This window comes from Ascidiella aspersa, chromosome 1 (genome assembly GCF_963924565.1).
Source record: "Ascidiella aspersa chromosome 1, kaAscAspe10.2, whole genome shotgun sequence".
In the NCBI taxonomy this organism is placed as follows: domain Eukaryota; kingdom Metazoa; phylum Chordata; class Ascidiacea; order Phlebobranchia; family Ascidiidae; genus Ascidiella; species Ascidiella aspersa.
In genome coordinates, this window is record NC_139447.1 from 17,398,866 (window position 1) to 17,543,044 (window position 144,179).

At 34.5% G+C, this 144,179-nt stretch overlaps 2 protein-coding genes and 1 long non-coding RNA gene across 9 annotated transcripts in view; 1 reads left to right on the forward strand and 2 right to left on the reverse strand.

Moving 5' to 3' along the window:
- Window positions 1-18,320: 18,320 nt before the first annotated feature.
- Window positions 18,321-64,491, forward strand: LOC146168119 (forkhead-associated domain-containing protein 1-like). The gene is made up of 28 exons (XM_083380382.1): window positions 18,321-18,549; window positions 18,611-18,814; window positions 19,705-19,828; window positions 20,043-20,156; window positions 22,680-22,777; window positions 26,637-26,940; window positions 27,032-27,162; window positions 27,223-27,300; window positions 27,359-27,571; window positions 27,632-27,759; window positions 28,523-28,640; window positions 32,489-32,687; window positions 33,158-33,338; window positions 33,726-33,861; window positions 33,920-34,009; window positions 40,106-40,225; window positions 40,464-40,581; window positions 43,096-43,214; window positions 43,593-43,708; window positions 43,787-43,903; window positions 46,419-46,551; window positions 46,620-46,758; window positions 46,817-46,941; window positions 47,018-47,122; window positions 47,861-48,081; window positions 56,933-57,098; window positions 57,293-57,442; window positions 63,708-64,491. Exons 1-28 carry the CDS (start codon window positions 18,451-18,453, stop codon window positions 63,846-63,848), a joined length of 3,987 nt encoding a protein of 1,328 aa, XP_083236508.1. The 5' UTR covers window positions 18,321-18,450; the 3' UTR covers window positions 63,849-64,491.
- Window positions 64,492-78,857: 14,366 nt separating this feature from the next.
- On the reverse strand, window positions 78,858-82,819 carry LOC146168120 (uncharacterized). Its single transcript, XR_014500103.1, has 2 exons — window positions 82,723-82,819; window positions 78,858-79,651 (listed from the first exon to the last, which is right to left on the reverse strand). It is a non-coding gene; the product is annotated as an uncharacterized LOC146168120 (long non-coding RNA).
- Window positions 82,820-101,717: 18,898 nt separating this feature from the next.
- LOC146168121 (serine/threonine-protein kinase MRCK alpha-like) overlaps window positions 101,718-144,179 on the reverse strand; it is a 52,295-nt gene continuing 9,833 nt past the window's right edge. The window contains exons 4-36 of one of the 7 annotated variants that reach the window (XM_083388859.1): window positions 137,112-137,260; window positions 136,916-137,009; window positions 133,360-133,560; window positions 129,562-129,626; window positions 126,124-126,399; window positions 125,453-125,619; window positions 124,245-124,397; window positions 123,464-123,644; window positions 122,883-123,018; window positions 122,551-122,656; window positions 122,345-122,421; window positions 122,127-122,284; window positions 121,834-122,064; window positions 118,276-118,527; window positions 117,205-117,293; window positions 116,853-117,013; window positions 116,695-116,784; window positions 114,883-115,021; window positions 114,754-114,818; window positions 112,139-112,204; window positions 110,230-110,538; window positions 110,020-110,155; window positions 109,714-109,951; window positions 109,455-109,624; window positions 107,615-107,722; window positions 107,462-107,542; window positions 106,223-106,408; window positions 106,041-106,161; window positions 105,838-105,955; window positions 105,622-105,741; window positions 103,572-103,675; window positions 103,381-103,517; window positions 101,718-103,323 (exon numbers count right to left, since the gene is read on the reverse strand). In XM_083388859.1, coding sequence (XP_083244985.1) covers window positions 103,229-103,323; window positions 103,381-103,517; window positions 103,572-103,675; window positions 105,622-105,741; window positions 105,838-105,955; window positions 106,041-106,161; window positions 106,223-106,408; window positions 107,462-107,542; window positions 107,615-107,722; window positions 109,455-109,624; window positions 109,714-109,951; window positions 110,020-110,155; window positions 110,230-110,538; window positions 112,139-112,204; window positions 114,754-114,818; window positions 114,883-115,021; window positions 116,695-116,784; window positions 116,853-117,013; window positions 117,205-117,293; window positions 118,276-118,527; window positions 121,834-122,064; window positions 122,127-122,284; window positions 122,345-122,421; window positions 122,551-122,656; window positions 122,883-123,018; window positions 123,464-123,644; window positions 124,245-124,397; window positions 125,453-125,619; window positions 126,124-126,399; window positions 129,562-129,626; window positions 133,360-133,560; window positions 136,916-137,009; window positions 137,112-137,260 — 4,779 coding nt within the window. In that variant the 3' untranslated portion in view covers window positions 101,718-103,228. Of the gene's footprint in view, window positions 103,324-103,380; window positions 103,518-103,571; window positions 103,676-105,621; window positions 105,742-105,837; window positions 105,956-106,040; window positions 106,162-106,222; window positions 106,409-107,461; window positions 107,543-107,614; window positions 107,723-109,454; window positions 109,625-109,713; window positions 109,952-110,019; window positions 110,156-110,229; window positions 110,539-112,138; window positions 112,205-114,753; window positions 114,819-114,882; window positions 115,022-116,694; window positions 116,785-116,852; window positions 117,014-117,204; window positions 117,294-118,275; window positions 118,528-121,833; window positions 122,065-122,126; window positions 122,285-122,344; window positions 122,431-122,526; window positions 122,657-122,882; window positions 123,019-123,463; window positions 123,645-124,244; window positions 124,398-125,452; window positions 125,620-126,123; window positions 126,400-129,561; window positions 129,627-133,359; window positions 133,561-136,915; window positions 137,010-137,111; window positions 137,261-144,179 lie in introns of all 7 variants that reach the window. The other 6 variants (XM_083388858.1, XM_083388857.1, XM_083388855.1 and 3 more) reach the window with 6 other exon arrangements.

Consider the following 144,179-nt stretch of genomic DNA (forward strand, 5'->3'; position numbering starts at 1 on the left):
ATTGGATTTGCTCTAATCGCTCAGTTTTCATGTCTTTTACGAATGCGTTTAGTATCCAACGTGAAAAACACTGCTATATTAAGAGCGCACAAAAACATTTAAAAGCTATGGCCGTGCGAAAAGTCAGATTTAATTCAAATTACTGCGAAACTATAAAATGTAACGGAACAATATTTTTACCGAGCATCTCGGTGTGTATATCTTTCACACAAACTGAAACACACCTTTAAGTATAGCTTACTGGCCTACCATATGTCCTCGTTCAGGAGGATTTGTCCTCTTTTTACAAGAAAAATAAATGGTCCTCCGAGGACGCTCACTGATGTCCAAAGGTCCTCTATTTTTCGCATTTGGAGTTAGTTGCTTATACTTTTAACAAGACTACTTCTAGGCGAGACGTTGTATTGCTTTCCAAAATATACTGTAGCCATGAAACATGCTGAATTTCTAGCTTAAAACAGGTTTTCCAACAAATTGCCCTATCAGCCCTACCTTCTTGATTGTTATTGCAAACATTGCGCCAGAAAAATGGCAACAGAACCTCACATTTAAAAAGGCCAATTAAAAAAGCAAAGGTGTAAGTTTTGTAGGCATATGGCCTACTTTTAGTGTTACTGTATGGTCTAGGCTACGTTCTTATTTCTCACAGAAGCTTGTCTAGTTAGTCTAAAGCAGCGGTTCTTAACCAGGGGACGCGCCCCCCTAGGGGGCTGGGGCGCTAGCTTTAAATTAATATTTAATTTTTTTGCAATGATTATAACGGTTTCGTTGGGTTGGGCACCACTCCTATAGCTGTACAAATCCTGTTTTTGCCTACTTTAACATTAAAACGGCAAAAAAATTCGCGCTCCGCCCTAATCTTTTGTTTTCTACTTGCGTTACATTTTTTTAGCACGCTGTCTTTCAGTGCCATTGCATGTTTTCATATCATTGAACGTATAACGGCCCTATTTAATTACAATTTTGCTAAATAAAATTCATCCATCGTATAATTGGATAACAGGCTAGCAACAGGGGTCTTAAACTTTTTTGCGCTAATCGATAATGATTTTTTACGCCAGAAGTATCCTTGTTTCAGACAAGGACGACAGGACGTGTTAATTTCGAAGCTGAATGCAATACTTGTGGATATGTTACGTTTTTCGCAAACGTAACAATACTACTTCGTTTTACTTGCAGGCAAGAAAATGTTCTCTTTTTGAGTGTTGAAAATATGGTAGCCCCAAGGTATACGTATACTCAAGGACAGACCTGGGCAACATACGGCCCGCGGGCCGGATCAGGCCCGCCAAGGAGTTTAATCCGGCCCGCGGCATATTTGCCTTGAAATACGAAAACAAGGGCGAGTTTCTACATGCTTGGTTGTATCGTAAACACTTTTCCAGGGACGTCTCTAGTCACGACTCCGCCAAATTCGAATTTTAGCCTGTTTTAAATACTAAAACGGAAATTGTTTTCGCGCTTCGCGCGAATCTCTTTTGTCTTGGTCGTATCTAGCCTAATATTTATATATTTTTTGTCTTAAAATGTGAATACAGTACCGACTGTTTTCTAAACTCTGAAATATACCGATTCACATTTTAAAACTAAAGTTAGTTAATTCAATGTTCTGTGTTTCGCCCGATTTATATCTTCTTTGCAATATGGCTGCTGTACCGCAAGTAACACATCGGTAACTTAAAAAAAGCAAAGTTCTTTTCTACGAAACTTTTACGTATTTTAATCTTAACTTTTGGGTCAACGCGCCCCACAACTTGATAAGTGCTAATATATCAAACAATGTACTTTTTTTTTTATCTGTGCTCAGTGCGTCACGTGACGTCCCCCTCTACATTTAAATTAAATTTTGAAATTTAAAATAAGTTTAGTCGCAATTTTTTCGCGCTTCGCGCGACGTCTTCTGGCTTTCTCTAAATTCCTTAAATTGTACATTTTCGCACAACTCTAAACTTAATAACAAGTTCGTTAGCCTATTTGTTTTATACAGCCAGAGTAGTGACGTCATATTTGCGTGTATTTTAGATCCTATATTTGATATAGGATCATATATATTTCTATATATTTCTACTTTTTAAAAGGCATTTTGTTTTATTTGTAAGCCTATACAAAAATGCGTTTTATGTTTTTTTTAATATCCTATCGCGGACTGTCCTTACGCCTTGACGTCCGTCGTTTTTCCTACGAAATTTGCATAATTTAAGACCAACCTTTTTTCCTTCTCTCTCGTGCACCTTGGGCGACATTGTATTCGCAGACCACTGAGTAAACAGTGGTGAATGTTGATTTAATCGATGTTTGATAGGAATTAGATACCACGGAGACAGCAAATATAGTTTCCCAATTATTATACCGGTACACCACGCTAAACCACTACAAATATGTGGCTTAAACCACGTAATTTATTTACTGCGTTGTGTGGTGGTAATATTTGCCAATTTACCTATGCAAACACAAAACAATTGACGCCCCAACTCCTACATAATTTAAATATATTTTTATGAAGAGTAATATTTCAATATACTTTCGGCCCGGGTTTTTAATATTATGGGTTAAACTGCAGAATGCGTAAAAATCAGCTAACAAAAGGGTAATAAAAGAACTGTTATTTGTAAGTAGCCTAAATCTTGTTTCATAGTATATCCATTTAGGCTTGCTATTTTTTAGAAACGGTAATCCGGGACGCATTTTGAAAACTGCAAATAAACTTAATGTAGACCTAATACAAAAACAATTAATGCAACTAATTAACTTAACGGTGTTGCGGTTGTTTTATATTTTATCAGGGGGTATTTTTCAGGGCTCTATTTTTAAGGGTGGTTTGTCTAAGTAATTTAAATTGTAACCGAAAGTCATTTCTGTATTGTGAAAAAAATAAGTCGGGAAGTAGGATGCGGCCCTCGTGATTAAAGTAGGATGCCGCCCTCGTGAAAGTAGCAACAATATTAGGCCGCACATGTTGGCAAAGGCGCTGTGTCCATAACAAGTTGTATTCCCCGGAACAAATCATTCTCAAGCATAGGTTAAGCAAAATGCAAGATTCCATCAAGCTGGCCTCTTAATAACTTTTACATATTATGTTGTACTCTGCGTCATTTGCTTGAGCTGCATGTTATTGCCAATGATTTAAAAAGGTGATTTACCATGTTACTAAAAAGTAATGTTACGGATAGCGTAATATCCTGACTTGAGTAATAAATAGTGTGTAAAGTGGTAAACATTTTAATTTTTTCTACATAAAACATTTTAATTTCTCTAATCGTTAATTGTTATACAGCATACATGTTGGTCGTCCCTTGACTATTTTTTGGCGTATTGTGGCTGAAATGGGTTAATTAAATGCTTCCCCACAAATAGAGTCACATTCTTTAGCCTGTGTGGAAGCAGCATTTAATCGAATGGCATGTTATAAATTATTGCGTTTATCTGCATGACTGTGAAACATCTTAATTGTTCGTCTTCGCAAACTAAAATTTTACATTTTGTTGAAACAAAATTGCAAACAATGTGTGCTTATTTGAAATGAAACGACTAAATACCCAACAGCTAAGCACGTCAAACATGTTTTACGTAACAAAAACCAGTGACATATATCAATAGGGAGCCACTTACTAACGTAAAACCTTAAGTTGTATATAAGTAATTGTTCGCATTGCGTGATATTCAGCAACTACGTCATCCTGGTACCATACTGCGTCCAACCCAAGTAAAATCTTGTTTGAAACTGAAAATTGGTTACTATTAAAACCGTCGCATTAAATGCGAAATTTTGCGAACTCGACCTAAATTTTGCGCGGTTACAGACATCAAAAAGTTTTGTCTTAAGTGGATAACATTAAAACTTATTTCTATTAAGGTAATCAGTATGTTATGACTTCAATTTGATTTGTAATGCTGAAAACCCGCGATATTTATCGATCCAGAACTACTAACAAACGTTAAACGTGAAGTTGTAACAGCAATTTGTTTAGACTTGCATAATATTTAAGCAAATAATACCGACAGAAAACTGCGTCATACGTGAAAAAAAATCCTTAAAAATAAAAGTTGCCGTAGGGTGACCGGTTTGCGACGGCGCTCGCTTACCTTCCACACAAATATATCTCCCAGCAATCGCAGGATAATGTCCATTTACATTTTTTACTCACCACACACAAAAAAGAAACTAGCCGCAGCAACGTCACCCCCCAGAAAAATTTCTTAACACCCGCCGGAAAAATAATTAATTTATGTTAAAAAAATTGCTTGACAGCCTTACCAACCAAAAATGAAAAGTAAAAGTATTAGTTTTGAGAAAGAATTGCTAATTGGCTAACTCAAGAGTTTTTACATTTTTTATTTTTGTAAATCTCAAATTGAAAAATCCGGGACAAATTGCTAACCGGGCGGGACACCGGGACAAGGCCTTAAAACCGGGACTGTCCCGGACAAACCGGGACGTATGGCAAGCCTGCCCATACTGAAACACATAATCATTTTTTTTTACTAAACACACAAATTTTTTTTACGTAACGTTTTTACCAGAAAAATGGCGCTACCTCTGCGTTTTCATCCACTCGTCGTTTTGCTTGACCTACGACTTTTACCTGAACGAATTAAAGTTCGTTTTATTTTCAACGTGGGCTGAAATTTGGCTTTATCTTGTTAAACTGAATTATTGCATCATAAGAAGTTCTGGTGGTATTGCATTCTTTAAATAAATCACGTTTAAGATCGCAGATCAAATTTAGTTGATCGCAGAACTTGGTTAAAGCTGAATAATTTAGTAAATTGGTCAGTGGACAGGGGGAATCCTGGCTGGGAGTAGGGTACAATGTCATGTCCACAAAAAATATTTTTGATAGCATTTATCAGGTAGCCTACTGTAGATACAACATTTTGGCGCTTTGCGCAAACATCTGTACATTTTACTAGACTTTTTTTAGTAAATTTGTTTAGTCTAAAAGCCATAATCCCAGTTAAATTTTTTTTTAATTAAAGAAAAAACGGTATTTTCAGCAATATGCGAATCTCATGTATGAGCATAATGCGTCAGGTATCGTTTTAAATTTAATTGATGCAATTTTGACTAAATAAGTGCTATTCTTTCGCGCTTCGTGTGATTACAGGCTGAACTCTATATACATCTTGCGCACGAATTAACTGTATGACGTCATCTCTGAACTGAAACTAGCTTATTACACAGTACACCCTTTGTATCGCAAAAACAGTGTATACCCAGAGTCTTGTAATATCAAACCCCATTATTTATTTTCCTTTTGTAATTGCTCTACAAGACTACAACAAGGTTACCAAACTTATTTCGTTAAGAGCCGGGAGATTGGTAAGATTGATGACCGCGGGCCGGAATACTACAGCAATTGGAGATATCGGACAGAATTTAAAATTTGGTTTCGAACTTAATTGAATTCATTACTATTAAGCAAAAAACACCCTAAAACTATTTTCCAAAATATTAAATGAGCTTTATGAAATCGCCGTTTAGTTTGAATTTTCTTAAATATTTGTCGTGGATTCGCGCCCGATAAACTCTTCTCTGAATAAACTATTAAAGCTTTTGAAACGAAACACACAATATAAACTATAAAGCAACAATATCTATAGCGGAAATATTTATAATACCATAGTATTATGACCAAAGACAAATTTACAGTCATATGCCTAACTACGGCGTAAAAGACACAAACTGGTCGGAATAAGACCCGAACCCTTAGGAATAATTCCGAAACAAATGTAAATGGCCCAAAATAAAAATGTAAACAGTAGGGAATGTGTTAAGGTCGATTGCGCCGCCGTTTTATCATCGGACGTTCTGGCAACGGCGTTTAGGCACTTGTTTGGGTAGGCTAGGTATAATGGTTGCGTTTTTCTTTTAAGTTTAAAAATATTGGTAGGTTTAGTTATGAAGTCAGGAGTTGGTTTGTGGTTATATGTTGTTTACATCTTGTTGTCACCGTTAAGGCTTATTATTTGGGCAGAAAATTTATTTTCGGGACATATCTTGTTATTCCTCGTATTATATGGGCCGAAAATTTATTTTCGAGACATATCTTGTTTTTGCCGTTATTATATGGGCCGAAAATTTATTTTCGGGACATATCTTGTTTTTGCCGTTATGACGCCTGCTGCGCTATTGTCCCGCGCGTGAGACTTTCATTGTGACTTGTCCAAAACTGGGCGCGTGCGACTTGTATTTTAAAAAGAGGCCTCTCTTTAGTAAAATTGCTTAATGCTCTTAAGAAACAACATATTTTACCGCCGCAAATTTAAATGCGAAATCTGGTATCAACTCCAATCCAACATATCAACCGCAGGCCTACACAACTTAAAATTGTGTGTTGATATGTTGGATTGGAGTAACATACGAAACAGGTGCAAATAACAAATATTCTCCAAATACGATTTTTTCAAAATATCTCCAAATCGTATTGTCGCGGTAATACACAAAGAGGTAAGGCCGTGAATAAACTTTTAACCACCGTGCAATTAACGCAGGGAAGCATTGCGAGTAGGGATGTGCAAAGCAGAATATCGGCGACACATTTATAATGCTTGCTTTGAATGCGGCGTCAGCGTTTTTTCGGGCGGCCAATTGCTTCGCGAAAAGCTTCGCCTATATTCAAGTGTCAATAAGGTGTCATTGGGTGAGCGAGCGTCTAGCGCTGGTAACGCTGGTAACGCTAATAATTTAATAGCGATGTATTAAATTTTCAGTAGCCTCTGTCGCGTGGTGCTGGGTTAATGTCAGCCCCTAAATTAACTATACTATGGTCGGACATACCGGGAACTATGTCTACATTTGTAATGTTTTCGACGAGTGTTCCGCCAATTAAAAATAAATAAGCACGATGATGCCTCTGATAGTTTTTGAAGCCTTGAGAACTTTTTAACGGTTGTAAATTTGCGGCGAAAAAAGTTTGTAATATGTCATGTATTGCAAAAGACTTTCTCTTGCTATTCGGTTGCGATAATTTTTACTTCCGTTTTGGTCTAGGACAGTGGTCGGCAAACACCGGTCCGTGGACACGCAATGCGAGCACGTCCGCGAGGAGTTCGTTACCGGTCCGTAGCAAGTTTCCAGATTAGTAGCAAGTTTTCCAGATTTAAACTTTGATTTAAACCCAAACCGTACGTAAAATCCTAAAAAAGGCTAGGAAAAGTAAAAAACGATTGAAAGTATTTTTTTATCCGGATCACATTAACTTTCGTTTAAATATACTCCATGGTTAATTGGTATATGAAAAATCACAATTAGTTTCAGGACCTCGTTAATTTCAAGCACTCGTGTTTCAAGCACTCGTAGCGTTTTTTGATTGTAAAATCTAACTCCTCGTATGTACAATATATCGAAAAAGGGCCAAAATAGCATGTTTTTTTTTATCCTTAACCGTGTTTACCCTAAAGAGCATTTGTTTTATTTAAGGCCGGTCCGCGACAAAATTTTAGTTTTAAACCGGTCCGCAGTGTAAAAAAGGTTGCCGAACCCTGGTCTAGGACATTGTCCAGAACTAGATTAAAGTCCCCTCCCATGATCATCGGGGATCGGAAAAGCTGTTAAGTACGGCGAATGAATTGGCGAAGAAATCTGGATTGTCCTTATTTGGCGCGTAAACATTAACAATTACTATTGGGGTTGCATTTATTGTAATTTTAACCATTAGGTGTCGACCTTCTTGGTCTACCTGTGTGCCTGAGACGGTTTTGGATATTTTTTAGTGAAATATGGCCACCCATCTACTGCTTGAGGTGCCGTGTGCCCCAAACTCTTCCCCTCCCCATTTCATAGCCCACAACTTTTTGTGCTTGGCACTACTGTGGGTTTTCTGCAATGGGCAACGTGACATTTTTTACGACGTAAAAAATTCAAAATCGTTTTTCTGATCTTTGCAATGTTCAAACCTCAAACGTTGTGTGAAACAATGACATAATAATAATATTTAAACGCGTTGAACACCAATATCAATGTCCCATTATACTCCATGCCACAATCACATCTAAACGCTTTATTGGGACCCATCAGACAGGGATGCTTTTTCCCGCAACTGCAGTTACATTGCTTCGTTGCTACGGCATATTTTTTGGAACAACTCAAGAAAATGAAAGTTTTCGACATAGCTGAAACCAAAGCTTCAGCTTGGCAGCCAGGGCATGTCAGCGAGATTCTGGTCGCACATCGGCTGATAGATTTACTATTAGGATTGTCGTCCGGGCTTCGTTGCAGCCTTTTCCTTGACCAGTTGTTGGTAAACTTCGGTTCGCTTGACTTGTTAGGGTGGGATTTAGAAAACCGGCGAGTTTTATCAGCATCGGTTAGAACGTAAGGATTGTTATCAGTCGCGTTGACGCGAGCGCTAGATTTGGGTGCAATTGTGTTATTATCAGAACCAGAACTACCCTCAACATTGCTCATTTAAAAAGTTGGTAATAAACCTAAACCTTTAAAACAATATACTAAACAAGGTGGTCTATTTTAACATTTTACCGATTGGTTTATAAACCGAGAAGTTTCATTCGCCAACAGCATAAAAAGTTAACAGCAATTTAAAAAACTCCACGCATTTTGCCTCTTGGATAATGAGAAAATATTGCGTAACTAAGACGTAATCAAGATTTTTTTTTCATATGCAGCGAACCATATCATACGACCAAACCAAAATGCATTGGTTAAATAGGGAAAATGATCACGTGGCTATGGAGTTGACACTCATTTGTTAAAATCTCTTTCGATACAGGGAGGATGAACAGCGTTTTGCATGAAGATTAACATATAATTAATGTATGATAAACTAATTCTAACCGATGCAGCACCAAAGCCATCCCTGGCTAAAAGTTTTAACATGTAGACCATTTCGATCTCTTCGTAATAACTGATAATTTATTTTCATGGAAATCAGTGTTTTGGTAGAGTTTTTTGCGCATGAATGATCAGTAACCATGAGAACTTGTTGGCGGCTGTTAAAAACATTATAAATCGGTTTAGACTTTAGAGACTTAGCCAAGAATTGTCATAAAGCGTGTAAAACACAGGTAAAGCCTACAAAGTTAGCTGTCGTCGGTTTATCCAAAAAGTAACGTTTTTACCAGGGTCGTAACTACGTCAGGTGAGCCCATCGTGCAAATGTAACGAAATTAAAGCTTCTATATTTTCTGCGCATAGTTTTAATAAAATAAAAACATGTTTTTGTTATAACCAATGTTTTAGCAAAATTCTGAATATTATTCTAGCGACTTCAACCCAACAAGAAATAAGTGACCTAGCAATCAACCGGTATGGCAAAAACTATTAATTTGTTAATTAATGTAAATACTTGACGCTGGTCTAGAATCCTACCAAACCTCACATTATTATTTAGGTTAGGGTGCACGTTAGTATTTGGTTTTGGATAGGTCAAGTATTATTGTTAAATAATAAATATAATAATAATTGACCCTGCCACACCCAAACGCCAACCCCCACCTTAAGTACTCAAACCTTGTGCGTTATTTATTCATTGCTTGGATGCTGTGGTAGGATTCTAGACCAGCACCAAATATTTTACTTATTCAAGACATTTGGCTTTTGCACTAATAAACTTCTGTATTACTCTTTTTAAACCTCAAATATGTACTTTTACAGCAATTACAGTGGCAGTTAGAATATGGAGTTCTAAAAGGAAATTTTTTCATTATTTTGAGTTTTTAAAATATCTCTGTAGCTACTGTTATAGTTATCATGGATGCTGTTAAAAAGTGCTAGATTTGTCTAACAAAAATATGTTTTTATTTGGTTTAAATTAACAAAAAATTAATTCAAGAGACATGGCGCATTGAGCACACCAAAAAATACACACTTTACTCATTATAATAGCATTAATCAATCTGGGGCCATTCCGTGTCAATTCACACAGTCAAGAAATTCAACCTCTCCGATTTTCCTTAAATTTTACACACCTTTTCACTATCCTATATAATGAACACCTGCAAAATTTGAGCGTAATTTGTCGAGAAACATGAGAGTTATGAAGCATTTAGTTTGGGGGGGGGTCTGCCGAGGGGGTGCAATTTTTCTAATTTGGACCATGTTTGACGCCCTATTACTGCTAAACTAAATAAGATAACAACCCAATTTTTTTACAGATGATATTTATTCTACTAAATATTAAAAAAACAAACATAGTTTACATTGTCACTATAAAAGGTCAAAGGTCATAGGAATACAAAGTTGGCCTTTCCCAGCACTCGGCTAAAATTTTCCCTAATTTTGAAACCTCGCCAAGACCTCATTTTTGATTGGATTTAGCTAAAAATGGGTTGGAATGTTGTTTATAGGATTTTCTCTAAACTGTGAAAATTTCAGTACAAAATATTAAAGGGGTTTGGAGATATTGATTGTGAAACATGGGTTAAAATGAAAAAACGCCAAAAGTGGGGTCCTTTTAATATCCCGGTTACCCATGACCCCAGTGAAACTTTGCACTGAAATTTTGTCCACATATTTACTAAGATATGACAAGTCTACCATACAAAATATATTTATGGTTCTCAATGTTTTCTTATAGAAATTCTGTGTCAAATTTGGACAAAAACGCAAAAAATTACAAACGAAAAAAGATTAAAATGTCTTTGTAATTGTGTTTTTCACAATTGTTACCTCACAAAAACAAGAGTTATACTTGATAACTGTAATGTACAACTTAATAACTGGAATATTTCTTTATTTTTTTGTCATATTACTGTATAATTTCATGCATTTCTCACAATGCATGCTGCCGCATTTGTTGTGCTATGTAAAACTTTATTTTATGAATTGGCAATGAATTTACACTACCAAACTATAACTCACTTCTATATCATTCAAAATTGTGCAACAATAAACAACTTGATTGTGATATAGATGCTTACATAATTACATTGCCAAAACGGGAGGGGCAAGAGTTAAATTAAGCCAATAGGGGTCGGCACAAAAAGTTTGAAAACCCCAAAATAGATGTTGTCAATTTTTTAAATACAATATATTGTTTAATGTTATAAACAGTTAGATGAAAACGTCAGAGTTATACCTTTTATAATAAGGTTCAAGCAACATGCTCATATTAATAGAACGCAATTAACTGAGCATCTAAAAGCCTGGACGACTTTATTAAATCATTGTGTGACCCCTTTCTTGATTTGAAGACTCATTGCTTCATTAGTTAATCACAATCAAGTTACTTGAAACAAATTATACGTATATTAGCTGATGATGAAGTTGTAATATTACTTGATATTGCTGAGAATTACTCATTTATTGTTCAAGTTGCCGTGTAGGGTTCGATGCGATCACTCAAGCAACACTTCACCCTTTTGTAATATATATACTACAAAAAATATGGAGCTTTAACGTTAAAAAGCTTGCTTGCAATATCAGATTATTTGGAACATTTAACAAGCACAGTGCATGCATTTATAGACCAAATAATTCCAATTATTATCTAATCACTTGGTTCTCAAAAAAAAAGATTTTTTTTTTTTTTTTAATTATCAATCTTTGTTAATCATTCAATAAATTTTGGAACTGAAACTGAGTGGCATTTCGTTGCTACATTTCATGGTAAAAGTCCATTTGATGGAATTGGTGAAACCACTAAAAGTTTTTTTTGTATGTGCAAGTCTTCAAGCAGCAACCAACAACCAGATTTTACCAATTAGAATCAAATCTGCAAGCCACATATTGGCCTACATTTGCATCATTTTTCGGCAGTTATGATTGACTTTGTTTCACAGCCACAAGGGCAAATGAAATATCATCTGATAGTCGACGTATTTTCAAAGACTGACATGATTGTGGAATGAAGCTATGATGTGATCTTGTGCCTGTTATTGTTTTACACCATGCATATCACTTTTCCAATTCAAATATAGTGGTGAGGTCTTTAATTTCAGTTAAGGAAAGCCAAATATATTAAATCCCAGAACTAAGATCTTGTACCCATTGGAAAAGATCTTGTGTTGTGAGAATTTGGTTGTTGGTTGCTGCTTGAAGACTTGCACATACAAAATAATCTTTTAGTGATTCCACCAATCCCATCACATTTAGTGATGTCCAAATGGAACCCCTACACGGCATCTTGGACAACTCAGCGAAATCAAGTAATATTAATTCATAATGAGCTAAATTCTGTTTGTTTGGTTTCAAGTATATATATTTTTTATGATTAACTAATGAAGCAATGGGTCTTCAAAGAAAGAAAGGGGTCACACACTGATTTAATAAAGTCATCCAGGCTTTTAGATGCTCAGTTAATTGCGTTCTATTAATATGAGCCTATTGCTTAAACTTATTATAAAAAATAAAAAATTGGTGTGTTTGTTTAACTGTTTATAACATTTAACAATATATTGTATTTAAAATAAAAACTTAACCAGTGCCTCTATTTTAGGGTTCTCAAACTTTTGATCCGCATCCCCATTGGCCTAATTTAGCGAAACTCCTGCCAAATGTAATTATGGCAGCATCTATGTCACAATCAAGTTATTATTTCACAATTTTGAATGATATAAAATTGAGTTAAAGCTTGAGCTGCTAGGTTTAAATTCATTGCCATTTTAGAAAATAAGATTTTACATAGCACAACAAATAAGAAAATAAGGTTTTACATAGCACAAAAAATGAGAAAATAAGGTTTTACATAGCACAACAAATGGGGCAGTGTGCATCGGGAGAAGTGCATGACTTTTTTGTGAATTATACAGTAATCTGGCCAAAAAATAGAAAAATACTCAAGTTATCAAGTTGTACATTACAGTCACAAGTACACTTGTGTTTTGTGAGGTAATAATTGTATTAAAGGGACCCCACTTTTTGGATTTTTTTTTATTTCAACCCATGTTTCACAATCAATATCTCCCAACCCCTTTAATATTTTGTACTGAAATTTTCGTAGTTCAAAGAGAATCCTATAAACAACATTTTAACTCATTTTTAGCCAAATCCAATCAAAAATGGGGTCTTGGCGAGGTTTTAAAATTAGGGAAAATTTTAGCTGAGTGCTCGGCAAGGCCAACTTTGGATGTCTATGACCTTTGACCTTTCAGAGTGACAATGTAAACTATGTTCATTTTTTAATATTTAGTAGAAGTACTATAACCTGTAAAAAATTGGGTTTAATCTTATTTAGTTTAGCAGTAATAGGGCGTCAAACATGGTCCAAAATAGAAAAATTGCGCCCCCTCGGCAGACCCCCCAAACTAAAAGCTTCATAACTCTTGCATTTCTCAACAAATTACGCTCAAATTTTGCAGGTGTTTATTATATAAGATAGTGAAAAAGTGTGTAAAATTTAAGGAAAATCGGAGAGGTTGAATTTCTTGACTGTGTAAATTGACACGGAATGGCCCACTGACTACCTAACAAATTGTTAGAGCCATTGACATATCAGCTGTATAGCACAAACCACATAAAAAAGTTGTGCAAACGGGCATACAGGGCATTTATCTTGGAATATTTGGAAGAGATATAATGGATGTATAATTAGAATACTTTAATGAGGTTTGATAAATTTTATCATTTATTTAGTTAGTTTAAGTTGGCCAAAAATTTTAATTTGAATGGGCCACTCTTAAAGACAATGTATTTGGCGTTGTATCATAAGTAACACCTCTCTTCACACTTTTTACAGTGTGGTCAATGTGCCCAAAATAATAAAAGTTAGCTGCCCACCCTCAGGCTCTCTTAAAAGTGAAAGATGTGTTAAGGGAATATATTTAAATGTATTTTTTTACCTTTAACATATTTACATTATCATGGATAAATAATCACAAGTATTATGATCCTTATAACTCTAACAAGTCTGCTAAAGTCTAATTACCCAGATTTTACTAAGATATTTAAATATTTGTTTTCATTTCTGTATAATCATATATCCACAACGTCTTAGTAAATAAATATTTTCTAGAATTGTTTTAGACTACTGTTAAATTTGCATATAGGTATTTTTCACCTAAATGAGAATCAGCTGCTAAGTTATATTAATTATCAAGAAATAGGACAGAACCATAGAATGTGCAAAAATGTTTTTTGTGTAGAATCTAAGCACCAAAGGTAAAAATTAGTAAATTGATTTTTCTATTAAATGTATTAAAGAAAACTAATTTTCAGGATTGATGTGACACAAGAGATTTGGCATATAAGCTGCTCAAAGATTCAAACTTACATCTTTAAACATTCTGTCGTCGTCCCTGTACCAACTGAACTGCACAGGCTCAAAAGATTCTTTACTTAAAATCCCGTTAAATTATTTGTTGCACTTCAATTAGCATTCAGTGGGCAGTGGTCCTGCAGTTGTTTCTCTATTTTCTCTCTGCTTAGCTTGTGTAGCTTGGTTAGTAAAATGACTTTCTTGGTATGCCCAAAGTCTTAAACGAAGTGTGCTTGTTAGTTAACTGGTTTTACTCAGCCTTCCTATGCTCCTAGGATATTATGATATGGAAAGGCTTTATTCATCTTCAAAAATATAACTTCTGAGGGCTAGATATTGCACACATGTGTGTTTAAGTGTTTACGGGTATATTAGCTTTATATTTTATGGAAACTAATTACTTTAATAGTGTGTAATTCTAGGGATAAAAATATGGGGTTCCTATAGTTTTTCATCATTCCAATTTGTTTCAGCACATTGGACTAGAAAAAAAAATAAAATATATATATATATGTCCTGAACCATATTAAAACATGCAAAAATATAGATTTACAGTAAAGAGATTTAAGGGTTCACATGGGTTTGTCAATCCTATTTTTAATCAAGTTATAAATAACTTACTATTTAAAACCTTAATATAAGCCGATTAGTTTTTTGATAAATGCAGAAGATAAAATTTTACACTTGTTTCTGGCTGTAAGCTGTTGCAAAACCTAATTTTCTCAATTGACTAAAACACAATGATTTGTCAAATGAAGTGTTTTTTAACCGTGTTGGTTGGTAAGTAAATTACTAATAGCATATGTTGCAATTAGACTTTTTTTTTGTTTATTTGCATATAGTTGTTATTTTAATTTTTTCCTGTATGTTATACTTTTAGCGATGAAGCAATTAATTTATGTAGTAACCTGAACTATACTAAAGGAATTGGTTTTCTTTAAGTTTAGAACAAAAAGTGTTAAGATTGTATATTGTAAAGCAGTAACTTAAAATGTATAAATTGCTATAGTGCATAAAGACGTATATATCTAGTGGATGGTCGGAAACAGTGACACCATCTTATAAAGCAGTACGTCTCCAACTTTTTTCTGAAAAGATTTAGTTAGTTTTTCAAAATTTGATTTGTATGAAAAAGAGGCATTCAGGAAATGTGAGACATGTACAGATAAGCAATACCATTATGGTATTTAAAAATTTGCAAAATAAAACCATAACTTAGTATTCTGGAAATTTAATAATAAAACAAAATAATTAAATTTTCCTTTCCATAGTTCTCAGCAAAATTTAATATTTCAAATTGCAACAAAAAGATCTTATGTTTCAGTTGGCCTATAAGGATGTCTGTAAAAGAAAGGTATGGCCTAAAAAAATTTGAAAAGGTGTGGCCTAAAAAAAACAGTAAGATAATAACCCATAATGACATTAGAAGGGCAAGATCACAGACACATTTGTTGACTGATATATGTATACCATCGAGATGCACCTGTTTTGATGAGTATTTTTAATTATTGATCGATGAGAAAGTGTGATATGTAACCATTTGCCATTTAGTCTTTGTTATGTACTACAACTACCACATTTGAGCTACCTGTAAACCAAATTACAACTGGCAACAAAACAACAGTATGGCACATAGAATTATTGTGCCAGAGATGTCATTACCTTAAATGAACTTAAAATATAATTGTTTAGCAACATATAGAAAATTAAATCCACAAGCCATTTTTCCAAGCTTATATGTTTAAATCCTCTAGAGATTTTTTATAAATACAACTATATACTTGTTGTTTTAAGTTTAGTAAATAAAGTTGACTGAATCAGGTTAATAAAGCTAAGCATTGGTACAATAAACAACATAACTCTTCAATTTAAACTAGTAAATAACATATTTAAATGCTTTAATTAGGCACACAGCTTTAAGGGACTTGAGATAAATTGTATAGAGTCTTAATTGGTTGAAGAGGTACTTTCTTCCAGCTCTTGTTAAAAGTATTGCCTTATCCTTATTTAAAGAGTATCACAGGCTTGATAATTCTATTTTTAAGTAAATTTTTTTGGTTGTATTGAAGTGAAAACTATGAAAGTTTGCTAATACAATTTAAATATATTTTGTTTCCAAGGGGCTGAATTAAATCTTTTTTTATTTCAGCATTCAAATGTTGTCATTGTTCTAAATAAGTCAGTTTAAAATGACCAGATCCTACTTAAATTATTTTCGACAAATAGCATGTCAAGTTCCTTCCCAATTCATAGCCATACATGTCAAAGGAATTAAAAATAATGTGTTAAATAATTCAAAGGTTACCTTACATGCATTGTATAAAAACAGTTAAGTTCACATTAAGTTTTTCTCTGAATGACAGAAGCTCATTAATTTGCGAAACTGACACAGGTCTTGTCATTAATATGAGGCTCTAACACTGGACTTTAAATCATATGATATTTAAACCTTTTGCAATAAATATGTAATAACATAGCATAACCTACTTAGAGGTAGTATTGCATTGTTTGGTATTTAGACCTAATCTTAACCTTGCATTATTTATTTTAAACTAAAAGAAACACAACAAAAACTAAAAGTTGCTTGCAGACCACCTGGAAAATGCCTTTTTACCACTAGTGGTATGTAAAAATTTCACTATGGATATTTTCAAGTGCACATACAACTGGCCGTAGTCAATACTATATTTGTATGTACAAACAGTGTAGCACTATGCATCAATATTGGTAGAAAGACTTTTATCAGGGTTAAACTTTTAAAGGGATTCCATAATTATTTTCCAACTCCAGTTTTGTGGAAATATTTGTCCATTATAGGCCACTTGTTTATGTTATTTTTTTAGCATGTTTTTTATGATTCTGGTTTTATTTGATTCTACCAAACTTAGACGGATGAGTTACTAAAGCCTAAAATAAGGTCACAAGGTTTAAGAAGATTTAACTGCTTTTCATTGAATTCCATGTCTAATATATCTTACATATGTTGTTGCTACCAGACATAGTATACTAAAATAAGTTATTTTGGTATATATTTGTTTGTCCAACGTTTCTGTTAATTATTCAGAAAGCCTTCATCAGGAAATGACACACATTGTCAACAAGACTCAAAATAAAACGCAAAAAAGGGCATAAAATGCGAAAAACAATGTTCCATAATAAAAAGCTATAAGACTTATTTTAAACATTGTTTTGCACATTTATCTCCTTTTTTTCTTTTTGTGATGTTTTACTTTGCGTCTTGTTGAATAGTTAGGCGAAATGTTGGACAAACAAATATATACCAGAAGAAGTTATTTTTATATGTGTCTTGTAAATTTAAAACTGAAAATATAGGTTCTTTAAATATTTATATGTCTACTGAAATATCCCAGGAGAATTTAGAGCTGTATAAACTATTTTTGGATAGAAACTCTACACACAAATAAATACAGCATGGTCATATGTACACAAACCAAGACAAGCAAAGAAATATAGATATACACAGGTTAAAACCACATAGGACCACTATAAGCGTGTCATTCAGTTCAAATTTATAAAAGTTTAAATCCAACAGTTCATAGTTTTTATAAGATAAGCCTGGATATATTTCTGTGGCATAAATTACAAAAATAATCTGATTTGTTTTTTAACATTTCTGTTTGCAGAAGTAAAAACAGTATGAAAGAGCGTCCCCTTTTTTAGCCAATCACCAAAATAATAATTTTTTGGCTTAGTGCGAATTCTATTTTGCTTTGTGGTATGTTTTATTCAAAAAAAGATGTTTTTTAATCTTATTTAGCCATTTTCCGTTAGCCATAGCATCGTGAGCATGTTGTACTCAATAATATTAAAGTTATTCAAACTTAATATAAACAAATGATATTTTTGATTAACATGCAAATTCTACTATTTTTTGTAAACTTTGATAGGATAAACATGCTATTTAATATGCTTTCTGCATTTCCATACAGCTGTGAAGTAAATAACCCTCATGACGGATTTCATATTATAAATTGATACACAACAAGCTACTGTTTTTAAGCCTACTAACTTTTACAATTTTTAACAAATATTTTGTTTGTCAGAGTTTGGGACGGTGGTGGGCTGGATGCGGTTTCTCATACTAATGGCAGTTTGGTGTCAAATAGCAGAATTAAAAAATATTCTTCACAAATTACCCTTGAATATGTTTTCCACGTTTAATAAGTTTAGTTACTGTTATACCCAGTGCTTGATAATATGTGTATTAATCATATTTTTATCAATAATAATAAAACACTTAAATGCAGTCATTTATGTTTAGGGTAAATAACTTAATATGCATGACCACCTGATTTTAAGAAGCTGCAATGCTGAACATATTCTTACATTTCCATTAACATCTCTTGGTCGATTTGGATGTGACATCATAATTGATGTAAAGTTTGTGCGTTTTACCAGATATTTTAACTGTAAAAATCATTTAAACCTTGTTACAGGATATTTCTGCAGACAAGAAACATGCAATTATTGAATTTTGTTCGAAAGACAATTGCTATATTCTACATGATCTTAATACTGCCCATGGTTCTTATGTGAATGATTGTAGAATTCAAAATGCATCTGTTAAGTTGTCCCATGGGGACATCATAAAATTTGGACACAATGGTAGTAAATACGAAATTTGTATTGAAAACTTTAAAGTAAGTCTTTGTAGGATTATATAAAAGCCAGTGTGTAGGATTATTTCATTTGTAAATTACTGCAGCATTTGACTACCATCTACATCATATGTGTATATAATTTCAGGCGAAAATACTGCCTGTATTGTAATTTTATCATGCAACCCACTGTCACACAATGTCAATGGAATTAAATCCCACTGCAACTTAAGAGTAGGTGACAGTCACTCATCCTAAGAGATATCTCAAAAAAATACTTTATAATTATAATACTTTTATAGATTTACACAACAAAAACATCTGACCATGTTCTTATTTATATTTCATTTTTAGTCAATTTTGTATTTTGCTTATTATATATGTCCATTTTTCAAAAAAATGGTTTATCCACTTTAATTGGCAGTGCTTAAGAACCCCTACATTGGCTTAAAAAAGAAATCAAGATAGTCGCCTTCAAGTTAAATAGCCAGTTTGACATTTGCACATGGATGGATCCAGGGGGTACCAGACACTGTGTTAGGCTAATCTAATGCACAAAAGAGGCAATACATACTATGGCATGTTGCACAGATCTCCCTTATGTATTGCCTAATGTCAAAAGATTCTACCAGTCTGGTTACATCATAGCTAATCATCATAAACAAAATTATTTTAAACAGTAGTTCTTGAGCAAACTTATGCAAACAGGCAATCTAGGTGACTGGGGGGTACAGGGGCCTGCCTTTACTACACTTATGATATGGCATAAGTATCATTTTCGCCCGCTTCAGCAATATCATTACTTATTTGGCATGTGCATGCAAAACGGTTGCTGGCCTCTGTTTTACACAATACAATTATGAGGATTTAGAAACCTTTTTTTATATTAAAAAATCAAATAACAATGTTACTTATGTAAAATTTGTATTTAGAAAACTGTTGAAAATAGTTCTCAACAAAGATGGCATTCTCCTGTTCAAATTGTCCTTTCAACTCCACGGCAACAAAACTGCAGTGATTCATCTACTTTGCCTCATATTCCAACTTTATCTTCATGTAAATAAAACAATAAATAGTGCTGCAATAGAAAAAAAATATGAAAAGATATAATTGTAAATCTTGTCTGACTGCTTCAAGTTATAAAAAAATTAAAATAACTTACATGACATCAACTTTTTATGGAAATATGAAATGCGTTTATTGAAGATTTTATATAATGGTATATTGATTTAGCTTACATCATGTTGTGAATATTGGTATTTTTGATTAGCATCTTTTAATGGAGGAAGTCTACAGAAGAAAAGTTGTGTGCAACCACACCCTCCCTTACGAACACGACCGCTAAGTGCTTCTAACACCACTTTTCAGGATATGCCTAAAGAAGGTTGGATAATATGTGTTGTAAATTAATAAAACAAATGAGTTTTGCTTGAATACCTGAAATTTTTTTAGCATGGATTAAATGGATTTATATTTGTATGGTAGAGAAGGCAATTTATGACATACAAATGATTATTGAGTTAAATGATCTCTAACTAGTGGGCCTTAATTAACTGAATGTTTTTAAATTGACAAGGTACCAGCCGCTAAAAAAATGCAGAGTGAAATTTGAATTTATTACCTGTATATCGCAGCAAACTGATGTCAACTGGCAAATTGTAGGCACAATCAGATAGAGAATGCTTACCGACAATGAAAGTAAAAAAAATATTTGTAAAATCACACATAATGCAAATGCGGACAAGTAAGCGCTTTTGTTACACAGTACTTTGGTCAAATAATACATAATTTCATACCTATGCAGCTTTGCTATATAGGTGTTTTACTGGTAAGTTACACCAGCCATGGGTCCACTTAGTTCTTGCTGCAAACTAACTAATCACAAGTTATTCAAATATATTAGATAGCCCCATAATAATTAGCATTTAAATTTACAGTAGGAATATTTGAAACTATGTAACATGGATATGGCAGTGCTTTTGGCTTTTAATTTGGCCAGGAACCTCAAAAACAAAGAGAGGGTTATGATAAAACCTTCTATTTGTTAAATGTTCTAACTAAGAACACTGAAAGCCATCGCAGATCCACCAAATATGTCAATCAATGATGCAAGCAAGACAGGCTAGAAAAACAACTGGCCTGCAGTGATGTACGAACTCACAACCTCCCGGCATACCAGAATCGGCGCTCCACCAACTGAACTACACATGCTCAAAGAGAGAAACAACCATAGGACGATCCTTGCTAGATTCTGTTAGAACAAGCGACGTCATATTGGAGGGGATCTACAGTACCATATCATTCAATAAAGATACATACACATATGTGTTAAACAACTGTGATCTACCTTTCTGAAGCTGCTTTTTGATCAACGATAACAGCTTATATATCATTAGTACACCAAAAGCCATCGCAGACTTACCGAATTTGCTGATCAATGATACTAGCAAGGCAGGCTAGAAAACCAACTAACCTGCAGTTTTTCTAACTTATAATTCCTCAACACTGCATTTTAACTGAAACACTCGTATACACAATGCATATAATCTGTGATCAAGCCCTTTTAGGTTCTTACTGACCAACCATAACGGCACACATTATATATATATATATATATAATAGTACACATGATGCCTTTTGGAAGGTTTACAAAAATCTGTCGGCCCAATCATGATTTTCCTTCAAGCAAGACCTAACTACAAAATCAACTAGTCAAGAAATGACCATAGCACTGTTGCCTGCTGCATAATGTTTTGTATGTTCAAACATATATGTGCCTTTGGTCAGTTCGATCACAGATTAACACCATGTGTATATCAATGTTTCAGGTGCTAAATACAGTCTGTTGATCTCTTTAAATGAGGTTGAATGTACGAACAAAATACAGCAGGCAACAGTTATATGGTTGTTTACTTTACATGTTTGATAGCATCACCAGTGACAGTAACTGGTTGTCCGAAAAGTTTAATATTCTAAAAATCTAAAATTTATTGAAATGCAAAAAACATATAATGCAAAAAGTGGGGTTGCCATACTGTAGTTCTTAAGCCAAATGCAGCTCTTACGTTGCGGTTAACAAGTAGGAAATGTGGCTCTTGGTCTCTGACTTTTGACCACTCGTGGCCTAATTATTGAGTGTCAATCAAATGTAATAGTGTGAGCAGCTTACATGTAATGCCAGAATTCGGAGATTTCGTAATTTCCTTTAAGGCATTTAGTCCAAATGTTACTTCCATCATTATTGTGCTAAGTATGCTATAGGGTTACTCAAGTTCTACTTTAAGCCAATATGTTAAACATTTGTAATGTTTGGACTAAGATATAAATGTATATAGGCAAATAGTTGTTTTGTCACCTAAGGGTATATTATGATTAATCCGCTCCAATCAAATAGGAGGTAAACAATTAACTAAAAATAAACTAGAATTCGATATTCTGGATGCTTATTCTAGATTTGAAACTTGTTATTGTAGAATACCTTGGGATTCTACTTTGTACATATCTAGCTGTTAATTATTATCCATGGTTTGTGTTTAATATACATAATTGGTGTAAAAATGGTTTCACTGTACTGTAAATGTTTGATGATTAGCTTTTTGTTATCTTAAAAATGTAACTTCTCAATTAGAAGTTGCATCTTAGTTTTTTATGCGACGTAAGAAAACATTGTAAAATTAGTAATTATATGTTTTGATATATATTTGTTTTTGATATACCCTAGTTAATTCCAGAATGACCTATCTACAATTAAATTTAGATTATAGGTCATCATGTATACATTAAGCAAATTATTATTGAGGTTTAAAAAAGTTTTCATTAAATGTTTTTTGTTTGTTTAAGCTCAGTTTCATCAATAAATGTATTATAAAAATTTATTTAATGCAGTTTTTAAAAACACTGTTTTTAGCATGGACAAAATCTCCAACAGCAGATCAACTGCAAGAAAAAGATCAGAAACTTTTAAGAATGGGTGATGAACTTAACAGATTGGCAATTTTTGAGCAGGTAATTGTTTTTTTAATGATCTAAATTTATTGTTATGTTTATTGTCAGCTTAGTGAAAACAGCTTAATATAATGATAACTACATGTTAAGTTTGTAATGCCTAAGTTTAATTTTTCTCATGAGAATATTTTGTATTTTATTGGGATACCGATAACCAGTATTGCGATTCGAATTGATACCTAATGCTGTCATGACTATGCTCAAACAAGCGAAATAGATGAAAATTAAACTTTCGAATGCAATTTTTTTCCAGGTTATTAGCCAAAATTTGTCCGGTGTTTGAGGTTTTATTTGTCTTCAGGTTAATAACCTAGACTGCTATTTTTCGATAAATTGCTTTTAAATTTGCTATCTTTTTGGCACGGATACCAGCCTAATATTGGACAAGTACTGTTACTAACACTTAGCATCGGCTCGATCCAAAATCATCAGACATCTCACTACTTAGCAGCAACTGGCAAACAAAATTACGATCCTTTTATCACACAACAAGGCTTATTATTACTCAAAAATTAATTAAACAAATCAAAATGAAACATTCAAACTGGTTGAGTATATCTGTAATAATAAAAGAGAGAGTTTGTAATCTGTGTGCGTGTGGAAACATGTTCGCCCGGTCTGTCGCTGGCAGAGCAACGTCGTCCTCAACTAACAAAAGGACCGGCGAATCCCCGTCTTGTGCTCGCTTCTCCACGGGCGCGCGGCATATCAGAAACCTCTACCAAAACCTTTTTGACGTGCTTAGAAGTTGGGTATTTAGTCCTTCCAGCGGTTTTAATATTAACTAATTTTCAGTTTTAAGTAAGATTTTACTTACGTTGGAGAAGTATGGTACAGGATTAAGTAAAAAGCACATCACATGTTATAATTCATGTTAACAAACATGTGCAACGTTCTAAGTAAAGACTTAAGTTTAACAATGCCAAATTTAGGCAGAGTTCACAAAATTTCGCATTTGTTGCAGTTTGAACAGTAAGGATTTTATATTTTCAATGGGTTACCGGTTTGTCTGACATTGGACGCAGCTTAATTTGGCGTTTAGTGCAGAGGTTTTTTAAGAAATTTTAATTTTTATACATGATGCGGATTTTTCTTTAGTTGTCTGCCATTTGATACCAGGATTACGTGTTTGCTTGAGAATCACACAAGTCTAACAAACACTGTATACTACACATACTTTGAATAAACATCAGGAAACCTACAAGTTTATACTTTTATGTTTAATAGGTTTTCACAGTTTGTTTAACCACGTAAAAGATAGTCCAAGATGCAAAACATTTTGTTGATTGCAGCATTTGCCTTAAAATCCTTTCATTAGGCATCAAGACACCTACACAGACAACCTATAGCAACCCTAACGGAGTATAAAGTACGCGAAATTTGGACTGAGTTTGCAAAATGTCGTGTTTATTGCAGCGGTTTAAACACAGTGCAAATTTGATTTTCGAACTGGATTTTCTTTTGTTGGACTCAGTATAGTACCTACCGGAATAACACAAAGCATTTGTTTGAATTTCGTTTAGGTAGAGTTCAAAATATCGCATTTAAAGTTGCTATTTTAATAGTAACCAATTTTTAGTTTCAAATGAGATTTTATTTACATTGGACGCAGTATGGTACTGGGATTACTTGCTTAAATATCATGCAGTGCGAATAATGGCTGCTACAACTTAAGGTTTTACGATTGTGAATGGTTCCCTATCGATATATGTCAGAGATGTTTCACAGTCATGCAGGTAATTGCGATAACTTATACGCAATCCGATTAAATCGATATACATATCACAAAATTTCGTTCCATTAGAGCCAGTTGGGTTAGCGCCTATTAACTAAACCATCCAGAGAATGATGTGGAGCCAGAAATACGTATTTGTTAGGGCTTTCCATCACTTTAACTTAATTGTAATGGTGTTGCCATGCATTTGTCTACTTTAATTGTGAGAAAGCATTTACTCAACCCATTTTATACACAGTATGGAACGTTACTTTCGGTTGCATGGTAAATTACACAGTCATTTATACTTACACAGGAATGGTATACATAATATGCCATTTTGATCAACGATCGATCAACAGCGTGATGGCTTCATACAAGTTTAACCACAAAAAATCGGGCCACTCCTCAAATTCACATAATATATCGCGCTTATTGCAAAAGACTGCATATTTTTGTTAAGTAAATACCCTATTTAACCCGGACAACGTTGGGTATTTTGTGTAGTTCAGTGGTTCTCCAAATGTTGTTAAAAAAATACACAACGCCCCCTAGCAATTTTTTTAATTGCTCAAGGTCCCCTTAAATATATACACAAATAAACACAAAATAACACGTTGTTTTTAAGGGTATCAATGGTATTGGTGATACCATATTTAGTATTGTAATCCTAACGAAATCACAGTAATTGAGTGACGTAATCACAAACAGTATTTAAACTGGAACTGTACAGCCAACAGTGGCAGCGCACCAAGAAAAACAAAATTTAACCTTAAAAATTGAACTAAAAATATATTTTTTGACTAAATTTTGACCTATAAGAAATGCCTTGGTTTAAAGAACATATTGTTGTTTGAATTAATGTATTAGTATCTTGGCGTCGTTAAACATGCGTTTTAGATGTTTTATTGAAAATTGGTGGTTTACAAATCAAAACTCTTAAAAGCTTAGTTCATATTTTCGGCATGTCTAAAAGACGAACAACTATAGAAAGTCCAAAGAACAAACCAACACGTTGATTATTTTACAAAATTGTTGTGTAAACAGTTGAAATAGAACATGAAAATAATTGCAGAAAATAACAAAAACCTAGTTATCAAAATAGGAAAAGGGATAAGTTTTAAAAAGATGTCTAGTTTTTTTTAACGATTTATGTGCATTTTTATCCGATATTGACTTAAAATAATTTTGACCAATTTTGCCCCTACGTGAAAATTTTCACTTTTTGTAACAAGTCAAAAAATAATCACCCTACTTCTTAGCAAAACGCAACACTATGACGTCATAATGTACAATTCAACTCAAAGCATGCAATCACATGAATAAACAACTAATCGTAGCGAGCACAAATATGTTAGAATTATGTTAGCGTACTGTCACTTTACGTGTTTAGGTCTAGCCTGAGTTTGACATTTCTTCTTTTCTCCCACAATTAGGCCTATGTACGGCATAGTTATTAGTATTGTGTTTGTTAAGCTTAGTTTGGGAAAGTAAGTTGCCTAGAAATTTTATTGCCCAAAAAATTTTCTTCTTCAGGAGCGTCATGTTGATTTTTTGTTAGGTGCTTCTCGATCCCAGAAAATTGTCCCGCGGACCCCAAAAAGACCGCGGACCCCAGTTTGAGAAACACTGATCTAGTTGTTCATAAAACTATACATTATGTCTATTGTGCTAAATCTGTTAATTTCGACCAGTGTTCCATGGAACATTGGTCAAACTTACTTTGATAGCAAACACTTGCAGATCTTTCACAAAACACTAGTATCTGCAGCACACCAACTGAAAATAACTGCAGAAAATAACACTTATTTTGCCTCTGACACTTACAAAAAATGAAGCACTGTACATAGGATTGCTTAATAGATATATTAAATACTCCAGGTTCAAATCCTAAAAGTTGGCCATTCTATTTTAACAACCTTATCTGATAGCATTGGTAAAGATTGAATAACAACAAGCCATTTCTGATGAGGCAAATACATTATTAAATTACCTAACAAAACAGCATTTTCAAGCAACTTTTGAAATTCAAGGTTACAAGTATATTATACAAAAGCTTACAACATTCTTTTAACCCACATTATTCAACTATAAACGTAAGAAGAACCTTTGTCTTGACTAATAAAACGTTTTATGTTTGCCCAGGAATCAAACCGCAAGGATGGTACAATTTCCAAGTTAAGAAAGGAAATCGATGAACTGCAACAAATGTTACTAAAAAGTAAAAATGATGGCCCTAGTGATATGTGCCAAAAGTTGGCATTGGTTGATAATGAGTTAAGCACAAGAAGATCTGAAGTTGACTCACTACAGCGGCAAATTAAGTTGATGAATGAAAAAGTATGCTCCACACCCACATTAACCTCACAGATTGCTCAACGAGATTCACAAATACAGAAACTGAGACAAGATCTTGATAAATTTAAACTTGAATATGGCATGTCCCAAGGTGATTTTAGTTTATAGTGGTAATAAACAAGAAATATTTAAATAATTTGCTTTATAAGGCCTAGTTCATAACAAATAATTTGCTTTGTAAGGCCTAGTCCAATCACTACAGCGTGAAGTACAAACAAAGGAAACCATTTTAAGTCAAAAAAACTCTGAAGTGGAGGATTTACGAAAGAAACATAGGCAAAAAGATGTAAAGCTATCATCAATATCTGCAAAGGTTTTTATATTTATTTTACATTGATAATATCATAATAAGAACAAAACTATGATTTTGTAGTTTATGCAACTTACAGAAGACAAAACAAAAGACGAATCAATCTGTTGTCTAAAAAAGCAAGTCAAGGAACTCAAGCTTGTATGTATTCTTTCGTATACAGTATTTTTTATTTGTTTAATCATATATTATATTGTAGAAATTGCAAACACTCGAAAGCAGAAGTGCTGACCAAGCATCATTGTTGCAAACATATAAAGAAGAAATCTCAAAAATACAGTCGAAAAATCAAATAGCAAAGCAGGAGTCTGAAAATTTCAAAAAAGAATTTGAATCTTTAAAACTTAAACACCATGAAATACAAAGAACTGAAAGGATTCAAAAAATTGACTTGGAACAAGCAAAGTCCACAGTTTAGTTCATTGTTTTATACTTATTTGGACATGCATATAAGAATTGTTTTTTTTTTTAGTTTCAGCGGTTTCGTATGAGAGTTATAAGAACTGTTTACTCAAACCCAGGAGTAATCCAAGCTGAGGATGAAGATACTGTTGAAGATGGAAAGCTTATTGGTGACATAAAAATGATCATTCAAGAAAAGTATGTTTAATATAAATCACACTGCCTACAAATTGAATATTAGCAAAATCAATTATGGCAACTTGATTCCATAAATATATTTAAAGTGATATAGTTATATATTTTAAATTTATAGGTTTCAAATTTAAAACATCTAATCTTATATCGTAAAATGTTACTTATTTATTTTACATTAGGTATTACTTTTAAAGATGTAGGCATTCCTAACCCCTAAAAATGAACAGAGCATGCAATGTTTAACAAGTACAACACATTTACACATATCACAAGAAACTATATTTTTAATGAAATTTTAATTTGCAAATTTTTTTTTTTTTTAGTTGTCTTGGCTGTAAATATGTGGGGTAGTGCAGTGAAAGTCCTAAAAAAAATTTTTAAGCCGACCCTGATTTATATTTTCTATACATTTTATTATGTTTAGCCATGCAAAATTTTGGCATAGGTTTGACACTGGGTAACCCCAGTGCTTTTTGTACAGATAGTAATGCATTATAACATACTTCATTCAAGATTATAAAAAGCATTAGTACCTTCATCACTGATCCATTTAACATTAACCATATATCCCTGACCTACAAATGTGTTTACAACAAAGACAAACATAGTTTTAAAAGTCTGCAAAAACTGTTTTAAAGGTTTTTATTTTACATTTTTTAACTGTTGAGTATCTCTCCTTGATATTTTAATGTTAATGACATAATTACTGTTAAATAAAATAGATGAATTACCTTACAAACTCATTCTAAATATGTTTCCTTTCCAGTTTAGATTTCAAGAAAAGTATAAAACTTCTTCACCAGCAGATTGAAGAAAGCAATGCATCATTTACAGAAATTGAAACTGCTCATGATTCCTGTAAAACTGCTCTAATCGACATTCTGGTATGATTTTTTATATGCTTTACCTTCTATGTAGGGAGAGTGTTGTATTGACCAATACCCTTCTGATTTTGTCATAAATATTTATTTTTGTATTTTGTAACTTTACAATAGTTTGTGTACTCTCTCCACTGTTCTCCAACATCTATATTCCCTTTAACTATTTTTCAATGCATTATTATTGTCCTGAAAATTAGGTTTTGTATATTTAAGTGAATGGCTTTTCGTTTTATTCAAATTAGGATAAATTCAATTTTTTGTATTTATGTCTCTTTCTTACTTTTAACCTACTAATAGAAATGTTTCACTTTGAAAACTTTTTTTAATATTATTGAATAATTTGAGCAGGGGCGTATCCAGAAATTCAAAAGGGGGGGGGGGTTACGAATTTTCAACTTAGGGAATTCCCCGTTGTTTTTTCGTCTGACGTTAATGACGTCATAAAATACTGACGGATAGGACGTCATAAAATAGCGATGGTAATAACGTCATAAACAAGAAAAAAAAATCATCCGAAACAGCCAATTAACGTCCAGCAAAAGCGAACATTTAGACGTAAAGCGAACACATGCGTTATCGATAATCCTGCCAGGCGCCAACTGCGAAACCGCTTAGTGTGCCATCATTAACTTCAGGCGAAAAACTAAACCAAGACCGTGAAATATGTGTGATTGATTTTGGTAGATCCATTTACGGGACTAGGCTATATTACAAGCACGTCTTTCGCCATCTGCAATACTAAACGGAGATCGTTTTTCCCGGGTGTTTTTTCGATAAGCGCGACATATAAAACTATTTCGAAAAAAACGGTCTAACTTTAATAGTTAGTTAATTTAATTCAGCGTTTGATAACCGTTTTAAGTTTGGGCGCACCTGGCGAGCGAAGCGAACACAATTTTTTTTTGGTATAACGGCGTTTCTTTTAAATTTCTTGCAAGTTTTTATTACATTGCCGACAATGAAAAATGGTAAAAAATATATGTCAAATATTTTTGAATACGTTTTCGGTTTGTCCGCGACGCAATTGGCAGCTTTCCACGGCGCAACGGTAAAGAAGCGCTGATCTAGTTGAAATTCGCGCGAAAAATTTTCGCACTTGCGTAGTTAAAATAGTCAAAAAGTATTTGAAATGAACTCGTGTATAGTTTGTCAAAGAGGCGACGGGCCCGATACAGTAGGTTGCCGACCCCAGTCTTACACCAACATCTGATATTAACGCAGACAACAAACAGCGAGAAACATCAGCACCGTCTAAGTCGACGTTTTCAGAGAGAAAAAAGCGGAAACCGCTTGATTTAAATTATTAATTGTCGAACACACACTTGCTGATTAGCCAACCTGAACGAATAACGAAAGGCGAAAGAGAAAAACTATCTAGCGTTTACGGTCGACCAAAGACGAAAAACGGCGTTTTGCGTTTGATTTTGGTTTCGCATTAGCTCAAGACCCGTGACCCAATTACATTTAAAAACACGCAGCTTCGGACGGTGAGTAATATCTAACTGATCTATTTTTTATAATCATTGGCTGTAACACAAGGTAAAATTCACGGCAATGTTACAATGCAATATGCAAAAGTAATGAAGGGCCCACAGCATCAATGATTGTTTCATTGTTGTTGAACCACCCAAATTCAAGTAGTCTTGTAAATTATTGTGCTTTTTATATGTGTAATTAATTTACATAGTTATCACAACTACATTAGTCCTTTACCAGGTGTAAACTGGTAATTACTCTAACATGGGCAACACTGGGTTAGAATAAACTGGAAAATACTCAACGCCAGGTATTTCATCTAGGCCTATAAATAAGTCTACTTTGTTGGTGAGTCAACTGCCCTAGTTTGTCAATATTTGTTTAAACAGAAAATATGGATAAAGCATGCAGCTAGCAAAGAGTTAACAAAGAATTACTTTAGATAGATAAACAGAGCAAGGTGAAATTCAAGAAAGCACAAAACCAGGATTTGTCATTTTAGAATCCGGCTCCATTGCCCATACCTTGCCCAAAACAACTTCACTCTAATGTTAAATCATGTGTGCCTGGCATGCTGCAATGGACTCTTTGTTTTCCATATTTTTCTGTATTGCCACCAATAACCCCCATTGAGTTTTGTGTTACCCAACCAACAAAGAGACAGCATACTTTAAATTCTAATAAATAAGCCATACATTTATATTGCAAAAGTAAACAATAAAGCAGTCTAAAAAGAAATAAATGAAAAACAACCATAAAAAAATTTAAATTATACTAATGGCTGTCAAATTGTATTGACAAGCTTTCAAACAATGGTGCCTCGTCAGGTCAAAGTAAGAATAAAAGTAATTAAAATCAGGAAATAAAAGTAGCACAAATTGAAAGACGTAAAATGTGTACAGCCTAGTAATTACACAGGAAAATGTCTACAATACGTAAATAGACACAGATACATGCACAGAGGCACAAAGCATATGAAGGTAGGCTAGATGAATGGCTGCATCCTAATTGGTGTATAACACAAAATTATGCCATGGCCCAGGTTCACCAGAGTAATTACCAGTTTAATGCTACGCCACCTTAACCTTGGACTTACATTTCCGCTAGAATTAAATTAATTAACCGCTGTCAAGCACAATAATCGCAAAATCTACCTTAATTTTATGCGGTTAAGCAACTCAAACAAATCCATCAAGCTTTGGGCTTTAAATCTCTATTGCATATTATTTTTGTATTTAAGCTGTGTAAATTTGCTTACGCCTTGTGGTATAGCCAAGGGTAATCCAAAGCGAGGTCTGACATCATTTTAGTGGCCCGGGAAATGTTGTTCAATTAACTTATTCCAAAAATTGTTTTATTTTCTTCTTATCAGACAGGTTAAATCAAGAATAAGTGATCTAAGAACAGCAATCAGGTTTAAATTAATGGGGTATGGTTTAAAAATGTTCAGGTTAAACTATTAAATTTTTTTTAATCTTTTTAAAGCACTAAAGCAGCCTACTCTGTGTGGCCTGCAACAATACACAAATTTTATAGCCTGCAAAGATGGCCACCTTGGACTCTCTAGTATAGCCTATGATTTAAAAAGTAATTGCAACAGTTTACCATTTAACCAAAAAGTTTTACGGATGTCGTAACATCGAGGGCTTAGTATTGCAAAAATATTGTTTAAAATGGCTTAACGTTTCTGTTTGTCTTAAACATTGCAATACTGGGCCCTTTATCCTTTGTAAATAGAAATTCCCTATCATGTAGCATGAGTTTTTGCACTTTGCTGCCCTACTGCCATGATATAAATTGCAATTATCCTGATCTGTGGAATAAAAAAAAAAAAAAAAAATTTACGTTTTTTGCATACATAAAACTAGAACTCTTATAAAGTTGTGCTAAGTATGTGGGTAAATCTTTTTCAAACAGTTTGCAATTATCTACATAAAAATTATCTACAAATCAGAGCTATTATTTATAAAAATAGCTTCCTTAGTTGTTTGACGCTGTTTTCGTCAAGCTTAAAAAAAAATTATGAAGTTAAGACTTTTGTGCATACTGTTTTAGTAAAGGAGTGTAAAATACAAAACTAACATATAACAAAAAACAATGTAGTTGTTGTGTTTTTAAATAAATGCTTTGCTATAGAATTTGGTTAAGCACGGCACACACTACCAACGGAATTTTACATAAATTTGCATTTTTCTATTTGTCTTGAATAAATCATTCTTATTTAACTATTTGGAGTTAGCATGGCAGCTTGATATGGCTCGCGCACATTCCCGTCAGAATAACTCACTGATTGGCGGACACATCTAGACAATGTATATAAGATACTTGTAGTTTGAACTCTAAACTATACCTAACTAATAGTGTTTTTCTATCAGACTCGCCTGAAGAATAATGGACACCATACACGGCTTCTTAAGCATGAACATACAATTTTATTGTCAAATAATATTCACAAAAATGTTAAGTGGGTATGTGACTATTTTTCCCAATTTCTCATGGATGAATGCAATTGGTTAAGTTTGATTGAAGACTCATTAAAAAAAGCTGGATTTGATATTTTACTTTCTTCTAAAAGTAAGTGTATGATAACCAGAAACATCATTTTATGAAATAATTCGTATTTCCTTGTGGGGACTTGGTTTAAGTTTTTTTTTAACAACTGTATGTGGTTCTAGTTGTGAAATCTGATATCTCTACATAAACAATCAAACAAAAGAAAATTCCAGGTTGCCCTCCCCAACAGAAATGTCTTTGTCATTAAACATATTCCATCATCTTAGAAAGCTTTATTAGTTTATCAGTTGGATGTTAACTGGTACTGATTTGCTTTTTGTTATGCAGTTAGTTAATAATTTGCATTATATAAATCTAGTAAAGCATGAGCCGATTAGAAAAAAGATATCTAGTAAAACAAGGTGAGAATATTTTTGTTTATAGAAAATTCATAGAACTTACTATCGTACAAGTTTAATTTGTTATAGCATGCTAGGATTTCTAAGACTATTCATTCCATTTGAATTTTTGAAAGTAAATTTGACATTTAGATCCTGCTGAGTATGTTGAAAACTTGTACAACCGTCTCCAATCTGAGGAAAATTCACATAAGCAAACTTTAGCAAGCATTGATGATATGGAGAAAAGGCATTCAGATGAAATGCAAAAAAAAATTGAATTAATACATAAAGAAAATGAAGAAAAACTAGCTTCAGAAGTTGAAAAATTAAGGTTTTAATTGTTTTTTGATTATCAACAGAAGATATCTAACAAATTGTATCTAACTGATCTAACTAATTGTATCTAACTGATCAATTAAATGCCCTGTAAAAAATTACCCAAAATCTTATGGGTTTAACTTTATTTCCTTGTAAAGTGGTAATGTTTTATTTTTGGCACAATTCGCTAGATAATATTTTTAATTTTTTGTTGACACAATTAAAAATTATCCTTTTCTAGTTGTTCAAAACATTTATAGTATAGTTATGTTATCAAGTATTAATAGCTAATTTTTACAGTGCTTCAGGGGAATCTAATTAACTTTGTATTTCCAACAATTTTTAGTAGTTTAAATTTTGTGGTAATCTACATTTATATAAGTTATACATTTCTTAAAAGACTTGAAGAGCAAATGAAGTTGGAGAAGAATATGGAAATTGTTCGGGACAAAGAAGAACAGAAACGACTAGATGCATTGCTTTTGGAAAGAGAAAAATTAGCATCTGCAAACCTTAGTGGTGAGCAGTTGCAAAAGGTATAAGCAATTGATTGTTCTCTTGTTTTATTTATTTATGTACCAATGCACTTTATAGGCTCTCACAGATAAAATTGCTGAAGAAGAAGAACAAATATCTAAAATTGAAGATTTATTCCTCCAAATCGAAACTCTGAAAAAATCAGAGGTATATTTTTCATTTAAATATAAAAGAACAAAAGTGATTTTTAAATGCAAACTTTCTTTCAAACAGTGAATTTCTTAAGCTATGCTTAGCATTGATTGGTTTACTCCTATTTTGCTTTGTTATTTATATTCAAGCATTTAATTATTATAGATTCATAGATACTGCATTACTTGAGTAAAGCAATTTCAGTAAAATATTATTTAAAACTACATAATTTCCATGAGTTTTATAGATTAAAATAGGAAATTCACCAATTTTACATATAAATGTGTAAAAAAAAAAAAAAAAATTTGGCACTGGCACTCGCCAGTCGGGCGAGCGGCTATCAATCAGCACTTGCCCGGACGAAATAACACTCGCCAAATTTGTTGTCACGTCGTCTGCAAATTTCCGTCCGAGCGCGGTCGTCTTGGGTTATCGTTAACCTGTCTTGTGGTTTTTATACGTAAACATTAGTTTTTATGTCTGGTCGTTTATTTCCATGCATGGATGGATAAAAAAACAAAAAAACAAATTAATGACCCATAAAGCAGTTTACGCTTAAAACAATGTTTTTTTTTACAACCTATAGTGAAAAAATAACACTGACAATTTAGTAGCCACGGCCTGGCTGTTTTCCATTTTTCTGAAATGCTTGCGCTTTCTTTTTTTCGTATTCTGTTTTTTCTGTGCTTGAAGGACCACCTAACACTATAGTTACTTGTTAAAAACAGATATAATAATGACAAAATAATTGTAAATTTACAACTAAACCATTCATTCGAAAAGTTAACAACCATATGCACCAGAGATTCAGTGCTGCGCGATGTGGGTCGTTTGAATTTCCAAGGGCGTCCGCAATGGTGCGATTCGTATCTTAACATAATTGCGACATAAAGTTATTTTTCAACCTTTGGCTTAGTTGACCGCTATGAACTTTAAGAGATCGCAACAACATGCTTATGTAGACTAATTGCTAATTCTCAGCTGTAGTTTCACACAAGTAGGTGATATTTTCAAATATCGTAGTGTTCACTGGACTATTTCTGCCCCTCAAAACCTCCAAAAAACACTGCTTACAAATATTATTAGAAGATATTTGCATTTAAACTTATTGTTATCAAAAACTGCAGCTATTGCTCTTAATTTCGTAATACAAACAATTAAATAAATACAAAAAAGTAGAATTATTATCCTGGGTACATCGCAAGTCCAATAAACTTTTCCAAAGCATCAACGACTGGGTTAAACATTTAAAAATTAACAATGTTTAAGTTAAACAATAAACCTTATAACTATTTGCCACTGCAGCAATGACATCTTTGATTGTTTGCCGGTAAACGACTTTTTTAAAACGGGACAAAGAGTCTTTATTACGAGCTTCAAACGTGACTTCGATTAACCTTATTTTGTGTAGTGTTGAATGTTTTGCGTCTTAGTGTTTAGGGAAATAACTGGCGCTAAGTTATATTTCGCTTAGTAGTTGTGCTTAACACAAGTTGTCCTACAGGACCCACACCAACTAATTAAATTTCTCGCTGAAGCCACTCGCAAGTCGGGCGAGTGGGTGTCAATCAGCACTCGTCAGGAGCAATTTGTACTCGCATTGGCGAGCGGGTGAGTGGTTAAGCCCAACCCTGTGTTGGCTGTCATCACTATTATATATTAGGTGGTACCATTTCTGTGTAAATTTACTAGCCATGTGGTATAGACCAGTGCTCCGCAACCGGTGTGCCGCCAGACCATACCAGGTGTGCTGCGACGTTCCTGGAGGTGTGTTACTTGCGTTTTTAAGGACACTCTTCAATAATTATAATCAGTCGAATAAGTCCTAAATTCATGGGAATACGGCCTAAATGGACAAAATAACGCCTGAACTGTAGTGAGAGTGTTAGAAAACCGGAGGCCATTGGTCTGGCATCGGATGATTTGGTGTCGACGTTTCGACTTCTTTGGTTTGAATATGCATTGGCTTGTTTGCCCCTGTTTGGTGTTATTGGTTGGTTATGGGTTGGGTTAGAAATTAAGGTATGGTTGGAGATAGGTGAAGTTAGTGATGGAATTAGGGGTGGGGTTTAAGGTCAGGTAAAATATTGTATAGGCCTTATTCTAGCTATTTAGGTCTTATTCCTACGGGTTTAGGACTTTCTGATTTAGACATTTTTACGACAATTTGATATTATTTTGGTCCTATTGCGAACTGTGTTTTATCTCGAAGTAGCGTTGTTTTACTTTCTTTTTGTGGCTGGAGTCCCTTATAGGCCGTCTTAAGATATTTAGGACAGGGATCGGGAACCTATGGCTCTTGATCTCAACTAAAACTGATACGGCCACGGCGACTTTCCTTACCTTATATTACCTTTTTTTACACATAGTAACAAATTTTTGGGGCTCCGCGCAAATTCTATTTGTTGTTAGAGACTGTTATCCCGTTTGAAGGTATCTCTTAATACCCAAAAGCCCTTATTTTTTCAATGAAACTTTGTAATCAAAGTTGTACAAACTTAGCTAATTCCATTTTGTTGCATCATGTTCTGTCCTTTAAATGAGAACAAAATAAACGGCCCTGCTCAGTTTACTATTTTTTGCTAGATGTTAAAAAATATTATATGGCTCTCATGGAAGTACAACCAAGAATATTTGGCTTTAATGGGTCCCTTGGCTAAAAAGGTTCCCGACCCCTGTTTTAGAAAGACCGTAAAATAGCAAAATCAAAACATAAAAAAATGTAATCCATCAAATTTCCAGCGCGTCAAATCATTAATCGCTCCTTTATCTATGGGCTGCCTAGTATGTTTGCCTTTTTGTGTATTGTTGATCTTCATATATTTCGTAGGTGTGCCACCAAATTTTTTTTAGCTCTGTTGGTGTGCCGTAAGTGAAAAAAGGTTGCGGAGCACTGGTATAGACCATGATACAAAAGAATGTGGCAATTAACATGTAACCAAAAGGTACACTGAAAACTGAGTGCAATCGCGGACCCCCTGTGGTCCGTCGACCCCTGATTGAGAACCACTGATCTATAAGGAATATTTTTTTATTAGGTCGTTTGGCTTTATGTCAGCCCCATTAGAGGGTTGAATAGTGGTAACTCTGAGTGTCATATTGATGGTGATCTTTTTAAACTCTTTAGATGGAAAAAATATTTCATGAAAACATGCTTGGCATTCCCTTGCCTACCAAGTTATCAAATTTATCTTTAATTTTTCCATGTTTTAGTTGAAGGTGATACCTTCCCCTAAAAATATCTTATAAAACTGTGTTCCCATTTAATGACAGATTTAGCTGGGCTTATGAGATAGTTGAACATGCTTTTGACATTTTAGCAGTTTGTTGGCAAATTTATTATAAAAGTATGATTAATTGCAGCCTTGAACTTTCTGAAAAGCTAATCTAAGCAAGGGTTGTTGTAAACAATTATTTACAGTTCAACAGTTGCTGCACCAAATTATGGGGATGTAAGCCTTAATTCTTGTAACTGTGTTCTAGTTTTCAAAGGCAAAATTTGAAAACAATATTCTAGATATATCATGAATGAGCTGTGTAAATATTTCAATACATCTGGTGCTATTTTCTGACAATGAACATTAGATCAACATGACTAAATATGTTTAACTTATCATAACTACATTTTTATTATAAACACAAAACTGAATGTTAATACAATATTGGAAGACAAAAACTAGAATAGGCAAATAACTGATATCATTTCTAGTTTGTCATTGCTGTATAATCAATATCACCTGAATGTATAATAGAACATACCGAAAACTGAGAATTTATGGAAGTTACAGCGAAATTAAACTTGAGGTCTTGCAGCTAGTTGTTTTTACAATCTATTGCCCCTACTTTTTCACTTTTTTTTAGTTCAGCTGCTAGAATAACCTGAAAGTGCATTCAAAGAGCTGAGTATTTAAATTACTTCACATAATCCAACTTTGGAGAAATTATGTACTTTACTTGTTTTTATGATCAAACGTTTAGACTTAAAGTAAATGTTGGACTTTTTAGCGTTGTTAACAAAATTGGGCCTAAACAAACTAGTAAACAACAAGGAAAGATGTTTGTTACTCCTAAATTGAGAAAATCATGCTTATTTGCGCTAATTTTTGCATATTTCTATTTATAGTATTGCTGACGTCATTTGTAGTGCAAAAATGTTAGACATACCATTTGACCATTTTGTTTTTAAACACAAACACAAAATCAGTGTAAAATCAAATATGTTATGTATTTAAAAAATTGAAAACAGTAAAACATGTTACAAAAACTTAGGCCAATCAACAAAATTTTGACGTGATTCGCGAAGCTATTTCATCTGTAAGTTTTAATACAATGGACTTTGGGTGCCAAATCTGCATATCTAAGCAAGCTTTGCACATTTTTTAGCTATATATACAAGGTAGATTGACAGGTAAATTAAGCTTAGGGTCGATACTATCTGTTTCTTTAGCAGCCTTTGTATTTAAACAGCCCATTTTTCATTCCATTAGTTTTGTCATTTTTATACTTATTGTTAAATGTTTCTATTATCTAAAGAAAAGATTTTTTTACTAAACAAATTTAGCTTTCTGCAATAAGCAACCCCAGTTAAACATTAAACCTGCAAATATCTTGCTAAAAACATTTATTCAGTTGTTTTTTTTTTTGAACAATTTCAGCGCTGAGATTCAATGAAACACATCACATGAGTCATCAATAGCACATTTTAACTTAAATTGAGGCATTTGTAAACGGAGGTATTATCTTGTAATTTTTAACTTGCTCCTGGTTATGAATTTAAGACAACTATTTTTTTCATAAAACCTCATAGCTCTGAACTGATGTTTCTCAATCATTTTCAGCACTGCAATAAAGAATACAGTAATCTTTTCACTTGAATCTGACCCACCAGGCAGTAATGAATCTGTATCTTTCAGTAAAACAGAACCATATGCTAATGTTCTTTGCTGACAGTGTTAAAATTTAGGTGGTATATAACATTTCCACTAAAAAAATTTAGCGTCAAATTTCAAATGTGATTTAAAATAAAAAAAAATAAAATACCAAGTTAATATATTTCTGAATCTATACATTTATCATGTATTTATCCAGCTATACAAGGAATAAATTGTATTTTGTTGTATTCTTTAAACACGGCAACACTTTCATTGCACAACAAACATACTGTTTTTTTTTGCCGAATTGGGTAAAAAAGTATTTGGGCATGTTTCTTAGCAAAATCCATGGCAAAATAGTTATTGTAAATTAATATATATTTTAACCCAAAACAAATAATCTAAAAACACAAAGAAAACAAAGAACTAAAGAATAACTAGTAACCACTATTATTTGATGTATTAAGCAAGTAGTGGGGGATTGGGGCAGACTGTGGCCGCGGGCCACATTATCATGTAAGAACGGAAAACTGTCTGCGGGTCGCTCAAAATCACAACTACAACAGCAGAAATTTAAGAAAAATATAATAGTGTAAGGTAATATCAAATATGCGAAAATTTAGTCTGTCAGCCAAGTTGGTTTTATTTTGTTGTTCGTAAATATAAAATTTAACCCTCGTTTGTCACCGAGATTGAAACAATATAAACTAATTTGCATCACCTGTCACTACCCACCATAGGCAATATCCCCATCATTATCATACAGTTTAGCAGTATACATCTGGCTTCAGAATGTTAAAATAACCCGACTTTGGCCAAAATAATAAACGGCAGTCCGACCCCTGAGTCCGAGTCTGGCTAAATGCGCCATTTCGCTGAGTCCGACTCTGACACTACAGCCAGCATTTCATCCTATTACGTAACTAAAATAAGGTGGATATTAAGCAATCCACTCATAGAGGACCCACCCTTAAGAAGTGGTTGGAAAATATTTCACCATTTGCTATTATACTTTTACAATTTACAGTTGGCGGCCTGTCAGTTTCAAAATTTGGCACTGCACATGCGCATGTCAGACTCAGGACTAAGGTAGTTTACTTGTTCTTACTCGATTCCCCATTCAGACTTTGACTCGGCAGCCCTGTAATCTTTGCTAAATAATATCATGTTTTTTTTTTTTTTTTTTTTTTTTTACTGATATATATGTATAAAAATCTATTCGTTATTATTTATGTTTTAGATATTGTTGCAAGACAAGGTTAAACAATTGACAGATCAGCATCAGGTTGATTTACTTGTTATGAGTAACAAATTGAAGGATTTAAATACAAGCACATCTGAAAATATCAAACAATACAAGGTAAAATTGATTAATCTATTTCTATTTTTATACACTTACATCCACTGCCCCACACTACTTTATTCCAGATAACTGTGCTGGTTATAAATGTAATTTACACCTGTGTTATACTGTTATAAAATGTTGCCATTACCAAACTCAATCAGGTTTTACATTTTTTTATTAACATATTTTTACTACCTTGTTTTGGAATTTTTGAGGTGGTAAATAAATTAAAATGGTGAATATTATTTTAAAGGAAGAAATTCGTCAACATTCTATTACAATAATTACCCTGGAAAACCAATTACAAAATAAGTGTAGTACATACGAAAATCTTCAGTTTAAGTATAAGAAATTACTACAGAAATCTCAAGGTAAGTTGCCTACTTAGTTGTGTTAATCTTTTTTAAAAAACATCAATGTAAACCTTTTGACTAGAAAATATTTTTAAATAACTGCACTGATTTATCATATTGAGCCATGCAACTCACATGGGCATATACTGTGATCTAGACTTGAAGTACTACAGATCAACTATTATGGCATACTCATATTAATAAACCTGATGCCTTCATAAATGCTTTTACCAAAATTCAGTTGGCCTAATCAGAATTGTATTGCAAGCAAGGCAAGGCTAGAACAAATAGCTTGGATTGAGGTTCAAACTAAAGATTTTGGCCAAACTATAACTGCCACATTTCAGAATGAGCTACTAGGCTGATTTATCATATTTATACATTTCATTTTGGGAAATTTATTAAAACTGGTTTATGTGATAATTATAAATATTGTAGATGTCTTGGTTGTAAATTATTAAACATATCTTGTTTTTGCTCGAATAATATGGACCGAAAATTTATTTTTCAGACATATCTTGTTTTTGCTCAAATTATGTTGGCTAAAAATTTATTTTTGGGACATATCTTGTTTTTGCCGTTATTGTATGGGCCAAAAATTTATTTTCAGGACATATAAAAAATATTGTTAAGTCATCGCTTTAGCTCTCTGTAACTATTGGCTTCCATCTAGCATTTGGAAACTTTAATACAGAATCTGTTCAGTATGAATTGCTTTGTTCAGCTGGCGAAGCGACGAAGCGGCTGCTATCCTGCTGAATTTTATTGTCCCGCAGTGCGACTTTCTGTAAAATAAAAAATGCTTACTTGTGACCGGATTGCAACGGTTTCTATTTTACCTCATCGCCCGGCATCTTGCTTAAGAGGGAGCAGTGAGAGCGACGTTACTCTGACCACATGCCAAGGACCGATCAGCGAACATATGACGTTGAGAGGCGGACAAACTTTGTCATTAGTTATAAGAGATTTTACCGCCACAAATTTGTCTGCCAAATCTGGTGGTAATGTAGAACTCTCTGTTAGCAACGGTTTCGCATGTTGTTCCTACTAAACATATCAACTAAATGTTAGTAAACCTAAGGCCCTTTGAAACCCTTATTATTGCTTTACATAATGATCATTAGAGTCACAATTCAGTGGTAAATGTTAATACTTGGTATGGCTTTTTAACGAAAATCAATAAAGGATGGAAGAAATATATAGAATACACAGTGTATACGCATTAAAGTCTATTTATCAAATTAATTTTCCTAACATTCCACAATTGCCTCGTCGTAATTAAATTTAATGTCGCAGTAATAAATCAAGAGGCGAGATTTTGGCTAGATACGTTGCTGCTGCTGCTGTTGTTGTTGCTATTAAACAATATACTTTTGCCTAAAAAAATCCCAGACTTCTGTTCGTCGCCCATTTCGCTTGTGCCCCTCCAGAGTGATTTGGCAATTTCCGGCTCCGACCCCCTTTCCATGTGCATTGATGTCTTTCATGATTTTATTGTTTCATTTTGTGAGGTGTGGGTTGCTAGTAGTACTCTTTTTTTCATTTTTGATTGGGTATTATCCGGCAGGTCCTGGGAGATATATTTTTAAGGAAGGTACAATTTTTTTTTTTTTTTTTTTTTAAGGCTTTATACCCCTATTGAGCGGTAGCGTTATCTCGTAAACAGGACTCGTTTCTCAAATTTGAAGTAGTGTATTGTGTTTGTATTCCAATAAGTGCTGAAAATAATATTATTTAAGTATTTATATTGTTACTATTCTGTAGTTATGCTTAGTTTTTACCTAAAGACCATTACATAATTTGAATCCACTATCTAACCCCTTCGCATCAAGAAAGTCATGGTACAAAGGCTGGAAATTTTCAGCCCATATCTGTTTTTGCGAGCATAAATGGGTCAAGCAAAAGCTTTGGGGTATGTTTTTGTCTGTTAAAGGAGCTTTTTAGGGGGCAGGTTGGTAAGACTGAAACAAATGTTTTTTGCATAGTCTTTACAAAAACACATAACAGAAAATGTATTCCTTGGCTAACTACCCCATTCCATCTGTAATGTCATAGGTGAAGGCAGGAAATTTTCGGCCCATATCTGTTGTTGCTTGCAAAAACAAGTCAAGGAAAGTACACTATAATATATGCCCTAAAACCAACACACTTAAGGTGTAATATATAATATTACAAGAATTAACTTGGTAAATTACCCTATTCATGATTACCAATTTATTTGACAAACTACTCTGAAAAAGTCCCCCCCCTCCTGACGAAACATACAAGCGCAAGCCTGTCTAGTTGGATCTGTTTTACAAAACATTTTGCAAATAAAAGTAAAAGTCGGTATTTTTACATGTGAAACCCTTTTCTTTTGCATTGTTGTATTACAGATAAAGGATTACGTTTATATTGCAATATATTCTTAAGATTATTTTGTTTTTGAGCATTGCATATGATTATTTCAAAGACACATGATTTTATTTATTGTACACGATTTTATAAATTAAATCCCTAAGACCAATTGTGTTTAAATATTTTGCATTTTAGAACAAGTGGCTTTTACTCAAAATGACATGCCACAGCAATCTTCTGTAAACATTGCGGAGTTGGAAAACACAATTTCAGTACTTAAATCACAATTAGTTCATGCAACACATCAAATACATGTAAGTTAATATAAGAAAGATTTTAACTGTCTATGTGTGTTTTCACTACCATGAATGAAAATGTCCTAAATGTATCTTTTTCTTCTGCACCATACACTATTTATCATTAACATTTTTTTGTTTACAAAAGACAATATTATATCATAAAATAACTAATTTAAGTGTTGAAAGTTAACATTTTCTTTCTTCTTTGATTCTGGTAATGTATAATTTGTTTTAATTACAAATGGAACTGATATATGACTTTATTAAAATAGCACCCAGGGCTAAAATATTTTTATTTTTGTTTAATTGTTTTATTGCTCTTTGCTTTCATTGTTTTCCACAATGCATGTTATATATTTATTTTATTAGTAATTATGAGCATTTTTTTAATAGATGTACCAAGATTCTATAACAGGGTTACAAAGAGACCTATCTGGCTCACAAGCAAGAATTTCTGATATGACAGGAGAACTGAGTGAATCGCAAAAACAAGAACTTGAACATAACAGGTGTACACTTTTAGTTAAATCAACAAATATTTATTTAAAAAAAATAAAAACATGTTTTGTTATATTTTTGGTTTGTAGAAATGTTATAAAACAACAGGAAATTGAATTGTCAACATCAAAGCAACAATTATTAAAAATGATTGCAGTTGTTGACTCTCAAAAGGAGGAAATCCAACAGTTAAAACAAGCAGTAAGGTTGGTAGAGCAGAGTTTTTTTTTTTTAAACTTGCAATGTCCTGATAAAATGCACCTTTTTTCAAATGCAAAAACTGAGTGTTTTATTTCGTCTTATGAAAAGCAAACACAAAATAAAATAATGCAATTGAAGAAAAGTGATACAAGTAATAAAGAATATGGTACAAATATTGTTTTTTCCACTTTGAATAAAAAGAGTAAACTAAGGTTTGAGCTGCCTGGTGATACTCTTAACCAATGTTTGCCAAACTTTTTGTTGCAGCCACAATATAAGCTTTCCAGGACTATTGATGGTCCACTATGAAAACAGGGGAGGATTCAGTATTTTGGTTTGAGATGGGGGTGTGCAAATTTTTAGAATGGCATCACAAGCAGGGCTGCCGAGTCGGTTAAAAATAAACCGAGTCCGACTCGGATCAAAAAATTAATCCGAGTCCGACTCAGATGAAATGTACGATTCCGTTGAATCCCGAGTCCGGCCCTGACTCAACAGCCTTTATTTCACCAATTTACGTAACTAAAAAGAAGTGAATATTCAGCAATCCTCTTATAAGGGGTCGTGTAATTCTTTCACTCACAATACATGCTGCTATCACACTACACACTAAAAATGGCTAAAAGGTCCACACTTTGGCAGAGGCCCTCGGTTAGTCTTACTTGAATCACATTTTTGGTTTTATGAGAAATAACTAGTTAATGGTATAGACTTATAAGTAAGCTTTAGCTTTCTGTGTTAGTTTGTGTTCCATTTTTTGTAGCAGGTAGAATTTCCACCAACGTAAAGGAGAATTCAGACATTTATAGCACCTTAGTTTGCTGTAATATGCAATGCAAAAAAAAAATTTAGTGAAATTCAACATACAGGATTTTTTTAGTTAAACTATGACTCCTATGGCAATGAACAGCCATCCAACCTTTAGTTAGTTGATATTGGCAACTAAAGTTGGCAGCATTAAAACTCAAATGTCTTGCTGGTTTAACACTTCAATATTTTAAGTTGCTTTTGCATCCTTTCTCTTGCATTTGTGTCTGAAATAAATTTTTTTTGAGTTTTAGGATTTTTTATGACTGTTCTAATGTTGGGTACACTATGCAGTATGCACGGATCTGTAATGTAGCTTGATAATGAATTGCAAAGCAAAAAAGGTCATACGAGCTTGTATCATCTTAAGTTAATGTGACTGAGTAATTCAAGCATGACTTATAAAATTGACTGAAGCCCCGAATTTAATGCTGGCACCTTATCAACACCGCTGTACCTGTTCAAAATGTGAAGGTGTTAAACACTGCGCTAACTATAGAAACTACGACTGATAAGAATTGCGTCCCCCCTTTTATAAGTGATGCTTGAATTACTTCTCAGTCACATTAGCTGAAGATGATACAAGCCCGTATCGAAATGTGTTAATAATCAAGATGATGTCGATCTGCTCTAGAGTTTGTGTACTAAACTACTATTCACTTTTTCATTTTTAGCAGATAGGGCACATGTTATTGAAAATAAGGGTAGCATTTAAATTAAAAGCTGCATTAGTAGAATAAATGCACCATATCCAATCAGGGCGACGCTGCTATGCATTTGCTAAGCCTGTATGTGTCATCCAAGTGTTTAAAACATGTTTCAACTGTCCAGATTGGTGACTATAAACTTTTCAAGTAAGATAAAGTTGGCCAAATGATCACAAATTTTGACACATTTTTTGCAACTTTGTCACTTTTCTTCTAAAAATGTGGAACTGTTAAATGTTGAAAATTGGATCCGATTTCATTCTTAAGCAGTTTTAAACAAATTTGCATACAAATTCTAATACATTTTCATGCTTCCTTTGGTTTTACAATAAAATACTTGTTCAATCTAAACTAGACCTAATGTTTTCAAACTTAAAAGCTTATATGCTTAACCATTGTTAATCTTTTTTCTTTAAATTTTCTTTCCATGCTAATATAAGTCACCATTTGCTTAGCTTTTTTTCCGAAACTTTTTTATTGATAATTTTGCTCACTGAACTTAATTTTGGGCAGTCATTTGTTTGAAGTTTTTATACCATACAAATAGGTACAGACGTTTTTTCCTTACATGCTTTGAATATTGTTATGTATTATAACGTAATTTTAATATTAATAAAATAAATTTGAAGATGATACAAGTTCGTATCGAAACGTCTTAATCAAGATGCTGTCGATCTACTCGACCTTTTTGGCTTTGAAATTTATTATTAAGCTACTTTACAGATCCATGCATAGTGTACCCAACTACCTACCTAAAATAAATTTGCCTTCAAACAAAACATTAATTTGTAATGACTTACACATTTTTTTCGATTAATACAAAAATAATCTATTATTTCTAAAGTTAAATGCCCCAAAGTTTAAACCAATAAGATGTAAACTGTCAGTTCGATAGCAGCTGTTATCCAATAATCAATTTTAAAGTAATATGAGTTTGAAGTATACAATAAAATAATTTTCAAACCAGTGAATGTGTTTAAATTGTAACACATTTACATTTTCTTAGAGAATCAAGTAGAGCATTACACCAATATCAAGAACATTCCAAACAAAGTGAAACATCAGATGAAGAATTATTACCACCAAGCTCTGAAAATCAAAGCACATCTATTTCCCAATCTCCAGGGAAAACCGATAATGTATTAGTATTTGTTACCTAAAAACCTGTAGATCTTTTGCAAGTTTTTTAAAAACTTTTGCGTTGCAGAGTAAAATTGCAACAGAGTTGACCAGTATTGGGGCATTGTGTCGCGGAAATCGTCATGAAGACATAATTTGCAGACAAAGAGAAGCTTTAGCCGAACTAAGAGCAAGAATAAAAGCATTAGAACAGATTCGTCCTCCATGTAAGTAAATTATATATAACAAATTGTAAGTGAATGTTGTTAAGTGCGTATATTCTAGTGCCTAGTCAAGAACAAGCATTGCAACAAGTAATATTGCTGAAAAAAGAATTAGCTGAAATTCGTGCTAAACAGGCCTTGGATGATGACCACCTTGCTCGTGCACATCTCAAAATGAATAAAAATGTAACTACTTGTAATCCAAATATATTTTAAGTATCTAAATATAAATATATATATATATATATATATATGTTTTAAGGAAATTGAAAGTGACCAACAAGTTCGATCTGCAGTCACACAAGCTTCAATTGAAAGAACTGCTCGTGAAAACTTAGAACAATGCATTACCAAAAGTGAAAAATCTGTAGGTTTAATAAATAGTCCAGTTATTAATGGAAATAAACTTTTTTGCTTTATTATTAAAAAAATTAAAATACTAAATAAGGGTAAAACAATTAAACCCTTTGGCCATATACAGCAATCATCATTTAACATTCTTGAAGTATTACAAGTAAAGAAAGATAAAATAGAAAAGACATTTCTTGCACTCATTTTTCTTGAAACTACACAAATTGCTTTGATTTTAGAGCAGTGGTTCTCAACCTTTTTTTTACCGCGTACCACCTCGAGGTTCTATGATCTTGTTGTGTACCAACAAATTATCGAAAATCTCAACTTTACTTAAAATGTATATAGGATTATTAACAGGGGCGGATTAGCTAATTAGTTAGCCCGGAAATTATCTTGAAAAAGTTTCCCTTTTTCAACTTTTTGCATAGATGTTCTGGAAAAGATAATAATTCCTTTCATTGATGAAGCATAAAATATTTAACTATACAATCATAACGATGAATGTATAATTTACTACAATAGAAAAAAAATCCTAAACTTTTTCGGAAAACTGTAATTTTGTTTAAAAACATACTGCGTACCACCCAAAATGATTCGCGTACCACTAGTGGTACGCGTACCACAGGTTGAGAACCACTGTTTTAGAGTATCCATATTAGAACATCGACAGGCCTTACATTTAAGCAAACAAAAAACTTTAAGTCAGTGTTTTTTTTAAGTTAAAACTAATTGTTTTTATTTTTATTTTCAGTATTTGGACATTGTAAATTCAATTGCTGGTTTGTTGAGTATAAACTCACTGAATGGAATGCGATCAATACAACACATGCCACAAGATGAGTGTGAAAAACTGGTTAACGATAGACGGATGGATTTTGATTTGCTTTCATCCCGTCTCAAGTCAATTTTGCAACGCCTTGATAGAAAGGAGCAGTTACTACAGGGTTATGAAAAGGACCTCCATAAGTTAAGGTATAGTATAATTTTAACGTTGTTGGTTTAAAAATCAAAGCAGTTGATTTCCCCAAAAAAAATTGTGATCAAATTTACTTCTTTTTTATTATCAGACAATGGTAAAATGTGTCTCAGTATCACAATTATCCTCTTAATGCTGTTGCACTCCACAGCAATAATTCTCAAATTATGTGCCTTGAGAAATTCCTAAGGGTGCTTTGAAAAATTTTCTTGTTGAGTAAAATAAAACATTTCTTAGGCATGTAAGTAAGCATTTGTAGCTTGTTGGCACACTATCACTTGGAAACATATTATTATGGTATATTTCTTTTATCATGCCTTACATTAAGGGTGTATGTCAAGTTTTGGTATTATTGTTTTGTAAAAAGTGTGCCACAAACTTTTTAATACTTTCTAAGTTTGCCACAAGGTGAAAAAAATGAAGAAATACTGCTCTGCAGCTCAAATCTTTTTAGCTTTGTTAAGACCCAACAGATATCTTTGGCAACATGGTGTTTTCTGCAACTTAGAAATATTAAAACAACATAATAATATAGAACAATGTATATTTTTATTTGATTGCGTTTTTTGTATAATTGTCAGAGGGTAGTTTGTCAATGGGTTTCTTTACAAAGAGTATTGTGCTACCTGTTGGAATCGAGTTATTTAACAAAGTATATTTTTATTACTTAATGTTGGCTCTTGAGTTTTTTTTTAGATTAGGACAGTACATCTTTTTTGTACCTCTATTATATAATGTTGCATTCTATTCACCAAAAAATGAACAGGATTGTTGTATTACTAAATTTAAACTACTTACAATAATGATGTTATTTTGTGCATTGCACAAGATAAATTAACTGCTTCAGTGTGATTCAAATCTAACATAAAGAAACAGTGCTTTAGGGCTACATATTTTGTATTTCATGTTTCATTTATTTTTTCTTTAAGCAAAAACAAATATAATGTGATAATATACCATTCCATGATACTTCAGAGAAGGAAAGTGAGTTTGCTAGGGGGGTATATTCAATTGGGATATCTTTATTATGGTGCTACCTGCCAATAAATATTCCTTATTCCATTTTTTGAACCTCCCCTAATAATAAAAACCTACCGATTCAAATTTTTTGTCAGCCGGTTCTATCACAAAAGTCTTATTTTTCAGCCGGTTCTGTTACAAAAAGTTATATTTTTCGGCAGTCGTCTCATTCATTATGATGCAACAATTCGATTTTCAGACAAACAATCACACAAAAAAAGTAGTAGAATTATAATATAAACACAATGTATAACTGTTACGTGCCAACTCGACCATTGTACGTTTTAAAAAGAAACACATGAGCTACTTGGATCTCAAAAATCGGCGTATCGGATAAGATGCAAAATTCATTGACAGTAACCAGTAATGCTAACCAAACTTGGAGTAATACCAATAATCGTAGTACCTTCTAAACCAGGGGCGGGCAAGTTCTCCAATCGGCGGGCCTGATATGGGGAAATGAAGTACCTAGTGGACCAGATTACGTAATCGATATATTATTTGTACTGTCAAAGCCTACATGTTTTTTTCGCATAATGGCGGCTAATGTTGTACTCTTTCAACACGACAACACTTTAATTGAACAGCAAACTTGCCGACTTGAGTGAAAAAGTACGGGCATTCAATCCTTGTTAAATTTACAACTTTATGTTTCTTGGAAAATTCCAAGGGAAAATATTGATTGTTAATTCTAAATCTAATTTGGGAACAAAAAATAAGACCTAAAAAGCAACAATACCTAAAGCTAAAAAATTAGTATTAGTATTAATACCAACGACATATAATAAAGCCAAATACGCAGTAATATCCACAACAGATTAAGAACCTAATCGTCTGAATAAGACATAAATCTGTCGAAATAAGTCCAAAATTATTCGGAATGAGGCCTAAAACGGCCAAAATAAGCGCTGCAACTGTAGGGAGAGGGTATTGGACGATCGGGGGCCTTGGGCCATTAGGTATTAGTCCTATTTAGGTCTCATTCCGAACTGTGTGTTATTTAGACGTTGATGTTGTTCTTATTTCGATCTTATGGCTGAAGTGCTCTTATTTTAACCCTAAACAAAGAACTAAAAAATAACTAACAATCACTATTATTTGACGTAGTAAGCAAGTAGTGGGGGATTGCGGCAGACTGTTGCCGCGGGCCACATTATCTTGTAAGACGGGAAACTGTCTGCGGGCCGCTCAAAAACCCATCGCGGGCCTAATGTTGCCCGTCCCTGTTCTAAATCGAATCCGTCGGATTAAGACATAAATGGTCAGCATCAGGCCTAAACAACACTTTACCTAACCCCAAACCCCATTACTAAGTACATTACGAACTCACCTAAGAATTTTCACTCTAACCCTTTTTCTAACCACACCCATTACCCATTAATAACCGGGCCAAAAATCCAGTGCTAAAACAGCAACGCTCTAGCGGCGCCGGTCAATCTAGGGCAGGGGGGGACGATTATTTTATTACCGCGGGTCGCATGAGAAACATATTATGTTATAGCGGACCAGTTCTAAAATACGATCTCAAATTTACGAAATAGGACGTCAGACTATGACGTTATAAAACAGGTAAGCTAAAGGACATGTTATTACGTTTGAAGTTGGGCGCAAATGTAGAACAACTGTAGTCGACTTGAAGGCAACATGACAAACGTACTGTACAATGCCTTTTTTTGCTTTCGACGCTTTAAGTTGCCGATGTGTTTGCTATGCAAATAGAAATATTGCAAAAACGGTATATATCAGTAAAAACAAAAAATTACATTAACCCAATTTGGCTGATAAAATGTAAATCGGTATATTTCAAAGGTTGGAATAACTAACTTTTGTAATAATTTTGGATAATATATTTTTAAGACGGAATACATAATTATGTAGGTAAAGTTTGACAAAATTTAATTTGAAAGAGTACCGAGGGGGGCTTTCTCAGTACAGAGGGCGACCGTCTGAAAAAACGCCCAAAACGCGAAGACAATTTCCTTTTTATTCTTTAACACAGGCTAAAAATTGAGTATGGTGGGTCATAGATCCGTCCTGGAGCTGTTTATATATGTTACAACCAAACATGTGTAGAATTGCACTGGGGGCCGAATTGAATGGCTTGGTCCAGGTTTGAACTAGGGCGTCCCTGATATTTTGTCCAGGTTTGAACTAGGGCGTCCCTGATTGTCCCAAACCCTCTATCCACAGTTTTAGGCGTTATTTAGGCAGTATTCCAAAGAATTTAGGACGTATTTTGTTTTAAGCTGTCGTTTGTTCCAAATAGTGTGATTTCATATTTAGGCCTTATTGTGCGTTCCCATGCCAACCGGTTCGCTGTTCTTATACAATATCGTGAGACGGTTCTATAGAACTGGTGCGAACCGGCTGAATCCCACATTGCCTATAAAAGTTTTGAGTATGCTGTGCAATTTCCGTAACTGCTACATCCTCGATCACACAACAGCACAAAAATAGCTTCATTTTGTATTGCATAACATTTATTAAAGTCATAACACAATTGTAGGATTTTTAAATTTGGCATCATTAATTAAATCTAAAATTTAAATTCTTTACTCTTTTATTTAAACCAACTTTTCGTTCTTTACTCTTTATTTAAACCAAACTATTTATAGTAATTTTATAGAATAGGTGTGTCTCTTGTCTTGTAAATAATATTTATATGGGTTTTCATCTTTATGTTCCAAAATATAAACTAAGCACGACTACAAAACTGATTTGCGTTTCACTGGTCGTCAGCAAAACACCAATAAATGCTAGGGCGACTACTATAAACTAATACAGTCTTTTATAGAATAGTTCATTCTTTAAATCCAATCTTCATATGTCCAAATTTTCTCGAAAAAAATATTTTTATATCTAGATTTTTGGTTTCAATGCAAAGATTCACCTTTTAGGTCAAAACATAATACCCCTACCCACTATTGCGTAGAATACATTGTTTGAACTGCGTTTAATGCAATTGCAGTAACCAGGCTTCGAGATTATATGTTTTTCATTATTTTCTTTAAATCGGTTGTGTGCAACTTGTGGCCTCCAGAGGGAAAATATATGGTCATCTGCAGGCTTTAATTTCGACCTGCGAATGCCTGTCGGGTGATACATACTTGGGTAAAATTTTTATTCTAAATAGGGTTCACGACTCTACATATCTATCAAGACTATTGAACACCTAGGTAATGGACTTTGGGTTGTCAGAAATTAACTCTGTTTGATGAGAATGCGTTTCGTCCGTGTTCTAATTCTGATACACATATTGGGCCCATCTGTATAAAAGGTTACACAATCCTGCTTAACTTATAACTATAATACTGTCTGACACAACAGTCTTTTTTCTGCTTAGCTCGTTTAGCATACAATACTTGCAATTGCAACCATGGGAATTAGGTAATGAAAACCTTAAAAGCACCGGTATACTACAAAAACGTTGCGATAGCTTCGCTCGCCAAGTGTGCGACTACAATTTCAGAGGTTTACATGTACGCCCTGAGGTATGAAGTGTTAAGAAAAACGTGTACCGGCTATTTTCCAATCTCTTCTAACATCCCGATTTACTTTTTTTCAAGTTAGTTAATGCCGTCTTTTGTGTTTCCATTATACCGTCTTTGCAATGTTCATTGTATCTCCTATAATAAACTGGACGAAATACCCGGCGTAGCCCAGGTTGAATAGAGCACCAGTTTTATAGAAAGAGACTAATTTTTTTTAATTTTATTTTCAAAGAAAATTTTTTTTAAATTTGACGCAGTTTGGTGCCGGGATTATTCATTTTTCATACTCATGGTCTATCAACGAGGCAAATAATTTTTTAGCAAATTTAAATAGACATGTTCCAGGGTTTTTTTAAGGTTTGGTTTGGGTGACCGCTAAGTAGTTTTAAGAGACCGCAAGTGTTTCATTTAAATACCAAAAAGTTGCAAGTCCAAAATTTGGGAAACCGCTGGAGAAATAACGTAATATGCTATAGTGATAAAGAGTCCACATCATAATGACTTGTCTTATTTTAACCATGCAAAATTTAGATAAATTTCGCAAACTATCCCGTTTATTGCGGTTTGTAATTGGTTTATTTTGGCGGATGAACGCCAATAGTCCTTTATCAGGTAGAATAAAAGTGGTAAATACTGCGTTTATTGCGGCGGTTTTAACCGAAAGCAATTTTTTAAACCGGATTCTATTTTTAAACCGGATTCTATTTACGTTTAATGTAGTTTAGTAGCACACAACATTGCTTTGTGGTTACATAGTTTTTTGCATTGTACAAAAAACTGCGTACAAAGAGTAATTTAATCTTACAAGACGAAGATTTGAATTTGATTTTTTACAGTCATGCAGATAAGAGAGAAAATAATTTAAACTATAGGCCAGTCGATTTCCACACAGGCCTTATAGCAGAGGTTCTCAAACTTTTTTCAGCGCGGACCCCTTAAAAATTTGTTTGCTTCGCACGGCCAGTGTAGGCAAGAATATTTAAGAGATTACTCCATACATTTACGTCACAATATAAATAGACTTCTGAAATCTACTGTTTCCTGTCCAAAAATTTGAAAAATGAAATCAAGCCTAAATACATTGAGCGCGAAAACGTTTTCTTTTTGATTAAACTCTATTCTTTAAAATAATTATTACTTTTTAACTAGGCTATACGCTAACATTTGGATTAGGCCTTCGTTGACCCCCTAAAACTAGTTCACGTACCCCCAAGTGGTTTATGGACCCCAGTTTAGGAATTTCTGTGATGATAGGTGATAGTCTTATTGTGGTAAGTATTGATTAAACCCGTTTCAGACACTATCGGCGGCATACAGTCAAGGGGGACGACCAGCGCCTTTGCTGTTTTACAATAGGCCACACGTAAACGCAAAAAATACATGTTGTAACTTTTATTATTATTGAACCTGTAGCGCCATGTAGTGCAACTTTAAGAGCGATTTACGTTGGAAGCCGTTTGCATTACTTTAACAGCCTTGTTATATCCCGGCACTTTTTTTGTTGTTTATGGTTTTATATAAGTGCATAAGATTTCCAGAAAAAGCCCAGCAGCTGTGAAAATGTTAAAAAAATACTAAACCTGTTTCTAAATAGCGTAAATAATAACGCTTTCCGGTTCTCAAACGTAACACTAAACAACAAATTTTTAGGTTTTTTTTTTGTTTATTTGTTTTTATGTCTTTATTTTTCTGTTCTAATCCCGAAAATGACTTCAGTTTGTGCTTAGTGTTAGCCGTTTTTGAGTAATTCACAAATTTCGATTTTGTAAAATAACCACTTTTTTCCTGCGATGCAATATGCATTAGACTAACTACGACGTTTATTAGTATAAAAAAAGTTGAAATTTCAGTTTATTTTAACATACTCTAACTGACAAGCACAACTACACATGCATCAAACACAAAACAAAATTTTGAATAGCATTTTCTTTTTCTTTTTTATCCCCAATCAAAGTTCGCTCTTTTTAAAATTAAAAAAATCACAAATGTGTTACAAATAGTGGTGAAAAACCTGAAATTAGTTGACATGTACAAACGTAAAACACATTCAAATCATAAAGTAGTCTCCCATCATGGCTACATCCCATCTTCCCTGGTATCGTTTCTCAATTACTTGAATATCTTGATGGAAACGTTATCCATGCTCCTGGCTCACATCTCCCAAGTTATCGCGAAAAAATCCAAGTGTGAATGCCAAAAATGTAATTTTAGGGACGTACAACAACCAAGATTTCTATATGTTTCCATCAAATTTAACACTACCTCTGCGTAGTCATCCCTTCCATGGTTTCCAAGAAAGCCATCTGTCATTCAAAAAGCTTGTCAAGCACTTTTTACAGAATCACATATCGATTCCTCCAGTTCTTTTGTTGCTAACATTTTCTTATTGGGGTCCAACTAATATTCCACCTTTACCCTTGGCTTCAGAAACATTGAAAGAACATAGTGAAATGCAATACTTTTAGCAGGCAATGCTTTTAAAAACTGCTTTGCAACACCTAGTTTGATATACGAAGGTGGCAGCAAAATTTTACTTCTTTGAACAAAGGGGTATGTTTAGAACATTGTGTGAGCCTGGGGTAAGTTCTTCACGTGCTGGCCAATCTTTCCTGACATAATGTTGTAAATCACCTCTGCTGTCCCACAAATATTTTAAACAAGAGTGTTTGGTATAGCCACCTTGCAAACCCAATAAAAAACCTATCATTTTGAGATCCCCACACACATCCTAATTGTCATCCTTGTTCAGCAAAATTTTCACACTTTGATAGTTTTCTTTCGTTTAAACAGATTGTGCTATTGGTATTGATGGAAACGTATTTCCGTTGTTAACGAAAACAGCTTTCAAGCTCCTTTTTGAACTGTCAGTAACCAAGCGCCCAACTTTACAGTTAGGATCAAGCAAATTTCATGCTTTGTAGCGAGAAGTAAGAAGCTTTGCCTTTGCTTTTGTAAGACCTAAATCTCTTAACTAAATCATCGATTTCATTTTTCTTAGAAAAATGTGGAATTCTGCTGTCCATTTTAGTATCTTTAAAACTAGCACTATCCTCTTCTACTCGTGTGATCGAGGAGCATAATTCTTTTTTCGGTGGACTAGGAATAAGTAGATCTATAGCATGAATGACAGGCGCAATTAATAAAAAAAATAATGGGATTTTACTTTAGCGTGGAGAGTTCGTGGGGAGGTGTAAGAAAGCTGCTGAATCTGTAGACGAGAGTCGACGGCTGCCTAAGTCTCTTACAAGTTCTTAATCCGACTCCAAAGGAGCAGGCCGCTAGAATACCTGTCCTTAACTTCTTGTACTCTAAGCAAAGACAATCCACTCAGTAGATAATTGCTCTTTGAGTATATTCACAAATCTCAGAAACACAACGATAAACAGAGCGGTGATTCAAGCCGCTAATCAGTAAGACGTTTTCAGTACGAAGAGTATAGTAGAATGAATGTGAAACGCGGAAAAAGCAATTCGCTAGGCGCTGTGGTCACACGTCAGTGGACAACGGTCACGTGTTTAGTGACGTAAAAGTAGGCTAACTGCTACAGGGATAAGAAATATTTTTTCTGTATTTTGACATGTTCACCAGGCAAAAAAACGTTATGGTGATTAGTAGGCTCCCTCCAAATACGGGGTATGACCGGCATGCTATTGTGACTGCCCTGAACCATCCTAATGTTGATCTACAACCTCCACAACAAAAATGTGGGGCCTAAGATTTATCTTGGTCACCCATTTTCATGCCAAAATATGCCTCATATTCGGTAACAAATTTAGTTTCAGGAATAATTTTGCGCTTAATATCTGTAGACTTATATAATAACCACAGACATAACAAAAAGAGTCCGGAGAGTGTTGACAACCCCGCTTTGTTCTCATCATTCAACTGTACAACTATATACGTTGTTATCAATATTTTATAGAATTTTTTGAATAAAACCTAGGTATGAAGATAACGTAAGATAAACTAAATGTCACCCTCCCGAAATGCTTCTATGATAACTGTTACGTTTTTAATAAAACATTTCACACTAAACATCATATTTTACGTTGTAAACTGTCTCCAGTGTGTTATCTTCAAGATACAAATTCGCGCCAAAATAGTTGGTAATATTTCTATTTTTACAATTTCAAATAAAAAAAATGGGGACAAGGCTAGAACAAATACCTTTAAAGAAAACGCATTGGTTTAGAATACCTGGTCTTTAAAAAGTTAGAAGAACTTTTAACTTTTTTTTCGCAAAATAATAAAATTTGTTTAAATTTGCAAAAAAAATATTTTTTTACAGGATGTGGTTTAGGTAATTCGATTAATTTAAATTCACTTTATTCTGCAGAGAAGCAGAGAAATTTGCTTCTACAAAATCGACCAAGGTTGAAACGCTAGTGAATGAGCTTACTGAAAAGGCTCAGGAAATTGATCATCTACGAGAAGCACTTAATCGCGTTCGTGAAACATTAGAAATTGAAAAACGTCTTAATAAAGCTATTAAACAAAAAAAGGCATGTTAGCAGTTGTTTTATATATGAACAATACGATACTTATAAATGTTATACAACTCTGATTAATAATCAACGATGTATAACCTAGTTTAACTTTAATAATTTAATCACAAATGGTTAGAATAACCATTGTACGTATCTATTTAGCTGTATGCACCCATAAACTGAAGTGCTAAAATTGTGTTTTTTTAAAGACTTTTCATTTGGAAAACTTGGATAGAAGACAACCACTGGGCGATGGACATACCTGTTACCCAGCTAGCTTTGAAAAAACAAAAAAGCAATCAGAAAAACGGAATGAAAAAATGCGAAGAAAGCAATATGAGATTGATGTTCTTAAGCAGGTTCTTTTTTTTTACTTTAAAGTTTAAATTTAACGCCTATATTGGCCAATCAACTAACGCTTGTCCACAATGTTTTATTTATTTCTATAATTTTTAATAATCCAATGTGCAACACTTTCCTGGAGTACTGGTTTTTAAAAATACCTCTATGCTTCCTTAGTTTCATAAATTCTGTTGAGTCATTACTCATTAGAGATGTGCTAACCGAATATTTCGGTGCCCTGTTGTGAAAATTGACAAAAAATGTTTTTTTTTTACAAAATTGTGATCATACAAGTTTTCTATATTTTTTGTTCACGTCATAAACGGCTGTTAGTTCTACTAAACTTATATAGTTTTACTGCGAAGAAAGGAACGTTAGTATTGCAATTGTCGCGAATATTCGATGTCTTCAATCAATTCTTATCGAAGTGTATCAAGGTGATTAAACTTCAGATGTACGTGATTAAACTTCTTTCCATGACACCGTATAATCCGACGTGCAACGAAATGCTCAAGAATGAGTTGTCTTGCGGCAACCCATACATTCATGTTTATCAATGCATTGTAACCCACAGGGAAGTCACTCAAGAGGATTCACGCTGTTTGAATAAGTTTAGATGTCAGTCTGTGGCCCAATAATATATTATGCAAATTGTAAACTGATGCGGAGACGAAACCTAAACACCTGATTGGCCGAAAGCAACGATTGAAATCCACATTTTTCTTGTCGACGAAAGAGTGAACAAGCCAAGACAAATGCAACATATTTTTGACAGTACATTTAGGCTACAATATAGTTAGGACAGTGTGACTTATCTTTATTTCTCTTTTAAAGAACAACAACTCTCATACAATGAAAAGGGCCGTTCTGGTTGGATGTAGTTAGCGTCTTACCTTTAGTGCCAACCTGACACATAAATATGTTGTTAGGAAATCCTCTGGACATTGCGTTTTTTTTAACATACAGCTATACTTTTAGGGGCGCGTTTACTTCTTCAATTACTTCAACTAGTTGACAAACGACGAACCTATTCCCTCAAAAGCCTTACATCAGGGGTTCTTAAACTAGGGTACATGGACCCCTTGGGGGTCCTTGAACTAATTTTAGGGGATCTATGAAGGCCAAATTGAAATATTAGTGAATATTTAAAAAGTAATCAATTTTTAAAGAAGGGTTTAATTAAAAATAATACGTTTAAAATTCAATGTATTTAGACTCCATTTTACTTAACAGCACATTCTAAAATTCTATTTGTATTGCCTACCGTGGTCCACGCAAAGCACAAAAATAATTTTAGGGGTCCGCGGTAAAAAAAGTTTAGGAACCCCTGCCTTACACTGTCTCTCACAGACTTGTACTCTATGGGAAGAAACTGTAAAAACATATGCTGCGGCCCAGATCATACGTAGATTCTATTTTGCGATCGCTTTTTTGTTGGCCATAGTGAACAAAAAGTTTTCAAAACGAATTAAAAATATAGATGTATAAACTTTAGCCAATTTACATTTTCGGTCCAGTAGCGCCTGTAGAATATATAGAAAGAATCCTGGCTTTGATCATCAGTAAGGCAGTAGATAAACTAGATTTGACTGCAGGTCCTGTAGAGTTACGGCTAACAACGTTACAAAGCAACGTCGAAGCTCATTGGTTACGAAACAAAAGATAATGACCGCCGAGGAAAGCATAGTGTCAAAATACACGTTGACTATGTCAAAATATTTCATAGTTTGCTGCATCAGAGTAATCCAACCACAAGATTTGTGTATCTCTAGCAGCAGGTTATAAGCACTTGCAGTATGGTGGTTTTAGCTTATACGCTGCACTTATAAGCTTAAAGTTTTATCTCGCTTATCACATAAAAGTTAGCAAAAAAAATCGTTAAATCACTGTTCCGGAAAATGGCGACAGTGCCAGTAAATTGAACTAGCTCGTGTACCTCAGTTTTAGCACCCCTGCACTAAAGTTTCTATCGTCGGCTCAATTTGCTAACGATTGCGTAATGGTTTCGCAGAGTTGTAGTATTTGGTATCAGATTATAAAAGAATCCGATACTGCTGAGGCGGATTGTGAATGAATTTTTTACTCAATTTATATGTTGCAAACGTCCCTCTTTCCCTTTTTTTAAAGGTATGTTCTGAATTACATATGGGTCAATCCAAGGATTGTTTTATAAATAGAATAGTGTCACAAATTAAGTTTGCGCTGTTGCTACCAGCCTTATAGTATGCTAAAAAGAGGTTTCCTGGCATTTTTTTAAGGCATCCTATACAGGATGCCTTCATCAGGGAATGCAACATTACACCACGCTCAACACCACGCTAAGTAAAACGACGAGAAAAAGAGATAAAACGAATGCGATAACCAACGAAAATAAAAGCGATTAACCCAGTTGCTGTCAATACCTGACGCCCGTTTTCCTTGAGACCACACTCTCTTGTCTTAGTAGCGACGGTGATGTCCATTGAGACGTAGGGATTGGCGAACCCGTCGAAGTTATTCCTCCAAGACCTTTGGGTTAGAGGTCAGTCGTCTGGCCTGGTAAAACAGTACCGTCACTATTCCCTATTTCTGATATATTGGATGGTGATTTGTGGTACACACGAGAATGCAGGTTACCGTCACCCTCAGGGGCGGATTGAGGCGGCGGCTGAGGGGGCTGCAGCCCCAGGCCCATCAAAAAAATACGTTATCTTTGTAAAATAACTGTAAAGCTATAATCTAATGATATTACCACTGGTACCAGTTGACTTTATTTTTTAAAGCAACCTTTTCCCGGTCGCGGGCCAAACCAAACTCAGTAAGTTCTCGGCGGGCCGTAATAAAACAATTTTATAAAACGTGTGGCTTTCAAGTATTTTAAACAAAGTTAGTTAAAATGGGGGTGACTTTGTGTCCAGCTTGTAAAACAGGTCGCGGACCGGATGATTTTCATGGTAGGGCAAGATCCGGCCCGCGGGCCGTAGGTTGCCCACCCCTGGTTTAAAGTAAAATTTCCATCATGTTTATTTTGAGGCTTTTATAAGACGACTAGCTTTTGACGTCAGTGCGTGCTTGTTACTTTACAAAATGAAGCTACTATTCGAAGACCACGCTAAAACAAATCACAACAAGCTACGTTGACTTACGTTTAAAGACACTGCATTAGCTCAGCCAGATTGTCACAATATCTAAAATTCGTGAATGTTTCGAATAATAATTGCGGAGCTGTGTGAGCAAAAGTTATAGCTAGCATTGATAGCCTCTACGTTCAAAGAAGAATACAAAAAAACATGTAAGAATGTGATGTAGTATTAAAGTTGGACTGATTTTAGATACCACGTCTAAACCATTAAAGAAAGTGTTGAAACCTTGTTTAAGTATTACCCAGATAAACTGGAAGAATCACTACCTGAAGAGATCTGCTGAAATAACACCATTTTAACTTCAAAAGCAGCAAAGACGCTAAAACGTTTAGATTTAATAATGAAAATGAGGTATCTTTTGTATTAAGAAAGTATCTGTGTCTGATGATTACTAATTGTTCAGGCAAAAGCCTATTTTTATTCCCTAAAAGAGTAAAGAATCCAATGCGTTAGTCTATGGACCAAAATAGGTTGCATTCCTTAGCTCTACTTGTGTATAAAAAACGAGATTTTGGAGAAAAAATATACAGCGATGACGTTATAAACAGCTCGAAAAACACGTTAATCAGTTTGATAAGTGAATAAAGCAATGTTATTTTGTGGTAATTGTGGTAGTGGCATAGCCAGCCGAAATTTTTTTTCGGGGGCGCCAAAAAGTTAACTTTTTTGTTTAGCCTTTACCAGTGTATCAACTGCCGTAAACCGTTTCGAGCGGCAACTGAGTGAGTGTTAACGCAATACTCAAAAAACATTTAAAGAGTAAAAACTGACTAAAAGTAGTAAAACTACTTTAATGTATAGCAAACGTAATAATAACTACATCGTTTATGACGTAACATTGCATGACAATTAAAGGTGTGGCATGTCAGTGATCGACTATTGTGGTACTGCTCATAAATCCTACAACACAAATTATTAGGAGTAAAATATTTATAAATTTTTGGGGGGACATAGCCCCTGTGTCCCCTATCTACGCTTATGAATTGTAGTTGGAACAATAAACAAAATGAAAATAGACCAATAGGCCTCTGACTACCATACAGCCCCAGGTCCATGGAAACTTTAATCCGGTCCTGGTCACCCGTTCGCATCACCAGGACATCTAAAAAACGAAGGCTTTTATCTACTTGCTTCTACTGTACTATACTCAGCTGCTAACTGTTTAAATGCGTAAGGAACGCCCCAACCCACTGTATTCCGACAATGACGAACGTAACGAAGGCTTTCATCTACTTGCTTCTACTGTACTATACTCTGCTGCTAACTGTTCAAATGCGTAAGGAACGCCCCAACCCACTGTATTCCGACAAATGACGAACGTGTTGACGGCGCGTCGCCAAAATATGGATGGTAAGATAAAAGTCACAAATGACCGCTCGTCGACAGACTACATAAACATACTGGCAACCACCAGCGATATAGATGTGCCCATTGCTGTGCTATCTGTGAAACACACTTCAAAATTGAAGTAGTTTTGTTCAAGGCAAGTTCATAAACCAGTAGCAATGTCGTCCGGCGACCAATCGTCGCAGTTTCTGTTAGCGTTGATAAAAACAGCCCGCAGCCGAAGCAGTTACATGGCACAGCCATGGCCCCAAGAAACCTCCTAGATTGGGACTTCGGTCAAAATTAATATTAGTTTGTCCTGCCTGTTGGATTTGCCTATGCCTAATTGGCGAATTGATTTGAGCGAATGTCTTCTAAAATTTCCTTCTACATCCGGTTTGTTTACGTTTTGATGCTGTCTTTTCACTTAGATTAGTGTTTTTTTGCCGTTGCGCCGTGGAAGGATGCCAGGTGCGTCGCTGACAAACGAAAGACGTATCCAAAAAAATTGTATGTATATTTTCTAACATTTTTTATTGTTTAGTTTCGGCAATGTGTTAACAAATTGCAAGAAATTTAATAGAAACGCTCGTATACCAAAAAAATCGCGCTTCCCTCGCCAAGTGTGCACCCTGACTTAAAAAGCTTAGCAAACACTTAACTAGATTCAATAATAAAGTTATCGCGCTTCCTCAAAGTGTGTTTATTACACTTTTCATTAGTAGTATGGATGACGACGTGTGGACTCGAATTTCAAACCAAACAAAAGCATTTTTTCGCGCTATGCGCCAACACTTTACTGCCACGATTTTAAGTGCAAAAAATATCCGAGGCCCGCCCGATTCACAGTTGTTCTAACACAGTCTTTCTTAACCTGGGGTAAATTAAATTTATAAAAAAAATTCTCGTTTTAGGGGGTGAATTGGCTACCAATCAAAATATCCACAACAGTTTACGGGATAGGAAAATTGTGTCAGCTGTAGGTATTGGTAGCCTACTTCCCTAGTTCAGATTAACTGCTAATTCAAACCTAGCAAACAGCATGTTGATTCTTTATGGCTTGTGTCGGTAACGTCATGCATCGCTAATTAATACTTTTTTAGTTCATTGGCAACATCGTTGTTACGTCATTTGTTGTTTGAGTTCGTCAGCTTTTTCAGCAGTCACGGCATAGATTAAGGTAACGTGTCTGCAAGCAGACAGTATGTTTTACGTAATTTTTGTGCAGTTCAGCCTAGAAAGTTTAGCGATAGCGGATTTCAAGTGCTTTATTAATTTTGTAGCGATAACTGTAAGGTTTAGTACACCTTTTGAAATTTCAGTGTTGGTTATGCATGTGAACAAAAAATAATAGCATGTGATGGTAAAAATAATTCATTGACTGATTTATATATTCTGTAAAAGTAACCAAAATTTAGTCTAAAAATAGCTTTCCAGTCTTAAAAGACAAAAACTAGACTAAACTGGAATGATTAAACTCTTTGCCGAAAAGCAGGGGCAGTCGTCGTATCGAATATACTTGATCTGATATTCATCATTTTTAAAAGGGTAAAAAATATAAAAAAAAAGGTTAACAAACCCTGTTCTAACATAACATATTAACACAATTCTTAGTTAAAATTTTGTGCGGCCCGCAGAGACCTTTCTGAGTTTGGTTTTGGCCCGCGACTACAAAAAGGTTGTCGACCCCTGGTGTAGGGCAAACTAGTTTGACGTAACATTTAGGTTCACACAGAAAAGAATTACAGGGAAACAGTAATATGTAGACGTTTCATGAAAATGGCATTTATTAAGTAACAAACCAGCATATGGCTTGTTTTTTTGTTTTTTTAAGAGTGTTCAAGGAAAAGAAAGTGACTTGTGCAAAGCAACTGCCCAACTCATTGGTGGTCATTCTAAGAAAGATGAAGTGCTAGGAATTTATAACATGCGACAACACGATATCGAACAGCAAAGTGATGTTCCTGATTTTTGAACTGTTACCTGTAACTATCAGCATCAACGAGATTGCGGGAACCATTTCCGTTAAAATGTTGTAATTTAACATTTTTGGCTTAATAACGAAGCGTTTTTACACAGAATTTATAAGCAATGGAAATTTGATGAGGCGCCCAGCCTGCAAGGTCTTTGCAATGGCCATTCTATCGTAACTAACTCCCGACATGTAGCCTATATTTTTTGCCTGTTACGCGAACGCTTTACTTGGTTTTTGTGCAGCCACACAGCTTTTTAGTAAATGGCCCTAACATCTTGTTAAGTAAAAAATATCTCAATTAATGTTATTATATTGAGCAATGTGCAATTTTATGTGCACTCATTGCGTCACGTCTCCTAAATAAAAAAAAAGATGACCAGACCCAAACAAACATCCTGGTTCCGCCCTGTATCATGTAAATTGCAGTAATTATTGTGTAAAATACTTTTTTGTTTGGTGCTTTCTAAGTAATTATATCCTATCAATATGGTCATAGTATTTCAAGGCTTGCACAATATATTCGCTAAATGTTCTTTAGTCGTCTGTGTATTTGCTTCCAAATAAAAAACGTGCATGTTAGACAAATCCGCAGTCAAATATATCTCGCTAGGGAAGGCTATTAGCAAACTGCGCAACAACGCGTTTCTGTGGCGTTCAGCCAACTGTTGCGTATTGATACAGCGACTCGATATAAGTATGGGGATTATATCTTATCCGGGCAACGCTGATATTTAGCCTAGGTGGGCCTAAATTTTAGCCCGACCCATTTTCTCACTTTATTTGTCAATATACGGTATAGACTTAAACGGCTTTAAGCGTCTTGGTATAACAGCTCACTTAGCCTACACAAAGAGATTATAACCTATTTGGCCTACACGAGGATCCAAGAGCAAAAAAAAAACATCAAAAAAATAACTATTAAAAGCATAGAATACGGTACTGCAATTACGCCGAGAATGGGATATCAGTTCTTACAAGAGCTGTTAAATTCAAATTTGAGGTCTGACAGTCCAAGTGAAAACTTAAAGTTGAAGCAATAAAAACAAGATCAACCTTAAGGGATGGAGCTAAAGATCACAAGTCAATGATTGACTTTAATCATTGTTTTTTAAATAAGTTTGTAGTGTTTACCAACTATAAGTAGGCCAGTGGTTTCCAACCTGTGGGTCGCGACCCCGAGTGGGGTCGCCTAAAAGTTTTGTGGGTATTTTTGTGTATCGCCATATACCTTATCATAGTCCTGCTGTTTTAGTACGATTGATGTATCTCGTTTTCTTTAAAATGACATCACACTAATAAACGTGACTGAGTGCATTTTCTACATGAAAGTGCTGTTTTAAGCTCAGAGCTGATAAATCAGCTAACGTGACATTTCACAAAATTAGATTTATTTGATGTAGCGCAGCGAATGTCGCGCGTTCGCAAATTGCTTTATTGCGACTTTCGATGAATTACTAAAAAGCTCGTTTTTTAAAAAGTCATTTATTTTGAAAAAAAAATTCTGTTTATTAAACTTAAGCAAAGTGATTTGCATAAGGACTAGGTTTTATATTCTTAACAAACATAAATAAAAAGCAGCAAAACGCATTTTGTTTAAATTAAAATACTCAAAGGTTTCAGTAAATGTTTACTTTTGGACTTCAAAGCAATCAACCTACCCGATTCTGTCTAATTTTGTTATTGAACTACAAAACTTCCTAAAGGCTCTGAGAATTATGTACTGGGTATAATTTACGCATACTCGCTTGTGTTATTTTGTTCCAGCACTATTTGACATATTTTATTCGAATATGAAAACAAATGGGGTCGCAATGTAAATTCTGATTTCATTTTATTTAAATTGGGGTCGCTTATTAAAAAGGTTGGATACCAATGCAGAAGGCTATTACTTAATTTCTATGTAAACAATGTATCAGGTGATTGTATATGACAGGGGTGGGCAAATGTATTTAGTAGAACAGCCATTTGCAGAAAATACAAGTAGCCTACCAGAGAGCCTCAAAAAAATAAAAATTAAGAAAACAGAGGTTTATTTGATTGACTAGTATACGCATGTCGCATATACATAGTTTTCTTGCCACTCTAGATTAAAACCTCTGTTTTTATTTTCACATTTTCGTTTTTGCTAGCATTAGATGTCATCGTTTTCATTTTGCAGTGAAATTAACTGAGCTTACTGTCTTAGCAATGAAATTGCGTTGACCAGCTGTTAACTAACTCTTCGGAATTCGGATCAGGGTTGCCAGATTAAAATTTTGAAAAATTGCCAAACCGTGAATGAAAACAGGCCAGAAAACTCAAAACATTAATCAAATAAATTCAAAACACATAAAAGGCTATAAGTTGATTTGTAATAAATGACCTTCAAGGTTCAAACTTGTGTGGTATTGCAACATGACAAACATAACATGTTAACAACATACCAAACAAAATGAAATTTTTTATCATTGAAAAAGCTTAGTTATCGTACGATCTTTAGGCTAAAAATGTAATATTTTTTATCAAGTTTTCTATTAAAAATACTTCGGTTTGATGAGCTCACCCTAAAGCGCGGTGTTTGCCAATTTTTTGGGCTTCCTGCTAGAAGTAATAAAGTGGAACTTTGCTAACTTAATCCACTTCACTAAACTGTTTGAGCGACCGATACTTTACGTAAATTTTCTTTGTATTGCTCGCAATTTTTCCAAATGTGTAAATTGTAAAATATCGGGGCTTTTATTTTGTTTATTTGCGGGACTTTCTACGTATCAAAACAAAAGAGCCCCAAAATATCTTGCTTAGAACCAATGTCAATCTTAATAAATCTAAATGAAAACCAACCGAATCGAACGGGTTGGCGACCCATGGGTTGCGAAACACCTGCGGTAACAATTTATTATTTTAAAATCAGTTTAGGTATAGGGCCTACAGATTTTAAAACGAAAGTTTTCAAACTATTAAAGCGACCCTGATTCGGATGCTATGTCTAGTGTTACGGCATAAACGAAATGCTGGCCTTTATAAAGAAAAGAAAAATAGAGAAACGTCCATAAACGGTAGGCCTACTCTTGGTAGCCCAGGGGTTCTTAAACTTTTTTTACCGCAGACCCCTAAAATTTTTTTTTGCTTTGCATGGACCCCGGTAGGCAAGAAATGCTCCAAAATAATGTCATAATATGACGTCAATATACAAATAGACTTCATAACTCTGTTTATTTCGGTCCGAAAAATGTGAAAGTTAAATGGAGTCTAACTATACATTCAGTGCAAAACCGATTAATTTTTAATTAAACTGTTTTCTTTGAAAAATTAATTACTTCTTAAGTATAGGCTACATTAGTTCTTTAATTAGGCCTTCATTGGCCCCCTAAAACTAGTTCACGGACCCCTAAGGGGTCCATGGACCCTAGCGAGCCGCAGTTTGCCCACCCCTGGTATATGACCACACTTAGTATTATGTATTGATTCGGATAAGCACGAGCAATAACGAAAGTAACTGAGTAAACCACCTTGTGTTATGTCTAGTCCAGGGTTTCTTAACCGTGGCTCTCGTTTTTCCCTGGGGGAAAACGGAGCGGTGATTGGGGGGCCACGAGCATACTCGCCTAATTGCCAAAAATTGTTACGTCACATACAACTAACATTTGTGTTTTTTTTTTAGTTCAGTGTTTCTTAAAGTGGTAAATGGTTCACCCCAGGGTGAATAAAACTTTTGCTGGCATGAATAAGGGTGAACGAAAGTTCAGGAGCATCCTATAGTCACTATAGTAAACAACTTTCTGAAGTAAATCGACTACTGCTGTTGTTTTTTGGTGTTCTACTGCTGTTGTTTTTTGGTGTAACTGTTGTTTTTTGGTGTTTTTTTTAGCTTATTGTAATAGTTAAGTTGGTTTGCACTGAGTGTGTAAGTTATGCCTACCAAAAGTCCTCTTTTAGGAGGATTTGTCCCCTTTTCTTAAGAAAACTGATTGGTCCTCCGAGGACGCTCAAAAATGTCTAAATGTCCTCTTTTTTCGCCTTTCGAGTTAGTTGCTTATACTTTTCACAAAACCTTTAGGCGAGAGGTTCTATTTAATTCCAAAAAATACTTAAGCCATGAAAGATGCTGAATTGCTAGAGTAAAAAAGGTTTCTAGGGGGGGATCCAAGCAATTCGTAGGGGGGGAGGCGAGCTCTAAGTTAATATTTACTTTTTTTGCTATGATTCTAATGGTATCTCTTTCGTTTTGGTTTTACACCACTCCTACAGCGCTGAACAAACTCTGTTTTTGCCAACATTAACATTAAAACTGCCAAAAAAAGTTGGGAATCTTCTGTTATCACTTTGTTGAGCACAAAGTCTCTTTGAGTGCCATTCTATGTTTTCATATCATCGAAGGTATAACGGCCCTATTTAATTATAATTTTTCTAACTTATAAATAAACGATAAAAGTAATCCACCGTTTGAACTATTTTTTATCCATATTTTATATAATTGAATAACAGGCTATAGCAACAGGGGGACGAATTGTTTTGCGAAAAGCCTCCTGATTTTACAGTTTAGCGCCAATTCAACCAATTAAATCCAAATTTTTTAGCACTTCGCGCGACCGACAACAAACTTCACTATTTTCAATTAAGTTGTCTCAGTGATATTTAATTAAAAATTCCGAATTGCTTTTCGTAGGGGTGCAAGTCATAGGAAAATTACAAAGGGTGCAGCTGCTGAAAAAAGTTGTGGATATGGCACGTATTTCTCAAACGTAACAATTCTATTTTCGTTTTACTTGCAGGCAAAAAATGTCCTCTTTTTGGGTGCTAAAAATATGGTAGCCCTAGTATAAGTACAACAATTTGGTGACTTTGTTTTGTGCTTTTGTTGCTTTATATTTCTTAACTCAAGAAATTGTAGATTTGCAATGGTAAAACTTAGCTTGAGCTGATCTTAACAAAAATCGAAACAATCTAAGTCATTTTGAGCTGTTATCTATAGACGAGATAGTTTTGTAGAATGTGGTTGATAATGAGTGCTCATTTAATTGTCTTTGGTGCCGCGGTGTATCAATCTCACGACTACTAGATAGATAAGTGCATTTAAATTGAATTGTTCATTGTCGACTGCTTCTAACATACGAGCACTCCAATTGGTTCCTTGAGTAACAGACAAGACTTTATTCGATACTGATCTTCATAATAACGAATTGAATATCCCCTGTCTGCTTCAGTCACAAAAGCACTCGAGTTTGTTGTCTGAGTAAAAGGCATTCTGTATTGATTGAGCACGCTATTTATAGACGAGAATCAGTTAGCAAAATTTCTGTGAACAAAAGAAGGATTTACGCCATTTACGTCATTAATTCTTACAATACTTAACAAAATACCACGTGACAAAAAGGGCGTTAACTCAACCTTCTTCACACTTATTTCTGACGCTAAACATACAATTTTTACGTCAAAACGCGATCGCGAAACAGCCTCTGACTTCAGTTAAATGACAACAAATCAATATCACGCGACCGGGGAAAACTAATCTATGTTTACACCGCGGCGCGGACCGGCGTTTTGAAAACATATGCTAAAACGGATATACGTTATTTTAGAAAATGCTCTGACGCATAAAATTGGTGTCAAAATGTACAGTTTGCACATTTGCTGCAAAGATAACGCAAACACTGAAAGGCGATTGCAAGGAATTTAGGCTATGGTGATACAGCGATAAACAAAAATTCTCTGTGGTAAAAACAACACGGTGATACACCGATAAACAAAAATTCTCTGTGGTAAAAACAACAATGTGACGAAGTACTGCTACAGTTTTATCATATCATGAGACAAGGGTGAATGATATCTGGAGATAGATGGTAGGGGTGAACGAAACGAAAAAAGTTTAAGAAGCACTGTTCTAGTTCACTCAGTTTTTCTTTGTAACGTTTAAGCAGCATTAATTAGTTTGTATGCAAGTTAGAATGATAACAAAACAAATTCAAACCAGTTGAACATTTTTTTCACAAAACGTCAAATAACGATATTACCAGATATTACCATTTTGGTTCGGATGGATAAATTTGTTGTTGTTTCATTGATTAAATTTTGTGATAAAATTAATTGTGTTAAGTTAAGTGGTCAAAGCAAGTTTCACAGAACGACGGATAGTTGAATTGCACATACTTTCAGAGAAGTTTACCATGGAAAGTACGTTTTTACATAAAGCTTAAACAAGGTTTTGTGTTATCAAATTGGCAAATGGTGCGAGAGTTACGTCTTATTTGGCTTCACAGAAGTAAGTCGTGACGACAGTAGTCGTAATTACTTGGCGCGAAATTCAAGCCAGCTTGAGTGTACAAACTGCACTGATATGCATTATTACGTAATATTCCAGTAAACCTCTGACGCACAACCGATTTTTCGGCTCAGGCTACTCCTTTGGTAGCAATCTATTGCTGCTTGTTCGTTTTTATACACCTAAAATAAATAAAAAACAAGAATTACTTAAGTTTGGTTTGCCGATGGAGTTTGGTTTGCTGAAGTATGTTTTTGACTGTATAGTGTATAGTGCTTCAGTTTACCTGGCACACAGAATATAAGTGCAGGAAAGTTAAGCTTATGTGTGCTGGTCAACGCTAATACAAGGCAGAGTGGACAAAAGAAGGTGATGAGATGTACCAAACATCACTAATGAAAACTGTATTTGGCGCTGGCCTAAAATCCTACCACAGCGTTGTGATAATTATTAAAGCAATGTACAATATTTTGGTGAGGGTGGGCCAAGTATTACTATTTAAACCTACCCAAACCCGCATCCTTTGTGGATTCTAGACCAGCCGCTCTGTCACAAATTAGTATCTAACGAGTGTGTGTAATATTCTTTCCTTATGCGGTAAACTTGTGGTTTTGTTTACGACTAGCCGTTCCTGTTACGTCATAATGCCCCAAAAGTGGAGTGATGTTTACTCCGTTAAAGCAGGTCATTCTGCATTAAACGATTTCGGCCGTCCGCGAAACGAACAGATTAAGCGGCGAACGGATTGAAAACCACTCCTTTTGACCGATTAAGAAACGAGAGAACTTAATTCATTCCAGCACCAAAACGAGAGAGAATGAATTAACGAAACAGATTCGAATCCGGCTAAAACGTGCATATAAACGGGCTTAGTGATTGTGCGTGACAGTTTACCTCAGTTTGATGTTACTGATTATTTGAAAGTTCCTACACGTTGGACTAAATAGGTGAAACGTCTTGAAAATTTATTTGTGGTAAAATAAATCACAAGTAACAAGAAAAAGCGAGCTTGTTTGCTACACTATGCAGAAGGAGAAGTATTTGAAACGCCCGCCAAGCCATTTAATCCGGCCCGCGGCTTATTTTTGCAAAAACGTTTCTACACGTTTGGTTGTACGGTATCTTAAACGCTCTTTCCAGGCCCTTTTCCGTAAAACTCTTGTGGAAATTATTTCCGCGCTTCGCGCGAATTCCTTCTGTCTTTGTCGTAAGCGCCACGCGATTTTTTGGCGTCTTTAGAGACAAAAAGCGTCTGCATTATGTTGCTCTCAAAAATTATGAACTAATATATAATTTTTGAGAGCTTTAAATTATGAACTAAATACCAGCCGTTTTCCAAAATTAATGCCGTTCTCTAAAAAAATATCGTTTTCTGAAACATACCGATTTACATGTTGTCAACCTAATTTAGTTAATGAACCCGATTTATACCGTCTTTGCAATATGGCCGTTGTACCGCTAGTAACACTTCGGTAACTTGAAGCCTTAAAAAGTTTTTTTGTGAGAAATTTTTACGTATTTCAATCTTAACGTTTGGGTCAATGCGCCCCACAACTTGATACATGCCAATATATCAACAAGATATGGAGTCCATATTTTTTATCTGTGCTCAATGTGTCACGTCCCCCCCTAAATTTAAATTAAAGTTGGCATTTAACACAAATATAGTCGCAATTATTTCGCGCTTTGTGCGACGTCTTCTTTAAATTAGACTTAAACTGTAAAATTTTAAGTTCGTTAACTCAAACGTAATAACAAGTTCGTTTTTGACCTGGCCCGCCACAGCATTTTAAGTTTTTCATGCGGCCCGCGGTTTAAATTAATTGCCCACCCCTGGGTTAAATGCTTCCCCATAAATGAAGTCACATTCTTTAGCCTGTGTGGAAGCAGCATTTAATCGGCCTGTGTGGAAGCAGCATTTAATTTTTTGGTTTATATTTTTTTGCACATGGATACATATTGTGATTCTTCATCACTGACTCATTTCCAGAGGTGTTTTCTGTATTTCTTACATGATTCTTTTTGTTCATTAGACACCATTGGGGAAAATGATTAAACTTTCCACCCTTATATCTTTTTTTTTCCAAATGCTGGACAAAACGTCCATGATCATGGGGATATTTTTCTGCACAAAATTAGCACTTTTTGTATCTTGAGTCTTCTGGCTTGGTTGTTTTTCTCTCTTTTTTTTATTCTTGACTCTTCATTTTTTTGTTTTTGCACTTGCTGATTATTTGACTTTTGATTTCTTTGTCTCGATCTGTGAAATCGCAATCAACAGACAGTTGTCGAAAACGTCAATAAAATTGATTCATGTTTCCATCATCTTTGTTTCACGGAACTTGAATATCTCATAGTCTACGTGTTTCTTTGGTATAAAGCAGAGGTTCTCAACCGCCGGTCCGCATCAACTTTCTTGCTGGTCCGCTAAATATATTACAATTTTACATCTTAGTTGCAAAATGCCAGACGTTAAAAGCTTGTCCATCAAATGTAGAACTTCGCCATTTCCGTAATTTGCTGCATTGTGACGCAACATAGAGTTATGGTATGGTCTACTTTGGACTTTATTGTTCGTTACAATAGGGCAAGTGTTGTAGTAGGCTACAACTCGTTTAAGTCTTTAAAAAAAAAAATATGTATGATATCAAAAAGACAGCAGCAAATTGCTTATTAAATTGACGTTTCCATTCTTTGCTTTTAAGTTGCATATACTTTTGTCGTAATTACATTTTGGGTTGATTTTAATTTTTGAAGGTCCATCGGTCCGCAAAACTTGTTTTGAAATTTTACCGGTCCGTATGCTAAAAAGGTTGAGAACCACTGGTATAAATCACTTGTTAAGAGCTTGCAGAGCTTCGTCATACTATCAGTGTTACCATTGTCAGGTAAAGTTTCGAAAATTTCAAATACTTCTCCTTCTGCATAGTGTAGCAAACAAGCTCGCTTTTTCTTGTTACTTGTGATTTATTTTACCACAAATAAATTTTCAAGACGTTTCACCTATTTAGTCCAACGTGTAGGAACTTTCAAATAATCAGTAACATCAAACTGAGGTAAACTGTCACGCACAATCACTGTCGTCACGACTTACTTCTGTGAAGCCAAATAAGACGTAACTCTCGCACCATTTGCCAATTTGATAACACAAAACCTTGTTTAAGCTTTGTGTAAAAACGTACTTTCCATGGTAAACTTCTCTGAAAGTATGTGCAATTCAACTATCCGTCGTTCTGTGAAACTTGCTTTGACCACTTAACTTAACACAATTAATTTTATCACAAAATTTAATCAATGAAACAACAACAAATCTATCCATCCGAACCAAAATGGTAATATCTGGTAATATCGTTATTTGACGTTTTGTGAAAAAAATGTTCAACTGGTTTGAATTTGTTTTGTTATCATTCGAACTTGCATACAAACTAATTAATGCTGCTTAAACGTTACAAAGAAAAACTGAGTGAACTAGAACAGTGCTTCTCAAACTTTTTTCGTTTCGTTCACCCCTACCATCTATCTCCAGATATCATTCACCCTTGTCTCATGATATGATAAAACTGTAGCAGTACTTCGTCACATTGTTGTTTTTACCACAGAGAATATTTGTTTATCGCTGTATCACCGTGTTGTTTTTACCACAGAGAATTTTTGTTTATCGCTGTATCACCATAGCCTAAATTCCTTGCAATCGCCTTTCCGTGTTTGCGTTATCTTTGCAGCAAATGTGCAAACTGTACATTTTGACACCAATTTTATGCGTCAGAGCATTTTCTAAAATAACGTATATCCGTTTTAGCATATGTTTTCAAAACGCCGGTCCGCGCCGCGGTGTAAACATAGATTAGTTTTCCCCGGTCGCGTGATATTGATTTGTTGTCATTTAACTGAAGTCAGAGGCTGTTTCGCAATCGCGTTTTGACGTAAAAATTGTATGTTTAGCGTCAGAAATAAGTGTGAAGAAGGTTGAGTTAACGCCCTTTTTGTCACGTGGTATTTTGTTAAGTATTGTAAGAATTAATGACGTAAATGACGTAAATCCTTCTTTTGTTCACAGAAATTTTGCTAACTGATTCTCGTCTATAAATAGCGTGCTCAATCAATACAGAATGCCTTTTACTCAGACAACAAACTCGAGTGCTTTTGTGACTGAAGCAGACAGGGGATATTCAATTCGTTATTATGAAGATCAGTATCGAATAAAGTCTTGTCTGTTACTCAAGGAACCAATTGGAGTGCTCGTATGTTAGAAGCAGTCGACAATGAACAATTCAATTTAAATGCACTATTTATCTAGTAGTCGTGAGATTGATACACCGAGGCACAAAAGACAATTAAATGAGTACTCATTATCAACCACATTCTACAAAACTATCTCGTCTATAGATAACAGCTCAAAATGACTTAGATTGTTTCGATTTTTGTTAAGATCAGCTCAAGCTAAGTTTTACCATTGCAAATCTACATTTTTTTGAGTTAAGAAATATAAAGCAACAAAAGCACAAAACAAAGTCACCAAATTGTTGTACTTATACTAGGGCTACCATATTTTTAGCACCCAAAAAGAGGACATTTTTTGCCTGCAAGTAAAACGAAAATAGAATTGTTACGTTTGAGAAATACGTGCCATATCCACAACTTTTTTCAGCAGCTGCACCCTTTGTAATTTTCCTATGACTTGCACCCCTACGAAAAGCAATTCGGAATTTTTAATTAAATATCACTGAGACAACTTAATTGAAAATAGTGAAGTTTGTTGTCGGTCGCGCGAAGTGCTAAAAAATTTGGATTTAATTGGTTGAATTGGCGCTAAACTGTAAAATCAGGAGGCTTTTCGCAAAACAATTCGTCCCCCTGTTGCTATAGCCTGTTATTCAATTATATAAAATATGGATAAAAAATAGTTCAAACGGTGGATTACTTTTATCGTTTATTTATAAGTTAGAAAAATTATAATTAAATAGGGCCGTTATACCTTCGATGATATGAAAACATAGAATGGCACTCAAAGAGACTTTGTGCTCAACAAAGTGATAACAGAAGATTCACAACTTTTTTTGGCAGTTTTAATGTTAATGTTGGCAAAAACAGAGTTTGTTCAGCGCTGTAGGAGTGGTGTAAAACCAAAACGAAAAAGATACCATTAGAATCATAGCAAAAAAAGTAAATATTAACTTAGAGCTCGCCTCCCCCCTACGAATTGCTTGGATCCCCCCCTAGAAACCTTTTTTAAACTAGCAATTCAGCATCTTTCATGGCTTAAGTATTTTTTGGAAATAAATAGAACCTCTCGCCTAAAAGTTTTGTGAAAAGTATAAGCAACTATAACTCGAAAGGCGAAAAAAGAGGACATTTAGACATTTTTGAGCGTCCTCGGAGGACCAATCAGTTTTCTAAAGAAAAGGGGACAAATCCTCCTAAAAGAGGACTTTTGGTAGGCATAACTTACACACTCAGTGCAAACCAACTTAACTATTACAATAAGCTAAAAAAAATACCAAAAAACAACAGTTACACCAAAAAACAACAGCAGTAGAACTCCAAAAAACAACAGCAGTAGTCGATTTACTTCAGAAAGTTGTTTACTAGTGACTATAGGATGCTCCTGAACTTTCGTTCACCCTTATTCACCCCAGCAAAAGTTTTATTCACCCTGGGGTGAACCATTCACCACTTTAAGAAACACTGAACTAAAAAAACACAAATGTTAGTTGTATGTGACGTAACAATTTTTGGCAATTAGGCGAGCTTATGCTCGTGGCCCCCCAATCACCGCTCCGTTTTCCCCCAGGGAAAAACGAGAGCCACGGTTAAGAAACCCTGGACTAGACATAACACAAGGTGGTTTACTCAGTTACTTTCGTTATTGCTCGTGCTTATCCGAATCAATACATAATACTAAGTGTGGTCATATACCAGGGGTGGGCAAACTGCGGCTCGCGAGCCGCATGCGGCTCTTCGGCATGTTTTTTGTGGTTCTTCTAGTCGAATCGTAAAATTCCAAAAAGAATGCACTGTCTTCCACAGGGGTTCTTAAACTAGGGTCCATGGACCCCTTAGGGGTCCGTGAACTAGTTTTAGGGGGCCAATGAAGGCCTAATTAAAGAACTAATGTAGCCAATACTTAAGAAGTAATTAATTTTTCAAAGAAAACAGTTTAATTAAAAATTAATCGGTTTTGCACTGAATGTATAGTTAGACTCCATTTAACTTTCACATTTTTCGGACCGAAATAAACAGAGTTATGAAGTCTATTTGTATATTGACGTCATATTATGACATTATTTTGGAGCATTTCTTGCCTACCGGGGTCCATGCAAAGCAAAAAAAAATTTTAGGGGTCTGCGGTAAAAAAAGTTTAAGAACCCCTGGGCTACCAAGAGTAGGCCTACCGTTTATGAACGTTTCTCTATTTTTCTTTTCTTTATAAAGGCCAGCATTTCGTTTATGCCGTAACACTAGACATAGCATCCGAATCAGGGTCGCTTTAATAGTTTGAAAACTTTCGTTTTAAAATCTGTAGGCCCTTTACCTAAACTGATTTTAAAATAATAAATTGTTACCGCAGGTGTTTCGCAACCCATGGGTCGCCAACCCATTCGATTCGGTTGGTTTTCGTTTAGATTTATTAAGATTGACATTGGTTCTAAGCAAGATATTTTGGGGCTCTTTTGTTTTGATACGTAGAAAGTCCCGCAAATAAACAAAATAAAAGCCCCGATATTTTACAATTTACACATTTGGAAAAATTGCGAGCAATACAAAGAAAATTTACGTAAAGTATCGGTCGCTCAAACAGTTTAGTGAAGTGGATTAAGTTAGCAAAGTTCCACTTTATTACTTCTAGCAGGAAGCCCAAAAAATTGGCAAACACCGCGCTTTAGGGTGAGCTCATCAAACCGAAGTATTTTTAATAGAAAACTTGATAAAAAATATTACATTTTTAGCCTAAAGATCGTACGATAACTAAGCTTTTTCAATGATAAAAAATTTCATTTTGTTTGGTATGTTGTTAACATGTTATGTTTGTCATGTTGCAATACCACACAAGTTTGAACCTTGAAGGTCATTTATTACAAATCAACTTATAGCCTTTTATGTGTTTTGAATTTATTTGATTAATGTTTTGAGTTTTCTGGCCTGTTTTCATTCACGGTTTGGCAATTTTTCAAAATTTTAATCTGGCAACCCTGATCCGAATTCCGAAGAGTTAGTTAACAGCTGGTCAACGCAATTTCATTGCTAAGACAGTAAGCTCAGTTAATTTCACTGCAAAATGAAAACGATGACATCTAATGCTAGCAAAAACGAAAATGTGAAAATAAAAACAGAGGTTTTAATCTAGAGTGGCAAGAAAACTATGTATATGCGACATGCGTATACTAGTCAATCAAATAAACCTCTGTTTTCTTAATTTTTATTTTTTTGAGGCTCTCTGGTAGGCTACTTGTATTTTCTGCAAATGGCTGTTCTACTAAATACATTTGCCCACCCCTGTCATATACAATCACCTGATACATTGTTTACATAGAAATTAAGTAATAGCCTTCTGCATTGGTATCCAACCTTTTTAATAAGCGACCCCAATTTAAATAAAATGAAATCAGAATTTACATTGCGACCCCATTTGTTTTCATATTCGAATAAAATATGTCAAATAGTGCTGGAACAAAATAACACAAGCGAGTATGCGTAAATTATACCCAGTACATAATTCTCAGAGCCTTTAGGAAGTTTTGTAGTTCAATAACAAAATTAGACAGAATCGGGTAGGTTGATTGCTTTGAAGTCCAAAAGTAAACATTTACTGAAACCTTTGAGTATTTTAATTTAAACAAAATGCGTTTTGCTGCTTTTTATTTATGTTTGTTAAGAATATAAAACCTAGTCCTTATGCAAATCACTTTGCTTAAGTTTAATAAACAGAATTTTTTTTTGAAATAAATGACTTTTTAAAAAACGAGCTTTTTAGTAATTCATCGAAAGTCGCAATAAAGCAATTTGCGAACGCGCGACATTCGCTGCGCTACATCAAATAAATCTAATTTTGTGAAATGTCACGTTAGCTGATTTATCAGCTCTGAGCTTAAAACAGCACTTTCATGTAGAAAATGCACTCAGTCACGTTTATTAGTGTGATGTCATTTTAAAGAAAACGAGATACATCAATCGTACTAAAACAGCAGGACTATGATAAGGTATATGGCGATACACAAAAATACCCACAAAACTTTTAGGCGACCCCACTCGGGGTCGCGACCCACAGGTTGGAAACCACTGGCCTACTTATAGTTTGTAAACACTACAAACTTATTTAAAAAACAATGATTAAAGTCAATCATTGACTTGTGATCTTTAGCTCCATCCCTTAAGGTTGATCTTGTTTTTATTGCTTCAACTTTAAGTTTTCACTTGGCCTGTCAGACCTCAAATTTGAATTTAACAGCTCTTGTAAGAACTGATATCCCATTCTCGGCGTAATTGCAGTACCGTATTCTATGCTTTTAATAGTTATTTTTTTGATGTTTTTTTTTGCTCTTGGATCCTCGTGTAGGCCAAATAGGTTATAATCTCTTTGTGTAGGCTAAGTGAGCTGTTATACCAAGACGCTTAAAGCCGTTTAAGTCTATACCGTATATTGACAAATAAAGTGAGAAAATGGGTCGGGCTAAAATTTAGGCCCACCTAGGCTAAATATCAGCGTTGCCCGGATAAGATATAATCCCCATACTTATATCGAGTCGCTGTATCAATACGCAACAGTTGGCTGAACGCCACAGAAACGCGTTGTTGCGCAGTTTGCTAATAGCCTTCCCTAGCGAGATATATTTGACTGCGGATTTGTCTAACATGCACGTTTTTTATTTGGAAGCAAATACACAGACGACTAAAGAACATTTAGCGAATATATTGTGCAAGCCTTGAAATACTATGACCATATTGATAGGATATAATTACTTAGAAAGCACCAAACAAAAAAGTATTTTACACAATAATTACTGCAATTTACATGATACAGGGCGGAACCAGGATGTTTGTTTGGGTCTGGTCATCTTTTTTTTTTATTTAGGAGACGTGACGCAATGAGTGCACATAAAATTGCACATTGCTCAATATAATAACATTAATTGAGATATTTTTTACTTAACAAGATGTTAGGGCCATTTACTAAAAAGCTGTGTGGCTGCACAAAAACCAAGTAAAGCGTTCGCGTAACAGGCAAAAAATATAGGCTACATGTCGGGAGTTAGTTACGATAGAATGGCCATTGCAAAGACCTTGCAGGCTGGGCGCCTCATCAAATTTCCATTGCTTATAAATTCTGTGTAAAAACGCTTCGTTATTAAGCCAAAAATGTTAAATTACAACATTTTAACGGAAATGGTTCCCGCAATCTCGTTGATGCTGATAGTTACAGGTAACAGTTCAAAAATCAGGAACATCACTTTGCTGTTCGATATCGTGTTGTCGCATGTTATAAATTCCTAGCACTTCATCTCTGTTAGAATGACCACCAATGAGTTGGGCAGTTGCTTTGCACAAGTCACTTTCTTTTCCTTGAACACTCTTAAAAAAACAAAAAAACAAGCCATATGCTGGTTTGTTACTTAATAAATGCCATTTTCATGAAACGTCTACATATTACTGTTTCCCTGTAATTCTTTTCTGTGTGAACCTAAATGTTACGTCAAACTAGTTTGCCCTACACCAGGGGTCGACAACTTTTTTGTAGTCGCGGGCCAAAACCAAACTCAGAAAGGTCTCTGCGGGCCGCACAAAATTTTAACTAAGAATTGTGTTAATATGTTATGTTAGAACAGGGTTTGTTAACCTTTTTTTTTTATATTTTTTACCCTTTAAAAAATAATGAATATCAGATCAAGTATATTCGATACGAAGACTGCCCCTGCTTTTCGGCAAAGAGTTTAATCATTCCAGTTTAGTCTAGTTTTTGTCTTTTAAGACTGGAAAGCTATTTTTAGACTAAATTTTGGTTACTTTTACAGAATATATAAATCAGTCAATGAATTATTTTTACCATCACATGCTATTATTTTTTGTTCACATGCATAACCAACACTGAAATTTCAAAAGGTGTACTAAACCTTACAGTTATCGCTAGAAAATTAATAAAGCACTTGAAATCCGCTATCGCTAAACTTTCTAGGCTGAACTGCACAAAAATTACTTAAAACATGCTGTCTGCTTGCAGACACGTTACCTTAATCTATGCCGTGACTGCTGAAAAAGCAGACGAACTCAAACAACAAATGACGTAACAACGATGTTGCCAATGAACTAAAAAAGTATCAATTAGCGATGCATGACGTTACCGACACAAGCCATAAAGAATCAACATGCTGTTTGCTAGGTTTAAATTAGAAGTTAATCTGAACTAGGGAAGTAGGCTACCAATACCTACAGCTGACACAATTTTCCTATCCCGTAAACTGTTGTGGATATTTTGATTGGTAGCCAATTCACCCCCTAAAACGGGCATTTTTTTTATAAATTTAATTTACCCCAGGTTAAGAAAGACTGTGTTAGAACAACTGTGAATCGGGCGGGCCTCGGATATTTTTTGCACTTAAAATCGTGGCAGTAAAGTGTTGGCGCATAGCGCGAAAAAATGCTTTTGTTTGGTTTAAAATTCGAGTCCACACGTCGTCATCCATACTACTAATGAAAAGTGTAATAAACACACTTTGAGGAAGCGCGATAACTTTATTATTGAATCTAGTTAAGTGTTTGCTAAGCTTTTTAAGTCAGGGTGCACACTTGGCGAGGGAAGCGCGATTTTTTTTGGTATACGAGCGTTTCTATTAAATTTCTTGCAATTTGTTAACACATTGCCGAAACTAAACAATAAAAAATGTTAGAAAATATACATACAATTTTTTTGGATACGTCTTTCGTTTGTCAGCGACGCACCTGGCATCCTTCCACGGCGCAACGGCAAAAAAACACTAATCTAAGTGAAAAGACAGCATCAAACCGTAAACAAACCGGATGTAGAAGGAAATTTTAGAAGACGTTCGCTCAAATCAATTCGCCAATTAGGCATAGGCAAATCCAACAGGCAGGACAAACTAATATTAATTTTGACCGAAGTCCCAATCTAGGAGGTTTCTTTGGGCCATGGCTGTGCCATGTAACTGCTTCGGCTACGGGCTGTTTTTATCAACGCTAACAGAAACTGCGACGATTGGTCGCCGGACGACATTGCTACTGGTTTATGAACTTGCCTTGAACAAAACTAATTCAATTTTGAAGTGTGTTTCACAGATAGCACAGCAATGGGCACATCTATATCGCTGGTGGTTGCCAGTATGTTTATGTAGTCTGTCGACGAGCGGTCATTTGTGACTTTTATCTTACCATCCATATTTTGGCGACGCGCCGTCAACACGTTCGTCATTTGTCGGAATACAGTGGGTTGGGGCGTTCCTTACGCATTTGAACAGTTAGCAGCAGAGTATAGTACAGTAGAAGCAAGTAGATGAAAGCCTTCGTTACGTTCGTCATTGTCGGAATACAGTGGGTTGGGGCGTTCCTTACGCATTTAAACAGTTAGCAGCTGAGCATAGTACAGTAGAAGCAAGTAGATAAAAGCCTTGGTTTTTTAGATGTCCAGGTGATGCGAACGGGTGACCAGGACCGGATTAAGGTTTCCATGGACCTGGCGCTGTATGGTAGTCAGAGGCCTATTGGTCTATTTTCATTTTGTTTATTGTTCCAACTACAATTCATAAGCGTAGACAGGGGGGGGGACACAGGGGCTATGTCCCCCAAAAAATTTATAAATATTTTACTCCTAATAATTTGTGTTGTAGAATTTATGAGCAATAGTCGATCACTGACATGCCACACCTTTAATTGTCATGCAATGTTACGTCATAAACGATGTAGTTATTATTACGTTTGCTATACATTAAAGTAGTTTTACTACTTTTAGTCAGTTTTTGTTCTTTAAATGTTTTTTGAGTATTGCGTTAACACTCACTCAGTTGCCGCTCGAAACGGTTTACGGCAGTTGATACACTGGTAAAACGTTGCACAATTTAAACTCTTTGCCTTCAACCGTCAACGAAGCAACTAGATACCTCCCTTCGGGGTCTATTTCTACCTCCTTAATCGACATCGAGGTATTTTTTGTCAATAGAATGGCCACTCCTTTACTGCGAGTAGAGCCATGTGCCCATAATATTTTAGATCCCCACTCCATTTCCCATAATTTTTCGTCCCTTACTGAGGAGTGTGTTTCCTGCAAAAGGACAATATTAAAGTTTTTTTCTCTAAGAAAGTTAAATATTGGCTTTCGTTTGCGCGGATTTTGAATACCTCCCACATTAAACGATGCAATGTTGAAGCTCATTATTCAACAACAAAAAATAGACACCAAAATAGTTACCATAATACATCTAATTGTTCATCTGTACTCCTAGTTCGATATCCCATTCATATTGGAACCCGCAACTGCAGTTATATGGCCGGCTCGGTTCAATAACCTCGGCGGACTTTTTCCCGCAACTGCAGTGTATCATTTTATATTTGCATAGATGATTTACGCATTCCTTGGACATGGTAATGTTTGGAAGGGCATTTACAGTGTTACACACACAAGTTATTGCGTACCTTTTGCATTGGATGCACTCGAACATATCGCCGTCCATTCGGAACTCCGGTTGTATTTCCTCACAGCAGGGCATAGGTCTCATTTTGGCCTGGCACTTGGGGCAGTTGGCCACTGTTTCCTCCAAGCGCAGAGGCGTTGATGAGCTGGTAATCTGGCCTGGCGCAATTGCTGATTGGGTTGCTTTACTGTGAAGCTGTGGGTAATCACCTTCCGCTTCGCGCAATCAGCTTGTTTGTGGCCAGTTTCGCCACAATACTTGCAAGTAATCTTTTGTCCGTGGTAGGTTACATAAAATTCAACTTTCAATAGCTTCATTCGGGAGTGGGATTGGTACCCAACCAATTCCCACATTAATCACATCGGACTCGTAAAGACGAACATTACGAATGTATGACACATTCAGTAGTCTTCTATGAAGGTCAAGTACATTTTCCCTGGTCGTACACTTCAGGTCTAATAGCGTCCCTTTCATTTCAGCAATTCCTATAATTTTTTTCAGAGGAAAATCAACCTCTTTCGTTAAATTCCATAAGTCTTCTCTTTGAAGCTGCATAGCTCCTCTAAAGCTTAAACAGTTAGGCCTTTTCAGTGCACTCACTGCACTTTCGCCTGCCGCTTGTGCATAACTAGCTTTTTCGCTCATTTTGCTCCGTGCTCTAGGAGCGCCAATCTCGAATCGACATAAATACTCGAAACGCGCACACAACAACAAACAATTCAAAAGGGTTTCAGATTGATCCGCCACAACACCAAACAACATATGAACAGGGTCAGGGCGTAAATCAATAAGAAGTTTCGCCGAGATCCAGGTAGTTACTTCTTCCCAGAAAGTTACTACTTTGGTACAAAAATAAAACACGTGCGCTACAGTTTCTAATGCATCGCAGCAGAAAACACATTTATCTGAGTCTTTAATTCCAAATGAGCACAGGGCGTCATTGGTGACGATGGCCCTAAGGTTTAATTTTATCTGAAAACTTTTAAGTTTGTTTTCCACGGTACAGTCGTAGTTAATTTGGTAAAGTTTGTCCCAAGGGATTCGGTTTGGTAAAACTTGCAAGATCTGTTCCCACTTGATTTGCTGTTTGACTGGGGGGGGACAAGCCAGCATCTTTAATATGTGAATAAATTTCTTTAACTGTATCAAGTTTTAAGAGAAATTTGGTACAAGTCTGCAACTTGTTGTCAATCAATCGACATAAATACTCTACCTGTAATTGGCTATTAAAACAGTAGTAGCGACACTAGCGGAAGTCACGTGATTTCACGCTTGACCAGGGAGAGTCACTTTCAGAAATAATGGCTGGCGGAGATACGGAAACTTGTAATTTTGGAGGAAAAACAGAGCTTGTAGGACATATGGTTTAAATTGATTACTTATAATTTGTGAATATACCCTTATAGGCACCTAATAAATGCTTTATGTTATAGTATGCATTAAGATATTTTTTTAATTTCGTTTTTTGGGTCAGTTGAGATGACCGCTCAATCAGCCACCTTATCTCATACTTAATGTAAGAAATAAACATTTATTGAAAAAACTTGACACACGCTTAAAGTGAATGTGGTAAAAGTTACTTCAAAGTATTGCCAAACGGTGTTTAAATGTGCTAATTCTTATTGGACTAGGCCAGGGTTTCCCAAACTTTTTTGGACCACGGACCACTGTTTGTAAGTCTGTTTTTTCGCGGACCGCAATACAAAGCAAAAAATAAATAAAACCAAATTTTATATATTTACAAAACTGACAACATCAATGGGACGGATGGAATTTCTTCCCTCTACTTATAAACGCAATAAGTAAGATTTACGATACTGGATAGCAAATGCTTTCGAAATCAATAAGTTGTGAATAACTGCGGCAATTTAATTATCTTTGAAGAGTACACATACTGTACAACAGGGGTCGGCAACCTTCTAGTCGCGGGCTAAAACCAAAACTCAGAAGGGTCTCTGCGGAACGAATAATTATGTTATTAAAATGTTGGAACAACTGGCTTCTGATATGTTTTCGCACTTAAAAACGTGTTTAGTTACTTTTAAGGAGGCAGTAAAGTGTTTAAGCGGGACAAAATGCGTTTGTTTGGTTTAAAATTCGAGTCCACACGTCGTTATTCATATTGAAAAGTGTAACAAAACCACTTTGGAAAAACGCGATAACCTTTTTAATGTTTAATGTATTTCTTGGTCTGTTAACCTATTTAAGTCCGGGCGCACGTAGCGAGCGAAGCGAGCGCAATTTTTTGGGGGGGTATACCGGCATTTCTTTCAAATTTCTTGTAGATTTTTATTATATTTCAAAAATAAAAATTAAAAATGTATGTCCAATTTTTTTGAATACGTTTTCCGTTTGTACGCGACGCACTTTGGCACTTGGCAGTCAGTCTTCCACAGTGCAAGAAGCGCTAATCTAGTTCAAACGACTACATCATAACGTAAACAAACCTGATGTATAAATATCGTTAACGCAAAGCGCGAAAATTTTTCGCACTTATACTTAGTTAAAATAGTCAAAAAGTATGAGAAATGGACTCGTGTCTAGTTTGTCAAAGAGGCTGCAGGTCGGATAAATTACATTGCGGGCCGGATCCGGCCCGCGGGCCGTAGGTTGTCGACCAAGGCTGTACAACGTATATGTGTAACTTTTTAATTTCTTGTTATATCGCCACGGACCACCTGAGCAGTCGTCGCGGACCACAGTTTGGGAAACCCTGGACTAGCTACTCACCCGGACAAGTAGTGCAAATCGACATATTATCACTAACGTATGCAAACATAAAAAAGACGATCCGGTCAAATAGCCACTTCCATTCTTTATTACTTCTAAACATGTTCATTTTAGACAATTCCTGTAATACTTGACTTGTGGGCTAAATATATTGTTTTTACTTTAAATTTTAAAATATTGTTTTTGGTATTGATATAAAAAATTCTGACTTTTACTGTTCGGCTAAATGGATTAGGAAAACGGTTCAGTTCCGGAGCACATCAAAAGTTCAAGTTCCGATACAATCTTTCAGAAAACGGTTCAGGTTTGGGAAAAAATAGCCCTAACCCAGTTCATCAAGTTCTGGTTCGGCTTGACTCCCTGGTTAAATATATACGGCAATATTATGCGGTTATGAGGTGCTACTTTTCTTTGTAAACTTTGTATTGTGTTCTGGCTGCCACAGTTCTTAAAATACAAATTTATCTATCTTCAGTGAAACTTGTGGTCATATTTTTTATTTAAAGCTGAACTAGGAAAGCTATATATTTTAATTATTACAATGACAGACTTGTATACCGAGGAAATGCTCCAAGTACTCCTGCTGGAAGACTTTAAAGAAGATTTTTGCATGTTACCTGTTAATAATTTCAAACAGTCGCCTAATAAAAAATATGAAATTTCTGAAAATACAGCTAATGAATTGGTCAATAGAGTGGTACCAAATACAACACTAACAGAATTTGGTTTAAAGTATGTATTGAACTGGTTACAATTATACAATGCGAAGCCACAACTTGAGCCAATAATTGCAAAATTTCCACACATATGTTGTCAGGCTGCCAATTTTTTTCACTCTGAACAAAAAGTAGCAGAACCAACCAAAATAATTTTAAATATTATAAGCGATTGTCAAAAAAAAGATAACAGTTGATAGTTTTGTAGAAACATCCACTATTACAGAAAAAGAAAAGGACGGCATTGAGAATCTCGGAGGCTATACTTTAAAAAAGGCATTAAAAAGATTTCCAACGTATCATCATCTGATTGAAACAATCTCATCCGAAAGCTCTAATGGAAAACTAATAACATTAATGGAAAAAAAAGTTGGCTTATTAAAGAAGCTTCGATGACCTGATGTGGCTATTGCAATATATTTATTTGGAACTATCAAAAGAATGCAACAAAGCTTTAAGGGAAATTTATTTTAACTGCTTGATTGAAAACGTTTTAAATAGTCTTAGATTTACCAGATTTGTTGAATGTTCTTGTGATATAAATGAACAGACAGAATTTTATAAATTAATGTCATATTTAGTTAATTTGTTTGTTAAAGTTTTGTATTATAGCTTTGTTAAAAAAGTTTTGTTTTAATATACTATAGTGGCAGCCCTGGTAATTGCCGCCGAAACCCGTGTTTATCGTGTCAGTGTTACTCATGCGTGACGAGACCCAGTAAGCCTTCTATGTAATTAGTATTCTATGATTCTACATAAACTACGCAAAGGAAAACACCTACAGTTTCTGCTGTACCAGTTTTAGGTTTGTCATCACAGAAAAGCAACTTTAGGATATCTGACCTAAAAGCATGTACTTACGATATACGTACAATTACTACCTCCATCAACGTACGCGATCTGGACTCCACAATTGAACAGTAGGAACTGCTGGTTTTGGCATAAAACAAAACCCCTTTTATACTCAATACCAGATGGCGTTAATTATAATTCATAACAGTTCGATTCGGCGACGCATCGAAAAAAGAGGAAACTTGGACAATCGACGAAAACACTATCAGGCAATAAGCTGTCAATTTGATGAGTTCACAGAGGCTGGTGTGACGACGTCACAACCGGCCAGCCTGCTTCATCTGGATGGCCGGGGTTTCAAGCCGGTAACAATATGGGGCAGCGCAAGCTGCTACACAATTAGGGGCACGTCCGGGATCTATTCTATTGAACTGTGTTGGGTATTGATAGTCTTGCCATACGTCCCGGTTTAGCCGGGACAGTCCCGGTTTTAAGGCCTTGTCCCGGTGTCCCGCCCGGTTAACCAATTTGTCCAGGATTTTTTAAATTTAAGAAAAAAATTAAAAAATGTAAAACTCTTGAGTTTTTGACTCTTTGAGAGCCATATATCAATTCTTTCTCAAAATTACTTTTTACTTTTTACTTTTCATTTTTGGTTGGTAAGACTGCTGCCAAGCAAATTTTTTTAACATAAATTAATTATTTTCCAGTGTGTGTTGAGAAATTTTGTTCTGGGGGAGGTTGCTGGGGCTAGATTCATTTTTTGTGTGGTGAGTAAAAAAAATAAATGGATATTATCCGGCGGGTTCTGGGAGATATCTTTTTGAGGAAGGTAAGCGAGCGCCGTCGCAAACCGGTCACCGATTTTTAAGGTTTTTTTTCACGTATGACGCAATTTGGTGCCGGTATTATTAAGTCTAAACAATTGCTGTTACAAGCTAAAGTTTAACGTTTGTTAGTAATTCTGGATCGAGAAATGTCGCGAGTTTTCAGCATTGCAAATAAAATTGAAGTCATAACACATTGATTGCCTTAACAAAAATATTTGTTTCCAACTTAAGACTTCTATGTTTAAAAACTTCTTGATGTCTGTTACCGCGCAAAATTTAGGTAGAGTTCGCAAAATTTCGAATTTAAAGCGGCGGTTTTAATAGTAACCAGTTTTCAGTTTCCAACGAGATTTTATTTACGTTGTACGCAGTATGGTTCCAGGATTACGTATTTGCTGAATCCGAACAATGGCTGCTATACAACTTAAGGTTTTACGTTACTGAGTGGTTCCCTATCGATATATGTCACTGGTTTTCGTTACGTGAAAGATGTTTGACGTGCTTAGCCGTTGGGTATTTAGTCGTTTTATTTCAAATAACACACGTTATTTGCAATTTTGTTTCAACAAATGTCATATTTTAGTTTGCGAAGACGAACAATTAGAAGTTTCACAGTCACGCAGATAAATGCGATAAATTACACGTCATTCGATTAAATGCTACTTCCGAACTCGTGTCTAGTTTGGGCGAAAAGAATGTGACTCCATTTGTGGGGGAATCATTTAGTTAACCCATTTCAGCCACAATAAGCAAAAAATAGTCAAGGGACGACCAACATATATGCTTTATAACAATTAACGATTAGAGAAATTAAAATGTTTTATTTAGAACAAAATTAAAATGTTTACGACTTTACACACTAGTTAGCACCCAAGCTAAACTTTACTTTTTACTAACATGATAAATTACCTTTTTAAATCATCGGCAATAACACGCGCCTCAAGCAAATGACGCAGAATACAACCTAATATGTAATAGTTTTAACAGGCCAGCTTGATGGAATGTTGCATTTTGTTTAATTTATGCTTGAGAAGGATTTGGCCTGGGGAATACGAATTTGTTATGGATACAGTGCCTTTGTCAACATGTAAATTGTTGCAGCTGTCATCCTACTTTAATTGAAAGTATTTACCCTACTCATTTATTCACAATACAGACATTACTTTCGGCTACAATTTAAATTACTTAGATAAACCATCCTTAAAACTAGGGCCCTGAAAAATACCCCTTGACAAAATATAAAACAACCGCAACCCCGTTAAGTTAGTTATTTGCTTTGAATTCTTTTGTATTAGGTCTACATTAAGTTTATATGCAGTTTTCAAAATGCGTTCCGGATTTACGTTTCTAAAAAATGGCAAACCTAGGTATTGACCTAGTTTTATATGGCGGTGAAGCAGGAAAACGAGATGGAAAAGATTGCTGAAGTTGGCAAGCAACTGTTTGACTGGAGCCGATTTGGCGAAGTTCATTAATGAACAGCAGGCGTTTGAGAAAGAAAAGCGACGCCTATACCTAGGGAAGCTGAAGCAAAGAGTTGCCGAGTCTGTAGCCGAAGAACAGCGGAAAAATGCTGAGGCCGAAGCGGCAGAAAAGCAAAGAAAACCCGAGGTGCCGGAACAGGGAATAACAGGACGAGTTGGATAGCTATCTGCTACGCTTCGAGCGCTTTGCTGTAACCTGCAAGTGGGATGAGTTAAGCGCCCTTCTGCAAGGCCAAGCATTGGTTGTATATAATTCCCGACGCTGTGGACTACGATCAGCTCAAGCAAGCTTTACTGAACTGTTACGATTTGAACAAAAAAAAAAAAAAAAAAAACTCCTCGAGAATGGGTGAAACAACTTGTTGTGCCAAGTATAATTTAAAAGAAAGCGTTATTAATAGGGCCATTTTTATTTTAACCTAAAAAAATTTTTTTTAACTTTATTATTATCAAATTTTAACTTTGTTTTAACCTAACGAAGTTGCTTATTTGTAGAGGTCACAGTTTCTTCTTGAATTGACACCAGTTACCCAAACATAATATTTCGTCGATTTCAGACCCAAGCGGAATATTTTGTCGAAAAGTCAAGTAAATCAGCCCCAAAAGTTGCATGAAATTCTTGAGAAAAATCTCGACAAATCTGCCTAACTTTTTCTAAAGACGATTTAGCTTGCTTAGGCATTTTTGTATTACAGAATGTCAGTAGGCTATTCCTAAAATCCAAACTGTTAATCTTCGAAAAGACCACGTTTATGAAGATAAAGTGTTTTATAAGAATTATTTAATTACGTAACAATAAATAAAAAAAAATGGACAATTTGCGAAAAAGTTACTGCTGATCCAAGTGGGCATTGTGACATATTTCCTGCTTTTATGGGTTAATATGGTTTAATTGTGTCGCAGTTCCTGATTTACAATGCTTTCACGACGATTTTTACAAAAATTACTCTCAAGAAACACAAAAACTTTGTCAAAAGCCACAATTTGACAAATTTTGACTTTATTGTAAATTTTAACTTTATTTTAACCTATAAACTTCTTAGAAACAGTCCCCTAGATGCTAAAAACAACTTTATTCTTTGATTCGTGGACAGACGAGCTCCTTAAAAAATTTTGACTTTATTGACTTTTGCGGGCCCTAGTTATTAAGGTTGCCCATGATTCCATTATGACCGGGCATATGGGTAGTAAAAAAACACTCATAGATAGTATCTGGAGGAACTTCTTTTGGTCTGGCATGCGTGACGACGTAAAGCGATTTTGTCGATCGTGCTACATTTGTCAGAGGACGGCGGAAAAGGCAGTGTGCAGAGGGTCTCTCTGCATCCGGCGATTTGCTGTGGATCTCATTGGCCCTATGCATTCTCCCGGTGAATAGGGACACAGATACATACTTAGGTACGTTGGTGGATTACGCGACGCGATACCCGGAGGGGAAAGCTCTGAGGAATATAAACGGCTGAAACCGTGGCATGTATAGTCGATTGAGAATTCCTGACGAAGTGTTAAGTGACTTAGGGACTCAATTTGTTTCGGAGTGTATGCAAGAAGTGAACCATCTTTTATTGATTAAGCATCTGATGACAGGACCCTATCAGCCTATGTGTAACGGGTTGTTGAAAAAATTGACGGGACTCGAAAGAAAATGCTCAAAAGGTTGTGTTGTGACCAGTCAAAACAATGGAGCATATTTATAGGTGCTTTGTTGTTTGCATATCGCGAAGTTCCTGAAGAATCAACGGGATTTTCACCAATTTAACTACTTTATGGCAGGACGGTTCGCGGTTCAATGACCGTACTAAAGGAAATGTGGACTAACCCAGACACGGATACGAAAGGTAGATCAAGCTACCAATATGTTATTAATCTAAGAAAAAAGATTGAGACGACTCTATCACTGGCCAAAGAAGAGCTCAAGAGAGAGATACAGAGGTATTATAACTAAAAGGCCAAACCACGACGAATAGAAGTAGGCGATAAAGCTCTACTGCTGCTGAACAAGTTGCTTCTCCAGTGGAATGGCCCATTCACAGTTGTTGAGAAACGAGGACAGTGTGTTTACGTTCTGAATGTGAATGGAAAAAATCGTGTTTTCCATGAGAACATTCTTAAAAAGTATGTCTTTAGAATGCCTACTACCGGCAACCAAGATATATCACTGGTCCACCAGGGTTGTACGGCTGTGAGTGAAGATAACACAACCATGATGACGTCACTACAGTTTATCCAGTTTGGCGAAGAGTTGACGGCGAAACAGAAGGGGGTGGCGTTAGCGGCTGCAAATGCTTATGTGGACATTTTTAGCGATTAACCGGGAAATATTGGTTTTCGCGAACATCGTATTCAGCTCAAGGATGATCGGCCGGTGCGGTCGAAACCGGATACCGTTCCTTACCACATGAGGAACGAATTAAAGCGCGTGATCGACGAGATGTTACAACTGGGAATAATACGACGATCCCGCTCAGCATACGCATCGCCTGTGGTTGTCGTGAAGAAGAAAGATGGTTCTAATGGGATATGTATCGACTATAGAAAGTTGAACAATATATCCATGTTCGATCCGGAACCGATGCCAACAGCCGAAGAGGTTTTTCAAAGACTGTCTATCAGCAAATACTTTACTACACTGGATCTTACGAAATTGGCAGGTACCCGTTGCTAAGAAGGACATTCACAAAACGGATTTCGTTACGCACTGCGGTACGTACGAATTTCTCAAAATGCCATTCGGGGTGGTTAATTCGGGAGCGACTTTCGTTCGCGCTATGTGCTCTTTATTGAAAGGACTAAGCGACGTTGGATGCTTTATTGACGAACAAATTAATTTATAAAGAGATAACATGAATAATATTGACATTAACATTCAAAATTAACATTTAAACAGGTTGCCAGTCAAACGAATATATGTAATGTTCAAATAAAATTATGTTATATCATGGCATGTTGATCAGACAGATTTATTCTTTTTGTATTTGTTAAGATTCGACAACCTCCTTCATTGGCATTCCATTCCTCTTTCTTTACCATGACAATAAAATTATTTATCTGTAATCGTTCTAACATTTTTTCATCAAAAGAACGGCAAAAAACAACAACATTCCAGTTTATGGGGAAATCTGAATTAATACAAAAATAAACATAGCGCCCTCTATCGGCATTTATGAGAAGGTACATGTGCTACATTTGACGCGGTCTTAAATGTATTTTGCACCAAAACCTCAACCTAAGACCATTCCTGTTACAGTATGATATAAAGTTTATTTTCACCCAGTTTCATTAATGTACTCGAAATGATATTTAAACGTGACATGGTGACCCCATAAATGGTGGTCTTAAATGGGTTTTGCACCATTTCCCGCACTTAAGATCGGCCATTTATTGACCACTGATATGTGGCGCAACACAAGATAGGTTTGATCGATGTACTCGACATGATATTTAAACCGAAATTTTGGGGTGTTTTCAACAGTACCCCTTTCTAAACGCACCAAATTCATAACTTAAGACCGGCCTTTTGGGGGTCCATGTGGGGCCCTTGTATGCTCTAAATCAGTGGTTCTCAACCTTTTTGTACCGGTGACCCTTTTTGATGCTTTTAAATGGTCACGGACCCCTAACAGAATTCTGGTGTGATATTTGCGTTTAGTTCTTTTTAGTAAATCAGTATGTCTGCCTAGTGCACCTTGTGTTGAGTAAAGTAACACACAACACCAATTTACTTTATGACACCTTTAAGTGATTTATGCTGCTGCATCGCCGAAGCACGTCTTAAAATGCGTGGTTGTGTTTTTGACAATGCTAGACGTCATCTTTAAGAATAATAACATAAACCAAAATCCAGTACATTTGAACATTGTAATTCTGCATCCATTTTACAATTTATTGTGTTACATAACAATGGAAGTGTTCTGTCACACTCGATGTGATTTACAACATGTTACAACCAAGATTGTGATTAAGCATGTTACCAAGCGTTAGTTATTTTCTAGTGTTAATTAAATTAATAATGGTATATTTAAAGGTTTATGTGGACCCCCTGAAAACGTTTTGCGGACCCCAAGGGGTCCGCGGACCCCCGGTTGAGAACCACTGCTCTAAATAGTCAAACCTTTTGTACTCGACATGCCATTTAAATCTCTGCTAGCTCCTGGGTTAATTCCTCTGTTAGCACCAACGTTAGCCATTTGGACTTCAATGAAAAGGGCTACGAATAAGGTCATATTTCTCAGTGTTTTCTGATAGAAATAGTGACTCAAGGTTATTTCCAGACTTGGTCCTTTATTAAAAGATATATAAATGAGTTGTCATTTTCGATTGAAGAATCATCTCCAAACAGCCCAATTCAACTTTCCTTCTTCAATTCCTATTTTTTTTTACGAAAAGCTTTAATTTCATCTGTGGATGAAAAATAATTTCATTTTTATTCTGCATTGACAATTCTTAACTATTCAAATGTTGGGATATGTCATTCAAAGACCCAAATTTGAATTCCTTATTTCAGGTTAAAAAAAGTTGCTACGGTAAAATTAAACTATATCATATTAATAAGACCAAAGCCATAATAAAACCAAATATATTTTCAGTATAAGATCTAAGTTGGCCTAAATAACAAAGGACATGGGATGATTAGGTGGTGCCGCCGCCGTGGCATCGGCCGTTCTAGATGTTTTTAAACGGCGGCGTTTGGGCCTGGGGACGCTGTTTTGGGTAGGTAATGGGTATGGGTAATATTTAAGTTTAGAGTGGATTTCGGGGGAGAGTAAGTGGTGAAGTAAATTTTTGGGATTATGATAATGTTGTTTAATTATTATTTTGGCTTTTCAGGTTTTATTTAGATTTTTAGCTATTGGTGTAGACTAAAAACGGCCGTCCTGCAGGCTAAAGAGGTTTATCACGTTCAAACGCGCACCTTGCCCTAACGTAAAATGACGACAGTTTCCAAATCCCGGTATAATGACGTCAAATTCACAAAGTACACACAAGTAGCAGCGAAGCACGTAACACGGCAACGAAGTAGGCTACTTTTATGTGGAACGATGATAGAACGAAGTACGGTTTCCAAACAAGAAAATCAACTGCTAAACAACGAAAATAAACGTAATCATAGAGTAAATTAAACTTACCAAACATTTTTGCGACGCAGGTCTATTGAATTACATTTTGTTTTTCACAGTATACTTATTTGTCTAAGTTTCGCTCAACACAGATTACAACAATTAGTTAATTAGCAAGGTCAGCACAGCTTACTTCTTTGACCATTATGCATTAATACAGATGTAACTTTATAAACTTTTTAAAATCTATTTTACATTCAATCGACGGAAGGCAAATTTTAAAACATTGTTTTACCTAACTCAACTAACAGGGATATAAATATACAGCAATGTTTACGAACTTTACAGCAAAGTGGAAAGGGAAAATATCAACACGCTCGAAACCATGAATTATCGTTGTAAATGTATTATTGGCATTTTGTGTTTGTTTAAATTAATCTTAGCTGCCATTCTAATAAATAAATTAGGCACAATTGTCCGATCATTTAAATATTCTAACAAAATCCATGAATGTTTTCTTATCCGTTATTGCAAGGGAGTGCAATTTAAAGGACTTATAATAGGACCTACAAAGCATTAATATATTAACCACAATAATCTACCATACCATAGTATTAAGACTAACGACATAATAAAGCCAAATACGCAGTTATATCCACGACAGAATAAGATCTAAAGTCGTCTAAAAATACCAATACCCGTCGAAATAAGTCTTAAGTTCATGGGAATAAGGCCTAAATGAATAAAGAAAAAACGCCTAAAACTATAGGGAAAGGGTATAGGACGATCGGAACAATCGTTCTGGCTTTGGATGCTTTGATGTCGACTTTTCCGCGCTTTAGTTTGAACGACGCCTTTCAGCGCGCTGTTTTAGGCATTGGGTTGTTTGCCCCTGTTCGGGGTTAGTGGTGGGTAGTGCGTGGGGTTAGAAATTAAGTTAGAGTTGGAATTAGGCAGAGTAAGTGATACATTTAGGATTGTGGTTCGAGGTTTGGTTAAACTTTGTATAGGCATTTCTTGCCATATAGGTATTATTTTCACGGGTTTAGAACTTATTCAGATCTAGACGTAATTACGACTATTAGGAATTATTTTGATCTTATTCCGAACTGTGTTTTATTCCGACGTTTATGTTTGTCCAATTTCGAGCTTTACACCAATATTTAACTTTTTATAATGGTTTTATCGGTTCAATGTTGCATTTGTTTGTTGTTAATTCTGATTTAATTCCGTGTTATGCTTTACATCAAAATTCTACATGTTCAGACAAGTAACTGAAGACAAAAAATGGTTCATGATTTTGCGATTTGCGAACTTTTGGGCTAATATGTTTTAATAATTTTCTCGTTTTTTTACCCTATTAAGGCCGATTTGGGCTGTGTTTAGTCAGAACAGTATGAAATGATTGATGGCGATATAAGCTGTGCAAAGGGATTAGATACCATGCCACCCTATTCACAAACTGTGATTTCCCAACTTTAGCAACGAAACTACGAATTTTTTTGCGCTTCGATCGAACCTGTCAATCTTTTATTACAATTGAATATTTTTTTTATCACAATTGATTTTTGCCGGGAACTCAGACTGTTTTTGTTCGAATTTATAATGTTAGATGAAGTCATTGCATTGTGAGTCATCACAACTTTTGAAACACGATTAACGCAATGTTTACTTTTGCGCTTCGGGCGACACTTTTACGTGGTTTCTGTGCAACTATGGAGTCAATTCACAATGTCTGTCAAAATCAGCTCAATGATTGTGAACCCGATCATATGATCAAGCACGAGCAATTCTTTGTCTGCCTATGCGTCAGGTTTTCTATATTAAAGTTTACTTAATTCAAACGAAATAAAAACATTTTTTTTTTCGATTAGGAGTCAACTTTTGTATTTTCATGTTGTCTTACTGTTAGGTTGTCGAGAAATATAGAATTTATTTTCGTATGATAATTCTTTAAAAACTAAGGGGAGCGCACGGCCCAGGACAATTATCAAAGGCCGTCGAGGTAAAAAAAAGGTTAAGAAACACTTCTCTAAAGACACAAAACAGCTTCAATATAGCCCGAGAACAGGAAATTGACCAATTTTGTAACGCCCTATGAACCACTGGCGTTAAAGTTATAACGGAATGTAATTCTTTCCGATTTAATTTAGAGGACAAATTAACTTTCCTATTTAATTTAGAAGGGCAAATAAACTTTTCGATTTAATTTAAAGGGATAAATTAACTTTTCGATTTAATTTAGAGGACAAATTAACTTTCCTATTTAATTTAGAGGACAAATTAACTTTCCTATTTAATTTAGAGGACAAATTAACTTTCCTATTTAATTTAGAGGACAAATTAACTTTCCTATTTAATTTAGAAGGGCAAATAAACTTTTCGATTTAATTTAGAAGGGCAAATAAACTTTTCGATTTAATTTAAAGGGATAAATTATATTCTGTTTTAACCTAAGTTCAGACAGCATTACTTTCCGATTTAAATACTGTCTGACTAACCAAAATTGGGAACGAAAATGTTGTCTGATTCAGGTTTAATCGTCCGATTTACGCTAAATCAGAAATAAAAGTTATCCGTATTAGCGAATTAGTTTTTTTCCAAAGGGCGCCCAATAATTTTCAAATAAAAACAACAAATTATGAATAACCACAAAATCACAGTTACTGCAAGGATTTGTTATTATTTAACATAAACACACAATTTTAATTAAAATGTTTTTTTTTTCAACAATGTAAATAAACACCAAAAGTTATACAAAAATAATCAAACTAAATTAGGTCCATATATCTTTTACAACATTTCACAGTGTAACTTTTAAACAATGTTAAATAAAATTGTTTGTAGGAGAATTTTATTTTAAAAATCGATCCGATGCAGTGAAGATATTGTAAAAATCGTATATACAAGGCAGTTTGGTAACAAGTAACAACAACAGCATTTTAGAACCTTTTTATTAAAGTGTTGAAAATAGGGGTAGAATTTATCCAATTTAAACCTAATAAGGTATTGTGATATCTATTCTTAAGAAAACTACTAAACGAAGTGGCTAGTTTAATTTAAATTACTAAGTCATTTAAATTATTTGTTCGACGAGTGAATAACTAAAAAATTGCATATTCAAACGTCAAATCCAACCAAATTTCAATGTGATACACAATATATTGGATCATTAAAATAACAAATTTTACAAAAAAACGCTAAAATCGACGATTTTCTATTTGGCTTTCATAAGGGCCATTATATAGCCTACTTGGCAAATTTGGGACACATTTAGCGTGTTATAGGTAAGTGCATATATGGTTTGACCCAACAAATTGCAACAAAAGGTTTTTCAACTGAATTGGGCAGTAGGCCTACCTGATGTCTATTATCTCATATCAAAAATCTTAAGAAATCCAACTTCCGGAAAGTGGTTATTTTTAAGATGGCTTCCAAGATGGCCGCCATACCATTAAAATAAGAGTAAATTGGCCATAACTCGGTAGTTTTGGTGTCTATAACTAGGTTTTTATATACTACGGAATCAATGAGGCCATTTTAAGAATTGTTGAATTATCTGCCTATAAATATAATATGACAATGCAAGATGGCTGCCGAAACAATTAAAAATGAGCAATAACATGTATTGGGTATTAAAAAACCTGGTGAATTTCCACATATATTTGGGTAAACTAAGCAGATATAAAGAGTTCATACAATGTGGTCATGTAGACTTTTGACATAATCAGCGTAAAGAAAGCACGTGGATCAAGTATTACTAAAGCACATCGCTGCCACTCTCGATGTCAGTTTTGCAATTATGTGATTGCTATATGAGTTGACACATATTTCAGTTTGGCATAGTCCACATCCAGCATGGCATGGTATCCCATATCTCCGGAAACTACAGTGAGGTGGACACGATTCGCAATTGCAGTGTATGATTTTCAGTAGGTTGTCCGGGCGGCTTTTATGTCATAAAACCATTTTAAACTACTAAACCAGTGGTTCTTAACCTTTGTGTGCGTCATAACTCCATTTGAAAGGCACTTAACCCTCTTGTCGCACCCTGCTTTAAAAAAATTAATGTTCTTTAAACCCAGGGGTAGGCAATTATTTTTAACCACGGGCCGCATAAGAAACTTAAAATGTTGTGGGTCAAAAATAGATTCTCAATTACAGGCAATATATGACGTTCAACTCCGACGCTTTAAAACAAATAAGCTAACAAACTTTGGCGCAAATGTGCAATTCAAGTCGAATTTATATTTGTTTTAAAATACAAACATTAATTTATATTTAGAGGGGGAGTGACGCATTAAGCACAGATAAAAATTTTAACATTTCTTGATATATTGGCGTTTATAAAGTTTTGGGGAGCGTTGACCTAAAAGTTAAGTTTAAAATACGTAAAAATGTCGAACAAAAAACTTACAATGTTTTTTTTACTTTTGAGGCTTTAAGTTGCTTATGTGTTATACTTGCGATACAATGGACATATAGCCTAACAAAGACCGTATAAATCACACAAACATAGTGTTAACCAAAGTTAGTTGACAAAAGGTGGATTGATATGTTTCAAAATTTAGAAAACGGCCGGTATTTCGTTTATATTTAAAGACGGAATAAATTCGAACGAAGCGCATTATTTCAATATTAGGCTAAGTTTGGCAATCTTTTGTTAGAGAGGGGGCCACAGTGCGGAGGACGCATTTTCTACAACAAAAGAGATTCGCGCAAAACGCAAAAACAATTTGCATTTTAGTCTATAAAACAGGCTAAAATAGAATTTGACGGGGTCATGACTAGAACGAAACATGTAAAAGCTCGCCCTTGTGTTCGCTTAGCTTTTGTTTAAAAAAAAATAAAATAAAAAAAAAATAAGCCGCGGACCGGTTTAAATTGCTTGGCGGATCGGAACGGCCCCGTGTATTGTAGAAAGTGGTTTTTGATTAATGAGTCTCAATTAAATGTTCTTTTACCACGATCAATCACCAACTTCTACAATGGGTATTGTCTGAGTCTGATTACAAATCCACACAGTTTTTGTTGGCTGGTGTTGAGCTGGCCAGCCAGAAGCCGGCAAGCAACACAACCGCTTACTGTATTAACTAGACAAGACTGGCGACCAACTCAGTATATCGATATGCCAACACATAAATATATTGAAACTTCGCATGACGGAAACAGGTTACGTGTCATAGCACGAAAAACCGTTTTTAGGGCAGCGGAAATGTGTGTCATCACATAACGGCGCGTTTTGCTTGGAATGTTTTGGTTAGCAAGTTCTTACGAGCGGCAAAATAACGGTAAATTTCCATTACGTCATAGCGATAAAAGACAGGTTTTATGTGAAAACAAGCGAGGTAAAAATATGCAATACGATAAATTCCAAATTATCCACTAATTATTGCTTATGACGCTACAGTATGTTGCCCAGTCTGTTTTAACCCATAGAATTGCAGACAAAAAGCATTAAATTTGTTAAAAAATATTATTATTCGTGTCTCCAACTACATTTTCGATCTGTTGTCCGCAAGTTGCACAACCCTTGTTTTTACACGCTGTGCACATTAAAAAAATTAGATTCTAAAATAAGGGCGCATATTAAAACGCGAATCTCGTAAACCAGTGTTTCCCAACCTTTTTTACACTAGTGCCCCCTTGGGCTCAATATTATTTCAAATCGCCCCCCCTCATCTTGCTTTACAGTAAAGTATTATATTAATCGTTGTCTAACATAATGTTGTCTTCACTTTCGTTTCGATAAGCTGTCAGTCGTATTTTAGGTTGTCATTCACTACATTCACTATTGGAATTTATAGATACATTATTTCACCAGGTTATGTCATTACCAGGAAAAATTCATATCTTTCTGCACCAAGACTTTAAATCCTTTTCTAGTCGCAGGCACCAACCAAACTCATAAATGTCTCTGTGGGCCGCGCAAAATGTTAAAACAACTGTGAATCAGGCGGGCCTCGGATTTTTTTTTATCCATACTAATAATGAAAAGTGTAATAGTGTTTGTTAATGTTTTGAAGTCCTGGCGCACCTGGCGAGCGAAACGAGCGCGATTTTTTAGGGGTATAACGGCATTTCTTTTAAATTTCCTGGTAGTTTTTATTACATTGGCGAAAAAATAAAAAATGTTAAAAAATATATGTCTTGGAATACGTTTTCCGTTTGTCCGCGACACATTTGGCAGCCTTCCACGTCCCAACGGTAAAGAAGCCTGATCTAGTGCAAAGACAGCATCAAAACGTAAACAAACTGGACGTAGAAAGATCATTCGCACGCAGCGCGAAAATTTTTCGCCCGTACTAAGTTAAACTCGTCAAAAAGTGTTTAAAATGGACTCGTGTCTAGTTGTCAAAGAGGCGGCGGGTAGAGGGCCGTAGATTGGCGACTCCTGCTTTAAATATACAAACATTTTGCCGCGTATAAAAGTAAAACGGCGAAACGCAACAGCAACCAACAGCTTTACATAAGAAAGCCAATTATTACGTAACAATGGGCGGGAAACTACTACAAGTTCGCAGTACGGAAGTTGCCATTTAAGGTTAAAAGTTACCTACGTCCTACAGTGCTGTTTGTGACTATTTTTAAGTGAGCTTTTTATAAAATTTTGATATAAGTACTTTCATGTAACGCCCCCTTATATGCGTTCAGCGCCCCCCAAATCAAGAAAAGACTCAAAACGCCCCCTTGGAACTCGCCAACGCCCACAGGGGGGCGGTACCGCCCACGTTGGGAACCTCTGTCGTAAACAAGCATATTTCGCAGTTAGTGTACGTAACTTCAAATGTGTAATTTTGATTTAAAAAACAGGACCGCATAGCCTAAACAGCAGAATAGATACTAAACGTACCGGTAGCATAGAATTGCCACGATTAAAACCTATGCTAAAGTGTTAAATTTCTCCGTTCGATTTCCTTTCCCTTGCTTGGCCGGTCTATCTAATCCAGTCACCAACCAGCAACCAGCTAATTCCTACACGTTTGTCACGTTTGCATTTCTTCTTCTTTATTCTCAGCCATTTATCGCAATATTTACAAGACGTGTCGTGCTGCGCTGTGAGCTATAGCTATGCTGAATTTTTTAAACTTACAATAAATCTAGCGATCCGACAACATGCACTTTGAAATGCCGAGTTCAGTTTCAATTTAATGGAGTCACATAGTAAATGGTGACCAGAGTAGGATACGCCTGTTACGGTATATATATATAGCTATAGGCCTTCAGAAGATTAATTTACTGAATAAAGAATAAGCTTCTTTACACAAAATCTGAAATATCTTATTATTCTGACAGGGTGAGGGGAATTTATTCGCAGATACCACCATGGCAAGCATCCCGTACTAAAAATGCAAATGATGGGCCATTTTCCAAACGGGACACTTAATGGAATGCCGTACCAAAAACAATTTACGCGATTACAACGAAAATAAACTGGAAACAACCATACGCAGTACATTTAAAGAAAATACTAAGTAGAATGGCAAACCTACTATTTTACAGCAAGACAAGTAGAATTGCGTGGTACAACAGTGGGCAAACTGCGGCACGCCTACATGCTTTTAAGGCGCATTCACCTTAAAATTTAATTCAAATTTATAAAGTTGGTAACACATTCAAAAAATTTTTCGTTTTTCGTAACCCTTTAACCGGGTTTACCCATTTTGTAGTGTGGTAATTACTTAAGTCAATGACTTGTTTTCATATGACTTTACTTGCTATCCAGTATGTAATCAAAAAGTTGTATACGAAAAATTCTCGTATTCCTCGTCTTTGACGTATAATATATTATTACCGCAATTCGGAAAAATACAGGTCTTATCCATTTGCCGCGCAGTTACGGACATTGGTTTGGAGACCTTGCTAAACATGAAAACGAACAAAAACGTCATTAGGCAGTTATATTTTATTTAATACCAATAAAAACTTTTTTAAAACTATTGGGCTGTTGTTCGGCTGTAAGGGTTGCACCTTCACAAATGAAACGAACACGTTTTAATGGCTTTATTATGAATATTTTATAGGCATGAAGAACGTACTCTTAAAACATTTAAGATCAAGACGGTGGAAGTGGCACTTAACTTTGCTTTTTACCCCGTAATAAAGCATATATGTTAGCTAAGGCAACAATTTAGAAAACATCGAAAACTAACACAAACTTTTCTCAACAGTAAATTGCGCACTTCTTTCTAATAATAATATTTCACATTATCAGGCCTAGTTCGTAATAATATAAGAAATATATTTCAAGCACTGTTTTAGAAGTATAACCTGGAAACAGACGACAGACCTAAATAAAGCAGAATGCTGTATAGTACTTGTTGTTCAAAGACAAATGACACAAAGTGTGCAAAACTGCATGCAAGGAAGTTCAACCCCGGTTACGTCGGACTGGTTTAAAAGAAATGAAAACAGGCTATACCTATAAAAATACTAACAAGTAGGTGGAAACTAAACATCAGAAAAACAGCCCAAACGACGACAAAATGACTAGACTACAATTTTTTTCAGTATCACCAGGCAATAACAAACTCTTTAAATAAAAATGGTGGGGGGGGGATTAGACGCAGGTTTCACGGGGTGATGCTAAAAGATGTCAACAACAGGTTTTGCAACTTTTTCAGTAACTATATACCACTTTACTGAAAAACAGAAAATATCAGCAAAATAAAATAATTAAGTTCAAACTATTTATATTTTGATGTGCAGCATACTAAAGTTGAATTATAAAAAAATAACATGTTAAGTGCAAAAAATAACCATACATACAGTTGGCGAAAAAATTATAACAAAACTGAAATTTATATGAATAAATCGTTTGCTGGATGACAAACCACGAAATATGAAAGTAACGAATGTTTCTATATATAATTGTCATTTGTTTAGATAGTCAAACAATTAGGAATCCCATGAACCAGATTCAGCATCTAATGGGAACTTGGTTTGAAAAGTAGGACTTGGCGGTGAACTCAAATCTGAACTTTTGTTTGAAGCTATGTGTAAAATATAAAGTATTAAAGACTGAAACCAATTTAAATACAAATGCAGACCTGTTGAAATCCTTGAGTCCGAATCTTCCCGGTCGAATTCTGTAACCGCAAAACTATAATCTTGTCTCCGCTGCAGCAAACTGCGATCAGGTGATGTTGAGATGGATGCATGCTTCGGTGGTATACCACTTTTTTGTCTTGAATAAAAATATAGTTAGTTTTGATTTTTAATAACCCTACAAAGGTCTTACTTAAGCGAGCTGCTATGGGCACTTGAAGAAACACTGTAAGAGTGATTGGTCTTTGATTCATGCTGAAAGCTCTGCGATCCTCTTGCTAGACCAGGGCGTGAATTCTGGGAAAAACAAAATTGATAATAGCAAGATTCAGTCATTGCATGTATTTTTATAACGTTCTTAATAATATAGTATATAAACTTGGTAATTATTTTTTGGAAAATGTTTTTGACACAAAGCCTATTTTACTGCTTAAGAAATTAGTATTAATTGCTATTGCCAATAAGAGCACACTTGAATAGTTAAACAGAAAATACTAAAACAGCAGTCTTGGTTAAGTCATACTTATGCCAAGTTCATCTTAATTTTACCAAATCGAAAAAAAACTTAAGTAAAATATTCAAAAAAATGTACGGTTAATTTTATCTAAAACCAAATGCAGATGAAAAATGCCTTTATTTTATTGTCAAACTAGACGAAAAACCGGCGTTGCCAGGTTAAATAGGGTATTCACTTGTTGCAGCTTTTTGCAATAGACAAAATTTTACGTCCAGATTTTCCGTCGTTAAAAATTTATGTTGCCTGTTGATCACCATTCCATGTTGTACCATTACCGACTACCGTGTACGTTTGATGATACCTCGTGTGATAGCCGATGTTGGGTAAAAATGATGGTGGCAATTTAACATGTTACCAAAAAGTAATGTAATGGATAGCGTAATATCCTTGCGAAAAATAGTGTGTTAATTAGCAAACATTTTTATTTTCCATAAACGTGGCACTATTGAGATATAGTCAATGTTGAAGCAGCAGCGACACTACATATTAGCAAGGGCGATTGTCGTACCTTACAAATGTGTATTTCCGGTGCAAAATATTTTCGAGAAGGTTTAGTAAATAGGCGTTAAAACAACCGGCCTTCAACGTAACGAAATCCCGTGAGATATATATCGATTGGGAATCACTAACAAACGTAAACCTTACAAGGATACGGCCCATCTGCCAGCAGTAATTGTTCGACTTGATATTGAAGCAAACAAATAGTACCAAACGGCGTCCAACGTAAGAAAAATCCGTAACTCGTTTGCAAGTGATTATTGCATGTGATTATTGCATGTGTTTAAATCCGTCGCAATAAAATATTGCGAACTCGGCCAAACTTTTGCGTGGCTAAACAGTAAACATACTGTGAGAAGCAAGTAAGCTTTAAACCAGTGTTAACATATTTTTAAGTACAACAACGAATCTTTGGGGACCACATTCTCTGTAACGAACTTTTTGTAAGCTAAAAGTTAACAAAACTCATTTAACGCAAAAGCATAAATAAGTTTAAATTTAATATATGTCAACCATAGCTACTTCGCGCTGCTTCCACAATGTTCCAAATTGTGGAGCAATAGTGCTCAGAATCAATCCTAATAAATCGAACTATATGAGCTACTGCAGTCGTCGATGAACCAAATCAAACGGCCCATTGGTGAAGAAACACTGCTTTAACCCGTAACAGTGAAAATTACTATGATAATTTGTATCTGAGTATTATTGTATACAACACTAATGATGAAAAAAAAAAATAACACAAAAAGACAAAACATACAATAAGATTGCAACAAGCAAAATTGTTCCATGTCAGTCAAGCCTAGGCAACTTCCATGCATGAATAAATATTTTTGCCCATTAAAAAACATTTTAACACCCACAAAATAAGGTGCAAACATAATGTTTATCTACAAATTCACAAGAACTAAAATCAACAATATTTACATTTTCGTATTTCATGTTGTTCTAATTTAAACAAACACTTGAAGGAAATTTACTTTCTAGAATAAATAGGACGGTGAAGTTTTGAATACATTGCTATAGCAATCAGGCAGTTTTCAAAAGATGTAAATACAACTTACAGTTTAATGTTATTAATAAAGTGTTTCATGTTATAATATACCTTTATATATTGTTAACCTCTTTGTTAAAGTTACAGCAGATTAATGATGTACCATAGATTAACCATGTCAGTTAAGCCAATCCAAGCCACATGCAACAAGCATAACAATCAGTTTGCCCCTACCCTTACACTAACTACAGCAGCACTTTCATGGTGCGATGAATCTGGACCCAAATGGTAAATGTGGTTGAAGTTGGATGGAGATGATATCAAATCATGACTGTGTGACTGAGGAGCGGCAGGCTACATACAAGTATTTATAACAACGATAGAAGTCACTCACGACCAAGTATGAACAAAACACCTCAACATTAGGTTATTTTTTTATGAAGCGCTTACTACTGGAAGATCCTTTAAAATTTGAATCCCATCACCAGGTCCCATATGAGCAACATGATTGAAATTGTGTGGGGCAGATATCAGCTGACTTTTCCTGTCCGGATTTTTAAGTATTTCCCTAAAAGTAGAAACAATATGAATATTATTGTTATAAAAGCAATTAATTTATGCTTAAATACACTAGCAATAAAAAAGTAGCTTACGTCCGTAAATGACTACGATGTTCTTCAGGTGGAACTTTAAACATAAATCGACGTTTATTTATTTTTGTTAGCTGTCGTCGTCCAACTGTCATTAATTCAGGAAGCACCAATTCACTGCTGTCTGTTATTTACACAAAAACATTAGAGGTTAAATTTTTGGTAGTCTCAAAATTGTAACATACCTTTAAATTTGTTTAAAAGATAAACAAGCTTGGGTGGTTCCATCGAATTGGCAATGTTAACTGACCCATTGCTTGATAAGGGACGGACTTTTTTGAGTGGGATTGTTTGCAACCATTCAATTGAAGCATGGTCAAAGACATCTATTGCATTCTCAGAGTAAACAATCAGATAAGGCGCATTATAGGCTGCAAAAACAAATATTTTACAACTTGTTAATAGTTCCAGTAAAGACAGCTAAAATGCATTTAAACTGAAGACATGTGACAATTAGTGAAACACAATATGTCTGCAAACAAAACTTCACTGCCGCAATGGTGGGACAAGTAACCCCCCAAAATTGGTGTGTAATTTGTTACTGTATATGATACTTTTTTATTGGGTGAAAGGCAGGCGAATCAGCGCATTAGAAAAAAAAACGATTTGTAAATTTGACTGTGGCGTCTATGGTGCATCGTCTTTCAGCGGTTGCTAACAAACCGCTACTATCAACGTGCGTTCGTTCGATTGCTGTTTGACTGGTTGGTGCAAAGGAAGGTAAGTTTTAGATTCAAGATGCATTTATAGTGCCAATGTGTGCGGAGTATAAAAAGTGATTTAAACGATTTTTGAGTTTTATAAAAAAAAGTATAAACCGTTCGTAACTTCTAATTTTCACACATGTAAGGTGATATGTAGATGCAGTTTTTTAAATGTGGAGATTTGGAAAAAGATTATTTTATATAGTCCTTTCTTGTTGAGCCTGCAATTGAACTATTTAATAAAATTAATCCTTTTATACATTTTAACATTGGTCTAGATCTAGAACAATAATAGAGGGAATATGCACTTTGTTACTGCTAAAAAGTTAGATAATTTTAGGTATTTATTTATTCTTGCTCAATACGTCATGACAAGATATCATAATCGAAAGGTTTTCAGTAAGCCCTAACAAGGTGGTGGCTCTTGGTGAGCAAAAGAGTTTTCAAAGAAAATCTCTCTAAAATGCATTTAAGTTAGTGGATAAAGTAGTTCAAAAGCGTCATCTCAAATTGCATTTAGCCAAAGGCCAAATGATTTGACCTATTTGACAAAGTAAATTGCCAAAACATATAACTATAACTTTGCATTTGAAGAATCTCCATACAACACAAAAATTAGCACTATTAAATGAGTCTATTGAATAAAACATTTGATTCTAATTTAACATTTATTTGAACCAGCTTAACACTCAACTGCAAACAAATAAAAAAAAGTGTTACCAATGAATGTGGGGTGTGCAGGCCACATTAATTCCTGCTGTCTTGTTCTTCGACCATCCCAGCCAACATAAACTCCACATGCTTGATAAAATTGTTAATCAATATAAAGTTATTATTTTTGATTTAATTTGTTTTTGTGAAAACTGTACTTACTTGCAAAACACAAAAGACATTCCTTTCCACTTAATTCAACTGCACATAATGCATCCACTGGTGGCTGATATAGAAATGCCAGGGAGCTGTCATCATAGTACAATAAAGCTGAAACATACCAGTTTGTAAGGGTCCCTATTGTTACATGTAACAAACTGTTGATCCCTACTCAGTGTATAGTGTATATCAGGCCTGCACAACTCAAAAAAAAGTATAAAGGAGAGCAACAAGCTTCCCCAAAACTTTGCAGGCCGCATATGCCTACTGAAGTTGATATAGCCTTCGTAACATGCATATACTGTTCTGGAGCAAGCTGGCAGAATCTTGACAGCCTTCTGGTGACAAGCATTTTGGGCCTAAATTCTTCGTTTTTTGGTTGCGCCCCTAAATTTAAATGATGCGTTCGCCTAAGGAATGTATCAACCTTGCTATATTTAGGCGATAAACAAGGCTATTAATGAGTTAATTAGTTAAATCAATTTTTTGTGACAAAAACAAATATATAAGGGGCATGCTAAAGAACAACCTGGGGCCTGGGGGTGCAGATGTCTGCTTTTCTTACTCTAACAGTGTTACGGTATGTGGAAACATGCAGCTTAAAATCAGTGCGGGAGAGATTTTTCATATATGATGCTTGAAATAACGATCTTATAATCAAATTTAATGTAAATTGTTTGTCGAGGTTAGAGTCACACAGTCTAGTACAACATGCCGTAGCATGCATGGTGGCTATGGGCTAAACTGGTCTGCTAAAAACAGAGACACAATCACAGCAAAACAGGCCAAAGTTTGGGCGATTTTTTTTCGTTTATTTAATTGAAACAGCAAAAAAATTGTTTAAGCCTTAGAAGCATGGCCTGGTACATCTATGCCCATGGGAATGTCATACCTGTCTATTTAGAAGAATTGGCGACTATACGGCAAACACACAACAATTCTATAATCAAAATTGAGTATTTTTTAAATAATAAACAATCTGTATGCCTAACACTGGCTTTTCCTTACTAAACAACACGCTTCACACTTCCATAGCTTAGAATGTCACAACAAAATTAAATCCTGCCAATTGTAGTGCGTAATGTTCCTAAATATTCTACATTTCAAAACTACATGTGGCTAAATGTTTGTAGAAACAACAAGTTTTTTTGGCGAAATTAATCTTTTTAAAGACACAATTTTAAAGAATAAAATTTTAGTAAAATTTTTTTGCACAAAATTTCTTTGGTTTTTTTGGCTCATTCTGCTATACTGTCTAGAGCAAGCTCATTCACAAATTTGCAGCTGAAATCTAGTCTAATCACACAAAGCTAAAAAAAGCTCTAATTTGCTGTTATTAACCGATTTTTACAAACTCACCGTGTTCTAGCCTCCACAACACACTACTCACTGTACTTTACTATGGCCCAAATTCTTCACAAATTATTGCACTTTATGCGACTATTTTTTGAACTACTGAATTTAAATTACGACTTGCGAGCTGGAAAGTTTGCTCACCCCTAGATTGGTTTATCACAATATTATTATATGCTTACAGTCACTTCGAGTTTTATATGCATGATTAAACTATGCATTTTGTTGTGTTTGCCGAAAGCAATTATGTGTGATCGCACAATACACAAAAGTGCTGTAGAAAACAGAAAAATGCTATTACATTGTGGGCCACATGCGGCCCGTAGGCTGTATGTTGTGCAGGTCTGCTGTATAATAAAAGCAACTGTTTTGACGATAAACTATGGTAGTTTGGTTTACAATATATTAATTTTATATTTTTTTAACACAAATTAAGATGTTATGAATTAAAAAAATTTAAAAGTTGTTCAAATAAAAAACACCATATTACGTATTGGTTTTCCATTGCCCTGAATACTAAAAAGAGCAAATCCTGAAACGTATCCTGCACATAGGCGTTCATTTATTACTGACATCCATTGTGCAGGACTTGGTAGCATGATATCTTTGATTCGCTTGTGACGCGTTTTAGTATTGTTCATTTCATAAACAAAGACATGTCTATAATTTAAATAGGTGGTTACAATAGGATTTTTGTAATAATTTATGCACATAAATTACAAATATGAACATCTTTAAAAAATTATTACTTTTTCATTGCTACACATAAACAAATGGTTGATCCCTGTCTGACAGCCCCACTGGCAAGTATGGAGCATCCTTTGGTTTCTTCAATTTTAATGGAATCATTATCAGAGCTTTCAACAAGGCCAGCAAGTGCATGGAGACGAATGTGACGATTTCGTCCAGATATAACTGCAATCATGTCCACGCTACGAAGAACTTCAATCGCATATATTTTCTTAGCATCACCAACTTTCACAATTTCTTAAAATAAAATAAAAAAAAAAATTGAACAAAAAATTTTACAACAGTTTTAATTTAAAAAAAAATACCATCAGTTTGAAGTTCAAGCAAATACAGACCCTCTTCAGTGCCAAGCGCTATTCTGTCAGGGTTTATGATAGCAGCACTTAATGCAGTTTTAATTAAAGGTAAACTTGAGTCATATGCTTCAACAGGGTGAAAGACCTGTTCAACAGGATAAAAGACACATATTTGCAATAGTAACATGAATAAACAAAATACAGCAGGCTATTACTCACAGATTTGTCTTTCAGTTGATGTTTTCGCAATATCCTGTGGACTTCTGTTAGTGCCCCAACCCACTTGCCTTTGGCACTTTCAGATTCTGCAAGAAGCAGAACTTGTGATCTCAAGACAGGTCTCCACATACAAGAGGCAACAACCCTGAAGATGCAGGGAATGTCTTTTTTATTGGCATGGATCACATCTGCCTCAGTTACCGACATCACTGCAAACTGTTCATCACGCATATCAATTACTTGACTTGCAATTACACTTGGTTGGCTGGTAACACCTCTGCTCCCCTCGCTTACATCATACAAAAACAGCTGAAACCAAAAATATTATGAAAGAGGTTTAAAAAAATTCTGTTATTTAAATTTTGTAATGGAAATCGCCTTTGTGGTTTATATAGAGCGGTGGTTTTTAACTGTGGGGCAAGAAAATTCTTAGGAGTCGCTAGCTCTACTTCAATATTTACGGTTTCGTTCAGCATTCATTCTGTTTTTATGATGTCCTATGCTTTACATTAAAATAACATGTGTGTAGTTAAGTAACTGAAGAAATAGTTTATGGTTTTTCAATTTGCAAGCTTTGTTACTAATTTTTTATACTAGTTTTTAAGTTTTGGGACTATAATTGCTCCCTTTTGTGACCAACTTGGGCTATCTTTAGTTCTAACAATATGGTAGTTGTAAGTTGTGCACATGCGATCTAAGTTGTGCAATTGGTTTGGGCACCACTCCTACACTTGTACAACCTCTGTTTTTGACAACTTAACATTAAAAAGCAACAAATTTGTGGCGCGAATCTTCTATTTTTTAGTTTTCTTTTTTCCTGTTTTGTTGATATTTTTCAGCACAGAATCTCTGTGGGTATCATTGTAAGTTTTCTGTTCATTAAAAATTCACATATCACTAAAGGTATAACTGCCCTATTCAAATTGCAGTTTGAATAACTTATAGATAAACCATTAAAGTCATCCCCCTCTCCAACTTTTTTTTCTACATATTGTATATATGATGATAGGCTAGCAACAGAGGGACTCAAACTTATTTGACAGAATCTATAATGTTTTGGCAATATTGCCATTGTAGGCCAATAGTGTGTCATCACACCAATTGAAACATGATTAACGCAATGGATAATTTTTGCGCTTCAGGCATCATATTTATGTGGTTTCCGCACAGCCTAACAACTGTGGAGCCAATATTCTCACAACATGTTTGTTGGTGCACAATGTCTAACAATTTGCCAATTGAACCAAATAAACTCAACTTACTGTTTGGTTATGCTGTCTCACTGATATGTAATAGAAAAATACCAGAAGATGGTGAAGGCATAGGACAATTACCAAAGGGGGCGCGGCACTACTTCATGTTGCTTATTAAACAATTAAATACAGTGAAGTTAATTACCAAGAAATGCAAGATCAATATTTGGCCAATAAATTTTAGTGTGACAATGTGTTAACACAATAAAATAACATTACTGGCAATAGAACATTGCAGCCAATTTCGGTGCAGCCAAACCCCGCCTTTTTGAATTTCTGGATACGCCCCTGGTTATGTATCACTACACCTTGTAGAATAAACAATTATCATAATATGTTTCCATTATTCAGCACCTGACTTAATATTACCAGCAACGGTTAGCTATACGCCATGTAACATTTTTTCTCCTCTAATGTTGCTGGAAATAAAAGACAAAGGTCAAAAATAGAGGCATTGTTTATCTTTTCTGGCTATGGAAATGATTTTCTTTATTGCATGCTGAAAGAAAATGCCTAGTTTTGACAGGCTATTTGTTTTAAATGAATGAATGTAGGACACAAGGCCAAACTATTTACCTTTAACATATATGCATATCCTGCTTACACATCCGAAATTATTAATGATAATTATTTTTATTTTTACAAGGATTTGTTACCTTAAAATCACAAACTACTGCCAGTTGTCGCATCCATCCTTTACGAACTCCCATCGGTTTTGGTATCTAAAAGTAACACTTCCAATTAGGTATTGTAGCGTATTTACAAAATATTTGAATGTAACATAACAGAAGGAATATAAAATGATATATAATTAAACTTTATAAAATATAGTGCATTCCTAAATAAAATGTTTGGCATTTTAAAAACATGTTTATTCCCACACTTTCCCCAGTCATGTTATGATTGTACTTGAAGTTTTGGTTATTTAGTCTATATACTATTTTTATGTTATATGCAAATTTATGTTTTAGATAGGAATTGTTGGGATAAAATATACTACTTTTACGTCTCAGTTTGATGTTATTTGTAAAATATACTGATTTTTAGTGGAGCAGAACAACTAACGCCTAGAACTCATTGTAATCAAAAACATAATTTTTTTACATCTAGAACTCATTGTAATCAAAAACATAATTTTTTTAACGTAAAAAGTCTAATTTTAAACTGTAAAGGCATCATACAGTTTGAAGCAAAAATCTTCAATAACAAGAATAAAATATAAAAATATTATACTCTAGAAAAGTGCCCTGACATATGTGTAGAAGTGATACAACTAAGCCAAGGAATCCATGTCACCCTGTTAAAGTAGTACTGACCAAAGAATATGTCACACTCATAATAATATGTTGGGTAGCCTGGGAAAGGCTTAACAAAATAAGAACTGTTGTCCAAGTAAGCAAAGGTATAAAGTCTATCCATGGAAGTTTCAACTTACTGACAACCTCTACTGTACTTGGACTGTTGCCCTACCAACTGATTTATATATGAAAACAAGCTTCAGATTAGCATGGGTATTTTTACCATGTAACATTTTATATTTTTTTAAAACTTGCCAAACAAAATAAGAGTCTGGCTAAACTAAATACTATATTTACCACTTTATAGGTTTACATCAAAGATAAGATTGCATATTAACACAAAGCTTTCTACAGTGTTTTATTTTTAAAGTTTGTAGTACTATTCAATTTTGTAGTACTATTTTTTTTTTATGATTTGGTTTTGTACAAGTTAAGTTTATAAAATGAACAGCATATATTATTCAGCAAGGTAATGGCCCAAAAATAATTTCATTTCGCTTTAACAAAAATAATACAGCAAGATGTTACTTTAAAATATTCATTTTATATTCTTGTTTATTGATCACTTATAATTTCCAATGATTTAGTGGAGGGTGGACCAAACCCAGGCAAAAGGCATGTGGGCCACATGGCCAGAGACACCATTATCTGGACCCATGGAAATTGGCTAACTTAGTGATGCCAATACTTTTTTTGCTTTATTTGGTAAGTACAATGTTTGAGTCCTACCTAATCCAGAAAATGCAATCCATGCATAGATCAGTACGGGTTTAGCAGGCATGGGCCACCAAGCAGTGGTCCCTGGGAATTTGTTGCCAACTTAACTATAAACACAAGGATTATTGCTTTTATCTTCACCAGTTTTGACATCTTTTTAAAGGCCATGTGCATATCATGTCATGTTTATTGCCCAGTTAAACTAGAAAAATGATAAAAATTATCCCCCCCCCCTCCATTCAAGAAAGTATTTATATTAAGCCTTTTCTGTATAACCACATGTAAGACTAGCGCCTTGTGGACTTTTAGTATCTTGAAACTCAATGCCTGCGATATCATTCTAGTTAATGCATTTTTTTCCGTCTTTGCAATATGGTCTTTCACCATAAATAATATTTGAACAACTTTAAAACTTGCTTGGTTTCTGGGCAGCCATAAAGCTGTGGAGTCATTGGCCCAGTTATTGTTTCTAAAATCATTTTGATATACACCAGTGTAACAAGCAGTAAGCTAAACTTTTTTATGTGACGAATTCGTTAATTTCCTGTTTAGGGTAAAAATTTGCTAATTTAAACCTAATGAATGAATTTTTTGTATGTGTCCCGCAATTAGCCAGTCATCAGTTCATATTTGCATTGCATACAAGTTGTCGAGGACAGCAGGCATTATGAAATTATAAGAACAAATCTTATTTTTTTATATTAGGGCCAGTCATGTGAGTTTAAAACCTATTGTGTATGGCCTGCAAAAGGTAAATCTGTTGGTAGTGTACACCTCTCTGTTAGCACCTGTTGTGCATGTTACTCCCACCAAACAAACACCAGACTGGCACAATTTAAAATTGAACAAGGGCCGCAGCAAGCAAAAAAAAAAAGTTTTTGCAGTCTTTACCAAACTAACGTATCAGAAAATGAACTCCTGGCAACTACCCCATTTACTTCTAAGCCTTAAGTTGATAGTACAACTTAATATATACCCCAAAAACCAACAATGCAAAGTGTAATGTATAATGTTACAAGAATTAACCTGGTAAATACTCTATGTATAATGACACAATTACTTTGACAAACCACCCATGAAAATAAGGCCCCGAAAAATACCCCCTGATAAAACATACAACAACCTCAAACCCGTCTAGTTTATATTTTATTGCTGCCTGTAGGTAAGATATCACTGTCTGTTGGCAACATTAAATTGTCTGTTTGATTCACTTCTTACATTTATTAGGGTTTAAATCAGTGAAAGTTGTACCTTACCTTAACATATCCTTCATAAACTGTTCCAATTCCTTTATGGGGATCAATTCCAGCTGGCCTCTTAGCTGTAGTACATATCAAATTATCCAATTTATAAAAAAATAGGTAAAAATGTTAACAGTAATTTACCTTGATCTGGTGGTATAGGACAAACGGCAGGGGCTTTTTGAGCACATGCAACATGACAAGAAAATGAACATACATCACATGTTGTACCCTGTCTCATTAACCCAACCATCAGTGAAGAACAGTGGTTACACTTCATTGGCTACATAAAAGTAACACGTTTTAAATGCAGAAAACAATTTTAAGATAAAGGTTAATCTGTCAGTAAATGTAGGTTATAAAAGATCTAAACTTCAAACTGATTGCAACAGAAGATTTCAATAAATTTCTGTAAATAAACGTAAAATTTGTAAATTAGCTGCATTTAGGAAGTGGCCATATATTGGGGCTAAATCCCAGTTATAAACATTAACTTGGTAAATTAATGAAGGCATGACACATTTTGAATATGCAAATTAAAGTGTATAATACATTTTAGATATGGCCATTTAACAAATAAACCTACATGATGTTTCAATGAGTAAATTTTATGGAAAAAGTGTATTAATGCCCCCGAAAAATTTTATTTTTATTTTCATCATTTGTGTAAAACCAGGTTACCTACGCTATTAGCCACATAGTAGAAACTAAATAGATCCCTAAAAATCCTGAAAAATGTATTATAATTGAATCTAGCCTATGAGCCCATACTAAAGGTGTTTTACATTCGAGGGAAGTGTGCTAATCTATATTTTTTATATTTTTTATAGGATTTCAGTCTATTGTTTGTTTTTTTTAAACGTAAAAGTTTTGCAGAAAGTGAATTTATGAAGATTGAATATGCAATACTTTATTGTAAACGAGTAGAATAGTGTTTCTAAAAGTTGCACAAATCGCAAAATGTTATTTTTTGTAGGGGCCATGGCTTCACACATGCAGATGATGAAACAACACCAAATCCAAGCAGCTTTATGTTGAGATTTTCCTGGATTTTGGGTAATGGTAAGAAATTAGTTATTAAAAATAAATGACAACTGACAGTGACATATCAACATTACACAAAATAGGTAATTGAAATCACGCTAAGCAACTAAATCTATCTCAATAAACGTAGACATAAATAGCACACGCTGTTTTGTTATGTATTTTTCATTTTAAATAGGTCTTTAAACAGTGACGTTTTATAGTATATTTATGTTTATATTTAAGCAACCAGGAAACATTGAAGAAATTGTGCATATTTTTTTAAATTTTGGAACCATTGAGGTGGATTTTTAAATGTTTATAAATTACCTACAATAGATGCTTAATGTTACCACAGGTGTAGTGTGGGGCAAATAGGGGCAACAAATATTATTAAGCAGGATAAAAATATCTGGAATGAACCTAAAAACAAAGGACAGGGAGGATTTACACTTACAGTCATTTAAAAGATTACAAAATTTTAATGCAAACTGTTAAATTTTATAACATTTATCGTTGGCAAAAAGTGTTCTTGCAAAAATATTTATTTTAACCAAAATCAAATCAAAAAATAATTAGACAAAGATATACATAATACTATTAATAATATACTAAATGCTTATTACTAAAAATCAAAGAGAAAAAAGGTTATACCTATTTGTGTCAATTTATTGTATATGACACCTGAATGTTGTCATAACTATAAACACAATTTGGTTCAATTGACATTTTGCTAACCCTCAGTATATTTTTAATATGAGACCAATTTTTAATCTTATGTACAATTTAAATTTTGTAGCCCATAAAAAATATGAGCATGTCATTATGACGTCAAGCAAAAATAAAAAACCTTCTGTTGCAATTTGTTATTTTTTGTCCATACTGTATACTGATTTTTGCCCATACTGTATACTGGATTATCATGAATCCTACCGATGAAAATGTCTTGACCACAAAACGATGAGCGTTAGGTTTTTGAACAGCACCAGTGAAATCTTGTGATGACTGAGATAAATCATCCAACTGTTACCGAAAAGGTTTAAGGTTTTTTTTAATTTATAAGTAAAATTTTACTAGTAAATAGGTCTTACAATCTCTACATCCTGTGTCGATGGTATTTGCATGACTTCCAATGAATCAGCAGATCTTGAATCGTCAGTGACAGGAGATCGTGGGGTATCAGTAAATGATAGGACTTCCTCATCATTAATGTCCCATTTAAAAATGGAATCCAAAGGCCTACTAACATCTGCTACATATAATAAATTTTGTGTATGTACAATATTAACTCAACCAAGTAGTTATATTTAATTTGTTTTACTTCTTTGAAGAATTCTTATATATACAAAATCATGATCAATCTTTTATAACTTGAGTAAATTTAGAACTAACAAATTTTGTGGCATTAATTCTCACATGATACCTTTCAATCACAGTACTAACCTTGTTTTTTTAATTCCTCAACTTGGATTTCTAGGTTTTCCTTGTCTTCAAGCAATGATGCCACTTGTTTGACAGATTCTTGCAATCGTCTTAAAATAAAAGATAAACAAAAATATAACAAAAATCAGCTAGATAGAAGAAAATTGAGCAGCACAGCGGTTGCTAATGAAGCAAGAAAAAAAATTATAATCTTATACAGAAATACCTAACAATGTAAAAGCACTGACATTAGGTAAATAGACTGTAAGCACAAGAAAATTGGAACCAAAAGAAAATTATCTATTTCACACAGTCAACAGGTAGACTACATATGCACCCGATCCGTTAGAAATTAAGTGCATTTCTAAGCAAAAAGTCTACAACAATTAGGGCATCCAATGGCAAAAAAGTCTGATTTTTAGACCTTGAGGTCATGGCAATGCACTAATTTGGACCTTTAGGTAAACTCCCAGTGTAGATAAATTGAAAATATTCGCTGAAAATTCACAAAAGATTACAAAAGTCTGAGATGGCATTAATAACACTTGGCCCACCCTAACCCAAACGCTAACACGAACCCTAACCCAAATAAAGTGCGTTAATTTAATAATTATTTGAATGCTGGGGAAAAAACAAACTTTCGGTGGGCATAAGATGTCACAAAATGAGATATTGGGGCCTAAAGCGTTAAGGAATTATTAATTCAACGCACATTATTTGGGTTCGGGTGCTGGTTTGCGTTTAGGTGGGTCAAGTATTATTAAACTTAATCTTTTTAAGCACATTGTTAAGTCAAATTAGTGCATTGTCTGAGACCTCAAAGTCTAAAAGTCGGACTTTTTGATCCTTCGGTTGCGCTAATTGTCGAAGACCTTTTGGCTTAGAAATGTAATAATTTCTAACGGATCGAGTGACATATGTTAATAGGCTGGACACTGATTATAAGAAAACCTTAAAAGGATAATTAGAATGGATGCTTTGCCAATCCCACTTCTGCTCCATATATTTAGCATAGTGCTTCCATTATCAAGTTAAAACTAAATAGATTTATTTAAAATACCAACACAAAGCAAGTTGTTTTAATACACATACTTTTCAAGAACAAGGGAGTTCTCCGTCGCTTTGGTAAGTTGCTCAGATATACTTTGTTTGGCTTGTATTTCTGATTGTAGATTGGATTGAAGCTCAAGTATAGCCTGTCTGTCAACTTTTTGTCTTCTTTGGGTTTGCCATTTATCCATAGTATTTGTTCGAGCATTAGTATTTTTTAAGTGATCCATTTCATCATTCATTTTTCCTGCTAATGCTTGCAAGTATCCTCTTGCATCTTTTTCATCTGAAACCCTAAAACACATTGAAAATTTAAAGGATTTCAATCAATTGTGATGAATTACTTTTGGGACAAAACAAAAGTTATTATTATACTAAAGTATCCTTAAAAAAATATTTTTGCTAAACCAAAATTGATTATTTTTTTGCTAGACAAAATATGTTTAAACAGATTGAATGAACTTAAGAAAAATTTGCATTTATTAGGCAGCAAAAAAAAAACTTATTGGTTAACGACTGTAGCAGCCCCTTGTATATCTCAACGCCCACTTGAAGATTGCACCCAACTGGTCAGATAACCCTTTTCCGTTTGCACTCTTCCTGTGGATTGCATTCTATATTTTTTATCCGTTTTAGTGAACACAATGCTAGAGTAAACATCTCGGTTCAATGGTGACCCTGATCCCAAGTTTAGTTTTTAAGCTGAATCACAGTTTGCCATCGAGGGAAGACCAAATTAAGTAATACTATGTTGTTTTGGCGTGGCACCAGCACACAGCAACTTGGTTTTAAAACTTGTTAATAAGCCACCGGACAAGGAAAAGCACCAATCAATTAATACCAGTTGCTCAACACTTTTCAGTCTCAAGTGAAAGATCCAGCCCCTTACTTGACATGTCTCCACTTGGGGATAGGATTCCTATAGCATTAATTGCCAAGATGCTGGAATTGTTTAACGACAACACACCATTATTTACCACCAGGAATTGATTTTGAGGCAAATGCCTTCATTCGCCTCAAACTAGGTGCATACAGGCTTAGAAAACTTTTAATTTCTAAACTGCAAAGTCAAATACCAAAAATGAAGACATCCTGTGTGACAACCGCATCTCCTCGCCCTAATAAAGGGTTTTCAGCATAGTTCGCAGACATTTGCATCCTTTGGTTCGAGCCATGTGCAAACTAATTTCAACAGAGTTTGTATGGCAAGCCTGTACCATCAATTTTGTTTATGGGCTAAACAATGCATAGACTGTCAAAAGGCAAAGATTTACAAACTTGTCAGCACACTTTCGCTTGTGCATGTCAATACATCACATTGACATTGTCGGTCCGTTATCACCTTCACAAAGAAACATGTATTTATGAGTGTTGTTGGTATCTGGACTTCCCCCAAAAATCTCCAGCACAGTTGGTTTATGGATCGCCAATCACCGTTTCATGGGATTTGTTAAGTTACAGGCAGACAAGACCATCACCCGCTGATGTTTGGCCATTGGCAAGATCCACAGTTCGCCAAGTGACCCAACACTGATGTCATGTCACGTTTCTGTCCTAGTGAACATTCCAGAATCATGTAAGTATCATGCCAGCACACCTAAACTTTTCAGAGCCAGTACTAGTGGCTCATTTTCCCAGTACCACCTTAGCCTTCAATTCCACACGATCCGCAGTCGCTACTGGATCTGTCTCATTTAAAGGCTAAGATAACACAAAAATCTAAATGGAAGTTAAAATAATCCAAGTAAAAATAAAACTTTTGAGAACACATATATATAACGCGTCAAGCAGGGGCATTTTCAGAAATCCCAAAAAAAGGGGGGGGGGGGAAAAGTCAGGAAATTCCCCCATTTTTGACTGACATTAATGTTTACTGATGCCATAAAATAGTGAAAGTAAACACGAGCATTGTTAACACTCCTGCCAGGTGCCGGCTGCTAAACTGCTTAGTGTACAATCGTTAACTTCAGGCAAAAAACTAAACCAAGACTGTGAAATAAGTGTGATCGATTTTGGTACATTCATAATTCCACATCAGCTGCGCAGTTTCTTAAGTTTCATGCACATGAGTATGCTAAATTATGAGCACGACTTTCACAACCTGCAATCAAAAACAAAGCTTTTTTTCCCCAGATGTTAGTATGCCCCGATTATCGCAACATTTGTTCCGCAGATGTGTGCCAAGTAAGCTAAAATCAAAGCTGTTGAGGAAAAACAATTAATCAATTGCACGCTAATCCCGTGGTATTGGAATATGCCTGTAACTATTATTACATAAAGAAATATTTTTGTTACAGTAAATACTTTTGTGGTAACCATTATGCTTAAGGTAAAAAAAATTAAACCAACACCACATATTAGTGCAGACAGCGAAGAACAACTGCGTCACCTTAAAAAACATTGCTCCTTTCATCATCGAATTGAAGCGTGAAAAAAAACGAGCAAAAAAAGATTTTGAACACCCACCCATCTACCCACTGGCGTCAAGTAAACGTTAAGCGGCATGACGGGGTTGTGTTGTACAACAAAAAGTATTTTCTTGCCCTAATTTCCAGTCAAGGATTAAGACTGATTCTGAAATGCTATTTTCAAGATAATACTTGTATCATTTTCGATTTCTTATTTAAAGTTAATGTAGGTTTACTTTTACGTCTAGCCAAGGGACAAATGCCATTAGGGGTTATGATAGATTAAACAAGGGAACTTGAAAGAAAAGACTTAATTGTAACACTACAATTATCCAAAATTCCATATCTTTTTATTTAGTTCTCCAATGTTTTGACGTCCTATGCCTTCTTTAGGGTGAATGACACTGAACGCTTGTACACACAATGCATTTAACCAAAATTCCTTATCTGGTAATTATTTTTGTTCTCCAACCAACGTTGGCCATCCTATGCCTTTTTTAGGGTGACTGGCACTGAATGCTTGTATATATAATGCATGATATTGTTGCAAGGTTTTCAATTTTTTGTCACACATGGTACATACTAGCATTCGCTGACATTTACCCTGAAAAAATCCACTTAAGTAGAAAGTTAAAACAGCACAAAAGAAAAAATAATTATTTATCTGACAAGCCATTTTGGTTAACTGGAATGCTGCAATCGACAAAATTGTGCTATTTAAAACGCAGGAATTTTTGTTCACTGTATTTTTTGTCAGGTTTATATTTGAATTGCCTCTTTGTTGTTTTTTGTTTAGTATGAATGATAATCTAAAACTATGAGTATTTGATCATTTTGAAAGTAAAAGCACAAATATTTTGTAGTGGCTAATTACATTAAGGACAACAGGATTTTGTTATGGGAGGTAAAGACGGAAAAAAATAAGAAACCATAGTTAAGACAATGTAGAACTGTTTCACACATTGTGGAATCACACAAAATAATTCTTGTACTATTACATTTGTCTGCTTATTTGATTTTTTCTTAATAACCGAAAGAAAAAAAGCAAGTATAGAATGCCAAGTGCAGCACTTAGTAAAAATTAAGTATAGAAATTTGTGTTCATCTGTTAAAAGTATCATTCCAGAGTAAGGAGACAGGACGAATAAGTTTGCTATAAAACCTTAATTGCTTTAAACTCAAATAGGCATACCATTGTATTATTTCAGAAACTTGACCTTCCCATTGTTGTATGGAATCTTTTCTTTCCTTGTAGTCTTTTATCTCATTTTCAAAAACTCTGTTCATCTGCTTAGTGGTTTCAAGTTCAAAACTCAATCTTTCGACTTCAGCTTGTAAAGCATTATTATTGTCAGAGAGAATTTTGGTTTGTCTATCATGTTTAAGCTTCAGTTCTTTAAGTGATTCCTGAAGTTCGTGATTGCTGGAACAATACAGTAAAAATAAAATGTTTGCTACAATCAATAAACACTAATAAGACCATACCTTTCACGCCTTATCTTTTCAATTTTGTCCTTCAATATCATAATTTCCCTCTGTTGGGACATTGCCTGGGACTCATTTTCATGAAACTCAATCTTCAATTTTTTTATTTCCGCTGCATGTTGTGCATCTTGTTTAACTGTTTGGTTTTGGAAATCAACCTATGGCAAGAACATTAAATATACTTCCTAAAAACTAATTATTAAAAAACAAAAATTTACTTGCAAATTCTCTATGTCTCTTCTCAGTTGAGTTATAGTTTCATCATTGTTTAAAACAGTTGAAGTACCAGCTCCATCTACAATAACTAGGGATGATAGTAAAATAGGCTGATTGTATATATTTCATAAAAATGCAATACGTCATAAAAATGCAATATAAATGCTTTTGACAGGGTTTCTACCATTTGAACTTGATTGTCTTGCACCTTGATTTAATTCTTCTTCCAAATTCTTAATCCTCTCATTCAAAAGATCTTTGATTTTGGATTCTTTTTTGTAAGTTTCATTCAGCTCTTCAAACCTTTCCTCAAACTAGAATAAAACATATAAATAGTAGGACTATGTATGTGTCACTACATAATTACAGCAATTGGCTATCAATTACAAGTATTTAAAACTCATACACAAGTTGCTTTACACAAAACCAGTAAAACTAAATAATCTGGCTGTAAAAAAATATTAATAGGGGCCACACAATAAACATAGGACAGAAAAGGGTAACCAGGCACCAAATAAATAACTAAACAAATCAGAATACAGATTTCTTGGTCTTTTCAGATTTTCGTAGATCATGTCTTAGTTGTTCCAACTTTGTTGATACAATATCCAGCTCATCTTCTTTGTCACGAAGCTGTCGAGAAATCTTGTTTTTGGCAGATTGCATGTCTGCCATCCTGTAAGAAAACATGGAATGTTTTGAGTAGAATACTAAGCTGTTTTCCTTGGTTGCAGAATGAAAAAAATTGCAACATTTAAAAAGCTAGAACAACATTTGTTTATTGTTGAAAAACTGTGTTAAAAACAGTAATTGAAAATCAGCCCTCAATCTAGAATTTGCAACCCATTGAACAATAAGTCCTAGGTTTAGGGGCACAATTAAACGGTAGCGTTTTACAAGCCTTTTTAGATACCTATTTGTGTTTTTCTCCCTGCATGTACTGTATTGAAATACAATTACTGCTATAGTGTCATCACATGATTTAATTATGTTTAACATGAAATGTTACAGTAGTGTTGAAATACAAAGAATAAATATAAAGAAGTTGAACTTTTCAATCACTTATATTACTGATCCGATAAATAATTTATTTATTTAATATTTCCAGTAAACTACCGTACCGATCGTTTGTCTCTGAAAATTCAGCCATTGCAATCCTGCGCTGAGAATGTGCATCTCGAAGCTGACGGGCTTGTTCCTTTGACCTTTCTTTTGTTTCTAGCAGATCACGGTGAAATTCATCACGCTCTTGTTTATGCAGACGGTTAGTTCTTTCCATTGTTTTGACTTTTTGATGAATATCTATGGAAATTATCACATTAGTATTTAATTTAAAGAATATTGCCGTTGCCAAAGAGTTTAAGTGAATGCTATGACGAAGCAAGTTAAATGATACAAGAACTAACAAGCAAACATAAAAATGCATGTTGCATAAAGCATTGTATTGTTATTAGTCTAAACTGAAATAAAGTTGTACAGTCTCATAAACTGACAGCAACATGCGTTCACACTTACTACTTGTTGAATACTATTTTCGCATAAAATGAATTTTATGTTGAACATGGGTAAGTTACAGGTGATTCAATTTGTCTACCCAAGCATATAAATAAATGCGCAAGGACTGTTATGAACTTTGTTGATGGAACAAAATGAAAAGGCAGATTAAATCATTAGTGAAAAATAAATGTTTGCAGTAAAAAAAAATAAGCAGACAGTGCGCCGAATAGGCAATAAAAAAATGTTGATGATGTGTAATGTGTTTCACTAAAACAATCAAAATATAAGAGTCTTTAGTAAACAACAAATAATATATATAAACTTTTTCAGTTTTATTATTTTAAGATTGCCAGTAGATTTTGAGCATGAAATTTACACAAAGGTAAAAAAGTCTATAGTAGATACCATCCAAATCTTTCCGAAGAATGTCAGCAGCTTGCAGTTCTTGGTCAGCTACAACAAGTTTCTTCCTCAAAAAGTTTACCTCTTCTCTAAGGTTCTTTGATTCTTCAATGTCTATATTTTCAGTTGTTGTGCTGCTTACTATATTGGCAGAATCTATAAAGAACGCTAATGTAGTGGAAAATAGAATAATGTGCAAGCAATAACAAATGCAGATTATTATTGAGAGAATTTAGACCTTTGAGTCGCATTTCTTTTCTGACCTTTTTTTAACTTCAATAAAATTTACACAGCAGCTTAATAATGATAAAATAACAAAAGTAAATTTCAGAAAAAAATTACCATGTATTTTTTGAGATATCACACTTTAAACTTGGTCTCACTAGGTGACAATAGGTATTTTATTTTTTGCTAATATCTTAGCCATTTAATATTGGGCTTATTTTGAAGGTTAAAGCAAGGCCTAAATAATCTTATTTGTTATTTACATGGAGAGCGAATAAAATTTTATTGAAAAAAAGTAAACAAAATTTTATCGACAACCTTAAAGGGTTTATAACAAAAAAGCATTACCTTAAAGAAAATATTTTTAGGAAAAATGTTGACTGTTTATAATTATGCATTACACCAAAAGGTGGGGTGGCTAAATAAAAATTCAACACATAAGAAGCAAGCACAGATGGCAATTTATACTTAATATATATGGGATTTTGCACTCACCGCTTTAAGTAAACTGCCTCACAATATATTACCTATGCTTCTCCACCTAAGACCTAAAGTATATTTTTGGTTGTTTAATTACGCAAATGCAAACGCCAACTTCAGACTGGTTTTGCTAGGTTTATGTGTCTTTGTTTTTAACAAATCTATCCCAAAGGTAATATGCATACTATGTGGCATGTTGCACTGTGACTGTGACAATTTCTATTAAATTTTATTATAACTTAATTTCAGTAAATCAAGTAGCCGCATGGTTGGAAAAGGGCTGCAAGCTTACCAATAACATGAAGTAGTGGTTGAATCGTTGACAAGGAAGACACGCATTGCAGAGGTATGTATTTGTAGTTATTTGTCAAAGGGAAAGACTTTCGTTAAGATGATCAAATGATCAACAAAATTTACATAATGACATGTTTATTAAATTCAGTCTATAATATTAAATTTAACTCTTAACCCTCCCCATAAAAAAGAGTAAACCAGAGGTATTGTACCTTGTAATCGTTTTTCAAGCTGATTTTTTTCCTGCTGAAGTCTTTGTATTCTTCTTTCAAGAACCTGTTTGTTGTGCCCATCACCAACTCCATTGTCAGCGGGCTGTGTGTCTTTTGCAGAGATGATTGAGTGAAAAAGGCGTTGTCTAGCAGTGTCAGACAATATTCTAGAAATTATTAAAAAACAGAAAATGTTTTATTGCACAATGATATCCAAGTGAGACAATAGGTAAATCATTAATTAAAAACTAAACCAAGATGGTGAAGTATTTATGATTGTAGTGGTAAAATCATGTCTCGACTATAAGCTGCGCAGTTTCCTAAGATCTATGTACGGGACAACACTCAATTACAAGTCTGTATTTGGCAACCTGCAATACTGAACGAAGATCTTTTTACTCTGGTGTTATTATGCCATGATTAGCACAACATCATTGCTGAGTTGTGTCCAATCTTTGCTGCGGTGGAGAGAAAAAAGTTGTGTCCATTACACACTAAACACATGGTCTTAGGATACTTAAAGAGAATAATTTTCTGGTGACTAACATTACATAAAAAGGAAACTTTGAACATACAGCTAGGCCACCTTGAAAATTGACAAAACAAGAGACGAAAAATGTTGTTTTGTGTTTGATTTTCGCAACGAATAAAATTGCCAGACTTTAACTTACGATGCTGCTGTAAAAGTAAACCCAATAAAAGGTAGATGACTTCCACTAAAAGCCGCATTAGATCTTGGTGGTGGTGGTTGCGAATCAATTGCAACTGGCTTGAGATCAATATCATCAACATCAAAATTACAAGTATCTGTAGGTGATGAGAATTCTGGTTGGTATGGAGGAGTCATGTTGGTTAGGTTGTCCCAGTCAATTCCATTGAAAAATGGGTGACTCTTGAAATCATCCACACCATTGCTTCCAAGTCGTTGACTTGCATCACATACCAATCTAAAAAAGTATATAATTTAATTTAACAGTACAGATCGAAGAAAACTTTTTGTACTACGCTGTTCGAAGGGTTTTGTTTAGGGAAGAGTTCTGCAATTATAAACTAGTGGCTTCTTACTCAGGTCTGCTAAACCCTCGAAATCAATGAGGAAATTTGAAGTGTTTTGTGAAAAATCTTAAATTTATTCACAGATAAAATACGCCAGTTGGACCATCGGAAATGGTTTGCTTTTTTCTTTGTTAAGAACCTTTAATTTATTTCCCACTAACTTCTTTTGTTGGTTTGAAAGTTACAATCCTTTCCACTAAGTTTTAGTTTAATTATTCATTTAACAGATTGTGTACAGTAAGCTGCAAACTGCAAGGGTTGCCACATATTTTTAATAAACAATTCAAAGACAATCGTCAACTTTAAAAAAAAAATTAGAGTTAACAGAGACCTAAAAGTACATCATGAGATGGTTTTGAATATAATTTTTAAAAACACAAATAGGTCTGTTAGGTGAAAAGAGTCACTGGCATAGACAGCACAATTGAAAGGGAACAACAACACTAAAAAACACATACCAGTAAAACAACTGCGTTTTGCATTATATTGGTTTGCAATTTACGTTGATAAAAACAGTTGTTTAACAGAGTAACCCGCTTGCGCCACAATGAACCACTTTTCTTTACGTTTTACCAGGGTAACAACTTGTCTTTAAAATGTTTTGAAAGGTAAATGTTGTTGGCTTGTACACATCTAGAGTTTCCCCAAACACTTCATTAAAGAAAAAAAAATTGTATGATAGTGTACTTGTTCTAATGATAGGGGTATGGTATACTTTTTATAGCAGTGGTTCTCAACCTTTTTAGCTTGCGGACCTTCATAAATCAAATCGACCCAAAATTTAATTACGACACAAGTATGCAACTTAAAAGCAAACAAAGGAAACTTCAATTTAAAGAGCAATTTGCTGCTGTGTTTTTGATATCATACATGTTACACGTGGTTCTATTGAAGTTTTTCACATACAACTGGTCTTAAAGTTTACGACCTAAACAAACTGTATAGCCTACTTTTAAACATTTGGGCACAACACTTTAGCATTGTGACGTGCGATAAAGTCCAGAGTTTACGTCACAAAGCTACAAATTACGGAGCTGGCGAAGTTCTAAATTTGATCTTCAACATCTTGCATTTTGCAATTGAGATATAAAATTGTAATATATTTGGAAGAACGGCAGGAAAGTTGACGCGGACCAGCGGTTGAGAACCACTGTTCTATAGCATCCACACTGTCCAACTTTATGTTAGCTTATAACAATCTGCTATGACAGGGGTCCACAAATAGAGTCATGGTTTAATTTTGAATTAGGCAACCAAAAAAAAACATCTTGTTTTTAGTACCAGTCTATATTTGCTTTTAATATATGCTAATGCTGAAAATGTAACTTAAGAGACATACATAGCAGCTGGTGATAACTGTGCATATCAGTTTTAAACTGAAATCTAAAAATTTGTGGCCAAAATTCTTTTAGTGTGAACGGCTGTTTTAAAAACAAAGCTTACTTTTTAAATTATTCCATGCTTGAATCAACTCTAATTAGAGATAAAGACTATTTGATAGAGTGATAGAGTGAAAATATTCAAACTTTTAAAACTATTCCAGAATAATATTCAATTGTTGGTACAATGTTTTGCAAACATGATTCTCTCTGTAACTTATGCAATGGAATAAATAAATTTAGGAAGTAATTAGTAACATTCTCGCTAAAAATATTCTGTTTCCCTGTTATAGCCCCAGCGTCATCAATAAAATACTAATTGCCTACCAATATAGTTCATTTTTCACCAGTCTTGTGGTCTTTGCAGTGAAATGTCCTTATCTGTATGTACATGTCCCTTTTAGCAATGTGTACATATGTAAGCCTTCTTTAGATTTTCTATTATAAATATACCTAACGAATAGAATCGAATAGACTAAATCAGTCACATAACTCTATTTTATTGATGCGTCAGTAAATGCATCACTCAAGAGTTGGTTATTTTCAATTCCTCAGCTGTCTTGTCCCCATACACAAAATCTGACTAATAAAATAACAGTAGGATTCATGAGTGTTACTTCAATAGTTTGTGATATTTTATCGTTTGCAACTAAATAGGTCATAAGTTCATTAATAAATTTAGGGTCCCTTGCTTTAAAATAATGTTTTAATTTTACTCTTTTTCAGCTCTGGATTGCAAGAACTTAAATGCAACTCACACAATTTTGAATTCATTTGAATGCCTTTGCTTAGTTTCTTAGTTTCTTGAGTACCAGTTTATTCTTTTTAGTGAATAAAAAGAAATTAAGCCTAATAAAATACTAGAATTACTACAAAACATTTTGCTTTTCATCAGCTTTGTTTTTGTTGCAAACATTCAGTAAAACAAATTATTAGTAATTTTAAATATAATCATATATAGCAATTAATGCTTTTATTGGTCATTTATCAAGATTCATTGTAAACGCAAGTAATAAACAAAAGTCAAAGTTGGAAAAGAAATGGAGACTGCAGAAATGAAATTGACTTATACTGATATTTTCGGAGGGTACAAATTTGATTTTGTCTAAAAAAGCTTTAAAAGTGGGATGCAAGAATTAGAATAGGTTAGTTCACTGTTAACAACTTTACTGCATTTACGGCTTTACTGCATAGTATTTCAGTGATTCCCAATTTCTTTGTATTCACATTTAACTTGAAGGCTTTATATGATAGTGGATACTGATATTTTTGGCCACGCATCTACGATCCATTGGCATATAATTGCGTAATTTGCCCGTCGTTGTCTCCCTGTCTTAGTAAATGTGTGTTCGCCATCTGTCATCCAATGCTCCCATGCAACTCGCAATTTAGCCTTAAATGAGACAATATCTAGCAGCTGAAGTTCTTTGGTTAACCCACCCAGAGTAACGGCAAGCTTTGAATTTGTTTTCTTAACTTTAGCAACTGCATCGGTACATTAGTCGCACCGGCTAATAAAGCGAAAAAAAAATGATTTAAATTGCGCCTTATGGTCCGTAAAATACAGTATTTAAAAAAATATCTGACAAGGCTTGCTATTTGTACTTTCTACACTAGTAAGTACTCCAGTCATCATTAGACGTACTTATATTTTTTTTAGAACAATTGTCATACCTGCACATAAGGTTCTTTGCATCGTCAGATATATCACTGATATGTGAGGGAAATCGAAATTTTTCCTAAAAAAAAGTTTAATTAATTAAAACATTGCTATGGCAAAGTATCGTAAAAATTACTGGCATGTGTATTCTATATTCTATGAATTTGGGCATATTGACAAATTTAGAACAAAGCTTAAACACCCAATTCAAGTAATAGACTGGAACAAAATTGACCAGTTAAAATAGGGTATCTACAAGTTGGATAGTATGTCACCTTAAACTCTGTATAATACAAAATTTATTTTGCAAATTACAGGCAATGTAAAATAATTACCGCTGCAATAAGGGGATATGTTGTGAAACCTACTTGAAATTTGAGTTGTGAAACAAAATGTAAGAATCTGATGTGAGCCCTAAATCACCATTGTATATTATGTTGTACGATGGAAGTATGCTGAATCCTTATGTTATAACCCAGTGTATTTAAACCTAGGCCCAACAAAGTTTTGTGACCCTGTGAAACGTTTTTTAATTCAATATTTCCAAACTTTCTAAGTTTTGTCACATGGAATTAAAAATTCAAGGATAAGCTGTATAAGATAAGAGCAAAAAAAGTGTTTAAATTGTTTGTTAATAGTTAATAAATTTTCAGGTTAACACGTTCACGACGATGTGACCAGTGTTCCCGCTAAGCGCATTTTTTTTTTTTTTTTTTTCGCAAAATTTTGGGCACTTTTTCACTAACAAGCTAAAAAAAATGTAAAAGTTTATTTACTTAAATTTGACCTCCAGTCATCTCCTGAAGTCTAGATTATCACTATTTTGTAAAGAACATTACATATAATACCTTAGGTACCCCATTTTTGCTAGAAAGTTTCAAAAAAGTGCCCAAATTAGTTTTATCTGAGCTACGTGTGACCAAAAAAGTGCCCTAATTAGTTTTATTCGAGCTACGCCCAGACAAAAAGTCCCAAATTAGTTTTATTCGAGCTACGTACAAAACAAAAAGTGCCCAAATCAGTTTAATTTAAGCTGCGTAGGGACAAAAAAGTGTCCAAATTAGTTTTATAGAGCTATGTACAACCAAAAAAGTGCCCAAATTAGGTTTATCCAAGCTACGCATGGAACAAAAAAGTGCCCACATTAGTTTTAACACGTACAACAAAAAAGTGTCCTAATTAGTTTGCTTCAAGATATATATACATGCAAAAAAAGTGATTCTTAACTAGGGGAGGCGCTCCCACCTAAATGGAGCACCAGCAAATTCTCAGGGCGTTGCAAGTACTGCTATAATTTAAATTTCATATTTTGTGCAGTAATATTTATGATTACAGGTTACGTCTTGTGTGATTTCTGCCTATATTGGTGTCTTATGCTTCACTTTAAACTTACATGCATATGTGTAGTTTTACCCGATCCATCAGAAATTAGTGCAGTTCTAAGCAAAAAGGTCTACGACAATTAGGGCATCAAAGGTCAGAAGAGTCTGACTTTCAGACCTTGAGGTAGCAGCAATTTGTACTAATTAGATATGTAGGTAAACTCCGGCAGAAATAAACCAAAAAAAAGTTGGCTGAAAGCTCACAAAAAAACTGTGAAATAGATTTAATAATACTTGACCCACCCGAACCCAAACCATAACCATAACCAGCACCCTAACTCAAATAATGTGCGATAATAATAATTTTAAACGCTGGGAAAAAGCCCTAACTCGGTAGGGCATCAGATAAATTATGTCACACATTAATGTATTGGGGCGGAAAGCATTTATATAATTATTAAATCAACGCACATTATTTGGGTTAGGGTGCTGGTTAGCGTTTGGGATCAGGTGGCAAGCATTATTAAATTTAATCTTCTTAAGCAGATTTGTTAAGTAAAATTAGTGCACTGTCCAAGACTTCAAAGTCTAAAAGTCAGACTTTTCTGTCGTAGACGTTTACTGCACTAATTTCTGACGTTTTGGGTGGTAGTTTAGTAACTGCGAAATTTGGTTTGTGATATTGTGATTGGCAAGTTTTTCAATACTAATATCTTTTACAACAGATTTGGGCTTAGGTTGTCTGAACAACGTGGTGCAGTTGGGGATCTAAGTTTTGCATAAAGGTTAGACACCAGGCCATGGTTCTTAGTAACAGGATTTTTTTGCGATACGCGCGAATCTTTTGTTTTACAACTTTCTTTTGTCCTAAATGGAGATAAATTTTAGCTCGCTTAAGGTATCTGTGTTTAGGACTGTATGTTTGGTGTTATAGGAAAGTACATGCGTTATATAAAAAAACGGCTTTGAACTTTTTCAAACAAAATTATTACAATTATCTGCGATATGCTTTTATTTGCAAAAAATAACTTTTCATGCTGTTCTTTAACGCTTAAAAGGTTAGAACTTTCCGAAGATAATGAGGATATAAACAGAAAAGACACAAAGGCGAAATTTTTTTTAATTAAAGTTATCAACTTCTTACTGCTAAAACTGCTGCACTACGTGCGATAATTACCTTAACCATTAGGCGGTGACACCACGCTATGCTTGACTTAAGTCCACCACACAAACTACCAAGCGAAGTCGCGTCTTAAGCGAGCGCAATTCTCCAAATAAAGGGACTCATTTTTATTTCTGGGAGAAATTATTTAAGATTATTGCGACGCCTCTCATGCTCTCCCGCGCATATTCCTCCTCTCCATTGCAACAAAAGTATCCGTCGAACGACAAAGCAAGCAAAAAATAATCATAGGCAACCTCTGACCCCCCTGTATGTAGTTAAAAACTAAAAAAAATTATTGTAACAATTTAACATTTACCATAAAAGTAATGTTACAGATATCACAACATCTTTAGTAGAGGGCTAAGAAATCCACTTTTTGTTATCGCAAGACGTTTCAGTAAGTGGCCATACATGATAAACATACATATCATATCATGTGATGCATATTTTTGTTTCGCTGTAATCGGAAATAATGTAACCTTTATTGTAAGACAGCAAATGCATTGGTCATCCCGAGGGATGTTCTAAGTAGAATATCGGATTGTTGGATTCAAATCAAAAGTGTATTTGAATCTAATTTTGCTGTTGATATCGGGTAATTGGAACCGATATAAATTGCATTACAAAGTGCGCTTTTCAGAAGGCCGTGTGTGGCATATTTGGACCTTCCTGTTGGTGCTAAGGATTTCTGTATCAGCATTGTTGTCATTGCGGTTGAGAATGAAGAAAGTTGAGTTTGTGTTTTATTTTTGTTTTGTAAGAAAATCATTGTTCTGACTTTACAGGTTAGAAGAATCAATTCAAATACTAGTAGACAAACCAGATTGAACCCATATGATAGCCCCAAACCCTATTCTAGCATACCTTGGGTTTCTACTTTGAACATCCCTAGTCATCCCTCAAAGGTTTGCTCTAATTTTGTCTGAATATTTAGGATTCCAACGTTTTTTAGGATTTGTGGAAGCTGCATTTAATCAACTTGTGTAGTATAAATTATTACAGTCTTTATTTTTGTGACCGTAAAAATACCAATAATTTTAGTCAACATAGTTTGCAATCTTGTTTACCAACAATTTTAGTCAACATAGTTTGCAATCTAAATAGACATAATTCATATAGATAGTGTAGCAATTGGCTATTGTATCTGCTACCGATTGTTATAATGTTAGTGCATATTATTATCATTTTTTTGGACAAGCATCACTTTACACACATTTCTTCAGTTTAAGTTACCATTTAAAAAAATGTCATTCTAAACAAAGTGAGTGTAAACAGGCAGTGACAAAAGCCAGGTACCTTTGCTAGTATATTTATATTTTACCTACCCGGTGATTCATAATCTTTCCATATGTGTCAACAAGAGATTCAGCATAAAAAGGTGTTTCCCCGAAAAACATTTCATACATACAAACGCCAAGTGACCACCAATCACATTCTGACCCATATCTTCCCTTGCCATCTTCCATGGCTTGTAGTATCTCTGGAGATATATAGTCTGGAGTCCCGACTGCAACATTTGACTGAACCTGTGGTGGCAATTAAGAAAAGCATTTTCCATTAGACAAGCATATACGCAAATCAATAAGAAAAAATACAACACACAAATACTAATGCAAATCAACATTTTCAACTAGTGCTTATTATTTATAGTACTGGTTTAGGTAAATATGTATGGACAAAAAGACACCTTGGTTGGCTTGAAGCACCCTAGAAGAAATTTGGGGTACTCGGCCATCTTGTAAAATATTGATCCTAAACGAATATTTTTACTAATGTTTAGAATTTTGGGACTCTCACATGAAGTTTTCAAATAAAAAAAAAATTAGTCAACCCTCAGGCATTATTTCCCATGATTAACTTTTTTACATTTATCAGTTGTCAGAAGCTATACTGTATTTTTTGTATGTAAGTGTTTTATTTACCTTTTTTGCTTTTTAATATGGCAAACCATAACTAAAAAAACAAAAACAAATTGCTTGGTCAACTTGCGTTTTCATGTCGATGTCAAGTATTTAGTGTAATTTTATGAATTATGTTGAAACATTCCTTTTTATGTTTACTAAAGTTGCATGTTCTAGCTAAAGGGCAGTATCTTTTCCCGGTTGCGGGCAAAAATCAATCTCAGAAGGTCTCTGCAGGCTGTAAAAAATTTTAACAGACAGTTTCCTGTTAAACATTTAGGTTTTTCCATAATATTTCAACAGCTGTTGACCAGGGCGTAACTAGGATTTTTTGCAATTAAAAATGGAACTAATTTAAAAAAAATGAATAGGGTTTTTAGACTCTGTATATTTTAGAAACAATAATTTTGTGTGAAGCGCAATAGAATGCATGTTGGCGAAACTTCCATTATTTATAGTTGCAATGTGTGCATGGTGCCTTTGCAAATATTTACTCAAAATGTAAACATATTAAATGCACAAATATGTAGCACCTTGTGCCCAGTTTGTAAACGAGGTTAGGGGCTGGATAATTTAGACTGGCAGGCCAAACAGTGAAACATACAATGAGTAACTACTAGCAATGGTGGAGTTGAATTATTTACAGCATATCAACATCTTATGGTGTATTTTTGGAAGATTTAAGTTTAACACTGTTCTTTTTTAGCTTTTACCCAATGTTTAGCTTTGTACTGCTTCCAAAATATTAGAAACTTGGGAGTATTGTTTTGGATAATGCAGGGTTGTTCCTAAGCAAAAATTTACACTCGCCAGCTGGGCGAGCGGCAATCAATCGGCACTCGCCTGGACGAAATAACACTCGCCAAATTTGTTGGCATACCGTCTGCAAATATTCGTCCTAGCGCAGTCATTTCTTAGGTTATCGTTATTCTGTTTTGTGGTTTTTCTACATAAACAATAGTTTTTATAAAAGTCTGGGTGTTTATTTCCGAGCACGGATGAACAAATTAATGACCCATAAAGCAGTTTACGCATAAGACAATGTTTTAGTGAAATATTTTTAACAATCTTTAGTGAAAAAAATAACACTGACAATTTAGTAGCCACGGCCTGCCTGTTTTCCATTTTTCTAAAAAATCCTCACGCTCTCTTTTTTTCATATTCTGGTTTTTCTGTCCTTGAAGGACATTTTAACGCAGGTTGTTTCACGCCACATTTCGCCTAACACTATAGTTTGTAGTTACACAAGTAGGCAATATTTTCGTTGTGTTCAGTGGAGGTTTCGGTCCCTCAAAACATAAAAAACACTGCTTACAAATATTATTAGAAGATATTTGTATTGAAACTTATTCCTAGCAAAAACTGTAGCAATTGCTCTTAATTTCGTAATACAAACAATTAAATAAATACAAAAAAGAAGAATTATTATCCTGGGTACATCGGGTTAAACATTAGGATCTGCATTACGAGCTTCGAACGTGACTTCAATTAACCTTGTGTAGTGTTGAATGTATTTGCGTCTTAGTTTTTAGGGAAATAACAAGCGCTAAGTAATATTTTGCTTAGTAGTGGTGCTTAACACAAGTTGTCCTACACCAACTAATAAATTTCTCGCCGAAGCCACTTGCCAGTCGGGCGAGTGGGTGTCAATCGGCACTTGCCCGGAGCGATTTGCACTCGCATTGGCAAGCGGGTGAGTGCTTAAGACCAACCCTGTAATGATTGCTTTTTATAATGTTTTTAAGTTTTTGTGTATTTTTTTGTGAATAATATAAATAAATAAATAAATTGAAATAATAAAGTAAATAAATAAATAAATTAAAATAATAAATAGATTAAAATAAATAAATAAATAAATTAAAATAATAAATTAAAATGATAAATTAAATAAATAAATAAATTAAAATAATAAATAAATTAAAATAATAAATAAATAAATAAATAAATTAAAATAATAAATAAATAAATAAATAAATAAATAAATAAATAAATAAATAAATAAATAAATAAATAAATAAATAAATAAATAAATAAATAAATAAATAAATAAATAAATAAATAAATAAATAAATAAATAAATAAATAAATAAATAAATAAATAAATAAATAAATAAATAAATAAATAAATAAATAAATAAATAAATAAATAAATAAATAAAATAAATTTGAAAACGGACAGTTTATTAAGAACTTAAATATTGGAAACTAAAATTTTGATGTTTACAACAAGGATGTTTAATCCTTAAATTGGGACAAAAAGTATCAAAATCCGATCCAAAATGACATCACTACTAGGCACATACAAATAAAATAGATAACATTTAAATTTTCTAAATTATATTTTTTATGTTTATTTTTCCTAAATTTGTTTTAGCTTAAAAAAGTTGGGTTACCAGTTGTTAACACACTATTTATTGATAAACCTAACTGAAATCAAGTCTAAAATTGCTATATCAATTTGGTATTTGGTTGGCACACCAATACCATCGTAGTTTTGTACGAGTACTAATACTGCCACTTGACATGTGTTTTACCGCTAATTGAATATTATCGGACGTCACAACAATGTTATTTGTTTGGAACAGATGCATAAAATTCAAAAGCTCTGTTATTTTGAAGCACAGCATCCAAAAATAAGTATAATATTATGTCACAATGATAGATCAGGGTTTGGCATTGCAAACTTGCTGTGGTTGGAGGTTCTAATGTTTGAGCAGGTCAAGGTATTTCAAAGCACAAGATCTAAATAACTCGGCCATACATTGTATAACAATTTAACATAACAAAGCTTATGACCACTTTTTGTAAAAGGTGGGGAAGGGTTAAGCGGTTAACAATTGTAAAAGTGTTAAGCCAATGCCATAGGTGCAATGATGCCAAAAGAATATTAGAAATATACAAATGGATTTCTAGTATTCCATAAGCTATATCCTTTTGGTTAACAATTTATTTTGCTAAATAAAAAAACTGAAATACATACCGTTCCATCTGCATTTAACCGTAGACATGATCCAAAGTCGGCCAAGCGAATGTGACCATTAACATCCAATAGAACATTGTCCGGTTTAATGTCTCTAAAATAAAAATAAACCATTCCATTTCTTTATATAAAGTGGTAAAAACGAATACAGACAATGTTAAACAAATCAATTCAAACAATTACACAATATGTATACCGGTGTACATAGTTTAGCTGATGGATGGAATCAACAGCAAGAACCATTTCAGCAATATAAAATCTTGCCATGTCTTCTGGAAGTCGGTCATCAAACTTTGTTAAAAGTGTGAGGAGATCACCACCAACATAATAATCCATAACAAAATACTAAAAATATATAAATTTTGATTAAAAAAATATATTTAAATTGTTAGTTATTAAGCATTTGTGTTATTTTTACAGATTTAAAATGCCAATTGTCCCCGGGATCCCTTACAATCACTATTTTGCAAGGATATTTAAATTAAACACATTCAGTACCAAATTTTACTTACCTAAAAAAAATCTGTGCTAAAACGTTTGAACAAAAAAGTGCCCAACTTGGTTTTATTTAACTGCTGGATTCGCATTGAATTCTATTATCTAATATTGGGTGAGCGATTATTATGTACTGTAAGGTGCAGAGTTCATGATTTCCTGGATGCATTAAGTTGCAAAAGTAACAATCTATCATAAATCACGTTGGCCTCGGGAGAAAATGCAATATGGGGTTACTGAAGGTCCATATATGCCAGTATTAGGCAAGGTTACGCAAAGCATAATTGTCAAGGCATTGGTAAAGGATCACACTGGCAGCAGGGGCGTAGCGTGGGGGGGTATCTAGGAGTCTTGACACTCCCCTTTGAAATCACAGTAAACAATGATCACAAAACTAAAACCGTAATTGCTGTGATGTTACATCGGAAACATTGCACCCGGCATTGAAAACACGTTGGTGCTTATCGCCGCAACCGCCTAATCACCGCTCATTATTGTTGTTTCATTTAACATTTTGCCTGTCACTTAACATTTTTTGCCCGACTCCGGTAATCTGAAGCAGCCCTGTTAACAAATATATATTTTATTGGGAAAACGAACAGACTTCTCAACGACATAGAGAAAACAGGCGTGTAAGCTACAACAATCTGCATTTCAAAAAAAATTAATTTGTTCTTCTTGTTTTTTATATCGGAGTAGTTAATATCCATCCCGGTGTAAATTCATTAGCGTTAAGCCGGCCAAGCGCTCTTCTCCGCAGATCGCTCTATTGAGCGTTTTTATTAGTCTCAATCTCGAAAAGGAGCGCTCGGCCGTCGTAATCATAACAGGCAGAGTCATTGCACGCTTTATGCAATCGGCGAAATCAAACTACAAATCACCAACTTTGTTGGTAAGCATCGTTAATTTTGCTGACAGACAAGTGCAATAGTTTCTGACACCACAGTTCGATAGTTTTTCGCGCACAATTGAAATCACTTGACATTCAAACGTGGATGAGTCAACGAGGTGTTGCGTTTTTCTAGCGTCGAACAAACAATTTTAAACCGCTGTAAGCTTCTGATAATCGCCGTTTTCAGCGTCTAGAATACACAAATCGTAACATTTTTTGAGGCTCCGCCCGTACCTGTGAGAATGTAAATACCATTATCCGAGACCCCCTAGAGTAATTGGGTTGCTGATCATCACTGGCGTATTCAGGGGGGGATCGGACCTCACCCTTCCCCCCTTTTCGTAATTATTGTTTTTTTTCGTTTTTGTCAGGGTTTACAAACGGTCCGAAGCGGCATTGTTTTTAAAGTAATTATGTCACGCGTCTTAAGCTAAAGCAAAACCAAAATAAAACGCAAAACGCCACTTTCCGTCTTTTGTTTGATAGACTTTAAACACAGGATATTTTTATCTTTCGTTATTAGTTAAGGTTGGTTGCTTAAAAAGTGTGTATTCAACAATTGAAAACGCTAAGACAAACCTTCTTTATTTTTTTCTTGCTAAAAACATCGAATTAGGCAGCTAATGATCCTCGCTGTTCGCTGTCTGCGCTACTATCCGGTGTTGGTGTAACGGTATTTTTTCCAGTGAGGCAGTTTCCTAAAAGGTGAACTGTGACTGTCTTGCGCGTTTCAAAGTCGCCATTTTTATGTTATAACAGTTACCGCAATTTTTTTTCTCCGTAAACGTATTCTAAGAACATGTTTTTAGTGTACATTAACGCAACTTATTTTCCCTCAACAGCTTGTATTTTGCGGACATGGCACACAGCTCGGCGCAGATGTTTCGCTAATCGTGGCATAATAACACCCCGGAAAAAACAATATTTGTTCAGTTTTGCAGGTGACGAAAGACGTGCTTGTAGTTTAGCGAAGTCAGGTATATGGAACTTGGGAAACTGCGCTGCTGATAGTCTAAACACGTTTCTTCCAAAATCATTCACACATATTTCACGGTCTTGGTTTAGTTTTTCACCTAAAGTTAACGATCGCACACTAATCGGTTTCGCAGCTGGCGCTTGGCATGAGTGTCAACGACGCACATGTTCGCTTTTGCTGGAAATTGTTTCTGGTTAGTTTTTATGACGTCATTAAAATCACTATTTTATGACTACATTATTTATTACCGTCAGACAAAAAATTGGGGAATTCCCGAAGTTGAAACTTCGCGACAACCCCCTTTGAAATGGTCACGCTACACGTCTGACTGGCAGTATTAACTTTGTATTGTTTGCAACACACTATTTGACTACATACAAACAGGGGCGTATCCACAAATTCAAAAAGGGGGGGGGTTCCAAATTTTCAACTTAGGGAATTCCCCGTTGTTCTTTCATCTGACGTTAATGATGTCATAAAATAGTGACGGATAGGATGTCATAAAATAGCGATGGTAATGACGTCATAAACAAGAAAAAAATCATCCGAAACAGCCAATTAACGTCCAGCAAAAGCAAACATTTAGACTGAAAGTGAACACGTGCGTTATCAACAATCCTGCCAGGCGCCACCTGCGAAACCGCTTAGTGAGCAATCGTTAACTTCAGGCAAAAAAATAAACCAAGACCGTGAAATATGTGTGATTGATTTTGGTAGATCCATGTACGGGACTAGGCTAAATTACAAGCACGTCTTTCGCCACCTGCAATACTAAACGGAGATCGTTTTCCCCGGGTGTTTTTTCGATTAACGTGACATATAAAACTATTTCGAAAAAACGGTCTAACTTTAATAGTTAGTTAATCTAGTTCAGCGTTTGATAACCGTTTTAAGTTCGGGCACACCTGGCAAGCGAAGCGAGCAAGATTTTTTTTTTTTGGTATAACGGCGTTTCTTTGAAATTTCTTGCCAGTTTTTATTACATTGCCGAAAATGAAAAATGTCAAAAAATATATGTTGAATATTTTTGAATACCATTTTCGGTTTGTCCGCGACGCAATTGGCAGCTTTCCACGGCGCAACGGTAAAGAAGCGCTGATCTAGTTCAAAATACAGCATCAAAACCTTAACAAATGGGACGTAGTAAGATCATTCGCGTGGAGCGCGAAAAATTTTCGCACTTGCGTAGTTAAAATAGTCAAAAAGTATTTGAAATGAACTCGTGAATAGTTTGTCAAAGAGGCGACGGGCCCGATACAGTAGGTTGCCGACCCCAGTCTTACACCAACATCTGATATTAACGCAGACAACAAACAGCGATAAACATCAGCACCATCTAACTCGACGTTTTCAGAGAGAAAAAAGTGGAAGCCGCTTGATTTATATTATTAATTGTTGAACACACACTTTTGCTGACGAATAACAAAAGGTGAAAGAGAAAAACTATCTAGCGTTTACGGTCGACCAAACAAAAGACGAAAAACGGCTTTTGCGTTTGATTTTGGTTTCGCATTAGCTCAAGACGCGTGAACCAATTACATTTAAAAACACGCAGCTTCGGACGGTGAGTAAAACTCTGACAAAAACAAACAGAAAACGATAATGTCACTTACGAAAAGGGGGGTCCAAACCCCCAAGTAAATCGACAGCATCTTGATTAGGAGGTTTCGATACAAGCTTATCACTTATAAGAGATGGGACGCAGCGTGACATCTGTGCCAAGCTGTGTGCCACGTCAGTTAAAATACAACCAAGTCTTACACCAGGGTTCGGCAACCTTTTTCTAGTTGCGAGCCAAAACCAAACTTAGAAAGGTACTTGCGGGCCGCACAAAATGTTAACTAAAAATTGTTTTATTGAAATGTTAGAACAACTGTGATCAGGTGGAAAGATTGAAAATTTTTCGCACTTAGGTGGTTAAAATTAGGGTTGGCAAGCCAGTCAATTGACCGGTCAAGTACGGTCAATTGACTGCACTTTATTTAACCGGTCAAATACTCATATTAGATTCAAATGTTGTAAATTTGAGTTTTTAATAATCTTGGTTGTAACTTTTTTAAACAATTCAAATATGAAATGGTAAGGCTTACCTGATGCAAACACATGTTCTGTGGTAATAACAAAGTGTTTGTAATAGCAAAGTAGATTTATTTATTTAAAATAAATGCACCTATATGATGAATCATGTTTGTCATAAAAGAAAATACTAGTTGGGGTATACCACAATCTAATGCTACTTAGAAATTTATAAGAACCAAATGCCTTATCTCCCATGGACCCTGGTGATGATTTAGAACAGTGTGGGGGCCCTTGGCCCGCGAGTTACGCTTTTTTGGCCCGCCAACTGATAGTCAGCTTTGCTTCCATCTAGCAATATTACTTCAACTTTTGTTATTGTAATTGACAAAAAATACTTTGTGAATGATCCTTTGTGATTTGTAGCACCACTAAGCAAAAGTGTATCACATGGAATGAAACATTTATCGTATTGCGTTAACTTCAATTGTGTTGCTGACCGTAGCTGAACAAAGGTGTAAATTTCATAAAGTTAGTATACATGCCAAGCAGTGGCTATGTATAAAGCAATATAGTCACTTAGGGTAAAAAAAATTTTTGCTAAAGTTGGGGTAAAAAAAAACAATGTCATTACACCTAAAGTATATATATTTTTTTCTTAATTTCTTTTTCAGGTAAAAAATACATTCTAGGCCTAACCAATAAGCCCTCAACCATTTTAATTTTGTTTCTCTGAGTAAAGTTATGCTAGTTTAAACAACAGTTGTTAAATTTGTATCTTAAAAAGGTTTGTAAGACCATTAGAAACGTTTGTGTAATTCCTATACAACCAAGTTTGTGGCAATGGCCTTTATTCTGTGTTGTGTCATAACATTGATCTATTAAACAAAAAATACCTTACTTTCATAGCTGTTTTAGTTTTTTAGATATTTTGTTGTTGTTTTTCACCCCAATCGATTCTATGGGAACGGGGTAAAAAAAAAACAGTGTTTTTTATTACCCCAATGTAATTTTTTTTTACCCCATAATTTTATTTTGTAATTTTTAGGTTTAAAAAGTAAACTAAATATGCCTAGCCAATATGTACCAATACCAAAGCTACATAATGAGGCAGACAACTAACAGACATGTACTTTAAGTAAAATAACCAAACTTTTTAGTTTTATTTAGAAAATTTAAAAGCTATACACCAAAATGAATGAATAGCAGGTAACATTAGTGCCAAAAGAAAGTGAAACATTTGAAGAAATTAATCAGTCATGAATAGGGACTTGATACCGATACCCGATATTTTCAACAAAGTGTATCGTGATCCAAATCAATACAACATGAAGGCATTATTATGCTCAAACAGGAAAAATAGATTAAATTGAAACTTCTAGGATTATTCTCTTCAGGTTAATTGATCAAAATTTGCCTTAACAGTAGGAAAGTAATTAGCTTGAGATGTTAAACTTCTATAAATTTACCTTAGTAGAAAAAGTAGAAAATTTATTTTTAGTAAACATAACCAGTGGCCCAGAACCTAAACAAGTGCAGATCACAGAGGTAGACTTGAGCAATTATTTTAGGCTTGTCCCATAACATAGGGGAAAGATATGAATGTTTTTGTAATGATGAGGATGAAATAAAGGCAACTTAGCAATTTTCTTCATAGAAAATAAGAAAAAGCTAATAATTCCAGGTTGTCCTCGGACTGGCCTACAAATCTAAAAACTCATGTTGTTGAGGTAATTTACTTTTTCTGGGACCTAGAAATACCACTGATGACCAGTGCTAACTGTTGAAAGGCACAGTTTTAATTTACCAGGGAGAAACTAGTTGCTAAAAATATTTTAAACAGGTGCAAATTCGGGGTACCACAATGTAATCATAAAAAACGTTTTTTTTTTACTCTAATTCTCTTTCCATTAAAGGTATTCATGAAATTTGTGTGTTGTTGTGGCTTTGAAAGAGCATTTTTCGTTTATTCACTTCAAATAAAGTCAAACCTGCTTCTATAAATTATTATAAATGGTCCTAATGTACACTTGTTTTTTTTTACCCCGGAATTGTTTTTTTTTTGCCCTTTCATCAGGGTAAAAAACAACAACAGATTTTGTAAAATATTTTTTTTATTTATAATAAAATTAAAAATCCTTTATGTGGTTGGAAAGGTAGACCCATAAGCTCAATATCAATGAAAAATTACACTTCTGCTGCGAAAAACAAAAGTTAGGCAGACAAGTTAGCTAAAATTATTTTTTTTACCCCGCTTGACTACAAGCCTAAAAATCGCTATTAAAAACATTGGCCCGTAAGATAAAAAAAAAATAGTTTCTGGCTCGCAAGATAAAAAAAATAGTTTTTGGCCCGCGATGAAAAGATGTTGGACCACGCTGATTTAGAAAATTCAGAGTGACAAAAATTGTGACGAGGAGTAAAAATATTTTTTTACTGATGTATTTACTTGTTGTTAAATCTCGGTAATAAACTTGGCTTAACTTGGTGGTTGTAGTAACGGCAAAAATCACTACAATACTGCTATAGTATTGCTTGCAAGATGTGCATGGTTTTGCGAAAAATCTTATTGATAGCCAAAAAACAATTTATTCTGTTTTACAAACCATTGCACTTAAGCCGAAACGTTTGTATATTTATTTAAAGTTAAAATCAAGGTTCATTTTTAACTTCTTTGCATTTATGATAGTGTGTTTAGTATTTGACCAACATTTGACCAATTTGACGAGTATTTGACCGGTCAATTGACCTGATTTTATTTAACCGGTCAAATGCCCAATCCTAGTTAAAATTGTCAAAAAGTATGTGAAATGGACTCGTGTATAGTTTGTCAAAGATGCAGCGGCCCGATGAATTACACTAGGTTGCCGACCCCTGTCTTACAC

What these genes read in the sequence shown, in the direction of transcription:
- LOC146168119 (XM_083380382.1), top strand. Translation starts at nt 18,451, where the DNA reads ATGCATGACCACCTGATTTTAAGAAGCTGCAATGCTGAACATATTCTT. An exon ending in GTGGTGAGCAGTTGCAAAAG is followed by an intron (nt 33,862 to 33,919) that starts GTATAAGCAATT and finishes TGCACTTTATAG; the next exon opens with GCTCTCACAGATAAAATTGC. An exon ending in AGATTGATGTTCTTAAGCAG is followed by an intron (nt 57,443 to 63,707) that starts GTTCTTTTTTTT and finishes TGTTTTTTTAAG; the next exon opens with AGTGTTCAAGGAAAAGAAAG.